Below are 144,179 nucleotides of genomic sequence, written 5' to 3'. Positions count from 1 at the left end.
GCTGTCGGGGGCTAGGGGAAAGCTCTGTATTTCTATTAGAATAAAGAAAGAGAAAATGGGATCCAGACCAACGGGTGGCAGACCCAGCTGGACAAAGCCCTGTGATGTCGAAGCCACCAATGTGCCTCTGTAGGGCGCTGACGCTGGAGTGTCCCGATGGCAATGTACCCAGCCCACCCACTGGACGCCTCAGCATCCCTCCCAGAGCAGAGGAGCTGTGCCCGGGACATAGCATGTCACACACAAAAAAGTCAGCCGTCACTGAGAGGGGCTGTGTCATGGCCCCCTCTCGGCCCCCAGCTCTCTCCTTCTGCTGCCGTCAGTGAGATCGTCGGCATCCAAATTAGCACATAACCCAACCCCAGGCAAGCACTGACTGGAATGACCCACCCTGGGGACCTGCTGCTCTACCCCGCCTCTGCTGTGACTTTTCCGTGGCCCTCCACTTTACCAGGCATACAGAGCCACAGGAAACAGCGGTCTGGTTCTCTCTGAGAAAGAGAAGCTGTGTGCCAGGTGAGGAGAACACGGGACACGGGGCCAGACAAGGCTCTCCCCTGCCCCACGGCCCCACCTTACCCTTGCCCCAAGCTAAGGACCACCAATCCCAGCCACAGTAGTGATCCTGGGAGGGCAGGGAAACGTCAGCCTGGAGACCTCCAGCCAGCCCCGGTGAAGGACACAGAGTTAAATTGAAAAGGAATTTGAATGACAAAGTGACATGATGTCCATCTCCCTAATGATGGGACCAGTCGGTCGTCCATCACCGGCGAGGCAGGACCGCCAGGCTCAGATCTGTGTTTAAAAGCTCTTTCTCTTGGCTTTAAGTCACCAGCCTAGCTCAATATCTAAAACAAAGAGAATGAATTATGGAACAGGACGAGGGGTGCTTGTTAATTTTCCTACAATGCACTGTGAAATGAAAGCTTTATTCTAAGACCGGTGTATCCTCGGGGCTCTCTCTGGAGACGCTGACAAATCCGAGCATCCTTCCTGTTTCTCTTGCCCCCGACTTTCCAGCTTTCTTTCCCCCCTATATGTATTTACAAGGTAAGTTTATCTCATGACACACTGGAATCTATGGGACTCGGGGACTTGGGTCTGTGGTTCTCTTTAGGGCAATAAAGAGCGCTTAGGTGATCTATTGATGAACACACACACACACGTGCATTAGAATGTGTGTACAACCCGTCTGGACACATCACAGAGACCTCCATGCAGGCCACTCGCTAGCGTCCATCCTGGAGAGCTGGAGCCCCTCTCCAGTGAAATAACCCTGATAATTTTGCCTTCCTGTATCACCTTTCATCAGGGAGGATGAAAGGACTTCACAAACTCTGGGCTCCTCTTTGATCTCGGCGCTATCTGGTGCGCCCATCTCCAGTGTGTATTGCTGCCCTCTCCCGCAGATGGGCCGCCCGTTGCCCGTAATTGAACTTCCATATGCAGAGCGGCCAAGGGGCCGGCCTGGCTGCACAGCCTCCGCCAGCTGCCGGGGGGGAGAGGGAAGGCGGCTCCGGAAGCGGCCTTGGTGGCTGTTGCTTATTTCCCACAGGCCAGGTATCATAAACCAGGGATTGAAGGAAGTGATGCCTGAGCTGCCGCTTCAGTTTTGAGGGAGGGGTGCTGAATGCCCGGCCGGAGAGCATTCTGGTAGCGGGATAAAGCACACCTGCAGGAAGGAGGTGTTGTCCCGGGCTGTCCCCTGGGCTGTCTTCTCACCCACATGCCGGGCTTTAGCTGTTAGCTTTAGGGGAAGGATTAATACACAGTCCAGGCTCTGAGTCTCCCTAGAGTCCGGGCCTCTCCAGCTGTCTCCTGGGCATTTCCCTCCGTCCAACTCAGCTTCCTCCCAGTGTAACATGGGACGCGTTCCTCTTTCGCTTGGAGAGCGCTCCTTTCCGTGGCTCCCTATTTTATAGACACTGCAATCATAGCCGTGAGGGAGGTAGTCAAGATCCAGGTGGTCCAGGAGCTTGCATTTTCAAGAGGGGCTGGGAGCAAATGATAAATGAAGATGAGGACCCTCGGGGGTGAGCAGGTGGTGAAGGGCTGGGGAGGGCCCCTGCTTGGAGAGAGTGGCCCACCGTGGTCCTCCAGGTAGGGATCTGAGGGAGGCACTTTCCTGGCTAGGGACTTGCAAGCATCAAGGTCCTGGGGCACAAACAGAAAAAATGGCTGGCCACTAAAGTGGGGTAAGAGGGTGAGTGGGGGGGAGACGGAGTGAGGGAGGCGGACAGTGGCCAGGGAAAGTGGGGCTTTGCGAAGTGCCTGCAGAGTTTGGCTTTCTGGCTCTCGTTCCAAGTGCTGCCCAAAGCCAGGGGAGGTATTCTAGCCAATGCTTATGGGAGCTGACATCCGCTGACAGTGTCTCTCGGCTGAGACTTTTAAGTCATTTGACTCTTCTCTGGATCACACACTTCTTTCCTTTCACGGTGTCTAACAGGGACCAGGGGCAAGGTTTTGGTAATCCTCTAATTCCCTGCTTCTCTCCTCTGGGGGCTCTAACAGAGACCTCTGTGTTCAAAAAGACCAGCAGAAAACAAAGGATCCCTTTTTGGGATCACTAGGAAGGCAGCAGATCCCTCTAAGGTCCCAAGGGTGGCTTAGTCTGGCACCAAAGCTAGGCTTCCTCATCCTCTGAGCATCTTAACCTGGCATCCACATGTCCAGGCATGCTTGCTGGGCACTCTAGTGAGAACTGGTCATCCACTCCCAGCTCCTGAGAGCAATGGCTGCTCAGGGTCACCTCGTCCCCCTCCTCCTGACCTTGGAGGGCAGGCACCTCTCTGCAGGGACAGAGGCAGCTGGTGACCAGTGTAGGCTACAGGAGGCAGATCCCTCACTTCTGCATGGGGTGAAGCTGTGACACAATTTCTGCTCCAGAGTGATAGGTCGGGTCCCTCCCACATGACCCCGCAGTGGGGACAGGAGGTGGAACCCCGGAGGCCAGAAGTGAAGATATCGTGAGAATCCAGGTGTCGCCAGATCCCAGGCATTGTGAGGCTCCAGATGTCTTGAGAGAATCAGCACACTTAGCCCCACCCCCCAAGCCCCTGCTTAAAACATGGGTACTTCCGCCCCACCTTGTGTGACTCAGCCGGCCAACCGGGACTACACGCAACGTTCTGGACATATGGCTCATCGGTCCCTTCCCCCGCAGCCAGCTGACTTTTCCCCAGAGGTGCCAGGTTCTGGTTAAAGCAGCTTTTCTGATACCTCAGCTGGTATTTACCTCCTTCGCAACTCCCCAACTCTATTTTCAACGGCTGATTTGGTGCACAAAACCTGGGAGGATTTTTTTGTATTTTTTTTTTCTTTTTCCTCTCTCTTTTTGAGCCCCGGATTTTGTGACCCGCCAGCTGCTGGACTGAGAGGTCCCACGCAGGTGTTTGGCCTGCAGGCGCAGCCCCACCCGCCACCATTGTGGCATGCAGGCTCTGTGCCCGGCGGCCACTGCCAGAACCTCTGCCCCGCAGCCGCTACCGCCACCAGCACCACCACAACCGCCTGTGCCATCCACTGCTTGGGCCCTGCGGCTGCTGCATGCCCCACAGCCAGCCCTGCCACGCACCGGCCGCCACGGCCGCTCTTGCTTCCCACCACTGCTCAGGCTCCGCACTCAGCTGCCGCCACCATGCTCTGGCGCCACCACTCCGGCCCCTGCAGCCACTCAGGCCTCACCGCGTGCCCCCAAGCATGCCCGCTACTGCTGTTCCAGCTCAGCGCTCCTGCACCCTGCAGAGGTCTTTCAAACAGGGTAAGCTTTCTCCCCTTCTCTTGGTCAGCGGGCTCTAGCTTCTTGCCTCTCCGGACTTGGGTCCTCCCTTTCTGCCGGTCCACTGGGACCCCAAAATCCAAGCGCTTGGTGGTCCACTGTCTCCCAGTCCACTGGGACCTCCCTCCAAATGACCAGGTCATCCTCTGGTTTTGAGAAGGAATTGAGACGTCTTTCCTCATCTCTTAACCCCCGTTTCCAAAAAATTGATCAGGAAAATGGGGACGCCTGTTTCTTGTTCTTCATTCTCACCCACAGACCAGTTATGGGAAGCCAAACCTCCACACGAGCAGAGGACTTGTGCCCTGAGCGCCTGCCTGGCCTTGAGTTGGGTAATGGGTTGCGGTGGCCCAAGAATGGTCGGCAACTTTTGTAAGCGGTCTGGTAAATGGTCAGAAGTCCTTTATGTCCAGGCTCTCTTTTTCCTGCACTCCCATCCCTCCAAACACTCTCTCTCTCCCTGTCAGCCGCCATTTTCCCATCAGCTGCCATTTTGTGATGTGCGTATTCACTACCTTGTGACGCCACGTCACCATCATGTGATGTTGCCATCTTGTTCGCAATCTTGCGACGTTGCAGTCGCTGCATTGCGACGACACAGGTCGCCATCTTGTGACCTTGCTGGGCTACAGGTGCCGTTTTTCTGATTTCACCCCCAATCCCCTAGGATCTCTCCGCACCGCCCCAACTAGCACCCTACGCTAAGACGGCCTCTCATTCTAACCTGCTCCTTCCACTCCCACCCCCACCATCCTCCCTTACGTGTACAATCTCACGTGGCGGGATCCTCATGTTATTTAACTTCTGCCTTAACTCTGGATGAATATGATCGTACTGTAAAGGCTGCCCGGGAATGGGCCAACCAGGCTCGTTTAACCAACCCAGTGCTCCCTTCGGGAGTAGCTGCAGTACCTTCGGAAGATACCCACTGTGATTATCAGCCAGCCCCAAATGGTGGGGATGAGGGATTAAAAATGAGAGACCGTATGATAAAATGCCTTCTCGATGGCATGCGGGATGTTTCCCATAAAGCAGTTAATTATGTCAAACTTAAGGAAATCACCCAAGGTCCAGATGAAAACTCAGCTGTTTTTCTTAATAGGCTGCAGGAGGCTTTTACTCTCTGTACCTGCTTAGATCCATCTACTGAGGCAGGATCTGTGGTGTCAGGAATCCATTTTATTGGGCATTCAGCCCCTGATATTTGGAAAAAATTAAGAAAAGCTGAGGACGGTCCTCAAACCTCTATCCGAGATTTAGTGGACATGGTATTTAAAGTTTTAATTCCATAGAGGAACAGGCAGAAATGGAGCTTACACTCGGACTTCGCCAAAAGGCAAATTTTCAGGCCTGAGCCCTGGTAGCTGCCCTGTGGCCAGCGATGGCAGCTCAGCCCTCTGGAGCGCCACCTAAGGATGGAGGACAGCAAAGACAACTACCTCCAGGAGCGTGCCTCAAGTGTGGCAAGGCCACGCCTACCAATCAGACCATGCCCGGTGTGTGGCCAGGAGGGCCACTGGAACAATGCCCTTGGAAAATCGGTGAGCCCCAGGTGCCTCAACACTGGGGGACCACCCTTCCAGACTGGGCCCTGCCACTGGCCCTACTTAGCCTGGCTGAAGACTGATGGCTCCTGGATTCCTCAACCTCGAACCCCCTTGCCAGCCCAGGGTAACTCTCAAGGTAGCGGGTTAAGCCAATCTCCTCTTTGGTTGCCTGCTCAGTCCTTCCATCTTTTTTGGGTCCTAGTTTTCCTTTTCTGGTCTCAATACAGGGGACTGAAGGCAAGCTCTTCTGCCCACACACTACAGGCCCACTTTTACAGGACAAAATTGCTCTGTTTGAGGCTCAGGCCAAAGCAGTTGTTAACCTATACATAATTCCCTACACATTGGGCCAATGGGACTTAAACATTTCCTAAACCCCTTGTTTTTTTTTTTTTTTTTTTTTTTTGGTGGTACTGGGGTTCCTGGAAGCCCTTCTTCCTCCGGGCTACACTCCCAGACCTATTTTTATATTTTTGAAACAGGGTCTCTTACGCCAGCATGGCTGGCTTCGAACCTGCGCGATCCTCCTGTCTCCGCCTCCCAAGCGCGGGGATTACAAGCGTGCGCCACCACGCCCGGCTTCTAAACCCCTTGTTTAATTCTCCTCTCCTGCAACAGCTGATTAGTAAAGTCAGTGCCTCCTGTTCTACTTGTGCTGATGTTTCTCCTCAAGGAGGCCTTCGCCCCTCCTTTCCTACCCACCAAATGAGAGGACACTTGCCAGGACAGGACTGGCAAATTGACTTCACCCATCTGCCGTCTCACAAAAAGTGAAAATATCTTCTTACCATAGTTGACACCCTAACAGGTTGGGTAGAGGCTTTTCCCTCAAAGGACGAGATGGCCAGCATGGTGGCCAATGTTCTATGCTCAGACATCATCCCTCGGTTTGGACTCCCTAATTCCTTACAGTCTGATAATGTACCAACTTCTATTTCTAAGGTTACTTAACAGGTGGCACAAGCCCTTGGCATTTCTTGGAAGCTCCACATCCCATGTCGATTCTTTAAAAAAATCTAACAAAACTCTCTGGAGCTGCGGGTATCATGGCCTGAACTCCTGCCACTGGCTCTGGCCCGAGTGAGGGCCACCCCTCAAAGCCTCACCTTCATGAACTCCTTTGAATTGCTGTATGGTCACCCTTTTTGCTCAATCACACTCTCTGTTAGGACCCCCCTCCTTTGTCTTCCTAGCTTCCTTACTTGTCTTTTTTCAGGTACCTCCTTAGGGAACATGCTGACCGGTATCTTCCGCAACCTGGGACAGAAGAGGCAGCTCCACACCCTGCAGTCAAGGCCCTTAAGCCAGGGGATCAAGTCCTCCTCAAGTCGCTTCACCCTAAACGTCTCCAACCATGGTGGACTGGGCCTTTTACAGTGATCCTCACCACACCTACTGCAGCCAAACTGCTGGGGGACCCCAACTGACATCACTTTACTCGGCTAAAAAGGGCTTCGTTACAACAGCCTCATGACAAATTCTCTTGTACAGTGTTGGGGCCTACTAAGCTCCGTTTTTCTTGGCATAACTCTCTTTAATGCTTGTATTTCAGCAGGTCCACTTGTTTACATACTACGGTGCTCTCCCTCTCTGGATGCCAGACAGCCACAAGTATTAAACTAGAGAGTTTAATACTTTAAGTCTGTTACTGACGTTCCTGACCCAATAGCGTGTTTTCCATTTGACCAGACTGACACAAACCCACTCACTGCTGAAAAGAGTGGCGTGTGTCTCTCTCAGGGAAAATGCTGCCGTTACATTAATGATTCTGGTCTAATGAATAAAACTGCTAAAAAGGGTGGTGTATGTCTCTTTCTCAGGAAAAATGCTGTTATTATATTAATAAATCTAGTGACAATCTACCTCATATCTGGAAGGGCTCCAAGGGCCAGCAGCTGCTGGGCTCCTTCCCTTCCAGGCAAGGGCCAATAGCTGATGGGCTCCTGCCTTTCCTGGGACCCACTCTAACAATTAGCTTTTTCTTTTAATAGTTCCTCATCTGTTAAAGTCTATTCGAACATGCAATGCCAAGCTGTCCAGGGTAACCTCCGACTCCCACTGCAGCCATACTCCCACCTGCCCACTGCTGAAGGACTCGACCTCTCTCGGCCAAGGGGCCCCCCTACAATGCCCCCTGGCAGCAGGAAGTAGTTATGGACTCGGTCTCCGCCCATTATCACTAAAAGGCCAGGATGATAGGTCGGGTTCCCCCACATGACCCCGCAGCGGGGACAGGAGGCGGAACCCCGAAAGCCAGGCATCGCAAGGCTCCAGATGTCGCTAGAGAATCGCCATTCCCACATTGTTAGCCCCACCCCCTAAAATCCCCACTTAAAACACGGGCACTTCCGCCCCGCCGTGTGACTCAGCTGGCCGACCGGGCCTACGTGTGACTCTCCGGATTCGTGGCTCGTCAGTCTTTCCCCCACGGCCAGCTGACTTCACCCTGAAGGTGCCGGGTTCTGATTAAAGCAGCTTTTCTGAGACCTCGGCTGGGGTTTACCTCTTTCGTGACTCCCTAGCTCAATTTTCAACGTTACACAGAGTGCACTGTGGGATGAAGCCAAAGCATCTCCAGGCGAGACCCAACCTTGTTGGGCCCCAGCTCCTTCCTGTCTCCCCCACCCCGTGCCTGAGAGCATCTCTTTCCAGATGCACAGGAGCACCTTCTCAAGTCTGCATTTAGGGACTGAAACAGAAGACAGGTGGGGATTCATCCTACCTTCTTAAGCCCTGACAAATTCTCTGCAAAATCTTCATTCCCTTTTCTCTTTAAAGTCATTCTTTCGCTGGGTGCGGTGGCACATGCCTGCAATCCCAGTACTCGGGAGGCTGAGACAGGATGGTCTCGGGCTCATGGCCAGCCTTAGCAATTTAGTGAAATCCTCCACAATCGGTGAGATTGTTTCAAAATAAAATAATAAAATAGGGCTGAGGGTCTAGCTCAGAGGTACAATGCCCCTGTGTTCGATCCACAGTACCAAAAAATAAATCCATCCATTCACCCACTCACTCATCCATTCATGCAACAAATGCGTTGAGATGTGTTATGTACACTCAGGCACACAGGAATCAGCTGGGAGCAGCCCATGGCCTCACTGAGCTTCCAAAGCAGGGGTTAGGGGGTGCAAGCAGGTAGGTGCATCATCGGGGTTACTGTGGCCAGCTGGCCTTCTGAGTTGTGGTGGATTACATACCTCCGGGGCTATATCTCTAAGATGATGAAGGCGCAGGGGAAAGCCAGGAGAAGAGCTGGGCGTGGTGGCGCACACTTGTAATCCCAGCATTCTGGAGGCTGAGACAGGAGGATCGTGGTTAGTGGTCTCAGCTACTTAGTGAGGCCCTTTGCAACTCAGTGAGACCCTGTTTCAATAATAAAGAATAAAAAATGGGGCTGGAGTGTAACTCAGAGGTAGAATGCCCCTGGGTTTCATCCCCAGTACTATAGGGAAAGAAAAAGAAAAAAGAAAAAAAAACCTTTCTTCTGTGATGGTCTCCTGCCCCAGGGGCCGCGGCTGCCACTGTAGAGAACCTGGCCAAGATTTAGACCTTGAACTCCCAAACAGCACAGGACCAGCCCAGGCCACCGGGGCCAAGAATCAGTCTGTAGCTGTCCTGTAGTGGTTCCTGTCCCTGGGCTCTTCTGTGGAGGCAACCTGACAAAGAACTCTTCCTGCCCTGGGACCCTCGGCCCCTTGCCATGCCTAGGAGTTTCTCTCTTCATAAGGTCCTGTTCCCGCAGACCCTGGTCATCTCCCACTGCCTGTTTCCTGCCTGGAGGAGGGGGAAGGAAAGCTCTGGCTAAGGCCTTCTCAGCTCTCTCTAAAGGGTAGAGTCTAAGAAAGACTTCTGCAAAGGCGACCGGACTCCAGATACCTCTCTGCATCTGGCCCATGGTGAAGTAATGTGGGGTCAGCCCCCACCTCCTGGCCTGGCCCAAGCCCACCCTCGTACCCGGTGAGCTTGGGGGGGGGGGCAGCAGCATGGGACCAGCTTCTGGGAGACTCCTGTGACACTGGGACCTTGTACCTTCAGATCTCCCACCAGGCAGGCGGCCACAACGAGGACTCCCTGGCCTTGAGTGAGCAGCTCTGTACTCGTGGAGGGTCCTGAGTGTGACCTAGAAATGCCAACACGGGCAGAGGAGCTCAGCTTAAGGCAACATCGGCTAAGAGCTAGAGACAAAGGGTAGTAACATTCCCTACATACTGCTTTTAGCACACGCTCAGCTCTTTGGCACATTTTTTAAAATCCCAACACTAAGTTGGCAGGCTTATGAAGTGGCTGTAATTATCCCCATTCCAGCGATCAGGAAACCAAGGGATAGGGAGATTAAGTGGCCAGCCCAGTGTCTCATGGAGATGGCGAGGCAGGGATCACATCCAGGTCTCTCCGAGTTCTAAGCTCATGTTTATCGACGTTGCACTGTTGGTGAGGGGTCACTCTTTGTGACCCCTGAAGGACAGTTAGGAGAAAACTGCAGAAGCATTAATGTAGCTAAAACCCTAACAGCCATTTTAAAGAAAGAATGAAACACGTTTGCTTCGAAGGCTCCCCGGCGAATGTCCTAGGAAATCCTGTGTGATTCCTCTGGATTCTTCTCTCCCTGGGTCTCCCCAGTGCCCAGCCTTGGAGCACAAAGTAAGCAGTGGCTCTGCTCTTGAACTTTTACAAACTAAAACATCTTAAAAAGAACTCTGGGTGTGTTTCAGAAAAGGGCTTTTCCAAAAATACACATTCCTTTCAACTTTCATTCCGAGGGGCAGTCATGAGGCCCGCTGCCCCTGTGGCCAAACCCACCACATGAAAGCAAATGAAAACATAACTCAGACGATTAATATGAATTAGTCTTTCCATAACCCTTTTATACCGTTAACGTGCTTTCCTCCGCTGCCTTCTTGGTTTGTATAAATTGAGTGACCCTGCCAGCCAAAACACCAGGAAGAAAGATTTTACTAGGCTTTGTTGGAATTAAATCGCCTCTCACTCTTTGGCCAATGCTAAAATTTTCATTTGAAAGTTGAAACAAGAGAAAATGCTTTGTCTCAAAAAAAAAAAAAAAAAAAAAAAAAAAAAAAAAAAAAAAAAAGGTCTGATGACCAGAGAAACTTCTGGAACAATATTCTCACAACAATAAGCCATAAAAATATTCAAGGCATCACGCCTCTCTACTAGGTAGCATCCCCGTAAGGAAATAATTATGGCTTTTGCCCTTCCCCTCTCTACAGAATGGAGGCTCCATCCCTTTATGTTGGGTTGGAAGGCTGGTATTTTAGAGCTGGGTCTTCTCATTCCACATACTAGAAGGGGGTAGCATCTGAGGGCTAGCGTCTCAGATTGCCTTCTCCCAGCAGTAGATCCCCAGGCAAGGATTTGAGTGCAAATCGTTTTGGGGGGAGGGATCGCAGGAAATACTGATCCGGAGTGGAAAAAGGAAACAGAACAGAAGGCAGTTGATCCAAGGTACTTTATCAAACAAGCCACCAAGTTAAGGGGCTGGCGGTGCTTTGGCCTTGGTCTTCTGGGGGGTCAGTGAAGACTGGCCCTAAGGGGTAAGGCGCTGAGGCAGGTCAGCCACCAGCTCCGATTCTTTTTGGCTAAGGCTGTCAGATAGTACTGGTAAATCCAGAGGAGCCCGCTCAAGCAGCTGGGGAGAGCACCCAGGCAGAGAACAGGCACAGAGATGGCGATGTAGGCTGCCCGTTGGGAGAAATGAGGACACAGGAGGACAAAAAGGCGGGGCAGAGCCGGCGCATCCATTAGGCACAGCATCATCTGGGACCGAGGATACTTTTAGGGGCTTATGAAAATGTTTGCTTTAATTTCCATTAAGCAATTCATGGAACTTATTAAATATACATTGAATTAATTTTATATATAAATATTAATTAATAGTAACATTAAGTTCTATTAGAAAACCTTTAGGTATTAAAAACTTTTTTGTTTGGGGTCAGCAATAAGGGACAGGTACCAGTCAGTTATCCCCACTTCTACTCAACATTACTCTGGAGATCCGAACCATGTGCGAAGACAAGAATTCAAAAATAAACAAATAAAGGAAATATGAGAACGATAATATTGAGGACATAATAACAAATCCAATCTGAATTATGTTTGCCTTAATGCAAACAGTCATGATATGTATTTTAATTTTAATTTTTTTTTAATGGGATAAGGGACCAGAGAAGAGCCGCAGAAAACATACTGGGTTTCTGGATGGGAGAGGGGCTTCAGGACGTTCCTTGGGTGTTGGTGTCTTGTCCTGTCTCAAAGGGCCCACGCTGGTTCACACCGCCCTGCCATTTTTGTCCTTTTTCTTTCTTTTTCTCTACTTCTTGCCCCTCTGGCTCTCCTGCTGTGTTTTTCTTTTTCTATCTTTAGTAGAAATCTATTATTTTTCTTCTATTCAGCACCCATTCCCAAATCTTCTCATAAGAAGCTCTGAATGGCTCTGATGGGTCCAGTCTGCTCACTCTGCTCCGCCCTTCCTCTCCACGCCCCTGCCTGCTCCCGGCCACCAGGTGGGTGCTTGAGCAAACGTCAGAGGCACTACCCCTGGGAATCTGACTCTTGAACAGAGTGATAAAAAGGCTACCCGAAGCTGGGCATGATGGCACACACCTGCAATCCCAATTTTTGGTAGGCTAAGACAGGAAGATCTCGGGTTCAAGGCCAGTGTGCCATAGCTTACCAAGACCCTATTTCAAAACTAAAACGGGACAAGAGGTATAGCTCAGTGGTACACTGATGGGTTCAGTATCCAGTCACACACACACACACACACACACACACACACACACACACACACACACACCTGAGTTCCTGTCCTCCTGTCCTCTAAATTACTGGAAGGACCTAGCTCCTATCCATCCTCTTTAAAGCTTGGTTCCTTATCCCCTCCTTCCATTCTGTAACTGACCATATTGTGTTGAAGTTTTGCAGAGGGCGTGTCTGTTGTTTGCAGTTAAAACTTTTAAATGATATATAAATTACTGCCAAAAATTCCAGGTCTACCCCTCTTCTCTGAATCTTAGCTTGTTAAATATACATTGAATAAATTCTCTCTATAAATATAATTAATAGTAATAGTAAGTTCTATTAGAAAACCTTTAGGTATTAAAACATTTTTCTTGGGGATCAGCTATAAGGGCCAGGTACCAGTTATCACCACTTCTATTCAACATTGCTCTGGAGATCCTAAACACGTACTAAGACAAGAATAAAAAATAAAATAAATAGCAACCAGAATACAAGAAACAAAACTTCTGTTATTCAAATGTGCTATGACAAATACATGAAAAATCTAAGAGCATCAACAAATAAATAAATCAGACTTAATAGAAAGATTGTCAATATGCAAAATCAATTTAAACTTGTATCAGTTTTATTTCTATACATTAGCAACAAAATTATAAAATAAGCACCTATCAGAATAGCATAAACACTATATAACTAGAAAATCTCTTTAGTAAAAAAATATACAGTCATGCATCACTTAAAGATGGAGAGGCAGTTCTAGAAATGTATTACTAGGTGACTTAATCATTGTGCAAACCTCATAAATATGAAAGGCATACCATGTTCATAGATCAGAAGACTTGGTAATATAAAAGATGTCAACTCTTATTAAACTGATATCCTAAGAAAAATACAAAGTTTTTGTGAAAATAATAATTTCTTTCTAGAATTTATGTGGAAGTGCAAAGAATAACCAAGATTTAAAAAAAAATAAGAAACATAAAGCAGTGTAATTTTCTCTGCTCTGTGATTAAGGTATGCAAAACTATGACAAAATCCTAGACAAAACCATCAATAATAGAAAATAGAGATCCAAGAATCCAACCTATACATATACAAACACTTGATTTATTTTTAAAAAGCAATACTGTGAAGGAATAGAAAACAGACTTTTCAATAAATGATGCTGGAGCAATGGGGTATCAATGCGAAAAAACTCAGTTCATTGGATCCCACTTCATACTGTCCACAAAATCAATTCCAGGTAAAGTTTAAATGTACATAGAAAGGCAAAACAATAAATTATTTAAATGAAAACATTATATTGAGTTAAACAAAGGATAAAAACAATAACAAGGGAAAAGATGACTAAAATTCAGACTCCAAATTAGAACTTTTTTCATTAAAAAATAACCTCTAAGAAGCCGGTGTGGTGGCTCACACTTGTAATCTCAGCATTTGGGAGGCTAAGACAGGAGAATCGCGGTTTACAGACAGCCTCAGCTACTTACTGAGGCCCTCTGCAACTCAGTGAGACCCTGTTTCAAAATGAAGAATAAAAAATAGGGCTGCGGTGTAGCTTGGAGGTAGAATATCCCTGGGTTCCATTCCCAGTACCGCAAAAAAAATTAAAAAAGAATTTAAAAAATCACCTCTAAGAGCCTGAAAATGCAAGCCATTAAAAGTTGGAGACAATATGTGGAATCTGTAACTGGCAGAGGATATGTATCTGGAATATAAAAAACTAAAAGTTAATCAGAAAATGCATTAAAATGCCTATGAAAAAAGCCAAGGACCCTGAATGGACCCTTTGGAGAACAAGATACACACAGGACCAGAAAGTGCATGAAAAGCTCATCTTACTACAGCAACAGAAATGCAAATTGCAACCACCAGGAGATGCCAATGGGTGTCTCTAAGGAGCGAAGCCACGGAGCTCTAAGGTTAAGAGGAAATTTGCTTCTTATTGTAGACCCTTTGCATTGTATTTCTCCACATTTAAAGAAGGGCACTTAATTACATTTAAATGAAAGAAAAACGGCGAAGCGAAACTGGCAGCGACAGGACCACATCTGTCTCCTCGCTGGTGACCAGTGACAGGTATCACTTGATTGATGCTCCTGGGCTCCAGCACCTACACAAAGACAAATTAATGGGTGAGGAATCAATTGATAGAGTGCCCCAACACATAACTCCGGCTCCAGACTGACTTCTCTTTTAGTAGCAGAGTGGCTTAGAGGGACAATCGGGTTTTCCTTAGGTTGCAAAAGCTAAAGATAAGGCTGGGATGATACCACAGGGGCTTGAAAGAACACCCCTTTGGCATATTTGCAGAGGGGCTCAATTTTTTTTATTCAGACGGCCCATTCATTCACCAACATTAGCTGTGCACCCACCATGTGTCAGGCCTGGTTCTAGATAATAGGAATCTAGCAGTGAATAGAACGGACAAATCCCCCACTCTTTGGAAGTATAGCCTAGAAGTATAATAAACAAAGACATATAGAGAATGAAAAATCGACAAATAGTACCCAGAGCAGTGACAGGAATCATTTGTGCTATGGTGAAAATTTCAGTGATGTTAGAGCCGGGGTGATGCTGTTTCAGAAAGGCTGGCCACGCACGTGAGGACCCTCTGAAGACGTGACTTTTCGGCAGGCACTGGACTGAAGTAAGTGAGAGGGGCCTGGAAAGCTCTTCAGGAACGGCCAGACGCTGCGGGGATGGCGGGGCAGCAAGTGTAAGGGGCTGACGTTAATTCTCATACCAGGGACCTGCCGGGGACCGGTGCTTCTCAGGCCCCCTGGACGCTCTGTGGCTGTCCGGTCTCCTTCAAGGAGGCAGAGTCACAAGTGGGTTTAGTGCCCATCTTTGGTCTGGATATTCCTTCCAGACAAGCCTGCACATGCTAGGTTGGTAGCGGGTATGGTCAGCAACCTGGTTTTCAAGAACAGGTGGCCTCTCTGGTATCACGGCCACCCACTCCTATGCCCGAACGGCTAATGAGGGTTCTGGTATCAACACTACAACCAGGAACACAACGGACTAATTCTGTGATGGGCTCCAGCTCCCTGGGATGTGCCAGCTTCCTGGCTCCACCCCAGACGCCCCTCTGCTTCTCCCGGGATACAGTCTTCCTCCCCATTCTGACTCGTAGCCTCTTCCTTCTTTGACGTGAAAATCTGATTTTCTTCCTCTTCACGATTAACTCTGGCTCATTAAAATCCAGAGCTCAAATATTTAGCAACCGTAAAACTTGCTCCCCTTTCTTGAAAGACAGGAAGAGCTTGCCTGTCTGACACTGCCCTGGTGGGTGGGAAGGACCCTTCATTCCCACAAGTGAGACAAAGAGGGCCACTCGTTGGAAACCCAGGTCTCCAGCGTGCTGAAGGGAGGAAGCCCACGGCCAACATGGCTCCCTCCTTGAGCTGTCATGCGCGAGTGTCCCCGCCTGGCCCCAGGGAAACGGCTCACAGCCTCTGTGCCCAGTCCCTCAGCATGTCTCTCACCTAGCCGTGTGGCCTCCTGTCCACCCCTGGGCCACCACTGCATGCTGCGAGGCTCAAACATCATCACGCAGGTGCCAGGGGAGCCGTGGGGCGGTCTGGCCTCCCGTCCTCCCCAAGCCCCGTCTCTGCAGGAGCTATTGTCATCTTCCTCTTCAAGTTCAACTTTCCCGCTATAGGGAATCCCAGGAGACCCATCATCAGACCCACCTTTCCAGAAAACCCACCTTCCTGTCCCTGGCCAATGACTACACCTGTACTTGGACGGGGCAGACGTAGGACAATTATCTTTCCTCCCTGGGAGAAACAACCAGGTTCTTTCTATCGGAACAACCTCTGCATGTTTTGTTGAAGGGTCTGGCCTTCCATGGGAAGCTTTTGGCTTTGACCGTCGTGTGCCAGTCACCCTGTGCTGAGTTTTGCACCTTCACCAGTTTCTGCTCGTAGCTCCTGCCACAGAAGCAGGGTGACACGTAATGGAGTCAGGTTCCCGTGTCCCCAGCGGCAATGGCGGCTCCCGGGGATTCTTCCTGCCGCTGGGCTCTGCGGCCACCTGTGTTCTCCCTCCTTGCTCCTGCCCAGAGGAGATGCTTGGTACCCAAGGCTCCCGGCCAGCCCCCGGGGCGCTTCCCCAGCAGCACTAAACATGGCATGAAGAGCACCCAGTCCTATGGCCCCTTTGGTTGGGGTAATGTAGGCCAAACAGCATGCCGTTGAGAAGACGGCGGCGGCGATGGAAAGGGGCCTCACGAAGTTGCAGAGGGCCTTGCTGAGCTGCTGAGGCTGCCTCAAGTCCTGGGTTCACAAGCATGCGCTGCCATGTCTGGCTGTTCTGCCTCTTTATAATCATTTTAAACGTGTGTATTATATGCTGAATTTGAGAGTTTTATTTTCTAGAGTTCATGGGTGCCTAACTCTACGGCTGATTCTCCCAACTAGGGCTCATAGCATTTTATTTTAGCATGTGTTTTATAATTCAAAATTATGAGTTCAACCAGGCATGGTGGCACATGCCGGTAATCCCAGGTTTGAGACCAGCCTCTGCAATTTACCAGTATCAAAGATATAGATGACAGGTTGGGTCCCGAGGGGCGGGACCTTAGAAAAGGAGACTGCTGTGTGATATCCCGAGAGGGGCGGAGTTTCCACGCATAACTCCGCCCACAAGACGTAAACTTTAAAAGAAAGAGCATTTCCCTTCCAGCGTCAGAGGAGCTCGGAGGTCTTCAGGAGCGGTCCAGCTCCTATCCCGGGGGGAGACCACATTAAAATTATTTTTCTTCTTGGCGCACCGGTCTCTCTCGCCTTTTTTATTGCGCCTAAAAACCTAACAAGACAGAGCGTTCTGATGGGGTGTGCTGTGTCTGCGGGTGTCCCGTGTAGCTTAGATTGGGGAAAAGTAGTCCCTCCCCAAATAGTTTTGTTTTTTCCCCTCCAGATGTCCCAGAGATGTTGCCTCCTGGGAGTCACTGTGTATTAATTTCCAGGTGTGGGTCTCCTGGGATAAGCTGGAACCTGGATCCAAGGCAAGGTCTGGGGGTTAGGAAAACTCCTAAGGAGACTCTTCCATGCAGAAGAGGAGCTGTGAGACTCAGGCTCAGTCATTTTTCTTTGATGGTGAATAAACACAGAACAACTCTGTGTGTGTGTGTGTGTGTGTGTGTGTGTGTGTGTGTGCGCGCGTGTGTGTGTGTGTGTGCGCGTGTGTGTGTGTGTACAAGGAGAGAGAGACAGATTTTAAGGAATGGGTTTGTAAGTTTGGCCAGTCCCGTATCAGCCAGGTAGCCCAGCAGGCTGGAGACCCAGGGAAGTACTTCAGTTCAAGTCCAAAGCCAGTCGGCCAGTAGAATTCCCTCTTTTGAGGAGGTGGTCAGGTTTTTCCTGTTAGGGCCTTCAACAGAAGAGGCGAGGCCTACTCACGTCATGAAAGCTAAACGGTTTTACTAAAGTCCATAGATGGAAATATGAATCTCCTCCCAAAAGAACTTCAGGAGACATTCAACCACGTACCCGGCACGACGGCCCGCTGGGTTGATGCCTGGCTGCCCGTCCCCTGGTTTCAGACAGTGGGGACATGTGAGGATTCTGGCTTTATGCAAGACTCTCTGTGTGCACGTGGTAACTCCTGCAGGCCCAGACACTTCGTCTCCTGCCCTTCAGAGAACTTGTCTATTTTTAGGCTCAGGTTTCTGAGTTCTATTTAGGATGACCTAATTCTCAGAACTGGAGTTTGCATTTGAAAGCCTATTATGGTGCTCATTAAATTCCCCTTCTCACCTGATGTTCTTGAGAAAACCGGCTCTCTAATGATGTGGAGGGATGTGGTGTGTATTCCCTTGGCCCACAGATCCTAAACTAAGTGGTCTGATCATGGGTATTAGCACTTGTAATCTACGCCGTCTTCGGTTGATACAGGAAAAGGAAATTCAAGTTAAAATTTCATCAGCTCAGAAGAGCAGTTATGATCTGAGCCCAGCTGGTGTAGCCATCGCGGGAGCACGGACTTCGGGAAACTGTGAACATAGATTAATCTGGAAGCCCCTACAGTGTGTGCCACAGCCATTGGAAAGGGCCAGTGCAGCCACGATGCTGGACTCGTTCTGGTGATGATGACTGAGTCACCCTTGTGAAGCGCTCACTGCGCGTGCCAGACTCTCAGCAGTGAGCGTGTCTTGTTTCCACTTGGGAGATGGAGACCAAGTTGAGAGAGGTTGCCTTGTGCAATGTCGTTGTAAAATAAACAGTCCCCCAATTTTATTTTTATTTATTTATTTATCATTTTATTTTATTATTTTTTTTCCATCCTAGAGAAAGAAAACCAAGTTTGGAAAAGTTGCCTTCTGCAATATTGTTGCGTAACACACCCGCCCCCAATTTTATTGTTTATTTATCTATGACTTATTTCCATCTTAGAGATGGGAAACCAAGTTTTGGAGAGATTGCTTATGCAATCGTGTGTAACAAACAACTGCCCCATTTTGTTATTTATTTATTATTTTATTATTTATTTCCGTCTTAGAGATGGAAAACCGAGTCTTGGAGAAGTTGCTTATGCAATATTGTGTAACAAACACCCCCCTATTTTATTGTTTATTAATTTATTTTTTATTGCAGCACTACAACAGGCCCAGGGGCACTAGTGGCTCGGCAGCAAGCCTTAACATGGCTGGTCCAGAGTCTGTGGGTCGGCTGGGTCTCTGGTGGCTCCAGCTCCAGGCTTCAGGTGGCCATTGCGTGCTCTCTGGAGCTCACCTGAAAGCCCAAGAGCTTCCTGGAGAGAGCCCCTCCCGTGATGACGAATGTGGACTGAGCAAGGCTCTGACAGAGGTGCCGGTACTGTGGGGCCATCAGTCAAGTGGAACACGTCCTCCGCCTTCCGTTTTCCTGGAGTCGCCATCACTGTCTTAGGGCCAACCTCACAGTAGGTGCTTAATAAATATGTGTACAATGAATGAATAAGACTGCCAAGTAAAATCCCATGCAGTGCATGTAAAATATTTGATGTTCTTAAAGGGCCCTCACCCCTCTGGTTGCAAAGTGAGTCTACAGCAAGGCAGCTACTAAGTCAGGGTCAAGAAATGAGGGCCTTCCTCGCGTGGCGGGGCCACGGTGGGGGGCAAGGGTTCAACTGACCCATGTACCCCGAGACCGCTAATTGCTTTGCTAACTGGTGTAAAAGAGCTTGAGGCTCAGACTTGGTGATTAATCTGCTCATTTTCACTCACACGCCCACTCAAGAAAGGGTAAAAATAGCGAATGTAACAGCTTGCGGGAGGAGCCGATAGGTGGACAGATGTGAAAGAAGTCTCCACAGAGATTCTAAAAGCAATGAATGAAGAGGGGCACCACGGTTAGTGGGATGTCCCTTTCCCACGCCGAGGTCCATAGCCTACTTAGCCATCACAGTGCAGAGTGGCCTTCCTGAGCTATATGCAGTCTTGTTTAACAATTAGAACCGGGAGGCTGACCTTGACCTTGGCCACTTAGTAAGGCCCTCAGTATCCTAGTGAGAACCAATTCCAAAACAAAAAATCTAAGGGCTAGAGGTATAGTGTAGGAGTAGAATTCCCCTGGGTTCGATCCCCAGTATAAGAAAAAAAAAAAAAATTGGAATCAGCGCACACCTAGCACACCTATAGTCTGAGCTGCCCAGAAAGCTGAGGTAGCAGGATCGCAAGTTCGAGGCTAGTCTGGTATCAAACGAAATAAAAGACGATGTGAACTAGGGAGGCACAGAGCTGGTGAAGAGGCTCTCTTGCAAACCCTCAAATGAAAACTTTGAGAAAAAAGGCTACAGAACTCTTGGTTGCTAGTGTATCAGAGATCGGGCCTGATGCAAGAAGTGACGGGTCCGATGCTCCATCGGCATGAGCTATAGGAAAGAATTCAAGGCTAAACTATGAGGAGAAGAGAAATAACCCGGAGACCCGCCCCAGTCTCTCCCTGCAGGTGGCTTCCCTGGGGCTCAGGGACGAGGCTGCGGAGTTGATGTGTAACCCACCTCGGCGGATGACCTGTCCTCTCTCTACTGTGCTGAGCGTTTGCCTATTTGACCTTTCATCTTTTTCCTGCTTTCTCTGAAAACTGTATTTCCCAGGAACCTTCATCTGCTGACTTCCTGTTAGGTTCCGTTCTGAGAAGAACCCATGGGAGCAGGAGTGACTATATCCAGGCTCCAGTTCTCACTGGGCAGCTGCTCCTGTGTTTCTGACCCCAAGCTTCTGCTTTACCTGGGCGTCCCTGGCTCCTGGGCTCTGGTGACGTAAGCTCTTCCCTTTATCCACATCCCTGCAGGCGGTCACATCCTTTTACCCTTTAATTCATATCCGTCTCGTTTCAGTCCTTCCAGCACCTCTGTTACCAGGTCCCCTTATTTAAGCTTCTTGATTGAACTACTGTCATGGGTTCTGCTTCCCAGACTCCTATGGTTACATTTTCTCTTTAGGACACCGTACAGCTCTCAACCTGTAGTGTAGATTTTACTTCTTATGAATTAAGCCTTTCTGATTCCCTACTGTCTTCATTCAGGGTTTCTAGAAGTAGAGCTTGGGATGGGAGTTCTTATGCAAGCGATGTATTGGGGTAGCATTTTCAGGAGAAGAGCGACGCACGCAGATGGGCGGGGGCAGAACTAAGCAAAGATGTCGTCTCAGCTGGAGTTGGACTCAGTCTGACCCCTCCTTCCTGCTGGAGGCAAAAGGACTGGGCTTTTGTACTCCGATTCGATCGGCCGATGGCTGCCAGCTGCCGGAGAGTGGATGGGTGGGCGTAGGATTTATAATCTCCATTGGCTTCAAGACCAATGGATGGGACAACTGTGGGGTGTTAGTGGCCAAGACCTGTCACAGCTGGGGGGTGAGTGTGCTAGCGTGGAAAAGGTGATCCTCTGCTGGTCATCTCCTCTGCACCAAGTCAAAAGGACTCCTTTTAGGTGAGTGTCCACCCCCTCCCCAGCCAGGATCAACTTTCCAGAGGAGAACCCCACCTCAGTGATGTGCGGTCCTCACACCTCAGCCCTGGTGGCACCAGGAGGTCGAGATGCTCCCGTGGTGCGGAGAAAACCTCAGGGCGTTTATCATCAGCGGCTGCCAGACACTGAAACTTCAGAGAGTGAGGACGGACATTCAGAATGAAACATCTGTCTGGGACACTGTGAGCACAGCTTTGCTTGATGGTGGAGGTGGCTTTACACTGTGTGGGGCTTTGAAGCTTGGAAGCCTGTCAGGATGATTATAGCAGCATCTCTCCATTCCTGGTTCAAAAACCTTAGTTCCTATCTACCCGGTTTCCTTCTTGGATTGCTGTGTCAGTTTCTCCATCATTCTCCCACCTCCAATCTCTCCCTTTTCCGCCTGGCCTCGGTGCAGCTCCCAGACTGATCGGCCATAAACTAGTAGCACCTCCACATCTCGCCTGAAATTCCCCAGCTGATAGTGCGCACCCCTAGCAGGAATTCTGTCTGTGGTTGAGCCCAGTGCCGCCCTTACCACTGAGTTTCCTGCCTCTCTCAGCCCCATCTCCTCCTTCTCGACGCTCTTTGCCCTGGTTCCTGGTCCTACTTCTTGTGTCTTGCACCCTCAGCCCAGGTCTTGGGGCTGCGCGGACAGCTCTTTCAACCATTTTCCACTTCTGCAAACTAGGAAACATTACTTAGTTCATGGACGGGAGGTCTAAGTGACAAGTTGCCCATGGTGTGTGTGTAGCTCCGAGTTCTGCACACAGAGCTCTCCGTTGGTCTTCTCGTAGTTTCCTTCACATTTTCTTCCAAAAAAGTGCTGCGATCTTCTCTTTGGAGTGAGCTTCAAGAATACAGACTAGCTACGCCTTCCCAGGATATCCTGGGCTGGCCCAGCACTGACTGTTTTCTTAGCATTCTCCCAATATGCAAGGTCTTTCAAACAAACTATCCAGCAGTTTGATTTACTGGTTGTCCATCCATCACTGGGTGTGCCTGTACCATCCCTGCAGGTTACAGCAGCTCAGTTTTGCTGCCTGAGATGTTACAACTTCTTCTTAGGCTGATCTAACCCCATCTTGCTGTCTTGAGCTGGTACCATGATTACAAACACCCCCTGGGGTTCTTTCAATGAAAGGAAAGCATGTACACCCTCCTCTGCAATTTGGGCAAATCAGAATTTGAGATCATCTGGCAAGAACACAGATTTCAAAACCATTTTTGTTCATTGCAAGTCTAACCCTCAAGGTACAGTCAAAATGTTGGGCCGACCTGGTTTGCTCTTCATGACGGAAGGGTGTCTTGGAAGATGTTGGCTCAATGGGAAGAAAAGCTCTGGAAAGCTGGAAAGCCCAAGAGCTCAACCCTGCTGGTGTGGCCGCGGCTCCTCCGCCCCCCCCCCCCCCAGTCCTGCGTTATCATCCCCTGCCCTTGAGCGGCTGATAACGTCGGAGTGGGAAGGAGAGGAAGAGAACACCCTCACCTTTTCAAGTGTGCCTGCTTTGGCTGCAGGAACTGAAGACTATGAAGATCAGAGCAAGTCCATATTCCAACTCTTCAATAGACCGTGTCCTTTGAACATGAAAGCCCTAACTTGGGCTCCCCAAGGCAGAAAATCACTTAAGTGATGGTCACCCTGGGCCCAGGTCCAGCTGAGAAGAAAGTCAAAGATTTCAAGGCTCCAATCTCTGTGAGAACAGGACATTGAACTCCACCATCTGTCTCCAAAAATATACCAAAGACTGGAAGTGGGAGGAGAACCCCGTGGCTCTGGCTTTCCCCCAGAGGCCTCCCAGGGCTACTGGAAGGCCCTGTCCGCCTGTCCTTGTGTCCAGTCTAGGACCATCTGTGCAATGTCACCTCAGTGAAATAAATGGGCTGCAGCCGTCGGGTCTTTCGGCCACTATTAATTTTCAAAACAGAGTGCATTTTGGAAGCCAGTGTCCTTGTATCAGCTTGGCTGCCCCGTGCCTCCTTCCCATTCCCTCCGGATGAAATATGGCCTGGGTGCCACACACAGAAGAACTGAAACATCTGCCTCCTCATCTCTTGCAATGACCGGAGCTGATTTCCCCTCTAGACTCTGACACCAATCCTTCTGGGGTCCTAAGGTACTCATTGGGGTTGTAGGATGGCAGTTTTCTTCTACCCATGCAACAACACTTGTGCCGGTCGTATGCCCCATGCCTTGTGCCTGATGCATCCCTATGTTTGGTTTTTCAGAAGCAAACTTCTTACACTCCACTTCCAGCACGTTGGCTCTGGCTGTATTTCTCCACCTGCCAAGGAGCCTACAGGATTTTTCTTGTTCCTGCTCCTCTGACACGCCCCGTCTTCCCCCATTCAGCCGCCTGCTGAGACCTCTTGCTGTTCAGTCTCTGTCACCTGGACATTCAGTCCCTCTCCATCCTCTCTAGACTAAGGGCCCCATTTGTTTGGGTCTTCCTGGGTCCCTCTCAGCTTCGTGGTGTATTTCCAGCATCCCAGATGTCTCTATAGTCTGCCCAGCCAAACCCTCAATCTCCACGGACCAGAGGCACTGAGGGATCCTTGGGGAATTAGGCATGGCTGGGTGCTTAGCCTAATGCTCTGGATAAAAGCCTAAGATCTGGAACTTAGCCCCTTTTTATGAAGCTCTTATCCTGGGTTTGGCAAATATGATGGTGATATAGTGGTTACAGGCTAAGCCTCATGCTCTCAGTCCTCTCTCTCCTCTTCCGGTCACTCTGGCCCAGTCCCTTCCTCCCCCGGTGGGACCTACTTCACCCAGGGGTGAAATGAGAGCTGAAGGAGGAGAGCCCCTGCTCTGGAGGACTGAGCGCATTCTGCTTGCAGGAGGCGCGGGCTCCCTGAGAAACTTCTAGTGCAAGGCAGGAGCTGACCATCGCCCGCTTGGTCTTTGTCTATTAACCTGGCCACCGGCGCCATTGCGCTAGCACCGTCCTTTCCCAGTTACGTCTCGCTTTGTGTGGTTCTGATTAGAGTCCCATCAAGTCAGTTCAACGAACACCTGTCACATATGGACGTAAAGGAAGGACGGCCATGAGAATAAGATGAGAAATCCCTTATGAGGGTGAAATCACCCAGCCTGCGGTCTCGAGACCAGCCCCAAGTGGCCCGAGCTCCCAGGCGCCTTTGCCCGACTTGCCTTCCATGGACCCAGGGCTGGGGAGTCACGAGCCTTCCCAGGGTGCCTGTCCTCTCCTTAAAGATGAAGAATATCGCCAGGTGTGGCGCAGAGGCCTGGAATCCCAGTCCTTAGGAGCCGACAAGAGGATCAAAGGCAGAAGTTTGAGATCTGTCTCAGCAATTTAGCGAGACTTTGAGCAGCGACATAGTGAGACCTTGTTTGCAAAGCAAAATGAATTAATGAAAAGGGCTGGGATACTGCTTGGAGGTAGAATGCCCCTGGGGTTCAGTTCCCTATAACACGCAAGAGAGAGAGAGAGAGAGAGAGAGAGAGAGAGAGAGAGAGAGAGAGAGAGAACGATCAAATTGACTTCTTTTTTTGGTACTGGAGATGGAACCCAAGGGCTTTCTCTCTGGGCTATACTCCCAGATCTATTTTATATTTTATTTGGAAATAGGGTCTCACTAATTTTCTGAGAGCCTCATTAAATAGCTGAGGCTGGCTTCGAACCTGTGCGATCCTCCTGTCTCAGCCTCCCAAGTACTGGGATTACAAGTGTGCGCCACCATGCCCAGCTTCAAATTGACTTCTAAGTAACTACAAACACAGGGCAGTGCTTGCCTTGCTGACAGGGTTTGTCTAGCGTGTGTGTGTCCCTGCACGTGTGGGTGTGTGTGTTACACGCACACCTTCACAAAGGTGGGCAGACTGTCCAGGATGCAGGCTGCCCGCTGAGCTTGCCCTCAGTGGCTAGGAACAGGCCGCCGGAGCTCTGGGGAGCACTAGACTCCTTGCTGATATACACTGGAGGCGTGGTCGTGCATGCAGGGCAAATTTTAGAAGTTGTTTTGACTTCTCAAAGCATCTTTTTTATTTATTTATCTATTTTTTTGCTGATGCTGAGGATTAAACCCAGGGGCATTCTACCTCCAAGCTATATCCCCAGCCTTATTTTTTATTCTTTATTTCGAAACAGAGTCTCACTAAGTTGCAGAGGGCCTCACCAAGTAGCTGGATGCTCCTGTCTCAGCCTCCCAAGTACTGGGATTGCAAGTGTGCGCCAAACCACTTTAAAATTCCTTGGACACTCACTATAGCAACTAGGGGTCTCTGTTCCAGGTGTCCGATATGGAGAGGTGACCCCCGAGGCCGCCGCTGGAGTGTGGGTTTGTTCTTAGGGTCCCTGCACAGGGCTCCTCCCAGCCCGTGTTTATTTCAGGAAGCTGAGCTCAATCTTTTTTTCTGTTTTGTTCTGCTTTTCCATATAAGTTTCTATTTTAACTGGTTCTCAATTGCATGTTTATTTATTTTTTGAAACATGTTACTGCTTTTCCTCTGTTTTCACCCTGAATATCAACTTTCAGTACATTGAAAAGCAAAACTTAAAAACTGGAAACACAGCTGGGTGTGGTGGTCCATGCTTTAATTCTAGTACGTAGGAGGCTGAGACAGGAGGATTATAGGTTCATACCCAGCCTCAGCCACTTAGTGAGGCCCTCTGCAATTCAGTGAGAACCTTCAAATTAAAAAATAAAAAATAGAGCCGGACGTGGTGGTGCACGCTTGTAATCCCCGCGCTTGGGAGGCAGAGAGCACGCTGGCTTAGGAGACCCCGTTTCCAAATAAAAATGTAAAAATAGGTCTGGGAGTGTAGCCCAGAGGTAGAAGGGCTTCCAGGAACCTCAGTACCACCAAAATAAATAAATAAATAAATAAATAAATAAATAAATAAATAAATAGGGCTGGGGGTGTAGCTCAGAGATAGAATGACCCAAGTTCAATTCCTAGTATCTACCACAAAAAAAAAAAAAAAAGGAAACAGCCAGGTGTGGTAGCGCACACCAGTAATTCCAGTACTTGGGAGGCTAAATCAGGAGGATCACAGGTTCAAGGCCAGTCTCAGCAAGTTAGTGAGACTCTCAATAACTTAGTAAGACTATGTTTTAAAATAAAAATTAAAATAGGGCTGGGGGTTAGACCTGAGACTGTGAAGTTATTAGAGGAGGGCATAGGCTCAACACTACAACATATTGGCACAGGTAGTAACTTTCTCAACAAAACCTCCAAAGCTCAGGAAATTAAAGCAAGAATAAACAAGTGGGATAGCATCAAACTAAAAAGTCACTTCTCATCAAAGGAAACTATCAATAACCTAAAGAGGAAGCCTACAGAATGGGAAAAGATCTTTACCAGCCACCATTCTGATAGGGGGCTAATATCCAGAGTATACAAAGAGCTCAAAAGACTCTACACTAGCAAAACAAACAACCTAATCAAGAAATGGGCAAATGAACTAAATAGACACTTCACAAAAGAAGAGATACAAAGGGCCAATAATACATGAAAAGATGTTCTTCATCACTGGCCATCAGGGAGATGCAAATCAAAACTACACTGAGATTCCATCTAACCCCAGTCAGAGTAGCAAGCATAAAGAAATCAAACAACAACAAATGCTGGCGAGGATGTGAGGACAGAGGAACTCTTTTACACTGTTGGCGGGAGTGCAAACTAGTTCAGCCACTATGAAGATCTGTGTGGAGATTCCTAAGAAAGGTGGGAATAGATCCACCATATGATCCAGCTCTACCACTCCTGGGTATCTTTCCAAAGGGGTTGAATTCAGAGAACTACAGCAACATATGCATACCTATGTTCATAGCAGCACAATTTGTAATAGCCAAAATATGGAACCAACCCAGATCTCCATCAACAGATGAATGGATAGCAAAACTGTGGGAAATACACACAATGGAATTCTATTCAGCCATAAAGAAGAACAAAATTATATCATTTGCAAGAAGATGGAAAGCCCTGGAGAACATTATGTTAAGTGAGATCAGCCAAGCACAGAAGGAGAAGGTACATATGTTTCCTCTAATATGCCCAAACTAGGAAACACAGAGGATACCAGTGGGACTCCAGATAATGGAGGGGAAATACCAGCAAAGTTTGAATGGAAAGATAGGGAAGGAGGAAGGCTGATCTTGATTAATGAGGGTCTACATCTGAATATGTGTAAAATTATGAATAAGACATGGTTAACCTGGACAACCATTGGTGGGAGGGGGGGAAGGGAAAACGGGGGCAGGGGAAAGGGCACCAAATATAGTTTAAATGTATACTATTTATGTTCAATAAAAAAATTGTTAAAAGAAAAAAAATAGGGCTGGGGGTGTAGCTCAGAGGTAAAATGCCCCTGGGTTCAATCCCCAGTACCACAAAACAAAACAAAGCAAAGCAAAAAACCGGAAATATCCTTAACTCCAACATTAAAAATCTCAAAAGTCGTACACTTAGCCTCAGCCTGTCCTTTGGTTTGAACTGGATAGCTTTGGAGCTGGACAGGCCTGGAGTCAAATCCCACCTTCAGTATTTATGCGCAGCTCATTTTAGGCCAAGTTCCTTAACCACTACGTAGCTTGGTTTTCTTATCTGTAAGATCAAGATCTACCGTCCTTATCAGGTCCCTCGAGGGTTAAGTTGGCTGTGGGTGTGCAGCCGCTGGGCAACAAACGCGCCCTGCTTCCCAGCTGTCCTGTTGTTCTTTGTCCTGTCAGCAGCTGCTCTCCCCAGACATGGCTCACATGGCCACTGTCTTTATAAAAAGCCTGGCATTTTAGGGTCTTCTTTTAGGGAACTAGGGAGGGAAGAGGTAGTCAGAAGGTATTGACATCTGCTAATGCAAGTGTTCTGACAGAGCTCCTTTGCACAGAGAGCAGCACTATCATACACACGCACGCGGGGTCTTGTCCTCTGCGGAGAGGCATGAGCACATTTTGGCTGAGTGACGGTAACACTTCAAAATAGGCAGCCTAGGATCATGTGTCAGCTCAGCCAGTTACTAAGTATATACATGGTGCACGTCAGGCAGTCCCCAGACCCCAATTTCCTCATCTTTAAAATGTGGGGAGTGAGCGGGCACGCTTGTAATCCCCGCGCTTGGGAGGCGGAGACAGGAGGATCACGCAGGTTCGAAGCCAGCCTCGCTGGCTTAAGAGACCCTGTTTCCAAATAAAAATATAAAAATTAGGTGTCTGGGAGTGTAGCCCGGAGGTAGAAGGGTTTCCAAATAAATAAATAAATAAATAAATAATAAATAAATAAATAAATGTGGGGAGTGGATCATACTTCATGGAGGTGGCTGTTATATTTATTAAAATTAAATCATACTTACTAAGCGCTGTCCGTTCCTACACCACAAACTGTTCCAAAAATTTAGTCACTTAAAGCAGTAATCGATGGCTTCTCACGATGCTTCGTTCTAGGCTGGGTTCAGCTGGGTGGCTCTTCTCCTCTGTGGAGCTAAAACACCTACGATGGCTTAGCCTCTCTTTCGTCCAAGCTCAATCGGGATGGCTGAAAGACCTGGTGTCCTCTCTCTTTCTCTCATCTCTTCTCCAGTTGGTGACTTGTGTTTTCTGCAGCACACAGCTAGACTTTTTACTTGGCAGTTGGCTCCCAAGAGAAAAAGATAGAAACTGCCAGGCTCTCTGCAGGTTAGATCTGGAATTGCCATGATATTGTTTCCACCAAACTGTGTTGGTCAAAATAACTCAAAGCACCAGCCCTGAGTTCAAGGGGAGGAGAAACACCCAGCTCTTCAAATGAGTAAGAACATGTGCCTACAGGAATTGATGGCGGCCATATTTGGAGGCCAGTTACCATTTGTATTAAATATGGTACTTGGAACAGTAGGGGTCATTTTTTTGTTTTTTTTTTAATGCTTGGATGAGATCAGATGGAGATCTCTGTACACATTAGAAAATGAAACCTAAGACTACACACCCACAACTTCAGGAGATCGGGGCTTCTTCAGATTGATGAACAAGATATAATTCCAAGCAAGTATTCCCAACAGATGCACCAAGGCAGCCACGTTGGTCCTCACCCACGGTGTCACCGCGTTGGGCTGATGTTAGAGCGCTCTGAGCAGGACGGAGGTCCCACTTGCCATGGGGACGGAGAAACCTGCGGCCAGGGGTCTCTTGCAATGCAGCGCAGAATGTACAGCCCACTTCAAAGGAGTCTTGTGGCTAGAGACGCATTGTAGTGACAAGAAATTGGGATGCGGAATTTTTACTACAAGAAGGCATGACTGTGCATCTGTCATCCTGTCAGGCACTGGGCAGTGATGGATATGGAAGCGGAATGTCTGCAGCAGGTCAGGGGTGGCAAGGGCATGCACATTTTCACTAATCTCACTTCAGAGCAAACAGGGCCGGCAAGATTTCATAAAATCTAGGTCCAATCTGCTCTCATAAAGAAATCGGTTTGTTTTCCAAACTGCCACTCACAATTTGTAAGAATGTGTAATATTCTTCTCCAATAACAATGGGAAAAGCAAGGAAAGGAGTTGTCCACATATTCGCTTAGATACAAGATGTGCTGATCAAGAAAAATGTTACTCATTTTGAGCCAAGAGTTTGAGAAAACAGACAGATCTGCTGGACTGAATTATCAAGCTTTGTTCGCCCAGCTTTACTGGTGAGTTTAATTGCATCAAGGAAATAAAGGATCAAGATGATATAAAATCCTGCCTTTTGAGGTTAGACGATGTTTTGTTTGTAGAGATAGAAGATGAGATTGTGTCTGTGTTACACGCTCTGCGCCTGGGGCCCGGAGAGACTGAAATGTGTTCAGGGACACGGCTGTGGTCACAGTAAGATTGTGAAGCCAGTGACCTTTTCTCTCCCTTTATTAACAATCGTGCCTCTGAGCTGGCCTTTCCTTCACCCTCTCCCTGAGTGCGGAGGCTGATGTGATGGAAGGCTTCTTCTCCCACATCACAACAGTTTATACTAGAAGAGTTTTAAAAATGTTTAAGATACACTGAAAAGAACTTCTTTCAGAGAGGAAGTTGCCTTTGTTTTGCTTGTTGTTTCTGTCTGCTCCCCTGGCGTGGAAGCTCCAGCAATGTAGGGATTCATTTTCGTCTTGTCTGTCCCCCGCTGTATCCCACGCTCACTGGAAGCTGGCATGTCATAGGCATACTGTTGAGTATATTAGCATCAGTCTTCTGGATCACCTTCTAGACGCACCAGATCCTCTGTCGTCCTTATGGAAGCACCAGCAGGCAAGATTCAAAATGTGCAGTTTGGAGGAAAGGTTAAATAAAATTCATGGGTTCGAATGTGCTAAAAGAAGTATACTTTCAAGGATGCTGCTCATTCCCCAGCATGAGAACAAAGTCTCCATCTTTCCATCTTGGAATGTGAACTCACAGAAGACTCTGAATCTGCGGGCACCTTGTTTTGGACCTCCCAGCCTCCAGGACTGAGTGTATTTCCGCTGTTGATAAATGACTCAATCTAAGGTGTTTTGTTACCGCAGCAGGGATGAGCTAATACGCACTTCGTCCATACACCACACTTTGTTTAACTATTTATCTGTGGGTTGCTACTTCGTGCGGATGCCCTTGCTTGCGTACCACTCCCTATGTCACATATGTTTCCTAATGACTAGAATAAGCTAGTTCTTGTCCTTCCTCTCTCTCTCTCTCTCTCTCTCTCTCTCTCTCTCTCTCTTCATTTACATTCTGCTTGATGTGGAAGGACTTGAATAATTTAGGTTGTGATTAATGGTTCTATTTTTAAGTTATCTCTTCTGGAATCTTCCACCTATCTAGCTTGACCAGCAGGTGTTCTGCAGGTCTCTTCTTCTCCATTTAAGAATAACATCCACGCATAGAAAAACCTTCAGTGTTTTTTTTTCTTTCTCATCACATCTCAGTGGAATTACTTGGACTGTCTCTAAAAAGGAAATGATAAGATTTCTAAAGCCTCGGTGGTAGTCATTTCTCTACGTCACTATTTTACTTGAGCAAAATTCTGTTTCCCTACGATCACTGAGCACCCTCGTGGGCAGCAGTGTGCTGGGAATTCACGTATTGAGGTCTCAGAAATTTCTTCCTCTCCTTAGGGAGTACAGGGTCAGTGTGCTGGGTTCTCTCTCGGCTTCTGTCCGGTCTGATAATAGCATTATTCTTTTTACTCCCAGTAAACAGAATCATTTATTTGGTCTTTTAAGTAAACACATATATCTGATTGCCTGATTGCTAAAACCTTGATGAATATAATCGTAGATATGCCCTGTCCAAATCCATGTCCACTAGCCTTATGTTGCTATTAACACTTGAAATATGTCATGATTAGGCAAACGGAAATGTGTTATAACAAGAAAATACATATCAGATTAAACATATTACTAGCTATATTGGTTTCTTTTCACTTATTTAGTGTGGGTTTTAGATTAAAAATGCAAGCTGGGTATGGTGGCCCATGCCTGACATTGCAGGACTTGGGAGGCTGGGACAGGAGGATGGCAGGTCCGAGGCCAGCCTCAGCAACTTAGTGAGATCCTAGGTAATTTATTCTGTTTCAAAATAAGAAAAGGATGGGAGAATATCTTGAAGATACAATGCCCCTGAGTTCAATCCCTAGTACCAAAAATGAAACAAAGAAGGAAAGGAAGGGAGGGAGGGAGGAGAAGAGGAAGGGAAGAAGGAGAGAAAGATTCATTTGTGGTTTCTGTTGCATTTCTGCTGGGCAGTGATTATTTTCAGTGTGTCTCTATCCTTAAATATGAAAGAGTAGGATCATGGAACTTCTATTTCATAACCCACACTCTTCACTTAAGAACACATCATTAGCACCCTCCCATGTCCTCAGGCATATTCCTTCAAATTGATTAGTAACAGCCTCAGCATCTCATTGTAAAACCGGCCGTGATTTCTTCGGCCAACATCCCATTATTAAGTAATGGAAGCTTCACAGAGAACATTGTAACAAATATCCTTAAGCCCACATCCTTACCGACCGGACTGTTTCATTAGACTCAGTTTCCAAATGTGGAATTGCTAAATCAAAAACGCCCACGTTTTTAGGGGTTCCCACCTGACTGCCTTGTAAATGGCAAGCCATGGAGTCGCTCCGGGAAGCGTGGCGCCGACCTGGACGCCGTGGGAGGGACGTGCCTGGTGGGTTCGCTCTGGATTCTCTTTATTGATATAATTTTAAATGTCTTTGGTTTGTTGCCCCTCCTTTGGCTATTGAGGCAAAATGGAAGTTTTTCATATTTTTCATCAGCCCTTTGTAATTCATCTTTGGTAAACCGGCCGTTCACACCCAAACCCATTTGTCTTTTGGAGAATCTATCTTTTGTTGCTGATTTATAAGGACTTTTATAGGTTAATTGTATCAATCTTGGCCGCACATGTTTCATATGTTATTCCCTGACGTGTTTGCCTTTTAATCTTCCGTGCTACTTTTTGATGATCCGGAGGTTTTTAATTCTTACATCTTTTCTTTTATGATAACTGCCCTTGAGCTTCTGTTCAGTTCCCTTTGTACATTATGTTCTTATTCAAGCATGATGTCTTCTAGTACGTTCGTGTGGAAACTTCTTACATTTGCTTGCTTAGACCAAATGGAATGTTTTTCTGTAGAAATTGGAGGGCTTATTTTTTTTTAATTTTTTAATTGGTGCATTGTAATCATATCTCACATTGGAATACAATATCCTTGAGAGGATATACAAGCACACATCATCCAATCAGCCCTCATCCAGCCCCATCCCATTCCCTCCCCTCCCTCGATCCCATGCTTGTTTGGTGATCAACTTTGATACATGTGTTTATGTATGGAGGGCTTATTTTGTCTACACTATAGCTGGACACCCCAACTCCATCGATTGTTTATCTTGTCCTCGTTGGTTTAAAAGCTAATGTAGACAGATCAAGGACCTACTAAGTCACGTCCATGGAAACTCGCAGAGGTGAGAAGACAGAGGCAGGCGCTTGGGTCTGGGGTACAGGTGGAGAGGGGTCAGGTGGCTCTGGTTAGAGGGTCGCAAGAAGTACACAGACTGCCAGCCTTTCGCACTGTTTCTGGAGGTGGGCGATCTTACTTGGAGTAGAGTTTTTAAACTGTGAGGAATCAAGTGCCCTTAAAAAGATAATCTGAAGCCGGGCATGGTGGCGCACGCTTGTCATCCCAGCATTCGGGAGGCTGAGACAGGAGGATCGCGGTTCGCGGACAGCCTCAGCTACTTAGTGAGGCCCTCTGCAACTCAGTGAGACCCTGTCTCAAAATAAAGAATAAAAAATAGGGCAGGGGGTGGAGCTCAGAGGTCGAATGCCCCTGGGTTCCATCCCCAGACCCACAAAAATAAATAAATAAAATTTAAAAAATAATAATAATCTGAGTAAAATCCAGGTGTCTTTCTCCAGAAAAATGTGCAAACCATCCAAATTTGCACATGATTGTGAAATGGGGGTGTTTCCTCTAGTAGGGTTCTAGTCCAGTGGGTTTTGATGAACGAAGTCCAAGGACTAGTGAAGGGTATAGAAATATGAAGGTTTATTTTAAGTTAGGGAAAGACAGAAGACAAAATAGCATTCCCCAAAGGAGGGGACCCCAGAAGAAGAGTGCCTCGAAGCCCTTGGGAGTGAGCTTTTAAACCTTCCTGAGTTTTCTATCTGTTCTTTTGTGCTTGGTCAGAATTGGGTTTAGGGAAATCAATGACTTGCACAATTTTGATCTTTAATTTTTTTTTTAGCACCAGGGATGGAACCCAGGGGCATTCTACTTCCAAGTGACACCCCCAGCCTTATTTTGTTGTTGTTGTTGTTGTTGTTGTTGTTCTTTATTTTGAAACAAGGTCTCACTGAGTTGCAAAGGGCCTAAGTAGCTGAGGTTGGCCACCAACCGCGATCCTCCTGTCTCAGCCTCCCAGATGCTGGGGTTACAAGTATAACTCTTCTGACTTTCTTAGTCAGATCAGTTGGGTGCGAATCCTCCACCCCAGTGCGTTTCTTTAGCTCTTTCTCCCCCTTTGCATAGTATGACTGCCCCTTGAGAAACTGCACAGAACTCGTAGGTCAGGAGCTGGAGCCTAAGGCCTTTTGTGTCCATATGACACCTAGCTATTAGCTGGTATTCGGTGATTTCTTTTTCTTTTCTTCTCTTCTCTTCTCCTTCCTTCCTTCCTTCTTTCTTTTTGGAGGGGAGAGGTTCTAGAGATGAACCCAGGGGTATTCCACCGCTGAGCTATGCCTCCCATTGTATTTTATTTTTATTTTGAAGCAAGTCTCACTAAGTTGCTGAGGGCCTTGCTGAGTTGCTGAGGCTGGCCTCTAGCCTGCAATCCTCCTGTCTCAGCCTCCCCAGTACTGGGCTTTGCAGGTATGTGCCATCACACCCAGCCTCAGTGACATTTTTTTTTTTTTTTTTTTGCGGGTCTGGGGATGGAACCCAGGGGTATTTGACCTCTGAGCTACACCCCGTGCCCTATTTTTTATTCTTTATTTTGAAACCAGGTCTCACTGAGTTGCAGAGAGCCTCACTAAGTAGCTGAGTCTGTCCAGGAACCGCGATCCTCCTGTCTCAGCCTCCCAAATGCCGGGATTACAAGCATGTGCCACCACGCCCGGCTTCAGTGACATTTTTAAAGTTCACACCAGGATGACCTTGCTCTGATGAAGTCTATCATGAAAGTACAATTTTTATTTATTTTTAAATACTTTATTTTTTTTGCTTTTATTTATAAGTGGAACACATTGAAATTGGTATACATTTCGACTGTGCTTGGCACCCTCTCCCCAACCCGATTCCCCTTCCCCCCTCCCAACAATGAGTGTCCAGGTTAACCATAGTATATTCATACTTTTACACATATTCAGATGTAGCTCCTCCATTAATCAACCTCAGCCTTCTTCCTCTCCTATCCTTCCATTTCAGCTTTGCTGAGGTTTCCCCTCCATTATCTGGAGTCCCTCTGGTATTCTTAATACTCCCTGGTTTGGGCATATTAGAGAAAACACATGTCCCTTCTCTTTCTGTGCTTGGCTGACCTCACTTAACATAATGTTCTCCAGATCTTTCCATCTTCTTGCGAATGCCATGATTTTGTTCTTCTTTATAGCTGAATACAATTCCATTGTGTGTATTTCCCATAATTTTGCAATTTATTCATCACCCAGGAGTGGTAGAGCTGGATCATATGGTGGATCTATTCCCACCTTTCTTAGGAATCTCCACACAGATCTCCATAGTGGCTGAACTAGTTTGCATTCCCACCAACAGTGTAAAAGAGTTCCTCTTTCCCCACATCCTCGCCAGCATTTGTTGTTGTTTGATTTCTTTATGCTTGCCACTCTGATTGGGGTTAGATGGTATCTCAGCATAGTTTTGATTTGCATCTCCCTGATGGCCAGTGATGAAGAACATCTTTTCATGTATTATTGGCCCTTTGTATCTCTTCTTTTGTGAAGTGTCTATTTAGTTCAGTTGCCCATTTCTTGATTGGGTTGTTTGTTTTGCTAGTGTAGAGTCTTTTGAACTCTTTGTATATTCTGGTTATTAGCCCTCTATCAGAGTGGTGGCTGGTAAAGATCTTCTCCCATTCTGTAGGCTTCATCTTTAGGTTCTTGGTGGTTTCCTTTGATAAGAAAAAACTTTTTAGTTTGATGCCGTCCCACTTGTTAATTCTTGCTTCAATTTCCTGAGCTTTGGAGGTCTTATTGAGAAAGTTACTGCATGTGCCAATATGTTGTAGTGTTGAGCCTATGCTCTCCTCTAATAACTTCACAGTCTCTGGTCTAATTTCTAAGTCTTTGATCCATCTCGAGTTGATTCCTGTGCATGTTGAGAGGTAAGGATTTAGATCCATCTTTCTACAATTGGATAGCCAGTTCTTCCAGTACCATTTGTCGAAAATGCTGTCTTTTCTCCAGCGTATGAGTTTGGCCCCTTTGTCAAAGATTAATTGACTATAGGTGTGTGGGTTTGTTTCTGTATCTTCTATTCTGTCCCACTGGTCAGTATACCTGCTATTGTGCCAGTACCATGCTGTTTTTACTACTATTGCTCTATAGTATAATTTGAAGTCTGGGAAAAAGATATATCATGCCAATGGAGACCAAAAATGGGCAGGGGTAGCAATGTTGATATCCAATAAAGTAGACTGTAAGCTAAAACACATCAGAAGGGACAAAGCAGGACACTTACCTTTATTAAAAGGAACAATCCACCAAGAAGATATAATGATAGTAAATGTTTATGCCTCAAATATGGGTGCAGCCACATTTGTAAAACAAACCCTCCTGGACATCAAATCTCAAATAGACCCAAATACAATAATATTGGGAGACTTCAACACACCTCTCACACCACTGGATCGATCTTCAAGGCAAAAGATGAGTAAAGACTCTGTAGAACTAAAGAAAATTATAAACCAAATGGACCTAATCGACATATACAGAATACTTCAACCAGGAACAACAGAATACACATTCTGCTCAGCAGCCCATGGAACCTTCTCAAAAATAGATCACATCCTGGGCCACGAAGCAAGCACCAGCAAATTCAAAAGATGTAATATAATTCTCTGCATCTTTTCAGACCATAACGAAATGAAAGTAGAATCAACGACAGGAAACTCAAAAGAAACTATTTAAATACATGGAGATTGAATGATACACCTTGAATGACGAGTAGGTAAGATCAGAAATTAGGGGAGAAATAAATTTCTGAAATTAAATGAAAATAGAGAAACAACTTACCAAAATCTATGGGACACTTTGAAGCAGTGTTGAGAGGAAAGTTCATAGCATTGAGTGCCCACATAAAAACAGAGAGTCGCCAAGTAAACAACCTAATGACACAACTCAAGGACCTAGAAAGACTGCAACAGTCTAATCCCAAAGCCAGCAGAAGGCAAGAAATTATTAAAATCAGAGCAGAAATAAATGAAATAGAGAACAAAAAACAATTCAAAGGATCAACAAAACAAAAACCTGGTTCTTTGGAAAAGTTAATAGGATTGATAAACTCCTCGCCAACCTAACCAAAAGAAAGAGAGAATCAACTCAAATTATTAAAATCAGAAATGAAAAAGGAGACATCACCACAGACAGTGGGGAAATTCAAAGGATTAGCAGAAACTATTTTGAAAATTTATACTGCAATGGACTGGAAAACATGGAAGAAATCGATAGATTTTTAAGCACAGTTAACCTACCTAAACTGAACCAAGAGGACAGAGCAAGCCTAAACCAACCAATAGCAACCAAAGAAATAGAAACAGCGATAAAAATTCTGCCATCAAAGAAAAGCCCAGGCCCTGATGGGTTTCCAGCTGAATTCTACAAAACCTTCAGTGAAGAACTAATACCAATACTTCACAAATTGTTCCAGGAAATTCAAAGAGATGGGATTCTCCCGAATTCCTTCTATGAGGCCAGTATCACATTAATCCCCAAACCAAATAAAGATACCTCAAGAAAGGAAAACTACAGACCAATATCCTTGATGAACACAGATGCAAAAATTCTAAACAAAATACTAGCCATACGCATTCAAAACCATATCAAGAGAATTGTACACCACGACCAAGTTGGTTTCATCCCAGAAAAACAAGGCTGGTTCAACATACGCAAATCAATACATGTTATTCACCACATAAATAGAAAGTACAATTGAAAGGATGCTGGCATGAGTTTCCCTGATGCCCTGGAAGCCTGCACGTCTCGGCCGGGGTTCTCGACTTTGCCGTGTGTGCTTTCCCAAACAGCTGGATTTTTTTTTCATAACTAAGATGAAACAACCATGATTCACCAACTGTTAAAGTACATAAGCAAAGGAGGCCATATGATAAAAACAAGTGATCCCAAAGGAGCAGAAATGATTTGAAAACTTTAAGGAAACATAATTTCTTCCCAGATAAAAATTGAGTGACTACTACACCCACTGAGCAAGAGTGCACAGCTATACAGAGAAGCAAGAAGATAAAAAGAAGGGCTTCATAAGCACTAGTAAGTGTAGTTAGGGAAATTAGAAACAGAGGCACTGTAAAACACTTTCAATGCGGAGGTTGTGACTTGAAATGTCTTAGAAGGTCAAGAGACAGAAAGAGACAGAGAGAGAAGATGGGGATGGAGACAGAGCCGTGGGCTGTAGGACTGGAAGGGCCGGGAAAGACCAGAGGGAAGTCTAACCCAGCACGGGCCACAGGCATCAAGAAAGAGTCTAGAAAGAGGAAACAGAAAATACAGGGAAAGAGAAACCATAGATGAGCAAATAAGGAGGCCTAACTGAGGGGGAGAGGGAAATTCCCTAGTGTACGTGACGTCCATTCACAGACATATCAAAGTCAATCACTACGTCAATCATGAGAAGGAGGGAGGGGAGGGACTGGGGGGAACTGGGGAAGGGCTAGATGAGTGATGTGTGCATGTATGCCTTTACCATCTTGTACCCCATTAAGATGTATGACTACAATGCACCAATAAAAAAATTTAAAAAAATACAGGGGTAAAAATACTTTTAAAACAAGAGCTATTTTCCAGAGCTAAAGAAAGATGCGAGATTTGAGGTTTGAATGTTCCAGAGAGGGCTGGGTGTAGCTCTTCCCTGTGGGAAGAAGCCCGGGCCAGCCGGGCAGAGGACGGAGCGCTGGTGGGGCTGAGGCCCAGAGAGAGACCCAGTATGGGCAGATGTGCCAGTGAGCCAAGCAAGAGCGCCCCGGCCAGCTGAGCTGCCAGGCCACTGCGGTCACATGAGTGTCCTCAGGGAGATGGATAGAAGAACTGCCCAGCTGCTCTCAGCCCCCATCGCCAGGTCATAGAATTATGAGGGAAAAAGGTTATTGGAAGAGTCATCAAGTGTTGTGGGTGGCCGGGCGTGGTGGCGCACCTTGTAATCCCATTTGGGCTGGGACCGGAGGATTCACAGTTTGCAGACAGCCTCGGCTACTTAGTGAGGCCCTTTGCAACTCAGTGAGATCCTGTTTAAAAAATAAAAAGGACTAAAAAAATAGGGCTGGGGGTGTAGCTTGGAGGTACAATGCCCCTGGGTTCCATCCCCAGTACTGCAAAAGAAAAAAAAAAATGCTGTGGGCGATTAAAGCATCAATAGATAAAAGATACTCCCATGAAGTCTTCAACCAGGGCCAATAGGATTCTTGTGAACAAAGAAGCCCACCTTGAAAAGTAATACAAACAAACAAAGCCACCTGCACTGATGGGAAAGTGAAGGTGGGGCCGGGCGCGGTGGGCACGCTTGTCATCCCCGCGCTTGGGAGGCGGAGACAGGAGGATCGTGCAGGTTCAAAGCCAGCCTCAGCTACTTAGTGAGGCTCTCAGCAACTTAGTGAGACCCTGTTTCCAAATAAAATATAAAATAGGTCTGGGAGTATAGCCTGGAGGTAGAAAGCCTCTGGGTTCCACCCCCAGTACCACCAAAAAAAAAGAAAAGAAAAGAAAAAGAAACTAAAGGTTGGGTGAGTTTCCTCCTGAGAAGCCCTTGGTGGCCGAACCTGCACCTGAAGACAGGGCGTGTGGATGGCATTAGTGCTGGGAGACCGCGCGGGTACCACCCCATCAGTGAGACCCCTTCAGCGCTCCCTAGGAGGGTGTTGTAGAGATACAAGAGCCACGACCAGAGCCTTGTGGTGCCTGGCTCCCAGGTCTGTACAGAGATCCCTGGCCTATCTCTGCCCTCTCCTTGGCCCAAGCTTGGATCCAAACCCCGGAGTGATTCTGCTCAGATGCACATGCCTCCCGACGCAGCGTCCCTGTAACCTCTAGATGTGTCAAACTGGAAAGCCTTTTAGCTTCGGGACCGTCCTAAGCTGAATTTCTTTTATTATGATGATGGGCGCGCTATAGTTATATAGAGTGGTTGGATTCAGGGCGAGACTGCCACGTACGCACATAGCATCTCTTGGTGGGTTTTCCTCTGCACCCCTTTCGCCCTCCCTCCCCGCGTGTGCCAGTGCGATTGGTAGCGATGCGTTTCTGCACAAACAAGACATGCTGTGGTCTCTCCCCGGGTCTCCTTTTGCCTCTCCCCCCCCCCCAGCCCCTTCCTCTAATCTACTGGCCGCTCTCACTTCTGTGAGGTCTCTCTTGTTTTCTATCTTCTCTCTAGCTTGCCCAGATAAAGGAAAACACGTGGCCCTCGGCTTTCCGAGTCTTGGCACGATGTTCTCCAGTCCCGTTCCTTTTCCTACAATTGACATAACTTGGTCTTCTTCAGGAGTGAGTAGCATTCCACTGTGGGCTACAGACCACAGTCTCTGTCCATTCAGCTGTGACGAACACCTGGCCCCCTGTGTTGGTGGAACTGAATTTCAGCCCTGGCTCCGCCCTGGGTGGCCTGCGTGACTGAGCTGGCCATCCAAGTTCTCTGAGACTCGCCTTTCTCCTCTGTTAACTGGGATTAAGAGTCTTTCTCTGCCAGGTAATCCCAGGACTTGGGAGGCTGCGACAGGAGGATCGCAGTTGGCAGACGGCCTCAGCTGCTTAGTGAGGCCCTTTGCAACTCAGTGAGACCCTGTTTCAAAATAAAGAATAAAAAATAGGGCCGGGGGTGCAGTTCAGAAGTAGAATGCCCCTGGGATCCATCCCCAGGACCAAAAATTTAAAAAATTAAAAAATAAAAATAAAAGAATCCTTCTCTATTGAGGTACTAGGTGAGGAAAAGCAATGGTGTGTAATGAACGCTCTGTAAGTCCCATCTGCATAAACGAGGTGAAAGCTGCCGTCTGTAAAGTCCCCGGAGAGTGGAATTTTTGAAAATGAGGCAGATGAACCCACTGGCTCTCCTCCGCCCACCCGGGAGCGGCAGCCTCCCCGATGGCCGGCGCTGACCGCAGCCCGAGCTGACCGCAGCCCCTCCGCTCCCCCGCCCGCCCGGCAGCCCCGCGGAGGGGGGGACCTGGAGGGAGGGGCGGCCAGCGTCGATCCCTGGGGCCCCAGGTCAAATGAGCACTAATCAGGGAAAAATGTTTGGCTCTTAAGTGCTCCACTGAGCCCTTTAAACATCGCCCGATGCGTCATAAATTTGCATTAGCCGTAGAAAAGCAATCTTCGCCATATGCAAATGGGAGATAAAATGCGACTCTCCTCGGAAGAGCTCACCAGCTCGGCTTCCTCTCGCCGCAGGGACCCCCCTGGCCCGGCTTTCCCCTGTGACATGGGGGCCCGCACGGGCCCCGAGCCTGGCCTTCGGAGGGAGCGGGCCTGACCTGGGCTCTCCTGCCTCCGAGGAGGAGCCTGGGCGAGCCAAGCTCACCCTGGGAGCACCTCCCCGAGACTGCGTGTTTTACAAGGTGCACATGTGCGTAAGCCTACGCCTATAAATACGTACCCCAGAAATGGGCTCAGCAGGTTAAACCTTCCATTAAGAAGCAAAGTGCCGTATTTATTTATTTTTGCAGTGCTGGGGATGCAACCAGGGGCATTCTACCTCCGAGCTACATCCCCACCCCACCCCCCTTTTTTTTATTCTTTATTGGGAAACAGGGTCTCACTGAGTTGCAAAGGGCCTCACTAAGTAGCCGAGGCTGTCCTCGAACCACGATCCTCCTGTCTCAGCCTCCTAAATGCTGGGATTGCAAGGGTGCGCCCCCACGCCCAGCTGAAGCGCTGTGTTTATTATCACTCTCGGCGCTGGGCGGAGCCTGCGCTTTGCTTAGTCTGCTGCACTCACTCCAGCCGGTACTGAGCACCACAGCACCCGGGTAAGGAAGGGACCGAGCAAAGGCACTGTCGACTTCCCGGAGGAGATGCTGGGCAGCCGCCGCAGACCTGCTACCTGCGAACTTGGGACCCTCGCCTTGTGCCGGGCAGCGTGCAAAGGGCTGTAGCCTGTAGTCGGCCTGGTGTGGGTGGGGGTGGCGAGGAATAGACAGGGCCGATGATAACAAACTGCATCCTACTCGATCACCAAAAACCTGCAAAGCTACCTCACGGCACCCCTCCATCACTCTCCTGAGGTTGTAGGATGGTGGTCATCCCATTTTACCCTTTGGAAACAGAGCGGTAGAGAGGCTAAATCAACGGGAAAGAAACTGGAAAATGCTCATGTCTTCCAACTAGGAATTCCATGTCTAGGAATTTATGTTGAGAAAATAAGAAGTCCAACGACGGGTGAAAAGATGTTACGTGTAACAAGTGAAGAATTGAAAGCAACCCGTATGACCCATCACAAGAGATCGTGTGGCTAAATTACAGCAATTCAACATGAGGGTCTACTTAATCATCTCTAACAGTCAGCTTCCTTGAAATCATTGAAGGATGTAGGAATAAACTTACTATATAAATATTCTGTTCTTGTTTGTACTAAGGATTGAACCCAGGGGCATTCTTCCTTAGAGCTACAAACCCAACCCTTATTTTTTTTTTTAATTTTTTGTTTGATACTGGGGATTAAACTCCGGGGAACTCCACCTCTAAGGTACCCCCCCCAGACTGATTTTTATATTTTCTTTTAAAACAGGGTCTAGCCGGGCGTGGTGGTGCACGTTTGTAATCCCCGCGCTTGAGAGGCGGAGACAGGAGGATCGCGCAGGTTCGAAGCCAGCCGCGTGCTGGCTTAGGAGACCCTGTTTCCAAATAAAAATGTAAAAATAGGTCTGGGAGTGTAGCCCGGAGGTAGAAGGGCTTCCAGGAACCCCAGTACCACCAAAAATAAATAAATAAATAAATAAATAAATAAATAAATAAATAAAATAAAAAAAAAATAAAACAGGGTCTCGCTAGGCTGCTAAGAGTCTAAGTTGCTGGGGCTGTCCTCAAACTTGCAGTCCTCCTCTCTTAGCCTCTCAAGTATTGGAATTGCAGGCCTGCACCACTGTACTCAGCTATTTTTATTTTTATTTGGAAACAGGATCTCTTAAGTTACTGAGGATCAGCCCGGCGTGATGGCGCACACTTGTAATCCCAGCATTCAGGAGGCTAAGACAGGAGGATCGCGGTTCACGGACAGCCTCAGCTACTTGGGCCCTTTGCAACTCAGTGAGACCCTGTTTCAAAATAAAGAATAAGCTGGGTGTGGTGGTGCACGCTTGTAATCCCTGCACTTAGGAGGTGAAGACAGGAGGATCGCTCAGGTTCGAAGCCAGCCTCGCTGACTTAAGAGACCCTGTTTCAAAATAAAAATATAAAAAATAGGTCTGGGAGTGTAGCCCGGAGGTAGAAGGGTTTCCAGGAACCCCAGTATCACCAGAAAGAAAGAAAGAAAGAAAGAAAGAAAGAAAGAAAGAAAGAAAGAAAGAAAGAAAGAAAGAAAGAAAGAGCAGGGGTATATCTCGGAGGTAGAATGCCCTTGGGTTCCATCCCCAGTATCACTGAGAATCTACCTAAGTGCCTGAAGTTGGCCTCAAACCTTCAATCCTCCTTTCTCAGCCTCCCAGGCAGTGAGATTACAGGTGTGCGCCACCATACCCAGCACTATATAACCTTAAATTTTAAAAACGAAAGAAAATCCTAGATGTATTATATCACAATTTTTCTGTGTCTTTGTATGAACATGAAAAAGAAGTTGAAAGGAATATCCTAAAATGTTAGTAACATTACATCTGTTTCATAACATTAGCACTGACCTCCTCTTCTTTTACTTTTCTCTAATTTCCTATTTCTGCGTAATACACAAATACTGTTATTAAAAAGTGATGAGCGACCAATTAATAAAACAGTCATACAAAAATTACTTTTGATGCTACTTGTTATGAAGAGCTAGTGAAAAGACAGACTTCTGAAACATATGTAATTCTTGGAGAGCTTTTAAAGGTCAAAGTAAACACATGCCAAGCTCGGTTATTTTATCAAAACCATTTTGCTCATTTCTAACTAATTTATCTTTAACAAGATAAACAGGATTTCACCAGGATCTGGTAATGATCCGTCTGAGGATTCGCTAGATGTGGGCTTCGTCTCTGTAATTTTCTATACTTATCTTACTTATCCTTCACAAAGCCTTACCAGTGTTTGGGAAAATGATTCCTGTGGAACTTGGCAAATTGCTAGGTAAAATATTTCCTTGGGTAATGGTGTGCCTGACACTTTAAACATCTGAGAACTCTCAGGGCTATTAGATCTCAGGTAGAGGAGGTCAGATAATGTCTCTGGAGATGGCTCCTATTAGCGGAGCTTTGGGCCAGGTAAAATATGAGGCAGGGGTGGGAGGGAAAATGGCGGGTGGCGACTGCAGAATTCTAAACAGATATTTAGAAGGAATTTCCAAACACGAGGCCTGGTTCCTGCTACTATCAGAGTGAAGGGAAGCAAATTGATTCTGCAAGGGAGAAGCCCAGCCTTCGTGAGGAGACTGACAAGGATGCCCAGATTCCATTTCTAAGAAAAAGGGTTTTTTTTTGCCTAAATTGCATTTAAAGCTATCATTTTAGCATTTTTGATCTGGGCATATTTAAACATTAATGGATGGTTTTTAGACTATTGAACTCATTTGGAACATGGTAATTTTTTTTTTTTTTTTTTTGGTGGTAGTGGGGTTCCTGGGAGCCCTTCCGGGCGACACTCCCAGACCTATTTTATATTTTTATTTGGAAACAGGGTCTCTTAAGCCAGCGCTTCTGGCTTCGAACCTACGTGATCCTCCTGTCTCCGCCTCCCAAGCGCGGGGATTACAAGGTTGCGCCACCACGTCCGGCTAAACATGGTAATATTTTTATATAATTATTTAGTTCATCTGGAATATGCCTCCTCTGTTTTATGTGAAATCTTCACTACCCCTAGAGTAAATATTAATGATCTTTATTAATAATCACCCCCAGGACCGCAGATCACTACTTGCTACATGCGTGGAATTGTGCGGAATCCTGTACGCACATCGGCATATATTACTTACTTAAATCTCACAATATCACCCAGATCTGAGTCTCAGACAGGTTGAGCAGGGTCGTAGACAACAACGTAGCCATCCCAACTCCAAATAACCCATTCTCTCTCTTTCTTTTTTTTTTTATTTTTTGGTGGTACTGGGGTTCCTGGAAGCCCTTCTACCTCCGGGCTACACTCCCAGACCTATTTTTACATTTTTATTTGGAAACAGGGTCTCCTAAGCCAGCGCGCGCGGCTGGCTTCGAACCTGCGTGATCCTCCTGTCTCTGCCTCCCAAGCGCGGGGATTACAAGCGTGCGCCACCATGCCCGGCTATAACCCATTCTCTTAAACACTCTGTTGGTTGTTACCTGCACTGAAGACCAAATTGTCACGTGGGGTACCATCCCTAATTTTTCTGTGTTCCATTGTTCTTCTGCTTGTCCAGTCTTGCCCCCTAATGAGTCCACAGAATCAAAATGAATCTTTATTCGCACCCGTAGTTTCTTCCAGAAGATTTAAAAAATAATGTTTACATTTTAACTCTTCAGGTAATACATCCTTATCATTAGTTAACTTAGGAAACACACATATGTAAGAACAGGAAGAATAGAAATGACTTAGGAACCTATCTACCCAGAGCCTATCACGATGATAACATTTTCCTGTGGATCCTGTCTATTTGGGATTTCGTGCCTGTCTTTAGAGTGCCATCTCCATGGGGTGGGGGTCTATCCCTTTGTGTCACGGCTTTGTCCCTAGGGTCTGTGGAATGGATGACATGGCTCACTGACCAAGGTCCTCATATGCCAACCTGCGTGTAAGCTCTAGCTCAGTGCTTTTGGCCGATGGGAGATGACACCTCAGCAGAGCCAGCCCACATCCAGTGGCCTGTAGGCTTGAGGGTACAAAAGGCCAGCCCCCCGCCCCACTGGAATAATCCCAAAGGGCTGTTCCAACTCCAGAGCTCCCTGAGGAACAGGCTGAGGCCTGTGACGTCTTAGTTCCCTGTCTCCTAACCCAGGCTGAACCGGACACCACTCCCCTCTGAACCGACTGCAGACTAACTTTTGCCATACAGCCTGTGTCCAGGGAATGGGATCTAAGATACTGTAGAACAGGGCCCAACACTTGATGGCTCAATAATATTTGTTGAATGAATATGTGCAATATTCTCTAGGAACTCCCCCTTCATTCTTGACATCTCTAAGAAAATAGACATACCTCCCTCAAAGAGGGAAAAGTAAAAAACCATGTGCTTGGCCCATATGGTCTGCATGACCTGGCCCAAACACACCCCTAGCCTCGCATCCTGCCTCCCTCTTTATTCTGTTCAATCCTTCCACTTGGGCCACCTTTTCAGCTCTTCAAGAGCCCCATGGACTTGGTGGTTTAATACTCTGTGTTTATCAATAGTTTAGCACCATCTCATTTTAAATTGGTTTCCTACTTAATTACTTTCCCCTTCTCTCTTGTTTGATGGAACTAGATGTTTCTACAAGGAGAAACAGACTGGAGAGATTTTCGGAGTTTATTTACTGGCTAAATCGTGTGATTGTTCACGTGGAAGACAATTTGCTGGGTACAAAATTCATGAATTTCTTTTTTTTCAAAGCCTCTAGACATAATGCTCCAGAAGTTTTCGCCACTCAGCTTTGAAGAAATGAGCCTTGTTGGCTTTTGTGTTGCTGTTGTTGTCCTGTGTGATCCTTAATGGGATATTCTTTTATAATTTGGAAATTACATTTTATATCTACTCAAGGCTGGGAATAGCCCTTAGTGGTACAGTGCTTGGCTAGCATGCAGGAGACTTTGTGTTTTACCCTCAGCACCATGAAAACACACACACACACACACACCCTAGATGTTACGTTCATTTGACCAATGTAGTTCTATCTTTATTGATTTTTCCTAACAAGGAATGCATGCTTTTAAGCTCCATGCAAAGGTCTTTCTTCAACTCACTAATGTTTTCTTCTATTATATCCTTCATTATTATTTTGCTTTCCTGTATATTATTTGACAAAATCTGCAGGAACCCATCTATTTGCACATTCATCTCTCCAATCCCTGTCTGATTGGACAGAAACTTCCATGAAGAGCATGAACATACTTAACATGCTGAGCACAGCCTACGCAGTGCTTCCACGGCACACGGCACATGGCAGGCTGCTTCATGCGTGCACAATGAAAAAAAGTTTTTGTTTCATTAACGTGTATCTTCTTCAGTCAATTACTTAATATTTGCTATTCTAATTTTGTCAGTTTTTCTTTCCTTCAGCATCACCTTCTTCCAGTCCATTTCTCTGCAATCTGGAGAAGAATCTCAAGTTTATCTTCCATGTTACTATTTGTATTTCCCTTGATATCACTTCTTTATACTGAACATGACTTTCTGATTTCAGCGGCGATCCTGTTTCTTGTTACTGAGGTTTTGGCTTCCGTGTGATATTTCCTTCTCATCCACCTGCCTCTGGCTTCACTCTCCTCTCTTCCTGTGCCCTTTCACTTTAATCTGGTCTCTCTTTATTGCCACTGGTTCCTAGACACTCTGAATGCAGCCATCCATTGAGAATGCTAAGGCATTTCTTGTATCTTTATCCTTCTGGGTCTTTTAACAGATTGCTTTCAGAGGGACACTCTTCCTCTGAACCTTCTAGATGCTATTCTGTTTCCTTATTCTTCAGAAATTTTTTCAAAAGCCCACATGTTGGTATTTTCTCTATCTTCAAGCAGGATAAATCTACCCAGATGGGGTGAATGGACCCCTTGGTTTCTTTTAAGTGTTTCTCAAATCTGTGTCTAGAGAGAAGGTTGATCTCAACACCAGCAGGTGCATATTCCAGTACTTGGAAAACTTTCACACATCCCTCTGCCTGTCTGGTTACCTATATTCCAAATACAGTATATCACATGAAGAACGACCTTTATTGTGTAGACTTCTATTAGGTTTGTTTTCTGTTCTTCATACAGCCGTTGGTGTTTCTCTGGTGGATATTAGACCTCTCTACCTCTCTGAATTGATTACTTCATTTTTGTCACTAACGTCATCATCAGCGCCATCAACTCAGCCACAGACTCTCCATGAACAGTTAGGGTCTGGGATTTGCAGTCTCTGCCTAGTGGAAAGGTGGGGTCACAGAAGTAAGGTGGAGACAGAGGGGAGGGATCAAAGAATGAAATACAAAAAGATGAGAATTCTTATAGCACTTGAGGAGGCCCGAGGGCAATGGCCCCAGGACTTATAGTCACTATTAAGTGTTTTATCTACTCTTCCTCAAAAGAAGTAGAAAGTTATCAAATGACTCTGAAGTGAGGGAGAATTTCTTGAACAACACTCCCCCAACCCAGGCCAAAAAAAAAAAAAAAAGATTTAATTATCATGCAGAAGATAAAACTTCTATATCATTATAACCATCCAAATTAAAACAAAAATATAAGCTACAGACTAAGAAAGAACATTTATAATTCACATGCCTGATACACATGAAGAACTTTAGAGAGATCTCTTCCGAAAGAGCTCATCAATCCCACTCTGAAAAGGTACCAAAAATATGAACAGGCAATTCAGAGGAGAAAAAAATCAAAGGGCCAAAAATCCCATCAGCTATCAGAGAAACGAAGGCAAACAAAACAAAACTGAACTGAAATACCGTTTCAAACCTTTCATTTTGACATGTTAAGTCTTAAAATACCAAGTGTGTTCAAGACTACAGATGACCAAAAATCCTATAACACTGCTGATAAACGTATAAATTGACACAGCCCTTAGGCAATCATGCCAGCAATACTCTATAGAAACCGAGTTTCACTTAACTATACAATCCAACCATTCCACTTCGATGTATACACTCTAGGGGCAACACTTCACAAAACAGGAGTGTGCGTCAGAACCCCCTGGCCCACTTCGTGTGTGTGCGGTACTGGGGATGGAACCCAGGGGCATTCTACCTCCAAACTGCACCCCCAGACCTATTTTTTTTATTCTTTATTTTGAAACAGGGCCTCACTAAGTAGTAGCAGAGGCTGTCCATAAGCCGTGATCCTCCTGTCTCAACCTCCCAAATGCTAGGATTACAAGTGTACGCCACCATGCCCGGCTCCCTGGCCTGCTTTTTAAAACACAATGTTGGGACCCAACCCCAGAGTTTCTGATTCTGCAGGACTGGGTGGAGCCTAAGAATTTGCATGACTGATCAACTCCCAAGTGGTACTGATGCTACTGGTCCAGAGATCACACTTTGGGGACCACTCCCTTTGCAAAATTCTTGCAGAGAGTACAAGATATGTGTGCAACAACGTGTATTGGAAGGTCATTCGATGCAGAAAAAAATAATAGGCAGAAAACATCCACACATCAATCAAGAGGACAGGACACCACACTGTGATCTACTCATACGCTGGAGAAGAACTCTGTGGTTCCAATAAATGGACTAAATCTCCACGCGGATTTACAGGCACACACTTCCTCGGGAGTTTTAGAAATCATCTTTTCAAATTCCATCTTGCTTTAGCCGTTTATTCACTCATGATTTTATGGCTTTGTGTTTTCCCTCTTTTGTCTTTGTTAAACTGGCCAGACTGGGGCCGGGCGTGGTGGCGCATGCTTGTAATCCCCGTGCTTGGGAGGCAGAGACAGGAGGATGGCGCAGGTTCGAAGTCAGCCGCACGCGCTGGTTTAGGAGACCCTGTTTCCAAATAAAAATGTAAAAATAGGTCTGGGAGTGTAGCCCGGAGGTAGAAGGGCTTCCAGGAACCCCAGTACCACAAAAAAAAAAAAGAAAAAAAAGAAAAAAAAAACTGGCCAGACTGTATTATATTTTACTGCTTTTCTTTTCTTTTTTCACAGAACCAGGTTCTAAAGGTGTTTATCACTTCTACTGCTTTTCTGCTTTCTAATTAATGAATTTCTGCATTTTATCATCGTTAGTTTTTTCCCTCCAGTTGATGTTCGGTATTGAACTTATTGATGGGATCAGGAGCTCACTTATTTTCATGCTGTCTGTTTACTAATGACATAATTTAGGCTAACGATTTCCCATTTGGTAACCAAAAAAAAAAAAAAAAAAAAGCTTGGGGTTATTTTTTCAAAGTGGTATGTTATATGATTATTTGATTATTCTAACTGTAGTTTGTATTTTCTGTTTCACCTAAGAGTTATTTCAGATAGCATTTAAAAAGTTCCCTTGTGTTCAGAGGGTTTATTATTGTTACTAGTGCGAGTATGTTACTATTATTATTATCAGGTTATACAACATTGTACACAATGTAGGATATTTTATGTGTATGTATAGTTTATATGCAATGTGAATGGGATATACATTCTCTAAAGAACACAAAGATCTATGGATACTTATTAAATAATCTCTACATATTTTATTATTCAAATCCTTCTTAAGGATGTAAGTAATGGCTTGCTTAATCTTTCAAAGACTGGGAGACATTAAAATTTTCTATTGTGGAAAAAACGTTGCACTTGTGCGTGTACACACATACACACACACACACACACACACACACACACACTCTTGGAAAGTGAATAGCCATATGTTTTCTCCTATAGTGGAAGCTACAGAGAAACTGGGAAGCAAAATGAACTTCAGCTAAAAGAGGAGAGAGACCAGTAAAACAGAGGACAGGGACTTGGAAGGGAGTTAGGGAGAGGGAAGAGGGACTGAGGGTACCAATGCCCAGCTCAGTGATACGTACGGGGGTGGGAGGACCGAGTGCTGTGTGTGTGAAGTTCTATCCATCATTATGATGGATAATTACAGTGAACCAATAAAGGCATATCCAAAATAAGAATGCCATCAAGGAAGTAAAGCAATCCATAAAATGGGAAAAAAATATTTGGAAACCATATGTCTGCTAAGATATTTGCACGCAAAATATGTAAGAAAAAGTCTCACAACTCAATAATAAAAGACAATCCAACTTAAAAATAGACAAAGGATCTGGATAGACATTTCTCCAACAAAAATACACACGCAGATTAAGGCCAATAAGCACACGGACAGACGCTCAGCGCTGTCAGTCATCAAGTAAACACGAATCAAACCTGATAATGCTTCATATTTGTTAGAAGTGCTACAATCAGAAAGTCTAAAAATAAGCTGGGGTGGGGGGTGGCGCACAATTGTAATCCCAGCATTTGGGAGGCTGAGACGGGAGGATCACGGGTTTGCAGCCAGCCTCAGGTACTGAGTGAGGCCCTCTGCAACTTAGTGAGACCCTGTTTCAAAATAAAGAATAAAAAAATAGGTGTAGCTTGGTGGTAGAATTATGCTCCTGGTTCTAATTCCCAACACTGCAAAAAAAAAAAAAAAAAGTCTGCAAACATGGAGAACATGGAGAAATCAGGATGCTAATCGGTTGCTATCAGGAACACAAAGTACTACAACTGCTACGCCATACATTCTGACATTCTCTTAAAATGTTAAAGCCTATACAACCATGCAGTTCCACCCTCAGCATATGCCCAAAAGAAATGAAAACATGTCCACACACACACACATACAAAATTATACCCAAATAGCAGATTCACAGCAGCATTTATTCTGAATAGCTGAAAAGTAGAAATAACCCAAATGTCCATCAACTGATAAATGGGTAAATAAAATGTGGTATATCCATATAATGGAATAGTATTAAACATAAAAAGAAATAAAATACTGCTAAATGCTACAATGAATGAATCTTAAAATCATGATGATAAATTTAAGAAAAGGCCTCATAGCATATGATTCTGTTTATGTGAAAATGCCCAGAACGGATGAAAACTCCATAGAGATTGAAAATAGGCAAGTAGGTGCCTAGGGTGTGCCTGGAGTGGATGAGAGTGACTTTTAGTGACGATGAGTTTTCTTTTGGGGTGATTCCAAAATTAGATTGTGGAGGTGGTCACACGACTCAACAAATACCCAAAAAAGTACTAAACTCTACACCTTAAATGGGCGAGTTGTGTGGCATGTGAATTATGTCTCTACAAAACGGACTCAGTGCAACTAGACTCTACGTAAGGCCCCAGGGTTAATCCGCGTGTAAATTAAGGACAGACCATCCGTGCCCCCGATACACACTTCACACATCAGCCCCACCCTTTGGAGTGGCATGAAGATACATCCCCCACCATCGTAAGCAGCAAATCGTGGCCGCCAACACCATGCAGGGGGAAATGCTGGCAGCACATGCAGAAAGTATCAATTTGACTCTAAATATAGTGTTGCTTCAGGCCCCTATTTTGGGGCCTGCCACACAGATTTTGTATTCTTTCCTTCTGACCTTTACTGCCATTGTCAAAGTGAAGACTGGTCCTGTCCTAGGAGATGGCTCTGTTGAATTCACCCGGGAAAGCAAGATATTTGGTTCCTCTTCTGTGGACCAATGAGGTGGGTGAAGGTTTGCTTTCTCTCGTGTGCGGTTCTGGGTCAGGGTGTCCAGCTGAACTGCATTGACCCAGGGATCTAAGGTCTCCCATCATCTTTGTTAACTCTTATGAACGCGACCTTTTCTTCTGCATGAGCTATTTATTCTAGTTGCTAACTTTCCACACCAGTCTTCATCGATGAGTTTGGTTGTCTTGTGTTCTGTCTGATCGAAACGTCACTGTAGTTTGGGCTCCCTGAGGAAGCTCTTCTTCTGCTGTACCTTGAAGGATAGTTTAAGTGTTGTAATTCTCTGTTTCTTGAATGTTTGAGGTCATTTAGTAGAGAAACCATTTGGGCCTGGTGGTTGGGGATGTAATCGTCTCCATGTCTGTCTGTCTGTCTGTCTGTCTGTCTGTCTGTCTGTCTGTCTCTCTCTCTCTCTCTCTCTCTCTCTCTCTCTCTCTCTTTTTAAAAGCATTGCATTTATACATCAGAGTGAGAATCAGTGTCTTTTCTGGCTATCTGTAGGGTGGATTTTGGTAATCTCTGTGTTTTCTAAGACAACCATTTCATTCGTTTTCAATTTTCACCTAAGTTTACCAAGAAGTCTCTGAAACTTCTTGTAATGTCTTGTGTATCGCTCATTAATTCTCCTTTCTCTTTTTAAAAATTTTTATTTTTAATGTAAATGGTTTTGCCAGATTTTTAAATATACTGTTTCCTCTTTATCTGCCTAATAATGCATTAATTTCTGCTTTTATCTTTCGTATTTGTGTGCTTTCCATGTTACCCTTGTTGTTTTCCCTCACCTTTACAATACATCTAGTTTTGTTTTAGTTTGTCATTTTTTAATTTCTAATATATACCTTTATGGCTTTCTTTTCCTGTGAACCAGCTTTGGCCATCTCCCATTCATTTTGAAATGCCACGCACTTTGTAATTCCAGCTTCCATTTTCTCATCAATCAAAAAAATTATCTAAGAAAAATTCGAGGGTTTCTTCCTCCCTACTATTACCTTGTCAGGTAATTTAATTTTTCTAATAAATACGATGCTACTTATTGGACTACAATGAATATTAGTCATCATGCTCAAAAAGATTAGCCAAGATCCTGGCTGGAAAATGGAATGCCAACAAAGATTTAGTGAAACGGAATTGGATGCAGAAATGAAGGATAGTGGGGGAAGCTCCTGCAACTGTGTCTCGGTGATGCAGTCCCGGGGGCCTGCCTGGAGGAGCCCACGTGGAGGAACACAGCCACAGAACCGCGGGGACTACGGATGCCACCCCTGTCTCTCATCTCCCAGGCTCTTGCCTGTGGCCAGTAGCTGCACACAGCTTGGAGGCAGAGGACCTGGGAATCCCAGAGACGTGGCCTGCCGAGGTCAACCACAAGGGACACCAAACAAGGCTGGAAAGGACAAAAGTCTGGGAGCAAGAGCTAGAAATAACCAGCCCCTCCAGCAAGTATCGCTGTGCTCCTGAACACCAGGGGTAGACGGGGATCCGTTAACGCTCCCTGGCCTGTCGCTGCCACGTGTCCTATTTATAGATTTCCTGCTTCCAGCATCTGTGCCTGCCTGGAATCCTTGACCCTACTTGCTCATGACGCATATTCTTTTCAGGCTAGCACTGAGTTGCAGCCTCTTTGTTTAGAATTTTTCATGGACAGTCATCAATGAGATGGGCTCCTTATTATTATTTTTGAGTGGCAATTGTCATCGTCTAGTGTCAGGGTTAGCCTTGCTTTGTGAAATGAATCAGAGAAGATTTTTCACTTGGCTATGGTCTGAAATAATGGATGTTTGATGCAGCAAAAAAAAAACACCCTGATTTATTAAAAGTTTAAAAAAAATAACGAAGCATGATGTTTTTACTAGGAACTGGTGACTTTTCTTTCGAGTAATTCTTAGGTGATTTTCTAGAGTCTTCTATAATGATTAGTTTGAACAGATGGTTTCCTTTCTGGGCCACTTTTGGATATTTCTAATGTCCTGAGAAATGGTCCCTTCTTTGGAGATTCATTTTCCCTTGACTTTTTCACCTTGTACTCCCTTGAGCTTGGGTGGGAGTAAATGGCCTTGGAAGAGGGCGTTTGCATGTTCCAGGGGAACCCGTAGGGTCTTGGTGACTGCTGCGGGGGCAATCCTGCAAGGCTGGGTTTAAACAGAACTCTGAAAAGAGGTTTCATCCTGCAGAGAGGGCATGTGGTCCCCTCCGCAGCTGTGGACAATCACAGCACCCTGGGGCGCTGACCGCAATAGAACACGCTGGTGCTGACCTTCCAAAGAGGCTCACTGTGTGGACCGGCAACCCCAGCACCTGCTCCCCTGGAAGCTGACCTTTGCAGACAGCACTGGGATGTAGTCTCTGCTCAGCACAAGGGGCAGGAAGTATGTTAGAGGAGGGGAGAGGGAAGGAGGCAGCCCTGCGCAGAGGAGAAAGCTGCTGGAAGAAGCGTACCCTGGCTGCTGCATGCGTCCTTGTGAGTAAGCTTGCTGGCCATCCGTCACCTGACTGGACAAGGAGAGGTCCTGTGGCCCCCCCTAGACTTATGTTTCTATCAACAGATGTCCCCAGAAGTAAGCTTAGCCCAACAGGTCCGTACCTCACCTGGGGTGCTCTCGATCTCCTCTCTGTCTCTCATAAGAAACAGATACAGCTGCTTCAGTAACAGTGTCTGAGATCTGATTCAGGAGAGACCAAGAGGTCCTTCCTCTCCTCAGCCATCTGCCCGCCAGCCTGCCTTGGACTCGGACTTTTCGCAGTCTGGGCTTAAGGCATCAACAGTCTGAGTTGGAATCTCGTCCTGAAGAGACAACCTTCTGGTTTCTAGCAGCATCACGGCCCTCACGTGTCCACCAGGCAAAGTTCCAGTGATGGGCTGTTGTGATGCGGAGGGCAAAGTCAAACACATGGACCGCTGGGAAGACCCAGGCTGAAATGACAACCACAGTAGCACAGGCTGAGTGGAGAGGGCTTTGATGAGCAGACAGTGTGATGTGTCTGGGGGCCTGACCCAGGTGGAGGTGGGAGGCAGAATGTATTAGTCAATGTGTGCTGCTATAACAAGTTATAATAGAAGATGTGGCTCAAACAGCAGGCATTTATTTGTCCTATTTTATAGAGCCTGGGAAGGCCAAGAAGGACAGATTCAGTTCTGGACAAGGGGTTCTCTCCCTGGCCATAGACAGCGGCCTGCTCATGTGTCCTCCCCTCTATCTGTGAGTAGGGATGGAGTGCAACTCTCTTCCTCTTCTTCCAAAAGCACTAATCTCATCAGAGGGCCCCTCCTTCCCAGAAAACTTGAAGGTTAACAAGTGTGGGGGCTTAGTGGAGGTGTCCCATCACTTTGAAAATGTCCAGGAAGGACGTGCAGGCTCTTGGGTGGGAGTGGGGGAACACCTGCATTAGAGAAGGTTTTGTTTTCGTTTTTGTTTTAGTTAAGCCGTACAATCTGATAGCTTGTCTGGTCTAACACTATCTCTTTACACCTAGGGACTCAGTAGGTTAAAAGCTCTCCAGGCTAAATACGCACTCGCCCTCGGAGCATAAGACGCAACAAGCCAGCCACTGTCACTGGATCAGAAAGAGGCGAAGCAGCTCATCCCAGGCCACACAGCTAGCAGGTGGTACAGCAAGAACTCAGCCTCAGGTTTCCACTCCAGGGATGTCCCGATGCCTCTCTCTACAGAAGAGCTGGAGCTTGAACACCCCAGCTGGAAACTCAACATCCTGTGCTTCCCTGTTCTCCCCCAGAGCCATATTCCAGCAGGAGAGGAATCTTCCAGAAGGCAGAGGATTCCGGGTGAGCTTTCCAGACTCAGAATGGAACAGAGCAGGTGCAAGCGCCTGGGAGGATCTGCAGGATTGTGTTTCTGGAAGAGTGCCTGGGTTGCCACTACCGAAGGGCAGAATTAAATTAATTCATCAAAAGGTCCTGCACCATCACCATGCAGAGCCTCAGGTAAGGGGAGAAACCAGGGACAGCGATACTCTCATCCCTTCTAGAAGCCAGGAAGGCAAACATGGTCTCATGTTTATCATCGCAGAAACTGTGGAGATAGAAAGAGAATCTCGACTCAAAATCTGCTCCCCTCCCCAGAGCACTCCAGCTCCGTGAACATCCGCACCATCCACCCTCCTCCATCCAGACACACGGAGGTCCCAGTGCGCTCATCCTTCTCCCTTATCTCTTTGTCAATTCTACTTTTTTAATATTTTTGAAACTATCTCCTGTGTTAATTCACATTCTCCAAGCAGCAGATGCCAAGGTCTAATGAGACACGCAAGGATTTTTATTAAGAGAAAGACCCGTGAGAGAAAGCGTTACAGGAAGCCAGAGAAGCCTGGAAGAGCTGCCAGAGCCAGTGCAGGCTGAGCCGCAGCCAAGGAAGGAGGGCTGGTGGGGCAGAGGCTGCTGTCTACTTATCCAAGTGTGCCCGTGTAGTGCGTGTGCGTGCATACACACCGAGCACAGTTAAATACAAACGGAAGGATCTATGAACAAAATTCTAAGAGTGGCTCTCCCCAAACACGTTCGGTTAGCATTCACAACTCCAGAGTGTTCCTTGGCTCGACTTCCCTCTGAATTCCTGAATCAGGCACCTGTTCCAAAGGTTCGGGTACCTTCCCAACATCCTGATGCCCAGACACCCCGTACCTGAGCACACAGGTCAGAAAAGGTTGCTTAGCCAACACCAGCCCAAGTGGCATCCATGTAGTGTGGACCCAGACCGACTCTGGCAGGTGGGCTTCTCAGCTGCCCACCCAAGCCCCACTCCCTTGTCTATATTCCCTGTGTTCATGAGAGGGCACCTCATCCCTGTGAGTGGGTTGTCATAGGGCACAGTCTGCTCTAAGAAAGAAAGATTATCCAAGACCGATCTCACGAGACCTTTAAAGCCAGGTGTGTTGGCACCCATCTATACTCCCAGTCCTTGGGAAGCTGAGACAGGAGGGTCACAGGTGCAAGGCCAGCTCAGCAGCTTAGTGAGACCCCGTTTGGAAATAAACAGTAAAATAGGGCTGTGGGTGTAGTTCCGAGGTAGAATGCTTCTGGGTTCAAATACCACAATAAAATAAAATAAATCTGGTCTCAAGACCAGGGAGGGAGAGTAAAAGAGTCATTACATATGAGAGGGGCCAGAGCAAGGAAGAGCCTCCGCTGCTGGCTTGAACACGGGCGGAGCCCTGGGCGCGCAGGGGCAACGGGTCTCTGGGAGCCGAGGACGGATCCTGGCCAATGGCTAGCAGGAAGATGGAGACCTCAGTCCTGTAACAAGAGGAACTGAATTCTGCCAGCTTATGACTGAGTGCTCACTGAACCCCCGGAGAATCACACCTCAGACATAGTCCTTGAACAGAAACAGTAGGACTTCTGACCCACAGGATTCTCTGCGAACACTGGGTGTTGTGTAGAGCCCCTCGGCCCCTTGGCTGGGCATGATTCAGTGTGCAGCGTGGGAAGCTAACACAACACCCCGCTGAGCGCTGCTAGACCCAGTGGTCTCCAGTGACCACCAAGGGGCAGTCGTAGCGACGGCAAGGAGAGGATGGTCATGAGAGTGCTGGGAGAGGATGGGGCAGGAAGGAAGGGGGAAGAGAGGAGAGCCACCTGCATGGCCACCCGCTTTTCACCTGGCTGAGCAGATTGATGGCTCCGGACCCAAAGCAGTCGAGGAAACTCTTGGCTGCAGCATGGTGGGTGAGTTAGCAAAGGGGCTTCCCTCCGAAGAAAACCAACCATGACTGCCATCATCGTTTGAGGGATATCAGTTAGCAAAGGTGTTAGCAAGGGTCTGGGAACCCTTAGAGCCCCAGAAAAGATTGTAGTATTGAGAGACATCTTTTTTTTTTTTGGGGGGGGGTACTAGTGATGGAACCCAGGGACATTCTACTTCTGAGCTACACCCTCAGTCCTATTTTTTAGTCTTTTTTTTTTCTGGTGGTACTGGGGTTCCTGGAAGCCCTTCTACCTCTAGGTTACACTCCCAGACCTATTTTTTTTTTTTTTTTTTTTGGAAACAGGGTCTCTTAAGCCAGCGCAGCTGGCTTCGAACCTGCGTGATCCTCCTGTCTCCGCCTCCCAAGCGCGGGGATGACAAGCGTGCGCCACCACGCCCGGCGCTAGTCTTTTTATTTTTTTTAAACAGTGTCTCACAGAGTTGCAAAGGGCCTCGCTAAGTAGCTGGAGGCTGTCCATGAACATCCTCCTGTCTCTGCCTCCCTAATGCTGGGATTACAAGCGTGCACCACCATGCCCAGCTTCAGCCATATTTAAAAGTTGGGATACCATCCAGTGATACAACTCCTGGGTATCTTTTCAAATGAATCAAAAGTCAGAATCCTACAGTAACACAAGCATATCCATGTTTATAGCAGTATGAGTCCCAAAAACCAAATTATGGAACCAGCACAGGTGTCCATCAACAGAAGACTGGATAAAGAAAACGTGGTGTATACACACAGTGGAATTTTGCTTGGTTATAAGGAAAAATAAAATTATGTCATCTGCATAAAAATGGGTAGAACTAAAGAATATTATGCTAAGTGAGATTAGCCAGTCTCTGAAAGTGAAGGGCCGTATGCTTTCTCTCACATGAGGAAGCTAGAGGGAAACTGGGCAACTAAAGGTATGCCCAGTAAAGGAGGAGGAGCCCCGGTGGAGCGACGGAGAGTGTAGGGTGTGTGGAGGAGACCAAAGAAAACGTTTCAGATAATGCTATGCACATATATGAAATCATCAACCCAATCTCAATAACACGTATGCGAAAGGGGAGGGAGTAGAGTGGGGCCCGGGGGACTCGCCAAGCGCTGTGTGTGCGGATGCCCCATCACTCTGAACCTCGTTACGATGGGTACTTACAGTGCGCCAGTGAAAGGAAGGTATCATACCTGGGCATCGCTAAATCATGAAGGGAATCAGGAAAAATATTTATGCACGTTTCCGCTTGCTGTCCTTTACCTGGGCAGCAGAAAGTACCAGTGCCCAAGCCCTCAGACTGGCCCTTTGGTCGGGTATTTTAAATATCCTGCTTCTCCCAAATGACAATTAGTCAGCTTCTCAGATTTCAAAAAAAAAAAAAAAAAATAGGGCATGCCTGTGAATTGAGTGAGGAATGGTGGAATGTGTCTAAGGAACTCAACGGTTTAATGCATTTTGCCATGGAGATTATAGCTCCTGCCGAAGAGGGGCAGGGGCTGGCTGGAAGGAGAGGCCCGCTCATCGAGCATTCCGTTCAGGCAACTGCCCATTATCCAGGGGGTGGATGATCCAGTTTGGGGATTTTCCATGCCTCTGGCTTCTCCTCCCTTCTACTATCTGCCCTTTGGCCACATTACAGATCAAATTAGCATGTCTTTGAGAGGATAGAAGGGGACGGGACAGGTAGAATTCAAATTGGTCAATTTTTTAGGCCGTTCGCTGCTTTAATACAGGAGATCAAAACCACAGGCTAACGTGGGCTTTTGGATTATCAGTGGATTATATTTAATCTATACCAGACCTCCCCTCTATTACCGGAGAAATTGCAGTCTGATGGGGCTCACTGGGTTTCCCGTGGACGTCAGGGTGCAGCATGGAGGGAGAGGATTGTCTGGAATCCAAGCGCACACATGTTGGAAGTTTAGAGCTGGAAGGCGCCATAGATGGCCTGGCGTTGGGAAACTGAAGCTCGGTGACCTGAGGGAACGTGGCCAAGGTCATGCCAGGTGATGGCTGCCAGGCCCAGAGGACCTAAAACCAGTCAGCTTGAAAAGTACGTAACCGCATCAGGTCGCTACGTGAAACGTGACCTAACGGTCCCCTTCGTGGCCTCCCATGGCTTCTTGATGGGACTCTCCACCTACTGGAGACTACAATCAAAGTCATCCACTTCTGCGGATACCCAAAGGATGGAGAGCAGAGATCCCGGCCCTGGAGTTGCTGAGGAACACAGCTCCGAGTTTGGGACTGGACACGCTCGATTCCAACAGGTGCGGGGACAAAGGGGGACGAAGCCAGGTGTTCCTGCTACAGCGGCCAGAGGAGAGCAGACTTCAGATCAAGAACGAGAAGCCCGAACACGCCAGGTGTGGGCACAGGTACCTTTACATCACTTCCAGTCTCACTATGATGTGTCATTACACTGCACCAGTAATAATAATGAAAGCAACGGGGAAGGCAGCAGAACACGTCATTTTGCAGTCACCACGCTCACCACTAAACAGAGCACATCCCGCCATTACCTGGTCATGAAGGAAGAACCCTGAGGATCAAGTATCGCTGCTCCACAGAGCGCTGCTTCTCCAAGCCAAGGGAGGCGTGGGGCATGCCGACCACTAAATTCGTTTTATTTTTTAATTTTTTTGTGGTGCTGAGGATGGAATCCAGGGGTATTCTAACTCAGCCTTATTTTATTATTTTATTTTGAAACAGGATCTGATTAAGTTTCGGAGGGCCGCACTGAGTTGCTGAAGCTAGCCTCAAAACTGCGATCCTCCTGTCTCAGCCTCCTAGGTACTGGGTTACAAGCATGTACCCCCATGTCCCACTTAATTAAGTGTATGTAGCCATCAAATAAAAGCTTTCAGAAGCCAACTGTTTTTTCTTTGTAGAGAGAATTATGGTTTCCCAGACAAGAAAAACTTTTTTTCAAAATATTTTTTAAATATAAGGAAAAGCTATTTTTGCACTCTTTTTTGTGGAAAACTAGACTTCATTGGTTGCCTTTGGGAACTTAAATATATCCAGTACATTTTGTTAAAATGTATACCTCTGTACACATTCGGCTACCTAGTAGTTAAGTGCCTGGCTGCCCCCTGAACATGCTTGGCAACTACATGAAGTTGGAAAATTTATTTTATCAGACTTCAAACTTCTTTTCAGTAAAAATTACATTAAATAAACAAAACTGTAAATTTAAAATAGAAAAAAAAAACAAAGAATGAGAAGCCATCTGTTTCCTTAGACACACATGTCATCACCGCTATCATGGAGGAGGAGGGAGAGGAGGAGGAAGTTAACGAGGAGGAGGAAGAGGGGAAGAGGAGGAGGGGGGAGGAGGAAGAGGAGGAAGGGAAGGAGGAACGCCTAGGAGAGGGCTCCTCGTGAGGCTTCGGGGGAGCTGAGGAGGACGAGAAAGCGCTTTTGCTCTTCTTTTTGACGGGGCATCTCCCCGGTACCGAGGACGGGGAGAGAGGCGGACCCCCATCCTCAAGTGTGTCACATCCACGGAGGGAAAAGCAGCTTGCTGCCTTGAAAGTTGCCAGCTGAGCCAAGTGACAGAGGAGACACACCAAATAAAGTGCCCTGTACGTGGGGAGAATGGAAGCCTGGCCGATGGGATTCTGGGGGAGCCCTTCAGAAACCAGACCGCCCGCTCTATGCCCCAGTGTGAATTCCCTGGGCAGCTCGCCCAGCAGGACCGCCTGGGCCCCCTTCACATGGATGGAGAAGCCAGCCACCAGGCTCACGTGGACACCAGGGTTGCAGAGCAAGGTGGCCGTTCCCCACCTGTACAGCAGCGCTCAGCAGACCCCCTGGCCGCTGCCTCTAAGAGCCTGGAGATCAGATCAGAGCCAGGAGGAGAAGCAAGGGACCCCCAGTGCCATTCTGAGCTAGACTGTGGCCAGAAATGCCCATGGCAAGATGCCAGGTGACCGGGATGGCTTGTGGGCCTTATGCGAATTGGGCGAAGTTTCCTGCTGCCTGGATAACCGGGCTGATTCCACGGTGGGAGAGAACAGGGGTCTCACTGCCCACTCTGCGTCCGCAGAGCTGTTTTGCCTGTGAAATTCCGGATCCAAAAACACCCTGCACCTTGGGGCTGCTAGCTCCTGAACACCATGGTGGAGAACTTGGCCTCCAACGGTAGCGGAAGAGACTGAGCCCCCGACGAGGCCCAGGGACAAGCTGGAGGGAGGAAGCGAGTGCACATTGAGCGCTACCGACCTGTCTGGTGGGAAGCACCTCTGCCATTCCTGCGCCCATCCTTCTTTTGGGGAAATGCTGGGATTTACATCCAGGTCTCAGTGATGCCAAAGCCTGTGCTGTTCTGAAAGCTGCTCCAGGGGGGGTTCTCAGAAACTCTCCTGGACCCCAGCTTCAGCCCACAGATGCTTTAGAAGTAGGACAGTCAGTGAGCAGCTGCACACACCAGACAGCCCCATCTGGAAGTGGGGTCGCAGCCAGTGACGAGCGTGGAACGGGAAGTACCTTGTCCAACTGGAAGCCCTTTGGACTACCTGAGCCCCCGCCCAGGGCTGCGTTGAGTTGCTCCTTGGCGGGGCACCCCATTCTGCCCCACGGGAAGGAGGCCTGCGGAGCTTGGTGCTGTCGGCACAGCCGTCCCTGGACGCATCCCGGGGAAGCGTGCTGCAGCGTGGGATATGTGAACCGTCTGTGATGCGAACATGGAGATGTTTTTCCAATGTGTCAGAGAAACAACGTTGGAAGCCGGGCACGATGGCGCACACTTGTAATCCCAGCATTTGGGGAGGCTGCGACAGGAAGAACGCAGTTTGCAGACAGCCTCAGCTACTTAGCGAGGCCTTTTGCAACTCAGTGAGACCCTGTTTCAAAATAAAGAATAAAAATCAGGCTAGGGGTATAGCGCAGAGGTAGAAGGCCCCTGGGTTCCAACCTCAGTAACACACACACACACACACACACAAAAAAAAAAAAAAAAAAAAAAAAAACTTGGAGAAGTCTGTTTGGCTGACTCCCTTTCACAGTGGAAAATGCTACTGGCCCTTGCTCCTGCCTCTTTAAAACTGGAAAAGAAAAAAATAAAAGGTCTGTCTTTCCAGTGTCAGATTCCCTGAAACCTGAAGCAATGTAGACCACAGGAGCCTTTCAGGAGCAGACCCAGGGAACTCATGCCTTTGTGCAAGGAAGGCAGGGGAGAGGTCTACCTCTGCCCTGGGCGCTGGGACCATTTTCCAAGCCCGTGAGATGCTAGCTCTGCCCTCTCACCTGCCAGCATCCAGGCCCTTGCCTACCCCTCTTTCACCCAAACATTCAAGTTCCTGTCCCCAAAATAACTGCCCACAGGAAACCGCCTGGAGGTGGGGCCTTGGCAGTGGTGAATTCCCAGCACTCCTGCTGGGATGCTGGAATGCCAGGAGGGCCATCAACCCAGTCCTCCCCCTTCCTGCCCACCTGTAACATCCCCTTTTCTGGTAAGAGCCAGGCCGGCAGCAGCTCCTGTGTAACTCCTTTCTTTTATTTTTCCATCATTCCAGAAAGGTGCTTGGCTAATTCTAAGCTGTAGAGGAGCTGGCTTTTGTACCTTTCTTCTCAAAAGGTACCCTGAAGCTGGGCGTCGTGGCACATGCTTGGAGTCCCAGTACTTGGGAGGCTGAGACAAGAGGATCGCGGTTCGCGGACAGGCTCCGCTACTTAGTGAGCCCTCCGCAACTCAGTGACACGCTGTTTCCAAATAAAGAATAAAAAATAGGGGTGGGGGGGTAGCTCAGAGGTAGGAAGGAAGGAAGTCTAGTGCCCCAGCTGCTCTTCAACCCAAACTGTGTGATGCAGACCTATCTCTCACCCTCTCTGGGCCCCCAGCTGGAAGACTGTCAAGGCCACACCCATCTTGAACATCTCCTGAGTTTCTGTCCAGAAAAGCCCTGAAGCTTTTAAACCCAGGGAGTTACCACACTCAGTCACCGCCTGTGCAAACCATCAGCCCCAGCCATGTTCTGAGAAAGCCCATGTTCACATCCGTCGCACATGCCCAGTTCTTCCCACGGGATGCTACCTGCCTCTGGAATGCTAGGCAGGGCGCCCTGGGGAAGGCCTCCCAGGTGGGGCCTGCTGCCCCAGGCACCAGGCTCGCTGTCCTCCATCGCAGCCTTGGCAGGTGTATCAAGCATTAATGAGGCACTTAGTCTCAATCAAAGAGGACTGTAAGACTATGCACTTTCTTTTAATGGGTTATGCAGTTAAAATAATAAGCTCCTTAATCTTTTCATTTGGGATAGACTGAATGATGTATTAGGGCAGATTCCTTGTTCTCCGATCCCCCTGCCTTTCGCTGAAGAGCTGGCGATGGCCACTGCCTGCTGGTTGGGCTTCCGGCTACCTGGGCCTGAAAGGCAAGCCCGGGCTCCCCTGGGGCACTGGAAAGGGTGAACTGGATGGCTTTCCAGTGTCAGGGCAGGCAAGGCCCCTGTAGTTGAATTCAGATAAATTGATGCAGTAGGCATCCATGTGTTTATCTCCCAGGCAACCAGCTGTCCTTTGTCGGGAACTCCACAGTCTTCCTTGGGAATCCCAGCGCCCCCATTCCTAGTCAGTGGTTTGGAATAACAGGCATCACTTCTTCCCTGGAGAGCCCAGTCAGCATACTTCTTAATACTGGGACAGTGGTCAGCTCAGGGAAGAGCAGGTGGCCTAGTCCTTCCGTCAGAGCGTATCCTGGGATTTTGCTGGGTCAACCAGTGGTTCAGTTTGTGTGTCCCCAAAATGCATGTGTGAGAAACTTAATACCCAGATTCGCCTGTTGATGGATCTTGGAGGTGGGGCCTTGGAAGGCCACTAGGATTAGATGTAGTCATGAGAGTGGGGGCTGTGATGGCATTTGTGGCCTCATAAGAAGAGGGCGCGACCCGAGCTAAGGCTATGTTTTGATGGAGCAAGCAGGCCCATACCAGAGGCTGGTGCCATGCTCTGAGACGGCTCAGCCTCTGGAACCATGAGCTGAATAAGGCCACCCTTCATCAATGATCTGATTTCCAGTCTTTTGTTAGAGTATCAGAAAACACACCGAGACAGACAGGAACGAGACTGAGCTTGGAGCTGTGAAGATGAACATCTGAAGCCTCCAGGGGCTGCCATGAAGGCGAGCCTGCCTGACCGTGCAAGTGACCTGAAAGGGAAACAGAGTCAAGCTCTGGATGGAGCCAGAGGCTTCCTGGGGGCCTTATTCAGGTGCCTTGACCTAGTTATACCTGAAACGCAATACCTAGTCCTAAGCATTGCAGCAGTATAAGGCAACAAGTTCCTTTCCAGTCTGTGTCCTGCTTCTGCAAGAACTGAGTCTAGCATTCCTATGATTGTACATACCCTGCTTCTGCTTAAAGCTACAAAGCTTCCAGTGAGATTCTGACACACAGCCCTCCACCAAAACTTCCACTCCGGCTCTGCCTCTCAGGGACCCCTTCCGGTGGAGACACTCCACACTTTGAATCCCAGCGCCGTGTATATCATTCTGTAGAAAATGAGCAGGAGATCGTAGGGCCACAGTACTTGTCCTGGTTTAGTTACACGATAGCCTCTGAAATCGTTCATGTATTCATGTTCAGAGTTGATATAATAAAGGTTATAATCTCATCAGTGGATAAATCCACTGTAAAGGATTTATTGGGTGGTAACCTAGACGGGTGGGTGGGTCACTGGATGTATGGCAGGCACTGGGAACTGTGCATGTGTCCTTAGATCCCCTTTTTGCTCTCTCTTGCCTCTGGCCTCTAAGATATGAGAACAGAGCCCGTGTGTTGCTCTCTTTCTTTGTCTCTGGCTGCCATGCCCTGAGCCTTGCCAATATAACCTGGCCTATTGTGGATTGGGCCCCTGAAATCTCCAGCACTAGGAGCAAATAAGTCTTTCTTCCTCTAAGTTGTAGTCATCAGTTGTTTTGAATCACAGCAGAGGGGATGCTGAGTAAAGTAGTTCTGGATGCAGCAATTCACTTGGTGCACCTTGGGGAGGGCTGCACCATCACTGTGCTTGGCTTATGAAAACTCAGCGATGCTTTGGGAAACCTCAAAGTAACCTCTTCCCTTGGCAGGATTTTCCTTATGTCTCTGGAACTGAAATCTCACACTGCCATAAATCCCTGTTGTTGTTTGACGCATCTTCAGATCATGATGTAGAAGAGCAGGGCAATAGCAGGGCTTGAGAAAATATTTCAGTGAATCAGTGGGAGGCTCAGACCTCCTCTGACCATCACTGCGGGAGGAGAGGGGCTCCAGGCCCCTGTCATGCCCTCCCCTGCACGGACCATCTCTCCTGCCTCCCACGAGCAGCAATAGCTTCTCACCTTCAAGGTTCACGGCCAGGTGCTCTCCTCCATGAAACTCCCCCAAGTCCTCCCTGGCAGTCAGATGATTTTTATTGTTGGAACTCCTCTTCCTCTTCTTCTCCCTCTTCTTCTTCCTCATCCTCAGGAATCCAGAGAGTGAGTAGAGAGGCCCATCCTTTCAAGGTCACCTGGTGACGCAGCTCACCATCGTTGTTTCTTTTTTTTTTTTTATCTCAAGAAAGACATGCACTGCTCCAAAGGAGGCTGCGTGTGTATGCGTGCAAGCACATACATGTGCAGGTGGTTCACCTTTCCAAGAGATCTGAGCATGATGCCTGAACACCTTCCCACATTGTCAGAGGGCTAGGAAAAAGGTCTAAGTTGGGACCATGCCTCTCATAAAAGTACCACATTGTGGACATACTGTTTGTTGCCATGGAGATGAGAAGTTACTTCCTTCCTCCTGCCCCATTGAAGTGGCTGAAATAGCCTAGTCTGACCTGCTGCCAAGCTTTCTCGGGCCTCTCAAGTTTTATGATAACAGACCTCAAAGCCAAGCAGCTCTTATTGCTCCATATCTTTTGCAACAGGTGTGGTGGAATGCACCTGGATCACACCTCTTTCTTTAAGAGATGCATGGTCCTAATCATAACCCTGGCAGATGCCAGGTTCCATCACATTTCTATGGTCAAGTTCTGATTGCTTTCAAATCCTAATCAAGGAGTCACTGAGAAATGGGGACTCAGGGGCCTTCAAAATCACTTCTTCCCTTGCTTATACCTTGACCTTCAGTCTCCTTCAAAACCTTTTTCTCCAAATTCTGATGAGTTCCTAAATGGCTCTTCCTTTGGGGGCAGGACAGGTGGAAGGAGAGCCATTTCCTACGTTTACAGTCCTCACCATTAACCACATCTCCCAACACAGAAGCCAAGGAGCCCTGCAGGTGGGCAAAGACGGGAGGTCGAGGCTCAGTCGCTCATGCCCATACCCTCCAGATTTTCAGGTAGAAGTTAACGTTCCCAAAGAAGGAGGGGCAGAGGTTAATTTTTCTGAGGATGGTAGGGTTGACGCAGGCACAGCAGGCAGCTGGCAGTAGCAGTAGGGTCGCCACTCGGTGTCTTGTGTCACCAGGTTGGCTCTGGTTCCATCGATGCAGCTCCATCTGCCCACGCCCACTGCAGCCAGATTCTGGACCCCGAGAGGACCCTGTGAGCTACCCAGTACGCTCCAGTGATTTTATTTTCCAAATCATCTCATCCAGAGTCAATTTATGTTACACGCAGCAAAGAATCCCAATAGGAAGGCTGCCGCCTGCTCCCTCTTCCAGCCTCCCTCAACAGAAAGCTCCTCTGTCCCTTGCTGGAAGAGCTGAATGATCTGACCCCTCTCTCCTAGGGCAGCTCACGAACGCCTGGCTCCCTTCTGGGGTCTTAAAACACCCCAGTAGAGTTCATATCACACTGAATTAGAACACTCATCTGTCTTTTTATTTTCCCCATATCACGTGAGATGATGTGCCTGACCCCCCGGCTGACTCATGACCTCAGTCTGCCCTGTGATACCTCACAGGCGGAACTGTTTCCAAATTAAAAATAAAACAGGGCTGGGATATAGCTCAGAGGTAAAATATCCCTAGGTTCAATCCCCAGCTTACAGGGGAAAAAAAGAAAAAGAAAAAGAAAATCAAAAACAAATAAATGCTTCAAATGTGTCAGCATCTACCCTCTCGGTGAGAAACACCACCCTGCCATGCTGGCTGCATAAAAAGAGTCAAAATCCCACAAGCACGTGAGCCCAAGAAGTGTCTCAGGCCTCCTTGGGATCGCTTCACATCTGCCTCATTGGACTCCCTCACCTGTTCTACTTTGCAATTGATCTTCCCAACTGCTTTAGAATCTTCACAAAAAGCCAGATGGCCAAATGACCGATTCTCTTAAGCCCACGTACGAAGGTCTCCCCCCAACTCACCATTCTATACGGGGAGGAATAGGTCGTGGGGTGGGACCTGAGGGGAAGCACACCCAGACCTGTGTGCATGTTGGTCTGCAGGACTCTGAGCCTCACTCTAATTGCAGTGCACCCATAAAAGTATATGAAAAAAATACCGTTTTCATTTCGCCGACTGCCAAAAAGGACTCTCGATAAACTTAGGAAAAAAAGCAAGCATGGCTGTTTGGGAAGAGTGCAATAAAGATAAGAGAGAGAGATGGGCACTGTGTAGAGAAAGAAGACCATTGTTTCCTTTGCTAAGGTGGACAGCGACTTCGCCTGTGTAGTAGTTGAGCTTTAAGCTCCAGGTATCAGGAATAAAAGGAAAGCTTGATGGGTTCTTGACAACTTTACTGACCAAAAGATATTTTATCAAGCGAGATAAGCTTTAAGAGGTCAAGAAATAAAGATACAACCGATTCTTTTAGTGAGTGGCATGTTTCATTGTATACAGACTCCAAATATATGCGACCAGTCACCTGTCGGTGGCTTTCAGGTTATTTCAGTTTAACTTCCTTTTTTCTTGTTGGACCACTGTGAGATCTACAATGCACTACGGAGAGATAAGAAGTAGAAGCAAGCTGGTCATGGACGCACATTTGTCATCCCAGGGCTTGGGAGGCTGAGACGGGAGGATGGCAGGTTTGCAGCCAGCCTCAGCTACTTAGTGAGGCCCTCTGCAGCTCAGTGAGACCCTGTTTCAAAATAAAGATAAAAAATAGGGCTGGGGGTGTAGCTGGGAGGTAGGATGCCCCTGGATTCCATCCCCAGTACCAAAACAAAACAAAAGGTAGAGACAGCGACATTTATTGACTGTTTTTAAGTGGACACAAAAAATATTCATGTGTTTGTACATGTTTTCGTGACCTGAAGAAGTATATGTGGAAGGAATCCCCAGGATTGCCAGTGTATATTATCAGATAGAACTAGGTTTGGGTTTTAAGTAACAGAAACTAAAAAAAGAAGGTGGGAATAATTTCCACACATGAGAAAGGGCCTGGAGGTAGGCAGTGCACGATGCCAGCTGTACAAAGTCACCAGGGACGGAGGCACATTCCGGGTCACACGGCTCCACCACCTCGTGGCACGACTCCTGACCTCACGGTCTAGAACTGTGCCCCCAGGTGGCTCACGGTCGCCACAGTCCGAGATGATCACTAAAGCTCCTGCCTTCATGTCAACAACTCAAGAAACCAAGAAGGAGGAGGGGAAGAGGGAGTGAAAGTTTTGTGTATTAAGGAATTTCTGAGAAATAGCATGGGATAATTACATTTCACTGGCTAGTTCAGAGGTAGTTACAGAGGCAGCTGGGCTAGGTAGTCTTAGGGGTGGGCTTTGTTAGGCTGAGGTGAAGAGACAGAACACACAGAATCCTTTTGCAGTTTCTGCAAATACTTCCCTGGAGACAGCCATGAAGGAGAGAGACTGTTCACACGGGGTGGACTTCTAGGCTGGCCGTCCCCTTCCCTTCTCACCTTCCCACTTACGCAGTCGGAGCTCCGAGTGAGAGCAAGGAGTCTCTGGGGGCCTGTCTGTGGAGGGTTTCCCTGGAAGTCAAGCCTGGGGTAGGGAGGGGAATCGGGCGCAGAGAAGAAAGGAAGCAAGAGCCAGACAGGTCTAATCTCTAGAAATCCCAGCCTGGCCAGAGCTTAAGGGGCACTGCCACATCCCCCCTCCCTGAAGAGGTGCCTCTTTCTCGCCAGACCTTGGAACGGGGTGTGTACCTCCTGGTCGTGGTGGGACCCAAGGGCAATCCTGCCGTGGCTCAGAGCAGCCCCTCACAGTAGCTGGAGGAGAGGCAAGCCACGGCCACCCTCCCAGAGACATGCAAACATTCATTTGTGAATGGTTGCCTCTACACAGGGAGACTGAGAACAGAAGAGAGACCTGGCTTTCCGCAAAGCCCTCCCCATTCATTCAACTTACATTACCAGGCACCTGCTCCATGCCAGGCCCTGTTCCAGGTGCTGGAGTAGGATGCTTGGCTTCCCCCAAATCACAACAAACAGACTGATTATGGTCTCCTCCAACACGGCCAGACCCTGGCTGAGGAAGAGCTGATAACTCCACGCGTGTCCGCGCCTACCAGCTGGGGAGAGGAGCGGCGGGTGCTCGGGCTCCCACGTGTTGGCGTCTGAGATGCCTGCAGCATGTTCAAGCAGAGCTGCCAGAGCACGCTGAGACCGTTTGGAAGCAAGTCTGGCCCACTCTCTCGAAGTTTCAGGCCAGGAAGCCTGCCGTGCAGGCAACTGGAGCCCCCATATGTTTAGGCAAATTCCACCTGGCAGATGGAGAGGATTCGCTGGGCTGGGCAGTCCTTTGCCCTCAAAACCTTCTGTGCTTTCCTTCTCACTGTTTAGCCTGCATCTCTGTGGCCCCCACCTCCATGGGAACCTTTGCAAAGGGCCTAGGAGCGCACACTCCATCAGGACCGGCTTTCCCAACCCCTGACATGGCGTGGGGGTTGGGGGTGAGCTTCAGAAGAGAGGCCGGGTCCAGGCCTTGCCCAGAGCCCCAAGTCCAGCAGCCAGGGAGAAGCTGCAATGAAAGAGGGACTGCAGCCCCAAAGAGCCCAAAGCCCTGAAGAGGTTGACACGTAGGTTCCTTTTTCAAAGCTCAAAATCAATCCTGCATGCGGAATGAGAGAAGGGATGCTTTGAACATCAAGAAAGTGGCCGAAAGCCCACGTGGTCTAAAAGCACTGTCGGGCTAGCGAGAAGTGGGCAGCCTCAGGGCTAATGGAGGGGAGTCCTTCACAGACCACGCCTAACAGGAAATTAGGATGCCCTCGCCGGTGAGTTCATGCACAGCGACAATGTCAACTGCAAACTGATGGTGTTGATTAGATTCAGAGCGGAGTGTCAGCCTCAGCCAAATACCACAGCCTCTCACCTTCACCGTTTGGATGGCCCCGACTTCTCTGTCCTGCACTCGTGGTATGACACTGGTGCAAAGAACTCACTACAGTGGCAGGGCTCGCACCTGTTGAGGGCAACTTGGTCCAACCTGCCAGAAAAGAGCTTCAGCCCACTCCACTTCCTGGGATGGGTTGGTGCTGGACTCCTTCCGACTGAGGGAACCCTCCTCACGACCGTTGTCGTTGAAGAGAACAATCCATCCAGCTCCACAACCTTCCTTCCTAGAATCTGGTCCTTGGCTGTAGACTCTGGCTGGATCTACCCCGAACCGGGTGTGTTACTTTGGCTCCCGACAAAAGTCACCACCCTAAGACAAAGACCTGGATGAAGGCCGTTTATTTGAGAGATAACCCGAGGAAACATAGTGAAGAAGTGGGGAAGGAAGTCTAGAAAGGGTGGCCCAGTGAGCAGGTTGCCGCGTAGGTACCTGGACTCAACCAGCCAGGACCTCGCAGAGACCGCGGAGAACACATCTGGCAAAGCTGAGGGGAGACGCACCGGTCAGCTCCAACCCGCAGGGGTTGAAGGTTGACCCTGGGGAAACCAACTTCCAACACTTCCCCCCTCTCTGCCAGTACTTTCTGCAGCCCCCAAAAGACCCCCAGACAGGGAGAGGTGAGGGCTCCGGGCAGGAGGCACTGGGCGTCAGGAGCACAGTAGAAGCTGCGGGTGACCCCCACCTGGGGGTGGTCGTGTAGCCCAACTCCACAGCATCTGCTGTCTTGAGCAGTCAAGTTTTGCCCTGGGCAGGGAAGGGCCTTTTCAACCCTGAGACTTTATGCTAACTTTTCCCCTTCTACCCCCCTCCTTTGGCCCCCTCCCCAGGACTTGATTCTCTCTGAGACAAAAAGTAGGAAATTGTGAAAGTAAGGAAGCCAGACATGGTAAGGGGGTCTGCAGACGTCCTTCCCACTGCCACCGGCAGCACCCCACTTTGCTGTTCGTGGTGGGTGGGGATGGAGCCAGGGGCCTTGTGCATGCTAGGCAATTGCTTTGCCTCCAGGCCTGTAGCTGTGGGGTTGTTTGTTTGTTTCACAGCTTTATTTAAGTGCAATTTGTACACTACAAAATTCACCCACAGTGCATATACAATTCAATGATCCTGAATACATTTATGAAGTTGTCTACTGTGGGGGGGGTGCTTGGGATTGAACCCTTTTTATTTTTATTTATTTTTTGTTTGTTTGCAAGCAGGGTCTCGATGGGTTACTGAGAGTCTCACCAAGTTGCTGAGTCTGTCCTCGAACCTGCAATCCTCCTGTTTCAGCTTCACAAGTACAGGGATTATAGGTGTGCGCCACCACACCCAGCAACCCAATCAATCCACTTTTATAAGTGAGGCCCATCATGGCCTGGGTGTCCCAGAAGAGATCCCAAGATGAAAAGCTGTGTTTCCTAGTGATCGATTAAGAGAGATTCCCGACGGGGTTTATAAGGAAGTAGAGGAGGGCCGATTTGGACGGGGAGAAAGCCAGGGGGTGACCTCAGTCTGCAGAGGATGGCCTCAGCCTGACCTGGGACCCCAGCTCTAAACAATGACTCATGCCTCAGAGTCCTGCTGAGCCAAGGCAGGCGAGGGAGCCGGGCTCTTAGCCCCTTACTGATGAGTCACTGGCTCAGAGCCCCCCCAGAGGGATATAAATCCCCAGGCACTCCCAGCCTTCCAGTAGCACGGGCAAAGCCAGCCCCCCCCCCAGCTGCAGATGTTGGCCACTGGGAATAAAAAGCCCCTTATCCAGGTGCAGGGGAGTTGAAGGGGTCTGGATGGGGCCTGGACATTCTCTGCTGCAGCCTGCTGGATAGGCTTGCATTTGAACAACCGATTGCATGGTTGGATGCTCCTGCATGACCTCTGCCCATGTTTTGGCGTCTCTCTCTCTCTCTCTCTCTCTCTCTCTCTCTCTCTCTCTCTCTCTCTCTCTCTCTTTCTCTCTTCCCCCCACCCTCTGGTTTTTGTTCAACTCTCCGTTCTAAAAGTCTATAATTGTTTGTGATGACTGGGTGCTAGATCATCCCATTAGGGCTGGAAATATTTCTTCAACCATACCCTGAGAATGCCTAAAGCAAAGTCCCAAACACAGCCGTGTAGCAGCTCAGAAAAACTGAGACACCAAGAAATAGCCAAGAATGACTGGGTCTACCCATCAGAGATGACAGCGCAGAAGCAGGTGCAGCCGCGGGTCCCACCTCCGCCTGGCCCTCCTTCCTGCTCTGCAGGTGCTGGGTAATAATAGAAAGGGAGTAGGTGCTGAGGCCCATGCCACAGATTTTCTTTATTGATGGTATATAATTTTATTTCATTTCCATACAATAACTCTTCCAAATAAACCTTAAGAGACGGGAGAATGAGAAAAGGTGCTAAAATTGTGACTTGTGCAAAAGCATCCTGGTAGAGGGGTGCTGGTGGGAAGGAGAAGCTACCCCAACGTTCCCTAGCACTGCGGGCAGACGTGGTTGGCAATTAACTGAGTGTTCCAACTCAGCGGGTAGGGACGATTTTGAATATTTCCAATATAAAAAAATTATAAATGCTGGAGGTGGCAGATACACCAGTTGCCCTGGTCTGATTATTATATGATGTATGCAGGTATTGAAATGTTACATTGTACCCCATAAATATGTACAATTTTTATGTGGCACTAAATATATATATATATATATATATATATATATATATATATATATGTTTAAATGAATATATAAGTCAATTTAAATATATGTATATGTGTTAAAAATATCTTGGAAAAGGCATCTCTAATCCTTGCCCACTCTGGGTACAACTTTGAGGTGGGAGTCAATTCTCTTAATCCTTCCAAACATAAAAAGAAATGTATGGAGGAGTCCGTACTATCAAAATATTGGCCATGCATTCCTAGCTATTTAGTAAATTCACCATCCCCTGCATTGATACACCTAAGGTACTGTCACAGCCCACGGAGAGGTCATGTTTCCTCAGAAAAAGAGGGGCTTTGGAGCCTATGGTTGGAAATATGCTTTTAGTTCTCTGGATACCTTTCCTCACTGGCAAGTAAAATAATGTTACAAGAGTCTATTCATACTGACCGTGCATAAAAAAAAAAATATAAACCCGTTCTGCCTTCATTTCTGACAGCGGAAAACACATGAAACAGCTAAAGAAATGTCCCCCAAAATTCAACACTGGTTCCCGCTTGCGGGGCCGTCGTATACGCAGCAGAGGAAATTTGAGAAAAATTGGCATCTTGGTGCCACTAAGTCCACCACCCCTCTCGGCAGGTGGTCGCTGAGGCTCCTCCACCAGCCAGCGTCGTCCTGGGTGAGGGCACGGCAGCGGACGCATCTCAAGGCGCCTGCGGAGGGTGACATAGTAGCCTCGCTGTTTCCTAAATTTGGTATATGTATCGGAAAGATGCTCCCATTTTGAAATCTCTGTCTGCTGCTCTGATAAATAATGTTCTCCCAGGTTCCCTAAAGGAGAATTAATTTGGTGAGACAATCAGTTGTCGTTTTGCTCACTGTTGTGGTAATAGAAAAAAAAGGGGTTTTCAATTAAGGCTGAGGAGGGGTGGGAGGGTGCCAGGCTAATGAGCGCCCACACGGTTAGATGCGGAAGGGACAAGACACAGAAGTGTCCCTATTTGCTCTGGAGTCTAAAATCCCCTTGACATGAAGCCCCAGCTTTGAGCATTCCTCCTTGGTAATGTGCTAGCCAGCACCAACTTGGCTTGGTTATCAGCCACCTCGAGGGAGGGACCCTGTAGGTATCACCGTTTTGCATATTGGTAAGCAGAAGCCTAGAGCAGAGAGGGTAGCGCATTTATTGCCCATCTTTATTTATTTTTGAGACACGATGATATCCTAAACTACCCAAAGAGTGCATGTTGGTTAAAAGAAAAACAAAGGGAAGAAGGAAGAGGAGCCAGACGGCAGGAGAGAAGAAAGGAAGGTGCAAAAGAAACAGGGAGAGACCGGCTGCACGTCTGTTACCCATCAGCCATGCACCTCCAACAGGGGTTAATACAGCCTCGAAGGGGACGAAAATTGGTCCCTATGGGGAGAAAAACTACTCTTTATGTATGTATATAAAGCATAAGGCACATTATAAGATAAAATGTATCGATGGTAAAATCTCGCTGGAGAGTAAAATTAGGAAAATGTGTAAAAAAAAAAAATTCCTTGGAGAGGATTCTAATTTGAAAGGGAGGAGGGTGAGAAATACTACCCTAGATACAGAGTTTAACACGCCGGTAGCTCTCTGGACAAATTTCTCCATGCATGCTATGCTTCCTTTGACCTAAGTGGGGGCCCATCTTTCTGTAACAACGACCGTCCTTCAGAATAACATCTTATGGCATTATAGAGCACTTCTGCATATAGCATCTCATTTGATTTTACCATAGTCATGTCAAGACAGGTCTTTTTATTACTATATCCATTTTATAGTTGAAGAAAACAGGAGTCAGAAAGATAAATTAACTGGACCCAAAGAATCTTAGTCAAATAGCAGGGCTGAATTTGAATCCTTTGTCATAGTGTGTGTGTGTGTGTGTGTGTGTGTTACTGGGGATGGAACCCAGGGGCATTCTACCTCTGAGCTATACCCCCTGCCCTATTTTTTATTCTTTATTTTCGAAACAGGGTCTCGTGGAGTTGCAAAGGGCCTCACTAAGCAGGAGCTGAGGCTGTCTGTAAACTGCGATCCTCCTGTCTCGGCCTCCCAAGTGCTGGGATTACAAGCTGTGCCACCACGCCCGGCCATCACTCATGTTTAAGTCTTTTGTTTTTCTTTAGTTTTCCAGTAAATGCTAAACCTTTTTCTCAGCTGTCCCTTGGCCTTCATTCCGGGGTTTGTATATTTTCTCCATCAAAAAAGATGCAAGAAGCGTCCCCTTGCCCTTGCAGATCCATTGCCAGGTTCACAGAAGAAACTGTTAGCTAGGCGTGGTGGTGCACACCTGTAACCCCAGCGCCTGGAGGGCTGAGACGGGAAGGTCACAGGTTCTTGGCCAGCTTCAGCAACTTAGCGAGGACCTCTGCAACTGAATGGAACCCTGTTTCCAAATAAAAAATAAAATGGAGCTGGAGGTGTAGCTCAGAGGTAGAAGGCCCCTGGGAAGAAGAAAAGAAGGAGAAGAAGATTGTTGATGAAATGACTTGAAGAAGCCTCTAGAACTTTCCTTATCCCACAATCCCACAGTTTCTTGGGTGGTGTTGACTATTCCTAAAGAACCTAAATGGATTTCTGGCCCTTGGTCTGGGAACGAGGAGGCCTGGGTGTGTGCGACCTCCCACGTGAATTCACCACCTTGTTCTAGACCCCACGCTCGGTGTCCAGCTCACACGACCAGTGTGGTAGGAATTGTGGGCCTGGCGTTACTTTAAACCAGCAACGGACAACCGGCCGCCAGTAGCCCTGGGGATAAAACAGCAGTAAGGAACGCGCGTCTGTTTTGACCACGAATCTTGTGTGGTTCGGTTCCCTTGTTTCTGATTCACTTTGCTCAAGAAGTAGACAATGGAGGTTTCCATCTAGCTCCAGCCGGCCAGCCCTTGAGCAGAGGAGAGCACCCATGTGCAGGCAGGCTCTGGGTGCTAGAGGCTCTGCGCAGAGCCATCGACCTCCCTCCACGCTGAGTCCTGTGGTGTCCAGAGAGGGGGCGCCATGTGTAAATTGGTAAGCAGCCCAAACACCTGGGGGCAGTCTTCATCTCCTGTGACCATGGCCCACTTTCGGGGGCCTTTCCCACTAACCTCCCTGCAGACCATTCTCTGGTCCATCTCAGCCCGATTCGGTGAGAGCCAGGGAGAAAAACATCCTGGTGGAACTTGTTCAGCTGAGAACTTGGCTGCCAGCGTTGCTATGGCAACCCAAGCAGATGCTCAACCGGGAACGCTGCCTGCTGTGGGGGTGTGGGGTGTACGAGTGCGTGCAGCACCAAGGACAGGAATGACAGTGCTACCCAGAAGGGGCCGGCCAGTCCACACACGGCCCTGAGGATTGTCCCATAAGCCACGTCCCTCTTGCCCACTCAAGGACAGCCCAGGCTCAATTGTGATTGCAGTTTCAAGACAGCACGTGAAGCCAATCCTTCTCAGATTGCCTGGATTAACTTTGAGCTTGCGGAAATCTTCCTCTCTGAGTGAGTTTCCACCGAGTTTTATTGGGGGATGCTTTCCTTGTCATATCTCAAGTCCATGGACCGTCAGTATCCAAGGAGAGACACCACTGAAGTGTTCCTGTCAGCTGACAGGGTACGCACTTTGAATGTTAATTTACTTCTTGAGGTTAAGTTCAGAATTTCCACAAGGTGTGTTACCAAACACAATTTACACATTCGGAGTTTCGTGCTGTGCATTAGTGGTGTTTATAAGAATTATTTTTATCCCTGTACTTTTGTTTTTGCAACCTTATAAAGAGTTGTAAATACTTTAAGTAGCTTCACTTAATAATATGTGTGTGCATGTGGTGTGTGCATGTGGTGTGAGCAATCAAACCCAGGGCCTTGCGCGTGTTAGGTCAAGGCTCTACCACTGAGCTACATCCCCAGCCATGATAAAATTGTTTAAATTCTTAAGTTCAGAAAGTCTAAGTCATGCTTACCTAGAAAGAAAAATATGGAAGAAATGCTAAATATATTTCAAAATTAAGAGACAAAATGAAACTACACAGACCCCTCTTTACTCAGTACTGATGGTTGCAAGAGACTTAGGAGATGTTTATTATGTACCAGGTACATTTCACATTTACAAACTCATTCAAACTTCACGAGCACATCAAGACGTAGATATTATTACTGTGATGGTCTGCATCTTACAGAATGGGAAACGCAGGCACAGAGAGAAATGGTCCAAGTCAGGAGTTGATAAATGTTGAAAGTAGAGTCGATCCTGGTGCTTTGGTTCTGCCACGTCTGATAACCTCACCCAGGGGTCTCCCCAGACCAAGGTCTGCCCCAACTTGGGGAAGGGGATGGAAATTCATACTCGGAACCCATGCCAACACTGTTCCCCACTGCCCCCATACATACATATTCTTCTCTCTCCTCCTCCATCCCCTCCTCCTCCTCCTCCTCCTCCTCCTCTTCCTCCTCTTCCTCCTCCTTCTCCTCCTCCTCCTCCTCCTGAGTTTATTTGCTTTGGGGCGAGAAAACACATTTTTTTTATCATTGGGTACTCCTTCAGAAATTATTGCTTAAGGTACACATTTGGGGCTTCTGGTATTCAAGCGGTCTGGAACTTAAAAAGTCTTATCTGTCGAAGGTCGTGCCTCAGCCATGAGCTTCAAAAGTCTGTTTCAAAACTCAAAGCCGAGCCCTGGCTCATTTCAGCCTCCACATTTCAGTCCGCTCCTGGGGAGCTGAGCTGAGCCTTATGGTCTAATTTTAGCAGAGGAAGGACTGGAGATTAAAATGAATTAGCAAGAATAAAGATACTTCAATTATTTCAAATTTCATTCCTCTCCCTGGTCTGCCTGAGAGTCATGAAATTATTAACTGCATTTGTGAGAAAATATTAATTGCATCTTTAAGGAATTGAACGTTCTAATAATGTTCTAACTATCCAGATGTGCTGCCGTGCCCTGTGTTATTCAAAGTAAGACGACAGGTTTAAAAGCCCTCTGTCAGAGAGCTGTCGCTCAACATCCACTTTTCTACTCCTTCTTTTAGAATAAAGTCACCCCAAATTTTAGCCACAATACTGGAAATTATATTTCCCAGCCTCCCGTAAGCTAAGTGTGGCAATTTGACCAAATACTAGCTGACAGCTGATTTGCGTAACTAAGTTCCTGGTTACTTCTTTTAAAAGGGAAGCTGCTTACCTAACCCTATCTCTTCTTTCCCAGTGCCCAAGGATGAGATGCCACAAGCCCAGTCTATCCGAGCATGCTGACAAGGCCAATAGCTTGATAGGACCATAATAGACGGTGCTTTTCTTATTGTGACCAACTCACCCTGGAAAAAATTGACTAGCCAAAAACGTATACATGCATGATAGAGGATTAAAACTTCCACCTTGCTTAAGCCTGTGTTGTTCCAGCATCATAGTTAATTCACCATCCGACTTGCGCACTCCCTTCAAAGGCTGCTTGGACTTTGGAGTAAGAACCAGTTAGATGCGAGTCCAAGGGGTCAATATAGACGTTGCACTGAATAAATAAAGCAGGGAATGGGACCGCTCGTGTTCTTCAAGTGAGGCCAGAGTCTCTGATTTTACAATAAGAACACATTTTTTCTTCTTTTCAAGCAGAGCTTATGTTTCCCGAAAGATGAAAAGTTCCAGGGTCTGGGAGATCAAGGGCCCTACCGTTTACTGCCTCAGGAGCTTGGCCAGGACATAGGTCCTCCACCACGGACTAGAGTTCCTGGAAGACCCATGGAAACAAACCAACTGAAGACAGGAGTCTGCAAGACCTGGGCTCCCAACGGGGGCTTGAGCCCCATCATCTCCTGGCTACGGAGTGTCCCCACACTGCCCCCCTCCTCCCGGGCTTCAGCTCCCTCTTCTGCAATGCGAGGACAGCAACGATATGTCTTTAGTGGACACGAGGGACAACACCGCAAATCCCATCCCACCCCTCCTCTGCTTGAATGCGGCTTGAATAGCTGACCCAGACTCTGGAGGTAGACCTCAGTTAGCCTCAGCCAATCATAAAAACCCCCGTCCTTTGTCAGTGAGGGATACAGCACCCAGGCCAGAGCCAGTGCTTGGCTTCCCCTTGTCTACAGTTATAGATAAGGCAAGGGTGCACACGCTGGACTGGACGGTCAAGATTAAGGGAAGAGTTTATTGACAAGGAAGAACCTCTCTCTCTCTCTCTCTCTCTCTCTCTCTCTCTCTCTCTCTCTCCCCTCAATCAGGATTAAGGGTAAGAGTTTATTGACAAGAAAGAAAGAAAGAAGTTTCTCTCTCCCTCTCCCTCTCCCTCTCCCTCTCCCTCTCCCTCTCTTAAACTTGCCCAGTTGTGATTACTAAGCCTTTTAATCTAAGCCTGAACCAGCCTTCTCCAGGAGGACCAGAGCTGGTGTGGACCAGAGATGAACCACCCCAGTGATCACAGATGGGGGAGAAAGCCCAGCTGAAGGCAACAGAGCCTGGGCAAAATGAACACAACTGCCCGCCAACGCACAGATGAGGGACCTGAGATACATACTTACTGTTGCGTGCCTACGTGTACTACTGTTTCTTTGTTTTGGTGCCAGAGGTGAGACCAGAGCCTCACACACCCTGGGCAACACTCTACCACTAAGCTGCACCCCAGCACTCTGCTTGTTTTCTTCACGCTATGTAATTGCCACAAGAGCTAACGGATGCATTATTTATTTATTGTTATTGTTATTATTGAGAGGCAGCGGACCACAGGGGGGAAAAAAAAAACAGCTCCGTGTGCAGGGTGGTTGGAGGCTGCTAAGACAGAGTCTCAGTTGGCCAGGGACTGGGATGGTGGAGGGAGTGGGGCCCGGAGGGGCAGCACCACCTGTCTTTGACATTGTAGCCTTCCCGGAGTTCAGTGGCCGGTTAATTCTTGCTTGTATACACATCCCAAAAAAGAATTTTGAAAAAGCAGTGAACTCTCACTGCAATTTGTAAACTCACGGATAAAAGTTTTCATCACAAGTTTAAGCAATTACAGGAATATAATTTTCATTTTACTACAAATATTGACATTTAAACATAAAACCATCAGTCTTTAATAAAATATTAAAGAGAATTTAGAGCTCATAATAATTTCATGCCCATCACCTTCCAATTTAAAATATGTGATTAAGTTCTTTTTTAACACTGAGAAATATTATCTTTCCTTTTTCTCTTTCATATTTCTTTTCTGCCTCCTCCACAAACATTTAACATAATTTAATATACTTCCAAAATTTTAAAATATTTTATTGATCACCCTATCAGACATTAAATACATTAAATATGACTTTCATATATTTTTAAACTGTACTTTATTCTTGTAACCTAAGGCTCTTCATGGTTTAAAAAATTACTTTTGGATTAAATATCACACAACCGATTAAATATGCATAATAATATTACCAACTTAGATCATTTTTTAAACTTAAATATAATTGGAAATAGTTCTCCTAATGAGATGAATATGTTCTAACTTTTCATATACATTTAATGAGAGAAAGGTATATTCTGCTAAAGATTAATCAGCCCAGAAGCCAGAATATTATTCATATGAATTAGGAGTAGAATGTATTCAATATTTTATGTAGTAAAATAAAATAAGCATTTGCTATCATTGAGTTATATCATGACATGACTTCATAAGATGGATTTGAAAGTAGCTTATTGAGTAATTTAACTGCATCCAAAACAAATTGCCTAAAATTTTTATCTGTGAGTTTTATTTGATGTGTCTTGGGAACTGTGAAAATCTTGGCAAACTTTGGAGTTACATTTAAATAAATCAGTGTCACTAAAAGATTGAGTAGAAAACCACAGCATGCTAAATGTAATGGTAAATAAGGGTATGAATTTGTGATTTCTCTTTCTAAAAGTCACCTGTACCCTTCTTCTGTGCATTGGAAAGGCCTGGAAGTGGTGATGGCATGGTCACAGTTAGTACCCTGGGTGCCCCTCATGCCCGTATGATAAGGAGGAGGGACGGCCCAAGAACGCAATCCAGCTGCAGCCGCTAGAGACAGGACCACGGAAATTACCGGTCATGACCCTGCCGAACGTCCAAAGCGAGTCCGAGAGGGGTGTTAGAGATGAACAACCAATCTAACACAGTGTGTGGGGCTTGTTTGAATCCCTCTGTAAGCAAAAATAACTCTAAAAGGGCACTTTTTGACACGAGCTGAGAAGCTTAAACACAGACTGGGTATAAAGTGATATTAAGAGTAAATATTGTGTTGCGTGTTGCAGTGGTGTTGGGGTTATGAAAAATAATCCTCAACTATTCAAGACTTAAGTGTGTATGTGTGTGTGTGGGGGGGGGTGCGCTCAGGACATATCACACAAACACACCAGGATCGGGAAGGAAGAGAGGTTTATTGTGGGGGTGGGGGACAGAGCTCCCCCCCAACAGGCTGCCTCTGGCTAGCGAGAAAGCAGCAGCCCAGTCCTTTGGAAACACTCCCTTTGGGGTGGGGTTGACACTGCGGACCTATTTTCTGCTTAGTCATGGTCCCCTGATTTCTGAGAAGCTGACATGGCTGAAAAGTCTTAATACTCTGTGCTTCCCCTCTGTGCGTCCCAAATCCAGGCCTGACCTTTACGGAGAGGGACAATAGAATCCAACCTGCATTCTTCAATCTCTCTCAGGGGACCCTGGGAGAATGAACTGAAGGAAGACTGTGAACACGGAGGCCCCAGGGGTAGGCTTCCACAGCAAGCCAGGCAGCGGTTATTATTGGCTGCTCTAAGTCTACCTTGAGGAGAATTTTGCAATAAGCAAATTAAGTGCTGGCAATGCAATTATAAATAAGTCTCACCTTCCCCAGTCTCAAGGGTAACTTTTTAATACATCTTTTGAGAAGGCGGTGTTATGGTTGTAATGGCGCTGTGGGCTCATTTTCCTCTATTCAACTAGGATTTGTTGAATAGGGAAATTAAAACTAATAGACAGCTTGGTGCCGCTTTAACAAGCCTTTATTACAAAATCAGTAGGAAATAGAAAGAGAAGTAAAAGCAGTGTCCAGGCATGCTGGAGAGCCTGAAAATGGAACTCTGGCCCCTCTTCAACCCTGGCCTTTAAACAGATTTTGTATTGGCATGTTCTTGTCAACGTTACCAAGGCAATGGGCTAGTAACTTGTTTCTTAGCCAGGTGACACCTCTTTGCCTTCAGACAGTGCGCTTACCAAGTGCAGGCGTGAACAATCTACCTTGCTTTACCTCTGTTGTACTGGGCTGTATTGGTTGCTCATCAACTCTGAAGCAGTGCACGCAGTTTACCTTTTCTATATCCAGGCAGGTCACAGAGGAGAGGAGGTAAACAGAGGCACTGATTGCCTCTACATATTTTTAGGGCTAAAAGCTTCAATCATCTCTAGGGCTTTTAAGGCTAAAGGCCTAAATTTCCTTTACATTCTTATTATAGGTTAGTCATTAGAACAAAAGGTAGACAGAGAGGGGAGCTCTGCAGTGTAACAGCGGCCACCTCTCCCTGCCTACCTACCTACACAGCACCCAGGCTCTGACTGCTTTTTACATTTGAGAAATTAATACCAGAGCAATTTTCCACTGGACACAGAGGAGTGGCCAATGTCCCTCTCGTGCGGTCCCCTGGCCGCAGGCTCCTCTGCTTCCTGGTTTCCCCTGGCACCAGCCTCCTAGGTTGGGTGCTGCTGTCCTTGGGCAAGCAGAATGACCACGCTCCTCATTACTGTTGAGAGCTCCTCCGTTCATAACTCCGGCTCTCTGCTCTAGCGTCACAGCCTCTGGTTTCTGGTGGAATCCACTCCACCAGGAGATGCATTTCAGAGCAGCGCCTGGATGGCTGGGTAGGCGTCTGGCCACACACTAGCACACAGGCTCTGCCTCCTGGCCGGGAGGCAGGAGGGGGCGCTCTCCTGGGAGTACGTACTTGTCTCCATCCTCTAAGAAGCTGGTGGTTTTCTTTTCAGCCGCCTTGGCCCTGCTCGCTTGATGGTTTTCAAGCATAAAGTCCATGAAAGACACCTGAGATGTTCCATAAAACGTATATTCCCAGATATTAGATGGCAATGGTCTAACAGTGTCACCATGGCGCATCTAGGAAAGAACTACTTGCAGAAAATGTGATAAAGGTCAAGGGAAACAGACAGAAGTTGGCAGCAGAGTGAGAACCGTGGCCATGCCCTAGGTCTCAGAGCCGAGGAAGGAGACCAGGGGAGAAGAGCTGGTGGAGAGACAGACCCACCTGCAAGGAGCTGAGGCCTGGAGTCTCGAGAGGAGTAAACACCTCACTCTCCTGTGCTCTGGGCCTCATACGACGTCCTCCATCGGCCAAACCCGACCAAAGCCAGAGAGCGAAGGGGGCCCTGGGTGCTGACCCTTCAGGCCGCACCGCTGGCCTCACAGGCCCAGACCAATGAGAAGATCAGAATGTGGATCTGAAGGGATCGACCAGAAAATATCCAACCCATAAAGCACGCGGGACAAGAGTGAGGATCACCAGACCACCGAGGTCGTGGGATGGCCTGGAAAGTTCTAGACTTCACAGTGTAACGGCACTCTCGACAAACAGCTGGAGACAAGCAGACGAGGCTGTGATGGTGCCAACAGTGAGCCCTCGTGAGAAGGACTTTAGGAGAGGAGTAAGAACTGGTTTGGCAGTAACAAGTGTTAGATATTTTTACTTTGTTTTTGTGGCATTGGGGATCGAACCCAGGGCCTCATACTTGCTAGGCAAGTCTTGTTCTGCCTCTGAGCTGCATCCCAGCCTTGGAGACCACAAGTTTGGGAGAACTGACCAGTGGCTATGTGATTTAACTGGGCGGGTCAGGTCTGACCTGTTTGGACAGGTTGGACTGGTTGAAACTGCTCTACAAAGGCATGTCAAATCTCTATTTTGGGGGGTGGGGCATTAATTGCCTAAGAGGACACAAACCTTTCTGGGGACAGAGAGGGGTTACTGGGGATTGAACCCAGGAGTGTTCTACCTCCGAGCAACACCCCTGGCCCTATTTTATTTTTAAACAGGGTCTTGCTAGATTGTTAGATCCCACTACTTGCTGAGGCTGTCCTTGAACCTACAATCCTCCTGTCTCAGCCTCCCAAGTGCTAGGATTACATGCCAGGCTCAGACACAAGCTTTAATAACAGTTAGCTCAGTGTACCCCTCTCCGGGCTTCCGTCCACCCTCATTGGACTATCCAGGAGCTCAGGGGCTGCCCCGTTACGGAGGAGCCTGCTTTCCTGATACTGCAAGGAGGTAAGGGCCTGGGGTTCCCAGACTGCACTGGTTCCCACTGCTGAACCATGGCTGTTGGAGCTTAGGCACCCCACCCATATCCACAGGAATGTTCCATGTGGAAACGCAGGGTGTTACCCGCTCGGGTGCCAAGGTAAAATCTCTTTAGTCCAAGCTTACACCCTTGAGTCTTTTCCCAGGGTGGAAAAGGTTCTAAAATGGCCCCAGGACACCTGGGCAGGTGCCACCTTCAGACTCAGACTCAGGAGCACTGGTGCTGGGTAGTAATCCCTTATCTTACAGGGCTGTAGCCTTTCCTAGAAACAAATTGCTATGGGGCAGCATAATCTTTTCCTTGATGGTAGCTTCTTTCACATGGAAAGATTTCAAATGGAAAGCACACAGGAGCATTAGTGGTTTAGTTAGGAAGTGGAGACGCTGTAAAAGAAGGCCGTGACAAAGCGGGGCATGGTGGGGAGGTCAGTCCTGCAATCCCAGGACTTGGGAGGCTGAGACAGGAGAACCATAGATTCAAAGACAACCACATCAACTTACTGAAACTACGAGCAGTCTAGTGAGACCCTGTTTCAAACAAAAAATAAGAGAAGGACTGGAGGTAGAACACCTGGGGTACAATCACCAGTAACCCCCATACGCCCTCCCACACACTCACACACACACACACAAGAAGAGGGACATGATAAAGGAGGGTACGCTCCAGAAAAGGATATCTAGAACAAGCCACTTTCTGGAGTGGCCTTGTTTCGCCCCTGACACCTCCTTCCTCGTGCATTTTGGAGTGGGTATTGTCCTTCCAGTCACTCCTTAATAAGTCTGCATTATTTTCACCAAGTTGGAGACTTTCCCCTGGGGTCCGAGGGAAGGAAGTCCTGCAGGAGTTTGGCCATGGGTGTACCTGCAGTTCTCCGACTGGCGTCTCTAGCCGCAGGGAGGCGGGGAGTCCCGTATTTCCACTCGCGAGGCCCTGCTTAACTTCCCCTCGGGTGCACCAGATCTGTCCCTATCTCACCCACCTGTTCACTTTCATCCAGCTACCCAGCAGCACCATCTTAGCATCTTTTCTTTCCTGCCACCTGTCCATCTCCCCAGGTGTGATGGACCAGGTGCCAGGGTTGCTGCTTGCTGAAGTTGCTTGCGTGAACGTACTCTGAGTCCAAAGTTATTTTTTAACATTGGGGTCAGGCAAGGAGGAGCCAGGTAATTCTCCTGACCTCCTGCAGCCAGCGTCTTTTTTTTTTTTTAAATTGAGGGTTTAAACAAAACACAGGGCAAGGAAGTTACAAGTTGAGTTTAGGAATACAAGTTTTAGGGAAAGACAATCACAAGCTAATGTCTAGGGAGTGGCAGGCAGGCATGACCCGGGAGGGTCAAGGTAGACATTTCAGGCAGAAGAGAAGGTCATCAAAGTCCAGCTCACAGGTCCAGCGCTGCAGCACACAGGCACAGGTAAACACTTTCTCAACAAGACCCCAAAGGCACAAGAAACTAAAAGGTGGGTCAATACGTGGGATTGCATTAAACTGAAGACCTTCTGTACAGCAAAGGAAACTATCAAGAACCTCAACTGAGAGCCAACAGAATGGGAGAAGATTTTTGCCACCTACTCCTCTGAGAGAGGAATAATATCTAAAATATACAACGAACTCAAACAACTCAGCACTAAGAAAACAAATAACCTATTTAAAAAATGGGCACGTGGAGTAAATAGACACTTCACAAAGGAAGAAATTCAAATGGCCAATAAATGCATAAAAAAAATGCTCAATATCATTAGCAATCAGAGAGATGCAAATCAAAGCTACCCTGAGATTTCACCTAACTCCAACTAGAATGGCAATCATTCAAAACACAACAACAAGCCGGGCGTGGTGGCGCACGCTTGTAATCCCCGCGCTTGGGAGGCAGAGACAGGAGGATCGCGCTGGTTCGGAGCCAGTCTCACTGGCTTAAGAGACCCTGTTTCCAAATTTAAAAATATAAAAAAATAGGTCTAGGAGTGTAGCCCAGAGGTAGAAGGGCTTCCAGGAACCACAACAAATGCTGGCGAGGATGTGGAGAAGTGGGAACTCTAAGACATTGTTGGTGGGATTGCAAATTAGTGCAACCACTTTGGCAAACAGTATGGAGAATCCTCAGAAGAATGGGAACAAATCTACCATTTGATCCAGCAATACCACTTCTGGGTACCTACCCAAAAGATAGGAAACCAAACTACCAAATGCATGTGTATCTATGTTCATAGCTGCACAATTCACCATTGCCAAACTATGAAATCAGCCAAGATGTCCATCAACAGATGAATGGATTACAGAACTGTGGGATATGTACACAATGGAATTTTACTCAGCCATAAAGAAAAACAAAATTACATCACTTACAGAGAAATGGATGGAACTGGAGGACATTGGTGCTAAGTGAGATTAGTCAGTCACAAAAAATAAGAAATTGGATGCTTTCCCTAATATGTGAAAGCTAGGGAGAAATGGGTAACAGGAGGAACTCTAGACAAAGAAGGAGATCCGACAGAGGAACAAATAAGGTGAGCTAACTGAGGGGATGGGAGAGGGGGGAAAGGGAAATTCTCTAATGTACAGGATGTACTTTAACAAACATATCAAAGTCTATCACTAAGGCAGACATGAGAAGGAGGGAGGGGGAGGGAACTGGGTGAGGGCTAATTGGGTGACGTGTGCATGTATGTCTCTTCCATCTTGCATCCCATTAAGATGTAAGTATACAATACGCCAATAAAAAAAAAATTAAAAATAGCCGGACGTGGTGGAGCACGCTTGTAATCCCCGCTTTTGGGAGGCGGAGACAGGAGGATCACACAGGTTTGAAGCACTGGCTTAAGAGATTCTGTTTCCAAATTTTTTTTAAAAAGTATAAAAATAGGCCTGGGAGTGTAGCCCGCAGGTAGAAGAGTTTCCAGGAACCCCAGTACCATAAAAAAATTTTTAAAAATAATAATAATAAATAAAATAATTAAAAAATAAAAAAGAAGCCGGGCATGGTGGAACACACTTGTAATCCCTGCACTTGGGAGGCTGAGACAGGAGGATCGCACATGTTCGAAGCCAGCTTCAGCTACTTAGTGAGGCTCTCAGCAACTTAGTGAGACCGTGTTTCCAAATAAGATATAAAATAGATCTGGGAATATAGCCTGGAGGTAGAAAGCCTCTGGTTTCTACCCCCAGTACCACCAAAAAAGAAAAGAAAAGGTAATTTTGCAAAGGAATATAAGTCCTTACCAGATTACAAAATGGTGGTTTAAGTTTAAACTACTCCTTTGACAGAAGAGATAAAATTATATTCTTACACTGAGACTTCACAGTAAATGAAGATGTGTGAAAAGTGTACTAAGTATTTTTAAATAATATAAAAATCAGCATTAAAAGTATAAAACTTATTTCAGAATGAGAGACTTTCTGTGGCTAAATACAATAAATGGATACAGACAGCTCTGTCCACCTACAATGGTAAAGATCTATTCACCAGGCCCAACAATACCAAAAAGGGAAACTAGAAGTTGTGAAATAACTGAAAGTAAAGTGAAAAGCCAAGGTCGTGATTTAAGCCATGTAAAACCCCATAAATTAATCTCACAAACATTACCATACGCATAGGGGGAGAATGCGCACAGAAATACAAAGTTAAATCACAGAGTGTGAGTACAAACGACCATTATCAGCATATGAAAAAAGATAATTCAACTCCCTCACACCAAAGACAGAGAAAGCAAACAATGCCAAAATATCATTTTTTCAATTATTAAGCTGACAGGTTTTTAAAATGAGACAGGAAAGCAAGGAGCATACAGAGCTCTCTTCTTCAAGGGTGAAGGGGGCTTGGTTCTTCTGTGGCCGACTGCTCACCCCTAGAGGGATCAGAGAGGCTGAGAAGAAGGCTCTGAAGGTCCCCCCTGCTTCTGTGGCTGCCTCGGGAGCCTCTGGGATGGATTCCCACGCAGCTGACAGGACAGCAGAGACAACCCGAAAAACAGGTTCTCCCCGACCTTGCTTCATGCCCCTCCTCTGTTGATGAATCTGGGGCTCTGCTGTGGGAACACCTCCATGAACGTGTATATATAACCAGTATATTCATGGCTGCACTGAAGATCTGAATAAGAACAGGGCTCAGTTGTCCAATTATGATTTATCATTACATCATAACATTTTTTATGATCTAATGTGCAAAAAATAAATAAATAAAAGCATACCTATGTTCTCTCTGTCCGGCCCATTTGTGAGAGATAAGTTAATACCTGTACTTAGCAAGAGGGTGCTCAGAAATAGGTCCTGCCTGGGGCTCCAAGGCTCCGGACATAAAGAGATGACCAGAGGCCAGGCACGGTGGCACATGTACGTAATCCCAGCCCTTGGACGCTGAGACAGGAGGATCATCGTTTCGAGGCCAGCCTCAGCAACTTAGCAAGTTTCTATTTCAAAATAAAAAATAAAACAGGACTGGGAGTATAGCTCAGTGGTAAAATGCCCCTGAGTTCACAGAGAGAGAAAACAAAAGGAAGGAAGGAAGGAAGGAAGGAAGAAAGGAAGGAAGGAAGGAAGGAAGGCAGGCAGGCAGGCAGGTAGGCAGATTTGGTCAATGCATACTGTATGCATACCCCCAATTATGTATATGATTAGCATACATTGATAAAAACAGAATATACATCTTTAGAGGAGTGTGTGAAGATATTTTTGGGGTGATGGCTATATTCATATCTAAATTGTGGTGGTTTGGGGAGTATAGCCATTTGCCAAAATTAATAAAATTGCAACTTAAAAGAAAGAGAAAGGCAATGGCTTAGTGGACCTGGCAGGTGTGAGGCAGCTCCTGTGTTCTTCCAGGGAAGTGACCTCAGTATGGCTGCAAACCAGAAATCCGAAACCAGTAGGTTTCTCCTACAAAGCCTTGGTTCTTAATTAATCTTTTCTTAAACACCCAAGAGTCTCTTTGTCTCTGTCTTTCCCCTCTCCTCTCCCCCCACCGACCTCCTCCCCTCTCCCTTCCTTCTCAACGCCACCCCTTGTGTCCACATCCCCTGACCTCCATCTGAAACCCAAAGAGGTAAGTCAGGTGGTCCCGCTTGGGTGCAGCACTCTGGCCGATCCCTCTAGGGGGGCAGGAGAGCCGGCATGATTTACTACTGAGCTCATCCCTGTACTGTTTGCCTTTCCTCCTCTACCTCAAGGTCACATTTGCTCTTTGACTGCATCTAAATATATTACCATTTGAAATGCCCTAGAAATTAGCTGCTGTCTTTGCTAGGATGCAGGGACCAGCCCCTGCAGTCAGGCCAGGCTTTTCTCAGAGCCCAGAGCACATCTGGCGGGTGGGCAGGCGGAGGCTGCACTGTCCCCTACTGTGAGCAGGGTCTGTGCAAGGGCCTAGGCTGAGGGTCTTGGCCAGACCCCCCCCCCCATAGACTGTAGGTTTCCTTGTGCTAAAGTTGCATCAGCCCACAGACCCCAGGAACCCGCCAGGACAGCCAGTCCTGCTGCAAATCAAGACCTGGTTAAGTTCCTTAGAAGCCCTCTCATAGGATGTCACCCAGTATAGATACCAAATAAAAATATTCAACAGTAAAATATATGTTACAAGTTTTAATAAAGCTATGGGGTTTTTTAACTTGATTTTTTAAAACAACAACAAAGATTTCCTATTATTGAATTGCTCTACCAACTCATTTTTATTATTAAATTGTGTATATAAGCCAGGCATGGTGGCGCATGCCTGTAATCCCAGTACCTGGGAGGCTGAGACAGGAGGATCACAAGTTCGTGGCCAGCTTCAGCAACTTAGAGACGCTCAGAAACTTAGTGAGACACCATTTCACGATTAAACTGGAACCCTGTGGCACCTAACGGGGGTACTGCAATTGTCTCTACCATGAATGATACTCTTGTTTTTGTTCTAGCTTCTGCTTAAATACTTCTGTCTGGATCCTGGATTGGGTTCACATTGGAAACATTTTAAAGGTGTAAGGATCAAACCTGGCATAGAGAATGGCGCGAGAAGCTTTAAGCAAAGGATTGATGAAGGTAGACACTGCCCATCACTCCGAAGGCTGAAGCAGGACTATTACTGAGCCCAGCAGTTTAAGGCCAGTAGTATAGGTAGACCTGTTGGCACCCTGGGAACTTGAAGGGCGCGTGTGGCAAGAGCCATGGCTTTGCTCTTTGAAAGGCAGCCTGCCAGGTGGATGCTCATGGGATGACAGAAGACACGGCATCAATTTTAATAAATTTCTGAAAACATCTAGAAAAAATAAAGATTAAACTGTGTCCAGGCATGGGGGTGCACGCTTGTCATCCCAGCATTCAGGAGGCTGAGACAGGAGGATCACAGTTCACAGACGGCCTCAGCTACTGAGTGAGGTCCTTTGCAACTCAGTGAGACCCTGTCTCAAAATAAAGAATAAAAAATAGAGCTGGGGGTGTAGCTCGGAGGTAGAATGTCCCTGGGTTCCATCCCCAGTACTGCAAAATAAACAAACTGTGGGTATAGCTCAGAGTTAGAATGCTCCTGGGTTTGATCTCCAGTCTCACACACACACACACACACACACACACACACACACACACACACACACTGTAAGTTCTTAGATTAGACTCTGGTTAAGTTATATTTTTCTATTAATATGCTTTTGGGTTTATTTCAGTTTTTGTATCAGTAAAAATAAAATTGGGGGGTGACTTTTTTGCTCAATCTTGTGAGAATTGATATCAATATTATGCTGGCTTCTTCAAGAGAATTTATATGTTTTTCTCCTTCCGTGCCTTGAAACACTTTAAATGACATTAAAATAATTTCTTCTTAAAGGTTTGGAATAATTCCTCTTGAAACCGTCTGGCCTTGCTGCTTCTTGGAGGGCAGATCTTTGGCAAGTTTCTCCATTTCTTTTATTGTCCTTGGTTTATTAAAATTTCTTTTCTCAAGTTAATTTTGTTGAAACATATTTTCCTAGCACATTATCCATTTCATCTCAACGTTCAGATCTATTGACACGGAGTTGAATAAAGTAATCCCTGGTGGTTTTTTTTAAATTCCCTTTATATCTGTTTTATTTTCCATTTTCCATTTTTTATCTTCTTTATTTTTGCTTTCTCCCATCTTTCCCTAGATTAAGATGCTAATGACGCTTTATCTCTCTCATTGAGTTTGTCCAGTGAGAGATATCTAATTTGTTCATTATTTCTTAGGTTTACGGTGTTGTGTTTTTCCCCTAACCCTCTGAAGTAGAGGCTTAATTCATTTATTTTAATTCTTTCTTTTAATCCGCATACATACATAAAGAGAGGAGTTCCATTGTACCACATTAGCCACAATCCATTCCTGACATACATAACATTAAATACTGAAGAAAATGTGTGATGTGTTCTTTTCTGTCACCCTTTAGAACTGCTCAGTCGTAACACAGGTCCCATCGTGATGTGGGATGTGGATGAGGGGATGGGGATGTGGAGGGGGTGAGACAGTCCTCTGTATTTGCTATTCAGTCTCGCTGCGAACCTAAAACTGCCCCCCCAAAATCAAGCTTATTAATTTAAAAAAATCTACTGAGTAAAAGGTCTGGGGGCTGACTGAGGGGGACGGAAAGTGACTTGTGAACCATTTGGAAACTAGACTGTTACGGGGTCCAAGGGAGGCCACAGATGACTGGAAAATGCCCTACTGATGCTTGGGGCAAGAATCAGGGAAGACGATTGCAATGTGCTCCCCGTTGTTCACGGTTTGCCGACTGCTTTACATTGCGCACCTACTGGGGAGTCCCGTACGTCTTAGAAGCCAGCCCCTGGACTCTCTCCATGCTTGGGAACCTGGATGCCCGTGTCCTGTGCTCATGTTTGCAGCCTAAGAGTTTGAGCTAGGAAATGCTTAGTCCTGGCCTTTTTCTCTGCCCACCTTCTCTTCTTTGAGTGCCCATTTTTAAGACAGGACCCCATGGTCAAGGTCACCAAGCAGTACAGGGGTGCAAGGTCCAACGTCACCCCCCTAAAAGAACCAAACGAGGTCAAATTCTAAAGCAAAAACTTGGCCATCTCTGCGTGACCACTGTTGGAATTATTCAGTAGCTTCGGAGGTTTGTTTGTTTTGAATAGCAATGAACTTCATATAAAATCAGAAGACAAAATCCCATTCATGAATGTTTGACATAAAGTTTAAAAAAAAAAAAAAGACCTAGGGACCCTGGGAAGACAGGGAAGATCTGAAGGAGAAAAACCTAGAACAGTCATCATTTATTGCCTGTGAATCTGGGCCGGCATTTGGGCCCCAGCTCGGGAGAAAGACCACAGCAGCCTTCCAAATCTGGCCTTTCAACATGGTGCAAATGTGGCCATTCAAATATTCTGTGTCTATTTATCTTTGCCCCCAAAAGGGGAAAAATTAATATTTTAAACTATTATTATTGTTATTATTATTTGCAGTACTTGGGTGGAACCTAGGGGCATTCTACTTCCGAGCTTTACCCCTAGCCTGGTTTTTTATTCTTTATTTTGAAAGAGGGTCTCACTGAGTTGCCGAGGGCCTCACTAAGTAGCCGGGGCTATCCACGAATCGTGATCCTCCTGTCTCAGCCTCCCGAATGCTGGGATTACAAGTGTGCGCCACCATGCCCAGCTTCTTTTAAATTATTTAATGCATGGGCTGACACTAGGGCCCTGGCTCAGTCATCACGCCAGAGTCCACTGTTTGATATGTGCACGGGGCAGCCAGGGCCATCGTCTGCACTGACCAGCAAAGTGCTGTCGCACGTTAAATAAATATTTATAAGGTAGGAAAGGACTTTTAGCAATTCCTGCACAGAGGCAGTTATTGAAGAGAATGCTAAGCATGGAAATATAAGGGGACAAGAAAATGGCCCAGCTAATTTCCTCCCCTCCTGCCCTGTCTCGTGTGACGGCTACACACTTGAGTGGCTGCTAATTAAGCACTCGCCGTGTTGCCCGCGTGACCGAGGAACTGAAAGTTTAATTTTAGCTAATTTAATTTTGTATCGAAAAGCCAATGCTCAATTCTATTATTGGAAACCTCTTACGTATATCTGGAACCTTTTGAATATGTGTGACTCTGTTCTGGCAATTACAAGGTTTGTGAAACTGGAATACAGATCAGGAATTTCCCATGGCTTTCTCATACTGGGAGTGAAATACACTTTCTGGAATTCAAACATGTGGTATCAAGAGAGGATATAAAGTATCCCAATAATTTTTACATTGGTTACATGTCAAAGTGGTTAATATGTTTAAAGTATGTGGGGGGGGTGAAATATATATATATTTCAGCCCAGCTTGGTGGAACATGCTTGTAATCCCAGTAGTTGGGAAGCTGAAACAAGAGGATCATAGGTTTACAGCCAGCCTTGGCTACTTTGTGAGGCTCGCCTCAGCTTAGTGAGAGCCTGTTTCAAAATGAAGAATAAAACAAAATAGGGCTGGGGTATAGCTCAGAGGTAGAATGCCTCTGGGCTCAATCACCAGTACCTCAAAAATATATATATTGTTAAAAAAAAAATATATATATATATATATTGTGTGTATATATATATATTAACAATATATATATTAAAATATATATATTGTTAATTTTACCTTTTAAAAACTTTTTTTCAGTGCAATTATAAGGAAATCTGAAATGACCTATGTGGCCCTCGCTACTTTTCTACTGGAGGATAATTAGAAGAGGCCATCTTTCTTAATCCAGATGACTGGTCCTTGTTAACCTTCAAGAGTCTTGAAACCATGTGACCTTGTTGCCTTCCATCAAAGCTTCTCGCTTCACAGCAAGCCCATCAGACAACACCTGATAAGCACAACTAAGAGGAAGAAAGGTTTGATTTGGCCTCACCGTTTCGGGGGTCAGTCCATGATCAGCCGGTTCCCCATAGGAACGATGGCTCGGCAACAAGGCTTCAGAGCAGAGAAGGAACCAGGAAGTGGGCAGAGAGAAAGGAAGCTGCCAGGGACAGATGTAGTCCCTGGCCACATCCCCAGGGGCATTACCCACACATGAGGTTTGGGGGCCACATTTTAAATCCAAGCCATAATAAGACCCAACATGGGTACCGAAACTGCTGCGGTATCTCATCTGTCCCAGATGCAGAAATGCCCGTACCACCATTGCCGTTGGCAAAGGCCTTCAAGCTTGAAAATGAGATGTAATTACTGTCACTCCACGCTTCCCTTCCTCCCCCGTGGGATTATGGAGAAGCTAGAGTGAGAATCAGTCAATGTGTGCACACAGATGGTTAAGTTATCAGCCACGTGAGCGCCTGCCCACGCACCATCTCCTCTAACTTTACAACACTTGTGTGAGAGGCAATATCCCCATTCCACAGGGAGGAAACTGAGGCACAGCAAGGCTCCACCCCCTCCAGGTCACACGGTCAGTGTGGAGAAGGGCTGGTGCTGAGACTTCGCCCTGACGTCCTCTGTCACTAACACTAGTGGGGCGGACGAGCCGCCTCACTCTCCAACAACAGTTTTCAAATGAGAAACCGAGGCTGGCGGCCTCCCTGCCTCTCTCGGCCCTTGGAGATCAGCCTCTGTCTGGAGAGCCACAGACCCCGTGTCATCTGGGGAGAGTCAAAGGGGAACAGAGAAGAGACGTTCTGAGCATGCTCAGCACCTGCCCAGATCCTTCTGGCAGGAGGGGTCTCCCTGGGAAACAAGACGTCATCTGCAGCTGGCTCTGCATGCCCAGATGGGCGCCCAGCGGCCGGGGCATGGCTACAACCACTCTCTTGCCTAAAGCGACAGCAGACTGCCTGGGCGGCTTGAACCTGTGGTAGCCCGTCCACTCTGCTACCCACCGCCCTCCAGCGCTGGATGCTGCTTTCTCCTCTTCCCGGTTATGCGCAGCAGTGGGCCTGGCAAACATGGCATAGGAGGAAAACACTCACAGGCCATCCCCCACCGAGGATCGCTGGCCAGGCCTCCCTTCCAAAAGGTGGGAGCTTGGCTTGGAATGAGATGCTCCTGCACCTGCCAAGTTCAACACGCAGTGGGGACAAACACTGCTCTAGTCTGGAGAGGCAGGCATTCACACACACACACACACACGCGCGCACACACACGCACACGCACACGACGCACGCATGCACACACGCACACACACGACGCACGCACGTACACGCACACACACACGCACGCACGCACACACTTCATGTGGCTGGCCAGGTCCGGGGAGGGCGGGGGACCAGGCACGGCTGAGACTCTGGCAGAGAGGATGTGGGTCAGGTTGGATTTCTAGCACCACCCACTCCTTTTTCCATCCAGATACTCTCCCTTTGGCCTTAAAATAACCCCAGCAGGTTGGAGTGATGTCTTTTGTTGTTGTGTTAACTGGTCCTCCTTGGGGAGCATTTGCAGAGAAAAGTGCCCTCCTTCCCCCCACACTCACCCCGCCTTGGGGTGGAGCCAGCTCTCCCATGCCTACACCCTTCTCCACAGAATACCAGGCAGCGAGCCAGGGGCTCCGGCCTCCCCACTCTCACACCATTTCGCCGAGGGCGGAAAGATTCGGCCCTACTGAGGTATCCCTGGCAGGTAGAAGAAAGACCTCCTCTGTCCTCGGCCCTGAGTCCTGTGACCTGGGCGGGGATGCTCTGAGCTCTGTGCTGCGTGCCACTGCGCTGGGTCCCACCCTTCGTGCCACTGCGCTGGGTCCCACCCTTCTCATGCCCCTGGGGCTAGCCTCTTGGAAGGGCAGCTCTTGTACCTTCACTGATTGAGCTTCCGCTGCTGCTCGCTAAGTGGGAGTGGGGAAATGACCCCAAGTATTCTCTCATCTGAACGAATACCAGGAAGGAGCCACAGGTCCACATCTGGTTCCGGCCGAGGCCCAGCTGGGACGCTGGGCGGCTGGCCGGCCCCCACTGATCTTCATTCATGATTAGGACGCTACTAGTTACACTAGACCTGACACTTCTGTTAGCAGTGTGACGGCTGTTTATTAAATTCCCTCCCGTCATGGCTGCTTAGCATATCAAAAGGCTAGGCAAATACCCATAGGTGACCTTGAGGACCAGGTACAAGTACCGTGGGCAGCTTTGCCAGCCTTCACAAGGAGCTCAGGAAGAGGCAGACCCAAGTGAAGGACAGCCATTCAAGTAAATAAACCCCCGTGGACTGAAAAGCTGCCAAGTGTCCAGAGTACAGAGGAGATCACTGCTCAGTTCAGCAACTCCCTCCCTCTTAGGGTTTGGCTGTTTTTTGCTTTTTTGGTGGTACTGGGGACTGAACCTCTGAATGCCCAAATAAGTAATTACCTTTTGTATTTAAAAATAATAAACACAGCCGGGCGTGGTGGCGCATGCTTGTAATCCCCGCGCTTGGGAGGCTGAGACAGGAGGATCGCACAGGTTCAAAGCCAGCCTCAGCTACTTAGTGAGCCTCTCAGCAACTTAGTGAGACTCTGTTTCCAAATAAAATATAAAAAAATAGGTCTGGGAGTATAGCCCGGAGGTAGAATGCCTCTGGGTTCCACCCCCAGTACCACCAAAAATAATAATAATAATAATAATAATAATAATAACCACATCTGTATGAAACAAAGGCAGGAAAGACACACCTTAAAATATGAATCTTGTAGAGTCAGGTGTAGTGCCACCCACCTATAATCCTACTACTTGGAAGGCTGAGATAGGAGGATTGGAGGTTCAAAGTCAGCCTCAGCCTCTTAGTGAGGTCCTTGGCAACTTAGTGAGGCCCTGTTTCCAAATAAAGAATTAAGTAGGGTGGGGGGTATAGCTCAGAGGGAGAACACCCCTGGGTTCAATCTCCAGCATCCCCCCAAAAATGTGGATCATAATTACATAAAAGGTTAATGATGGTTATATTAAGTTCACATGGCTATAGGTGGTTGGGTGGTTTTCTTTTGAACATCCTCCTATTTTTTCCCAGTTGCACCAGTCTTTTTTTTTTTTTTTTTTTTTTTTTTTTTTTGTGGTACTGGGGTTCCTGGAAGCCCTTCTACCTCCGGGCTACACTCCCAGACCTATTTTATATTTTTGAAACAGGGTCTCTTACGCCAGCGCGGCTGGCTTCGAACCTGCGCGATCCTCCTGTCTCCGCCTCCCAAGCGCGGGGATTACAAGCGTGCGCCACCACGCCCGGCTGCACCAGTCTTTAATTCATCTTCTGCTTTAGAGGGAAGTTGAGCAGACAGCTCTTGGTCTTCAGGACATCTGAGGTTAGGTTGTTGGACGATGGCCTCGTAGAGGGCAGGGCTTCTCAAACTCTAGGGGTCTCCTATACCACCTGGAAATCTGCTTAAATGGCAGAGTCCAGTTGAGCAGGTCTGGGCCAGACCCGAGAAGCCGCATTTCTTATGGTCTCCCGGTGATGCTGACAATGTTGTTGGTCCATGAACCACACCGTGAAACACCAGGGTACAGACAAATGCAAATGAAGACCTGGCGCTGTGTGCACATGCGCCGCTATCACTCTGAACCACATTAAGATGGGAGACGATGATGCACCAATAAAAGTATATTAAAAATAAAGAAACCACGACCGACAAACGTTCAAGGAAGCAAAAGCCGGAGGAGCAGGAGCACCAGTGGGCATCCTCCCACAGGACCTTGGGACATTATCTCGGAGACTGTGCACTTCTCTGGGATTCTGTTTGGCTCACGGGGTCTACGTGGAGCTAAGTTGTTCAAGAGAAAAGATTAGAGTCTCCAAAAGCCCTGGGGATACTGATATTTTCTCAACAAAGGAAGGACTGTAGCAGGCCTGGCTCTTTTTTTTTTTTTTAACTCTACTTTGTGTTAAACACCACCTCTATGGCTGTCACTCGAGCTCCCTTGAGATTAATGTCACCTATATTAATTTTGTGTTCAAATTTATCTCTATGCTTTTATTTAACTCCAATGGTTTATATATCTGCCTTTAGAACAGTACTACACTGTTTCAATTATTGTAGCTTTATATGGTTTGAAATCAGAAAATATATATCTTCTAGCTTTGTTCCTTTTTGAGATCGTTTTGGGTATCTAGAGTCCATATTCCATATTAGGATAGATTTTTTTTTCTGAAAAATAAATATACAAATATATGATAGTTTCACCTAAAAAATAGAAAAAAATATTCTCTGGTAAGAAAGAAAGCAGAAAGAAATATTGAAATGTTATCTTTAAGTTATCAAAAGCTTGGTATCAGACAAATGAAACTGTTATGTGAGATTATCATTTTTAATTTTGGATAAATTGCTATAATACTAGATGTCAACCACTAAGCCAAGCATGGGAGGGAGGGATGGGGAGGGAATGGGGTGGGGATCGGGTGGGGGCTGACTGGGCGATGTGTGCATGTATGTCTACAAAAGTTTTTTGTATCCCACTATGATGTATGAATACAGTGCACCAATAAAAAATTTAAAAAAATTTTGTGTTCAATAAACCTCCATAAATCTATGTGTTCTGCACACCAAACCGGACTCTTCGATCTAACTGAGGGTGGACCCGCAGCCACACACGCTCCTCCACATCCTCGCGCCATCGAGCGGGCTCCTTCACCCGTCACTGTCACTAGTGGAGGCCACTGGTCCCTGGCAAACTCCTCCAGGCAATCAAATGTTGCTCCAATTGAAATATAATCCTCCCCTGAGCGTCGAGGGTCGCACATCGTCTAAATTGGCTGGAGAGGATTACAGAGCACTGGAGAAGAACGTAAGTAGCAGTGGAAGCCGTCCTTAAGACCCTGTCAACAGCAAGTATTCTCTGCGCCCCTTGTCTTCTTACCGAATGCTTTAACAGACACCTCACCCGCCCGCCTCGTTTCACTCCATGCCTCTACTCTAGTGCTGAATGTTGCAAAATTTAGCGCTGGCCCCCGATCCTCACTTTACTGATTAAGACTCCGAGGTCCAGAAAGGGTGGGCAACTTCTAGGAATCTACCTTGAAGGTATACTTGCAAAATTAAGGGAAGATACAGCATTGTTTAAAGCAGCCAAAAAATAGAAACGATCTCAATGTCTTTCAATAGACAACAGATGATACAGTCACAGAATGGAGTGCTATGTACCTGTCAAAGAGGAATTGTTGCAGGTGGTATAAGGAAGAGATCGCCAGGATCATTGTTAAAACAATAATTTCATTGTGGCGAGATTATATAGTTTCTAAAAATGATAGATATAAAGATATGCATACATGTGCAAATGCATAGGTGTAAAAATGCACATTTTCAGATAAAAAAGATAAATCATGCAATGTTTAAAGAGTTACCTATAGACAGATGAGGATTCGAAGGGAATAATGTAGGTTTCTTTGAATATAACATATTTTGAAGAATTGCCTTGAAATTGCAGGAAAATTTATACAATGACAAAATAAAATCAAGTGTAAAAAGCAGTCACTAAAATCAAAAGCAAAATTAAACAGATGAACACAAATGGATTCCCACTAATAACATGACCTCCAGAGAGAAAATATTTGAAGTGATTCTACATTACCTAAACGTCCCTAATGAGGATATTCCTTGAAAAATAATTGTTTCCTGTGATCATGCTGTTGGTGGGAGTGTTGATATTATTACTCTGAGCCTGTTGGATGTGTATGGTAAGAAAAAAAAGAAAACAAAAGCAAATAAAAAATGAGTACTTATGATGGTGTAATTAAGAATCCATATGTATGTCCAGAGTGGGAGGAAGTCTACGGAGATATCAGATCAGTGAGACTTATTCTTTGATCCTAAATTTAAATCAACTTACAAAGAATTTTACTTTTTGTTAATTTTAATTTTTTATTTAAAAATAATTATATATCCACAGGAAGTTGCAAAAAAAATAGAAAGAGGTCCTACGAACCTTTCACCCAGTTTCCTTGCTACGTATCTATTGCACAAGATGGATGCCAGGACACTGACACTGGGACAGTGGGTGTTCACAGTGCTATGTCATTTTGTCACATGTATAAGCTTCTGCCCCCACCACTGCCACAACCTTGTACAGAATTGTCCCATCGCCACAGAGAGCTCTCTTGCTGACCGTTCCCAGCCGTCTCTCCCTCCGCCCACTCGTCATCCCTCACCTCCAGCAACCACTACTCTGCTTCCCCTCACGGTAATGGTGTCATCTCAAGAATGTCACATAAATGGAATCATACAATACGTGACCTCTGAGAGTGTCTTGTTTTCTTTTTTCCTTTTTACTCAGTGTAATGCCCTTGAAGCTCCCTCCAGGTTATAAGTATCAGTCATCTGTTCCTTCCCATCGATGGGTAGTATTCCTCCATACCCAAGTTCCCCAGGGTCCCAGCCATGCATGAAAGGATCTTTTGGTCTTTTCCTGGTTTCAGCTCTCACCAGTACAGCTGCAGTGCAGTCATGCTCTGGTTTTTTTCTATGGACACGGTCTCATTGCTCTGGAGTATATGCCCTGGAGTAGCATGGCTAGGTCATTCTATAAGTGTCGATTTTAAGAAACTGCCAGGCTGTTTTTTAGAGTGGCTGAGCCATTTTATATTCCAGACTCTCCCTGGATGGGTCGCTAGGCTCCGGAGTCTGCTGTCTCCACCTGCACCCAGGTGACAGTAGCCCTGTCCCCTAACTCTGCCAGTGAGTCTAATAGAATGACCACCTCTCTTACCCACAGCACATCATGGGCCCCGAGACACCTTGCTTCTCTCCTGTGACCTCCTTCTGCTCAACTCCACTGACCTTGGTACCCATCTGGGAGCGCCGTGAGACCCCACCCCTGGCAAAGTGAAATGGGGTGAAGCCGTTCTCTTCATGGCTCCTCCGTGCTGGGTTCTCCCTGGTCTTGCCTGCTGATGGGGGGCAGCCTGGACTCGGAGCATGAACGTGCCCAAGGACCTGCTAAGGACCCTCTCAGTGTCACCACTTAGTGGCGGTATGACCTGTCCTGATGTCCCTCTGACCTGCAGAGGGCGGGTCACATCAGTGATCCCATCCAGCGATCCCGGAACAGGACCCTGGAGAAATGCTGCCCCAGGACGTGGATGACATCAGAGCGCAGAGCTGCCTGGGTGGCGTTTGCTGGTGCCCTTGGGGAGAAGCTGGAAACGTTTCCCAGAGTGCCCTCATGTGATCCTGGCCCCCCACAGCCCTTTACCAGAATGCTCTTCCTCACGTGCCCTCTGAGGCTGCATCCCTGTGTGGAGCCCCCTTCTCTGGTGGCTAAGGGGAGGAGTGATAGAGGAGGCTCTGCTCTGTTTTCTTTCTTCTGTAGGCCAGAGACTAGATGTCACCTTCAAGACTTTGCCGTGCATCCCTTCCAAAAGTCCCCTCCAAATACGGACTTTTCTTCATCTTGAAGCGATGAAAAGAGATTTCTTTTATGCTTTGAATTAGTTCTTTCGAGATGGGCCCAGCCTCAAATAATGTCCTTCTTGATCAATTCAAAGTCAACTGATAAGGAGCCTTAATTAGACCAGCAAAATCCCTTCTTCTAATCATGGGAGTGATTGCCCAGTATATGCATGTCCTACTTACATTAAAAGAGAGGTAGTCACACAGCACATGTCTGCAGGGAGTTTGGAACCTCGGACCCATCTTAGAATTCTGCCAGCTACACTGGGTGATACTAACGATTCTTGTTTGTGGAACACCTTTGAGAACCTCTACTTGAAACAAGCAAAGTAAATACACGTTTATATGATGAGGAACAAAAAAAAAGCAATGATTATCTATTTCTAGATAAAGATTTCTGATCAAATTCAGAGAGAGTTTAAGTGCAAGCCCACCACTGCACTGATATACTACCATTGGTACTGTATAGGGTTTTTTTTTAATAGGAAGATTGTTTTTTAGTTTAAAAAATATGTATAGAACTGGAAATTGGGATGGCGATGGAGCAAAACGGGGCTTACGAGCCCCGCTAACAACCAATCTCTATTATGACAAAATCAGCGCCTTTCATAGCCAGAAAACACCATCAGCAGAGAAACAAAAAATGTAATTTTAAGGGTCAGAGAAAAAGAGGGCTGGAAAAACAAGACACCAGAAACCAGACCGCAGTGCTGCAGCTGGAGCCACGGCGTGAAGCAGCTGGCGCCATTTTGCCTTGCAGCACCAGGCTCCAGAGAGGAAGGGAACTCATAACGGAGCTCAGAAACCAGAGAGGAGATACACCGGCCTCACGCCCGAGAACGCGGCAGCAGTGCCTTACTGCTGGCGGCAGCGGCAAGTTCACCAGACGGCACCAGACCAACACACTCAACAGCCTACCAAGCTCCAGAGAGGAGCGGCAGACAGCGAGCCGAGGTGAGCCGCTGTGGAACAGCTGGGCGGGATTCGGCAGATTTCTCGGTGCAGAGAGCACCTAAAGCTCCCATGGGCTGGGCTCAGCGCACCCTGTGGGGACCCAGAGTGGAGTTCAAAAACAGAAAAGAAATACGCCAGCCTCACGGCCGAGGGCGCAGCAGCAGCGCCATATTGCTACCGGCGGCAGCAGCAGTGAATTCACCGAGTCCACGACAGCTCCATCTGCACACTCAACAGTGAGTCAAATTGGGGCCCCTAGAGGAGAAATCCCAGTACTGCACTCCCAGGGACTTGACCCAGTGGGGGAGTGGTGGTGGCAGAGATATTACACCATAGGAGAACGCCCAACCTGGCACCCCCCATGGTCTAAAGCAGCCTCGATTGACTCCCTGGGTCTGAGACTCTGCAATACAACCCAGTAGAGGAGTAGTGGGAACTGAGATACCATAGTCTCGAGATCCACAGCACCTTAAGTGAAATTGTAGTGACCCAGGGAAGAACCCAGAGAAGGCACAAATTTCCGAAATCATGGGAAAGAGGAATAACAATGGAGCAATGACTGCCCACAACCCCACAACATCAGAACCCGATAAAACAGAAATTCAGAGATTTCTAGAAGATCAAATCAGGAAAATAACTGTAGAAATAATGGAGGTGTTTCGAAAAGAATTCAGAGAGAGCCATAGAGAGATAAAGGATGCAATTAATGAAGTAAAGTCCTCAATTCAAAGTACAAACAACCGATTAGAACACATGGAGAATAGAATCTCGCTCCTAGAAGATGATCATTCAAAAAATGAACACATAGTTTCTAATTTAGAAAAAAAAATCCGACAGCAGGAATCTGACATTGAAGAAATATGGGCCCATTTTAAGAGGGCTAACCTAAGAATAATTGGAATAGAGGAGAGAAAAGAAGGTGAAACCAAAGGGATTAACAATCTTTTCAAGGAAATAATAGCAGAAAATTTTCCAAACATAGAGCAAGAGGCTGATACACAGGTCCAGGAAACTTATAGAACTCCCTTTAGACAGGATCAGAGAAGAGGATCCCCACACCACATAATTGTCAAAATGACCAATGTGGAAGCCAAGCAGAGAATCTTAAAGGCAACAAAAACAAAGGGCCAAGTGACATTCAGAGGCAAACCAATTAGAATCACTCCAGACTTCCCAAACCAAGTCATGAGAGCCAGAAGGGCTTGGAGTAACATATTCCAAACTCTGAAAGAAAACAACTTCCAGCCAAAAATTTCCTACCCAGCAAAACTTTCTATCAAATTAGATGGGGAAATAAGAAGCTTCCATGACAAACAGAAACTGAAGAAATTTATGTCTTCAAAACCAGTGCTAGAGAAAATATTCAAAGAGATTAACTACAAAGAAGAAATAGGTAACACACACCAGAACCAGAGAAACAAGATTTTCCATCCAACAGACAACTAAGATTGGTTATCTGTGGAGATTCATTATTTATGTTAGTCTTTTACCTATCTCTAAAGTGTATTGTTTGCTTTTATTGTTGCTAATTTTTAGGATTTCTAGTTGGAATATTAATATACCTTCAGATATAGCATTTGGGGAAAAAATAGAACTGGAAATTGGATGTAAATATATAGCAGTGTACAGCAGCTAAAGCCTTTGGCTACTGGACTCTGGGGTCACAGATGGGGTTGAGTTCAGCTCTTCGGGGAACCACCCTGCCTGAACTCCCAGTGGCCTTAGAGACTGCTGGCCGTGCCCTCTCTCTGTTCCATTACACATCTCTGTATGCTTGGGTGACACTGGAGTCTCTGCTCATGCCTTTTCAGTCTCCTTTCCATACTCTTTCCCCCCTACCCTCAGAATGCTATTCAGGACTCTCTCCTGGCACTTCTTTTTCTCATGCAACATGTTCTCCTGGGACACCCCAACAGAAGCCATGGCTTCAAGGACCTACCTTATAGTGGGACTCCTCCTCTTTATTCCCCACTCAGGTGTCTCTTCCTGAAGAGCAGACCCGCACACAGCCACCTCTGAGACAGCTTACCCATGAGCCTGAACATTAAAATTTGAAATCACCTTCCTCCCACCAATCCTCTTTTTCTCCCTTTGCTCTATTTCTCATGCCAGTCAATGGCACTGTCATGTAACTAGATGTTTCAAGCAAACCTGGATTTTCCCCTTGGCCTATCTCTCCTTCCTACCCTCCCTTCTAATCCACCCCATCACCTAGCAGTTTTCCCTTCTAAACATCTCTCCATCCATCCACCCACTTTTCTCCAATTCCATGGCCATCCCCATGGTTCAGGCCAGGATCTGCTCTATCCTGCATCGTGGAGATGATTTCCTAATGTCTCTGCTTCTCTTACTAAATCCTTCCATCCTGTGTTCCATTTCTCAGTCAGAAGGATCCTCCTAAAACGCAAAGCTCATAATATCACTCCTCTGCTCAAAGCTCCATACTGGTCATGGTAAAGCTCAACTCTCCTACCATGGCACCAAAGTCTTCATTATCTGGCCCTACCCTAGCACTCCAGTCCTGCTCTAGCCAGTCCCCGCCCCATCCACTATGATGTAGCCATACTGAACTTCTCTTCCTCCCTTTCTCCCCACCCATCACCTTCCCTTTCCCCACTTGACTCCTACTCAATCATCAGATCTTGAGTGACACACCCTGTCCTCCAGGAGACCTTTCCTGACCTCTAGGCAAGGCTGGGGAACCCACCAGATATATCACAACATCTGCGCTTTCCTATCTTCATATTTATCGTATATTTCTGTGGATGCTGATAGCTCCTTGGACAAAGACCCAATGAGTACCATCAGCTCCTAGCTAGATCTACTATGAAAGGTGTTGGGACCACTGGATTCCCTTGGAACAGGGACACAGTTACTGGTCAAGCATGCAAGCAGAGATTTTTTTCTCTGAATGAAATATTATTTTAATTTGCACAATATGCACATTTATAATAATAATAGCTACACAAGGCATGCAATAATAAATCCCTAATGCTAACCTGAGGCAAAATATCTAATACAAATTAAATTGGCTCTTTTCCTAGGAATTTTAGTATATTGCATTGTGGATTTTAAGCCAAAATTGTACAGAATGTAGCTGATTAATATTCTAAATAAAATGAGAATAGGACCATAGGAAATTGTTGGTTTCTCCCCCGAGTATCAAATAAAAAATGCCTTCTCAATAAGAGTACTCTTTCAACAGACATGAGCGTGGACAGGGTCTGTCTCCTGTGGGAATCACATGAAAGGCATACCCAGAAGGTCAGAGGCCTTGAAACGACAATACCTACAAATTCTACCCTAGAGTACCCCCTTACCCCAGGGGTATCTTTGGCCTTTGGAGGAATCCTAGATACATGTATCATTTTCTTCTCTTCTATGCTCCAACATGGAGAAACCGTCCTGCTCATTCTCAATAGACAAGAATTTCTGCCATTAGTCACAGATGAATGGAACAAATATAGATACTTGTTCCACACTGGGCCAGTCTGATGAATGCATGATCTTGTGGCACATGTGGAGTCTACGGGGACTCTGTGAGGGCCACCATGACGGCTCACTGTGAGCCCCAGATACCTGAGACTGCAGGGGGAGGCGAAGCAGCACCTAAGAGTCACGAGTCTCCAAACGGCAGAGAGAAATCAGAGTGCACAAAGTTTCTGAGATAGCTTAAGATAAGTACTCCTTTCCTGTGGCTAACCAAGGATAAAAGGAAGTTGTGGCACACAGGTCCCGTGACGTCCAGCCTAGGTTCTTAGCTTCCTTCCCACTTGGGTAAGAAGTGTGGCAGCGCCCGGGTGAGGACAGAGAAGAATCTGAAGCACGGCACCTGGGTGGGGACAGAGACCACGTCTGAAGTGATCTGTGGGGAATGAGAAGCTGAGGACAGCGTCAATAAGAAGGTGACAGAGTCAGCAGCCAAAAGGACCTCCGTAGCCGGAAACTTGAGTAAATCCAACGAGAAAAAGGCCAAGAAAAGAACAAGCAGGCCATTCAGGGCCAACAGTGGAGGTGGAGAGCTGACATGACCCTAGCGCGTGCTGATGTAGGGGATTTTGTTGAGAAACACGCCTGACGTGGGGCTCCCTGCTCACGAATTCAACGCCGACACACAACTATGTACAAGGACTTATGAGGTGCTTATTTATATTAAAATAGAAGGCCTAATTTCCAGAAAAGTGATTGAGAAGAAAAGAAAGGAGTCCCAAACCCACCAGATTCAGCCCTTGCCCTCATTAACATTGTCTAATAAGTTATGTGATGTTGTCTAATAAGTCTCTCTCATAGTTATAAGGATGTCATCTCTTCCAGGGCTTCCTTTTTATCTTTTCAACAAATATCTAACTTTGAGTTACCCTATGAGCAGATCCTAACACAAGGACTTGCATGCGAGTAGCTCATGTCAGCGGTGATGGGAAATGCCAGTGTTAGGGCTCGGCTCTCAAATGTCCCCAGGAAAGCTCATGTGTTGGCCATGTCGGCAGCAATGCTCAGAGGTGGAATCATTGAACAGGGCTCTAGATCGATAATTTGAATGGATTTACTGGGTGGTAACTGTGGGTAAGTAGGACAGAGCTGGAGAAAGTAGGTCCCTGGGGGTGTGGCCTCAGGGAGTGTGTCTGTCCCTGATCCCTCCTCTCACCTCCTCTCTCCTTTGTCCTCTCTTCTCTTTTCTCTTCTTCTCCTCCTCCTGTCTTTTTTCTTTCTTCCTCTCTCTTTCTCCCCCATCTCTCTTTCTCTACTTCTCTACCAGCCACCAGCTTTTCTCTGCCATGCCTCTGCTGCACGATTCTTTGCCTCTGATTCTGAAGATGGTGTGGCCCTCGCACCCCTCAGGATCACGTGCCTCACAGCGAGAAGTGCTGGAAGCTGCTTCTCCATGTCCCTCTGAGCTGCACGGAGACCATGTAAATGTCACTCAGTTTGGCCGAAGTCAAAGACAGCTTAAGTGGAGGTGGGGCGTTTCTTTCACAGATCTAACATTCCTTTGCGTTCTGAGTATATTTCACGTTCAAGCTGACAACTCTCCAACCAAAACCCTCCCCTTGAGACCCAGCATACCCATCCTAGATCGGTCTATCATAGAGAAGAGCTAATGAGCGGAGTACACGTGACAGGCATTAAGAGCTTGCTGGTGGCCTGTAAGCATCGCTCAGCCAGCCTACAGCTTGAAGATGTGACGAGGCATCATGCCAACCAGAGGGCACAGTGTGCTCGCTATTTTCAGACTGTGCCACTTGGATTCTTTCTGAGCACTCCGTGCCATCCACGATACTAAGTTACTAAGTGTTTTACTTGTTGTATTCTATTATATTATCTTCTATAATCCTAACAATAATTCTGTTATCATTTTTCCTATTTTATAGCCGAAGAAACTGAGATCCTCTCAGAAGATTAAATGCCTGCCCAGGGTCACAGAGGTAAAGAAAGATAGTACCAGGAATCTAGCCCATATATATATATGTGTGTGTGTGTGTGTGTGTGTGTGTGTGTGTGTGTATATATATATATATATATATATATATATATATATATATATGTATGTCTGAGGATACAGCTCAGAGATAGAATGCCCCTGAGTTCAATCCCTAGTACCACCAAAATTAATTAAAATAATATTCCATGTCCAAGCCCTGCATCTGAACACCATTCCAAGCACATGAGCAAAAAATAACCTTTTGCCGGGCGTGGTGGCGCACGCCTGTAATCCCCGCGCTTGGGAGGCGGAGACAGGAGGATCGCGCAGGTTCGAAGCCAGCCGCGCTGGCGTAAGAGACCCTGTTTCAAAAATATAAAATAGGTCTGGGAGTGTAGCCTGGAGGAAGGAGGGCTTCCAGGAACCCCAGTACCACCAAAAAAAAAAAAAAAACTTTTACCTTGTCAGACCATTCCCTTTTGGGGTCTGTTTATTGTAACAGCTTGGTCCACAGTGAATAATACAGATGACATATTAGTCCAGTGGGGCTGCTGTAACAAAATACCATAGACAAAGTGGCTTACTGCTTTTGTAGTTCCTAATGACATCAAGGACACTTTGATGTGTTTGGGCACCAAAGAAGTTCATCTCCAAGAAAAACTAAGGCCACGTGCAGAGAGCCTCAGGGGAGAGCTGGAGATCCACTCACCTCAGCCCAGGAGAAGAATTGGAATCATGGCCTTTTCCCGTTGCTAGTCTCTGACTCATCAATACCTCCTTGTTCTCATTATTTTCTCCATATAGCTTACCTTCTATTTAAGGGCAAGACAGCTCTTCAGGGACCAACAGTGTGTTTTCTTCTTGACCCACTAGACAATAATTCTAATACCCATCCCCCAGGAATGGCTTCTTTATTTCCAGGAGATACTGACAGAGCATCTCCTACACCTGTCCACCCAGCGCCTGTGTGAATATCCGTGCACACACCGTGTTTGTGGCATCGCTACCATGGTGTTCAGGCGCACGAGAGTACAAGCAGGATGTACCAGAAACAAACATGCTCACTGCCACGTAGAAAGGAAAAAAGAAACGCCAACAAGTATCTGGGGAGTCACGGCTGGAGATAGACTTTGAGCTGAATTCCTTTGCCAAGAACCTGAAGTGATGCAGCTGTGACTGGATCGTGGAGTTAGCAGGTGAAGGCAGCAGGTGCAGGTGTTGGAGATGGCTGGGAAAGCAGAGAATGCGGGAGCAAAATTCAGCCAGACCCTAGAAGTCCAGGAGCCACTCACTTCTTCCCCACCCGGGGCCTGTTTAACTATTTATAAACATCACACAGGCTCCGGTTTGAGGGAAAAAAAATTCCCTTCCAGAGAAACTACATTTATTGGAAAGCAATGTCTTCATTTCCCCCAGGTCTTGTTAAGCAAAAACATAGGCAACTACCAAGAAGGGGTTTCTGATCATTTGTGCACTCAGCATGCCAGGCACTAGGGTACCGCGGTTAATGTCGCAGATGAGGTCGCTGCCTGCCCATTCTTAACACAGAGGTAGATGTCGATCAAGTGACAATGGGCATCGATGCGCAAGCTTGCAAGGAACATTAAGGGGCCATGAGAGAGCAAGCAGGAGATGTGATCTGCATGAGACGGAGCTTCAGGGAAGGCGCCTTTGCCGAGGAGATGCCTGAGCTGGGGCCACATCCTCAGGAAGTGTGACGGCCCCAAGTCCAGTGACTCCCAAAGCCGACCATGCTGACACATCTGCTCTGTGCCGGGCAGAGGGCGGCACCGCTGCCTGGCACCATCCCAGCTCCTCCCCCAGCCCTCGCTTCCAGGTAGGCAACCTGCTGCCCCGTTTTCACAGATTAGAAACTGAGGCTCCAAAATTTCCAGGAGCGCAATTTCATCTCACGGTTAAGAAAGAGGAAACGGGTCAGGAGTCAAACCTGAACCCAAGTCCTAAGGAGCTGGTAAGAGACAACAGGAACGCTTGAGCGCCAGGACTGGATGAAGAGCCACCAGGAGGTCCTGGGCCTGCTGTGCAGGAAGGTGGGTGCCCTCAGGAGATGCCAGGTGCTCAGCCCTCGAAGAAGGAACGTGAAGAACCACAGGAGCACCTCATCACCTGGACCCCAGGTGAGCTCGAGGCTGCGCCAACAGGCCACCCCGAGGGCGGCCCAGCCGGTGAGAGGGAGCTTTCCCACTGTAGATTCCCATCGCGAAAGCTGAGACTTGACAGGACTCGGCCTCTCCTCTCCTCTAGGGCTGAGCCCCTCGAAGCCTCCATCACCGCTCCTGGCAGGAGTCTCCACCTCCCAGAAACAGGAAAGTGTGACCTATTTTAAAATTCCTCCAGGGAAAGAGTCAGCACGTTGCCCTGGCAACCGGTTCCGCTCTTTAGGTGTCCGGCTCGGTTCTTCCTTCCGTCTCACCTACTTCCGCTCTGATATAATTCAAAGCTTCTGTGCTGAACTCCTAGGGGTGAAGAGGCAGACAGACGGAAAGACTCCCCCAGCCTCCCCTCCCTCTGGCCCACTGCTCCCCAAGAGCCTTCTGGGAGTAGAAGAGGAAGGATGAAAAGTGGGGGGGAGCCGGGCGTGGCGGCGCACGCTTGTCATCCCCGCGCTCGGGAGGCGGAGACAGGAGGATCGCGCTGGTGAAGCCAGCCTCGCTGGCTTAAGAGACCCTGTTTCCAAATAAAATATAAAATAGGTCTGGGAGTGTAGCCCGGAGGTAGAAGAGTTCCATCCCAAGTACACACACACACACACACACACACACACACACACACACACACACACAGTGGGGGAGAAAGCAGAGAATTAAGAGTACCTTCTCACCCAGAAGTGGGGGCATGGGCTTGGGGCCCTAGGCTTGCAAATCTGCACTGGTTCTCAAGGTGGCATTTCTGTGGGCCTTGCCCTTCCTCCTTGCCCTCTACTGACCTCTCTAACTCCCTGACCCCACAGCTCTGGAACCCTGCCTCTCCGCCAACGTCTCTACCCTCTCTGAACTCCGCCAGCCCTGGCCCACGAGGTCCCCTCCCAGGGCTGGTCCTGTGGGCTGGCGTTTGAGCATCTCGTTGTCTTTCTTAACATCAGAGTTCCTGCAGTGAGGGCCCCGGCAAGCTTCTCATGGACCCCGGCACCCACGCAGAGCCTGGCACATTCCTCCTTCCCATCTCCCCCAGGAGGAGACCTGGTGCCCGCGGGGCTGAGAATTGCGGTGAGAAGATCTCAGGTAGAGTCCCATTGCCTCCGGGGCCGTTTGGCTGGGAGAGACAATGGCAGAAGCCAAATTGGCCCCCGTGACATGAAGGGGAGCGAGGTAGCATTCCTTGGAAAGGCTCCATGGCTCCAACATGGCAGCCCCGTCTTTATGCCCCACCAAGAGGTCCTGGACCTGCTGCGAAGGAGGTGAGCGCTCCCAGGTGATGCACAGGTGCTCAGCCCTCTGAATGTCTTGGCTTCATCCTCAGCCCTTTCTACATGGTGACAAAGGTGTCCACCAGCAGAAGCAGGTGTTCACTCTACCCCAGTTTCTCTCTCAGACAGGGAGAGACCATCACCTTCCCCAGACGGAGTCTAACCAAGTCCCAGGACTGGCTCCTACGATCAGCATGGGTCAGAAGTCCATCTGTGACCACCCCGGCTAAGCCTACTCCTGTGTCTGCTCCCTGGAGCCAAGTGGGCGGAGTCACCTGCAAACCCCTCAACCTGCAGCAAGGGGGAGGTGGTCCCGTGTGCAAAGCCACAGGGTGCTGTTTGCAGGCTGCGGCAGGGAGGCGGGGCTGAGGCACACAGGTGCCCACTACCACGTTCTACTTTTTTCTCAGAAGAGTAAGACAGAATGTCCCTGTCCTTGAGAAAGATTTTTAGTTCTAAAAGCCTAGATAGGGCCAGAATAAAACACATTGAAACAAAAACTTTTTAAAGTGAGCCCCTAAATCGGCGCCGACCTCACGTGTAGGAAGAGAGGAGAGTGGGGTCTCACTCATTCAAGTCCTGACTCTCCCACCTCACAACTTTTGCCCCTGGCTGCTAATTGCCAGCTGGACTTGGCAAGCCATCAGGACGTTTTTCTTATTTGTGTGTGTGTGTGTGTGTGTATGTATGTGTGTGTACATTTTTTTTTTAAAGATGTAGTGCTTACTGCTCTGGCTGCACGCACAGGGAGCTGGACGAGCTGCTAAGGCAAAGCAATTTCTAAGTAACCGGCGGAAACCACCGCTGAACGCAACCACACACAACTTGGAGGGGAAATAAAATGAAGCTGGTGGAAACGCCACGCGAAGCCCATCTTGATTGGTTCGTAAAGGCTGCCCGGGGTCCCTTGGGAGGGTCACTCTATCTCAGGCTGAGATTAAGGGGCTTGCTTCCAAAGAGCCAAGGCCTCTGTGGTGTGAGGTGCTTGATAAGTGGGCTTCTGGAGGATTCCGACAAGCACTTTGTCCCAGGGAGACCTGGCGCTGAGCGTATGTGATAACCCGGGTGCTGGTAGAGCAGAGCCATAGAGGCTCCGAGGAGCTGGTAGGCAGCTCCAGAGAGATGGAGGGGAAGGGAAGGGCCAGATCTCCTCATGCAGCCAACTGCCGGCAGCCCAGCCTGGCACCACTGCCCAGAGAAGGTGAGCATTCTGAGCTGAGAACCTTAGAGTTTCGCATTCACAGGGCTGCTCTTACAGAGTGGGAAGAGGGGACGATCGCAAGCACACGGTGTAACGAAAAGGCGCGTGGGCTTTCCATCATCAAGACCAACGCTGGTACCCGGCTGTGATACCCACCCTTCCCATGACCCTGAGAAGGGTCTGCCCTCTCTGCCTTAGCACCGTTGTTTTGTAAGTGGGAATAAGAACAGGATTGCTGTGCAGACTGAATGAGGTAATGACTACAAACCTTCCTGTTCCTAGAAGGTGTTTAGCAAACAACTCTGGTCTGGGATCTCTGAGCTGTATGCCCAGCTAAGTGCAATCAACACTAAGACTAATCTCAACAAGGACCTCATTTATTTCTATGACTCAGTGTAATTAGAAGAGACCAGTCATCTGATATCTGTGGTAGAACCTTCTACTTTTCATAGAAGAATGAGTAAATGACAAGACAGTCCGCCAAAAGAAAACCAGCCCATCAAACATATGAAAAGAGTCCCGATGCACTATAATAAAGAAGTTATCAGCTCACCAAAGATCAAAACACTGATTATCACACTGTTGGGGGCTGCAGAAAACAGGCACTTTCACAGGCTGCTAATAAAGTGTAAATTGCGAGGCCTATCTGAAGAAAATTTGGAAATCTTCAACAATACAAACACAAAATGCCATTTGATTCCATTCCTGTACATTTGTACTTCACGTCAACTCGTGAGCGATGACATACGTGTGAGGATGGGGTCGATGCAGTACTTTTCATCTCAAAAGAGATTGGAAACAAGCCAAATGGTAATCAACAAGGAGATAGTTAATTGAATGATAATATGCCTATCCGATGCAAGAGTATGCAGCTAGAAAAAATGAAGAAGCTATTTACGTACTATAAAGAAAGTTCTCCAATATTTGGTGTTAAATTTTTAAGGTACACACAATATAAACATGCTATCATTTGTATGCTATGTCTATATACATAGAGAATATATACATACATACATATATTTACTTGTTTGCATGTGCACAAAATATTTCTGAAGAATATACAGAAAATATCTAATGGTGCCTTCAAAGAAAAGATCTTCGTGGCCAGTGGACAAGTATAATAGAGATACTTCTTTGTGCTAAGCTCTTCTTTTTCTTTTGACTTTGGAAGCGTGTGAATGCATTGTCTAATTTTTAAATGTACTTCAAATAAAAAATAAGTTAATTGGGTCTCTTAAAAATAAATTCCCTCAGAGCCCTAGGGCATTAATTGTGCCTTATCTCTAACAAGGAACTAGGTCTTAGTCAGTATAAGAGATGCTAGGTGCTATAACAAACAATACTAAATCTCAGTAGTTTAATATGACATAAGAAGTCCACATCAGAGGTGGATATAAGTAGAGTATTCTCTTCTAAGCCACCCAATTGCATCTGCAGCTAGCCATTATGTCTTTGAGGATGCCGAGGTTTTATTCAGCTGGTGGATGAAGAGAGAATTTGAAGAAGGCCTACTAAATATGTAACCACTCCCAGAAATGACACATAAGTGTCATTCATTTCTGTTCACATTAGATTTTTCCAGAATTAGAGATATAGCCTTAGCTAGATACAAGAAAGTTGGGATGTGTGGGACTCCTATATGCCCAGGAAGAGATGAAATGTCTTGTGGAACCCATCTTTTATGGTTAGATAAAGAATGTCCCCTTAATAGCTCATGTATTAATGTTTGGAGTTGATATAATTAAATCATAGGGTTTGTAATCCCATCAGTAGGTAAATCCATTCTAATGGATGTACTAGGTGGTAACCTAGGCAGGTGGGGTATGGCTGCAGAAGGTAGGTCCCTGGTGGTGTGGTCCTATGGGCTGTGCTTGTGTGATTGAATGCCCTTGCCCGCTCTCTTGCTTTGGCATTCTTGATGTGAGAGATGAGTCTTGCTCTCTCCCTCTTTCTGCTTCCCACTGCCATGCCCTGAGTCCCACAGACCTGGCCTAGCATGAACTGAACTCTGAAATCTCCAAAACTGTGAGCAAATAATTTTCCCCTCATCTAAGTTTGACCAGTGGTTTCATACTGTAGCAGTAAAGATGCTGATGAGACAGCATTTCATCATTTCTGCCACTAAGGGTCACACAGGCCATTCATGATAACAACCATAGATTCTGAATGTTCTCTTGGTCCTTTCCCTTGCCTGGCTCCTTAATAGCTGCTAACTTTTACCACGTAATGAACAACCCAAAACTTGGTGGCTCAAAATGACAGTGGCTTATTTAGCTCATAACATTGTTGGTAGACAATGTGGGGTGTGCTCAAATGGATGAGTGCTTGTGGTTTCAGCTCACTCTCTTGGAAACCAACTGGACATAGCATAGCCATGGCTAAGCCAGCTTATCTCTGTACAACACGACACTGGTCCTTTAATGTGGTACCCTGGGCGTGTCTCACGATGTCTGCTCAGTTTCCAAAAGGGGGAGGAAAGAGGCTGTGAGGTCTTTTGAGATCCATGCTCAGGACAGGTGCAGTGCCCCTCTCTCCATAGTCTACTAGTCAGCTTACATGTCAGGGCAAAGACATGGACTCTATTTTTAATTTTCTTTCTTTCTTTAATATTTTGTTTCTGTTGCCCAGGCTGGTTTTCAACTACTTGACTCAAAGATCCTCAACCTTTTAAGTACCTAGAACTACAGCTGTATGCCACCACACTGAGATAGTCTCCACAGCCTGATGAGAGGCCCTCAAGAGTTATATTGTAAGCCAGGCATGGTGGCACACACTTATGATCCCAGCATTTGGGAGGCTGAGACAGGAGGATTGTGGTTCATGGCCAGCCTCAGCTACTTAGTGAGGCCCTTTGCAACTCAGTGAGACTCTGCTTCAAAATAAAGAATAAAACATAGGGCTGAGGGTGTCGCTTGGAGGTAGAATGTCCCTGTGTTTCATCCCCAGTATAGCAAAAAAAAAATTAAAAAGTCATGTTGTAAGGGAATTTATATAGAAGGAAGGCAATAATTGCACCTCTGTTTGACATTCACTATAGTTCTATTCAAAAGCCTGTGAAAAAGGAAAAAAAAATCAACTCACACCCATGCCTTGATCTTCTTGGGGATAGGAGATTCATGAGTTTATCAAGGGGAAAAGCAGATACCAGTGCAGAGCCACTCTGAGCTCCTCGGGCTACACTGGCCAGAGCATCACAGGGTCTTATAACACCACCTTGTTACACTTTAATCCTGCTATCCCTTACAGGAATGTTCCAGAATGGCCTGGTTATCTGGACTCAACTTTGACCACCCAGCACTTATTAGCAAGCCAGTATGTGTTGAGTATCTACTGAACACCAAGCACTGTGTCAGGTCCTTTGATATGCAGTTCCTCTCTCCAGTGAGGCTCAGGGTCTTTGGATTCCTTCTCTCTGACACCTGCTTCTCAGGTCACCCTCTGAGGGAAGCCATCATTTTAGCCTGAGTCTGGACCTCCCCTCGGTGGCCCATTCATGGCCCTTTCCTGCTGCAGCGGTCATCAGCATGCTTTCTGATGCTGAGCCCAGTCCAGCTTTATGCTACATCAGCAGCTCAAGCTCACCCAGGCCTCTACAGCCCTCCTCAGAGGGAAGCAGAAGCTTCCCCGATTCCCCAGTGTTCCCACTCCTACCTACAACCATAGCCGTCTTTTGCTAACACCTGTCCCAGCCCGGGCTGACACCAACAACATACACTCCAGCCAGAAACCAGGGCTATTTCTCTTCAAACCTGGTTCTCTCTGACTCATATTATCTCATCTCTATAAGGACCATCACTAAATGAGAAATGATAAGAAACTGAAGAGGAAATAACCAAAATCTTTAGTTTGAAACAAAAAAAATCCCACAATGCAATGTTAGGTCAGTTGCTATGAGACAAATGTACAACATCTGATCATCTAAAATTCTGTTCTCAGCTCTGCCGTCGACTCAGCCAGAAGCGTTTATGTACTCGCTTGGTCTCTGGGTCTTTCCTTCCTTCTCTCCCTTCTCTGCTGCCCATGGGAGTGGCGTCTCTAGATTCCTAACTCCTATCCAGCTAGTCAGATGTGCTGGGAACCAGGCAGTCTAAGGGTTAAGAATGTCTTCACTCAAGAGATTACAAGGACTGCCTAGCACTATGTAACTGAGGGACGCTTCTTATCAGCTGGGGCTCCCTGAAAGTCGTGAGTACCTAGCCCTGATCAGCAGGCAGTGGGCACGGTGTCTAGCTGGCCAGTTCAGTATGGTTACTTGTGTGTTACTAATATATACCTCCTATTTTTCTCTTCATTGAGTGATAAAATATATCTTGTGAAAGTAGTTTGGAAATTGTGCAAGTGTTATTCAAATATAAGGAATTGGGTTATTACAATGCCCCATCTCATTTTCCCCCTAATTCCAAATGCAAGAATATTCCCTATTTGGGTCTAAACTGGAAGAGCTTAGACCTTCTAAATCATCCTCTGATGACCATCCTCTAAATTGTCCTCTGGCCAAAAACCACACTCTAAATTGTCCTCTGGTGACCAGTGGCCAAAGACCAGAGCAGGCAGCAGCACAGACGGGCGCAGGCAGGCAGGAGCCCTTAACCACAGACAGAGAGGAGCTGAGGGGATAAAGCTGAAAAAGGATCACCTTCTAGAGCTGTCTCAGCTTGTCTGTGACAGTCAAGGGCAAAGCTGTGCTCTCCAGCCATGAAATTTAAAATATTTCATATGCTCTGGCCGAGATGTGTCTCTATGTTAGGGATGCAGAGACAGGAGCATAAAAGGAAAGATTTTATAGCAACCCCGAGGACTACCACAGGGCCCAGTACATGGCTTCAGCAGCCTGGGAATAGAGGTATTGGGTGGGTGGGTGGATGGATGGGTGGATGGATGACAAGATGGATGGATAGGCAGATGGATGAACGACAGGCAAGAAGGAAGGATGGATGGATGGATGGATGGATGGATGGATGGATGGATGGATGGATGGATAGATGGATGGATGGATGGATAGATGGATGGAAGAATGGATGAAGAATGAAAGAACAAGCATAAAAAGTCTCCCCAAATTGGCCTCTACTTTAGGGAAGAGCTGTCTCCCCACTGAAGTGATAAGAAACTGCCATTTCCACAAGTACCAAGTCAGGCTTTGCAAATGATCAGCTATTTGTGACCTTGTATTAATCACGGTGCCACCGAAAGATTAAACAACGCCTTTCTACAGACATTTTCTAGCAGCTCCTCTCTTAGAGGATGACTCGGGAAAGGTGTCTCCCCTGAGGTGTCTCCCCTGAGCTGACACCGTCGGGACCTACAGCTCGGCCTCAGTGGTGTTCACTTAGCTAAGTAACAACCAAATGCAGTGGTTTGGATTAGCCGTCTGATGGAGCAGAAGTTAACAGCATGGTGGACGCGGGGCTCTGCGGCTTAGTCTCCCTCCTCCAGGCCCCTCTGAGGCTGGGGAATTGGGCATGCTGGCCACCAGCCTTAGGTGTGTACACAGAGATGTTCTGGAAAAGGGTGAGGCTGAGCCTAGAAAGTCAAGTGAAAAGGTCTTGGAATCTTCACCCAGATCAAGATAAACAACACTGCTATTGCCCCAGCGACTTCTCTGCTGCTCCTTGTCCACCCATGCCCTCCTCCACCTCAGCTTCCACTAACCTGGCCTCTACCAGCAGATAGTGCTGTTATCTGGGGTTTTATTTCATAAATATGAAAGTATGTGCTCTTTTGTGACTGCTTTCTTTAAACTCAGCCTCCTGTGTCTGAAGTTAATTCATGTGATTGTGAGTAGCTATAATTCATCTGTTTCAGCACCGGGGAAGAGATTCCAATGGCCAGATCACACATGATGAGACACTCAAAGTCATTCCTTATCAAAAAATTCAAAATAGCCGGGCATTGGTAGTGTGCACCTGTCATCCCAGTACGTGGGAGGCTGAGACAAGAGGGTCACAGGTTCAAGGCCAGCCTCAGCAATGGAACAAGACTCTCGGCAACCTAGAGAGACCCTGTTTCAAAACAGAAAATAAAAAGGGCTGGGGTGTTGCTCAGAGGTAGAATGCCCTTGAGTTCAATTCCTAGTATGGATGGATGGATGGATGGAAGGAAGGAAGGAAGGAAGGAAATGTAAATTAAAACCACAATGACATGTACCTATGCACCCACAAGAATATCTAAAAACAAAGACAGCCAATGCCAAGAATCAATGGAGAAACCAGACATTCCCATCAGAGACTGTCACCACCCCTTGGGGGAGTGTGAACCGGAAAACCCACTATGGAAGGCTGTCTGGCAGCTTCTAGTAAACTTAAACATTTTCTTGCTGTGTGACCACCTCTAGGTATTTACCTAGCAGAAATGAAAACCAAGCACGCAGAAAGACCTATACGAGAATGTGCATAATAACTTCATTTATGAAAAGTCCCAGGGTGGAAATGGTTCAGGTGTCCATCGAGGACAGGATGGTAAATAAATGATATACCCACACAATGGACAAGTCACTCTTAACCTCTCTGGGGCTCTGGTTTATGGAAAGAATAATGTTTATACCGTACAGGCCATTTTTGTGGAAACGGCATAGAAAGTGACTTACAAATGTAGGATTTATTTGTGTTATTATTGTGAGAGTAAATAAGAAAAGTACAAAGAAAAGGCACGTGGAGGCAGTCAAAGCCAACACGCACTGGGCTGCCAGCTCTCAAGCCTGAACTTCTCATCGCCCCGCATCCAGCCGCCATCTCTCTGACCTCCTGCAAGCAAGAAATCATGGCAGCAAATAACCCCCAAGAAAACAAGGCCACCAAGAGAATTTGCTTTCTAGTCTTAACTTTTAAGAACCAGCCAAATTTCCTGCACACATTAACCTTCTCCACTCTGAAATCTCCAAGTACTTGCTTCTACATCAGTCCTATAATCTTTATTTTGTTTTATTATTAGTGATTGGTCTCTTATTCTGTCTTAATAAGCAAGTCATCTCAAAGCTCACTGGAAACAAGCAGAAAAAGAATCACGTGTGCTAAAAAATGGGGCACGGTGCCCCACGCCTGAAATCCCAGTACTTGGGAGGCTGAGGCAGGAAGACTACAGCTACAACGTGAGCCTCGGCAACTTAGCAAGAATCTGTTTCAAAATTAAAAAATAAAAGGGCCCCAGGGGTGTAGCTTGGAGGTAGAAGACCCCTGGGTTTAGTCCCTAGTACCAAAAAAAAAAAAAAATCACATGCAGTCATGCACACACACACATACACACACACACACACACGCACGCACACATGTTGCCTTCTCTACTAATAAATATATAATAAGCGTAACAGAAAGTGATGAGTCACTTAATAGCAAACACACCAAAACAAATTTGTTCAAGTTTGTTTCCTAAAGTGGGGAGCGTCTATCCTTATTCCATTGATACAGTTCTTGCTCAAAACAATTTCCCATCTTTGGAAGCCATGATATATAAAGAATTATGAGAAGGCAGAAGCTATTGGGCTTGGAGGAGAAAAGCCTGCTCTCAAATACTTGCAGTCATTGCATGAAGGAAAGAAGACATTTGCTCTCATGTCTTGCAGATAAGTAAACTGAGATTCCAGCACTTGTCCAAGGTCATGCAGACCCGAAAGAATGATGGGTAGATTTGAGCTCGACCCACAGTCCGTTTCACCTTTGGTCCTCCTAGACTAGAAAAGGACAAAGCAGGAGAAATGTGATGTGTTCTAGGGCTCAGGAGAAGATTCTTCTCTGTCTGGGGACAGAGTAAGTAAGTAAGGGTGCAGCCCAGGTGAGGGTCAGGGAGTGACAGGTATTGGGAAGAGTGCCATTCACAAGGAAGGGACTTTCAAAGCTAATCAGCTCTTGGCAGATTGATGAGCTTTTATTTTCTCATTTCCTTTTTTCCAAGGTTGAGTCAGACAAAACGCCAGGTAGGGTTTCTGACATCCCATTCCGCAGTCACTAGCAACGCCCCCTCCGGTCCTCAAGGCTGTTACTTCTCGTGTGTGGCTGTGGCTCCTGGACCTCTGCAGGGCTAGCGGGGGTCTGCCTGGGTCTTCTCGGCTTCCCAGACTCCTGCCGGTCGCCGTCAGATCAGCAGTCGCTGGTGGCTCCGGGGTTGGGGGCGGGAGGAGTCTGTCTTTGCACGTGTGGTGGAAGGTCAACAGGGAGGAAGACTGAGGCCCAAAGCCCATCTCCCCCAGCGATGGAGCATCTATCCCGCACCCGCAACCAAGCTGTCTGGCCCTTTGATCGGGACCCCATGCTGTGCCTTGTTCAGGGAGTTTTTAAATTCTCTTTCATTTTATTGAGCGGCTCCTTTCCCTACCTCCCATCCCTAAGTCAGGTCTTCGGATTATTGGGTCCTTCTTCTCATTGATTTGTTTTCCTGACCTTTGTAGTAGATGTGGAAATGTATGGACGAAACAAGAAAGGAAAGAAGAAAGGCTAGGAGCCGAGCCACACCCTCCGGAGGGAGGGCCCTGGGGAGCCTTAGTTCGGCCGAGGTTTACAGAAAGGGTGTATGGGACTGTAGCTTCTTGGTGCTCAAGGACGGAAGCTTGGCCAAGAAGGAAGGGGCATGTCTGCAGGCACTGGACGTGGAGGAAAATGGGCCCCGAGGGTGGCACTAAGGATCTCTGTGCCATCCTGCATTTGCTTCCTGTGGACAAGACCCTGTGCCAGCTCCGTTTCTCATTCTTACAGAGAATTTCTCTAGCACCCTCCCTAACACCTCCTGGCTCTGCTCTAGGAGCCAGGAATGTGTGGGCTCCTTCCTTCCCTTCCCCCCGAATCCACGTTCTAGTAAACCCCAAGTCTGTCAGCAAATCATCCCGGCGCATCCTCTCCCACTGATACTGGGAAGAGGGGAGAGGTGCGTGTTTGTGGGGTGCCGGCTGTGCAGCACTGTGAAAGGGTTTTATTTGTGCTGGATGAGCTGTACATATTTTCTCTATATAGGTACAATATGCATAATATAAAATAAGACACTTAAAAGCAAACATGGCAGAACAGCAGAGCAACAGGTAGAGATCGCCGGCTACCTGCCACACAGACCGTGCTTTACTGGCCACGTACACCCCATCATCCTCTACTATGAGAAAGCAGGAAGGCGGGAGGTGAGGGTCACTGGGGCCCCTGGAAGTCTAGCCCCCACAGATCTGTTTCCCAGCGTGCCTCAGTGACGGCAAGCCCCTGGCAAGCATACCGGGGTCACTTTCCTCTGCGGGTCTCTTTTGGCATCATCTCCGGAATAAATCCCTTGAACACAAGCCCTTGCTTCAGAGTCTACTTCTGAGACAACTCAAACTCAGACAGGCAGAAAGTGAAACTTTAAACTAGGCTTCTATAAAAGTGTGCGCATGTGTACATGTGTCTGTGCACATAAGTGTGTGTGTTTCTGCGTCCATGTGTGTTAGACACTGATGAGCCCAATTCATTCCTAACTCTGAAACTCAGCAAAAAACACTGAAAGCCACTGGAAGCAACACAGGATCTTGGAGCAAGAATGGAATCAGTTAGACCTGAGGAAATCAGGAAGATTAGGCCTTGGAGCCCCCCCCCCCCCGCCAAGGAAGGAAAGAAGGCAAGGAAACGGGCAGTGTGTGGAAGCACCTTGCATACCCCAATGATGACGGTCGAAACTGAGACCCCTCTTGAGGGAATTCCCTGCTTGCCTTTTGGAAATATATATATTTTCTACCTGCTTGTCGCTTTTCTCAGACCAGTAAGGGCCTTGTGTCAAGATGCCCATATTCTACCTGAGCTCCAACCAAGCCCCATAGCCAGAAAATATATCCTACCTTCATGAGGGAGAATTGCTTTGTGATCATATTGTAGAGATGAAATACAAAATAAAATAAAATAAAACTTTCACGGCATTGGGAGGGCAGAGGTTCCCAAGAGTACGCCAACTCACTTGAAATACATTTTTCAAAACTCACTTTGAGCCTGACTTTCGATAGACAGGTACCAAATGACTCTTGACCTCTAAGCATCCCCAAAAATGCCCAGGAGAAATCAAGGCCTTCCCATGCACCCAATCATGGGTCTACCAAGGGCTGGCTAGAGGAGCTTAAATCCAAATTAATTACTCAGACATCTCGAGTTCAGAAGTTGGGCCAAAGACACACTCATCAGCGTGCAACAGCAGCGCTGTCCCCACAGCGGGAAGAAGAGGAGCCGGGTAATGAGGGCGGCAGATAAAAGGGACACCAGAGAGGAGGATCCTAATTGTATCTTAATTGAGTCACACGCTTCCTGCTCGTGCAGATCCTGGGCCCAAACTCAGAGACTGGCCTCCCTACTGGGGTCCTTCCTGTGCCCAAGCTCACTGGACAATATGGCCTGTCAAAAAAAAAAAAAGAGCATGTCTTGTGGGTGGGGGTGTAAATTAGTACAACCACCATGAAGAACAGCGTGGGGGTTCCTCAAAAGACGAGGAGTGGAACCAATATAAGGCCCAGCCATGGCACTCCTCGCTGTCACTCCAGAAGCATCAAAATTGGGATGCTGTAGGGGTATACACACACACACACACACACACACACGCACACACACACGCACGCACGCACACACACACGTGTGTTTATAGCAGCGCAATTCACACTAGCCATATTACGGAACCGACCTAGGTGTGTGTCAGATGAATGGATACAGAAAGTGTGGTCTATACACACAGTGGAGTTTTACTCGGCCAGAAGAAGGAACGAAGTTATGTTGCGTGCAGGAAAGGGCATGGGACTGGAGAGCACTATGCCAGGTGAGATCAGCCAGTCCCGGGACGTCAGGGGTCATATGGTTTCTCTCGTATCTGGAACCTAGTCAGAAAATTGGAAATAAAGAGGATTTCCTCCAAACAGTGGAAGGGGATGGGGGAGGGAGAGGAGGAGGGGGGAGAACTGGGGAAGGGAACAGTTCAAACACTGCTCCATCCATTCATAAAGGCACCACCACCCATCTCACTAACACAGAGAGGAGGGGCAGAGCAAGCAGGGTGGATAAGGACACGAACGCGCCAAGAGCTGTGTGCACGTGGGAGTATATCACTGGGATCTCACTGTGGTGTGTAATGCCCACACACCAGAAAAAAGTATTCAAACAACTAGCGTATCAGGAATGGATCCCCGGATCTCAGCCACACACTCTCGGTTCCCCTGGGCGCCCGCGGGGTGGACTGTGAGCTCAGGCCCGGCTGGCTGCTCTGTCTCAGGTGCACTGGTATCTTGTCTTGCACTCGCTGAGGTCTGCCTCCTCTCTGCGCTGCCTCCTGAGGGGTGCAGCTAGCTATCCAGGGGGTGCTCCTCTGAGGCCCAAGAGAGGACACAGAGACACATGAGGGCCTGCAAGACCGAGACTTGGAACTGGTACACTTTATATACTCGGTCAAGGGATATATCCCTAAGTCAAGGGGCGGGAACTACACCCAACAGGAGGCCCTGGAGAGCGGGGTGAAGGTCTTGTGGCTCAGAATGCCATCGACTAAAGCCAGGGTTTTGACATGCCTCTTCCCATGAATGCAAGGAGTTTTATCTTAGTTTGGGTTCCCATAAAAGCAATCCCTGAAACAAGGACTTGGATACAGGTAGCTTACTTGAGAAGAGACCACCAGAAAGTAGGAATGAGGAGAAAAGGGTGGGGGGGAGAGGAAAAGATAATGGCGTGTCCTCTACTGCGCAGGTTCCTGGGGCCTGATGCTGCTGGGAGCCTCTGAGATATCAAGGAAGACGTGCCCAGCATCCCAGCATCTTCCCGCAGGAGCATGGGAAGCCAGCTTTCCCACAGGACCTTGGCCTACAACTCCCATCCCAGGTGCTCGTGGGCACACGCGGGGCAGCTCTCTCCAAGCCGGGGCGGTACCCTGGAGAAGCAGGTACATTTGACACTGTGTGCCAGGCTCCCCATGAGGTGGAATTCAGCTTTAGAGAAATCATACCTCCATAGCCATCGACAAGCTGCAATAACAAAATAACCCCTTCTGTTTGTGTAGCCTTGCCGAGTTCTCGAATTCTTTCACACATAGCATTCTCCATATTTGTGTTTTTTTTATTTTTCAGTACTGGGGATGGAACCCAGGGCATTCTACCTCCTAGCTACACCCCCAGCCCTCTTTTTTATTCTTTATTTTGAAACAGGGTCTCACCGAGTTGCAGAGGGCCTCACTAAGTAGCTGAGGCTGTCAGCAAACTGCAATCCTCCTGTCTCAGCCTCCCAAATGCTGGACCTGGGGGAGGCTATTCTGGCTAAGAGGAAAGTCCAAACGGTAGAAGCCTTACCATAGTAGATTGAAATGACTGGGCACCGTATGTGGGCCGGCCAGCCCTGCTGACCAAGTTAGCCCTGCTGCCAAAGCCACCTCATCTCTCCGGACACCCCCGTGGCAGTGCTGGCAGGAGGGAGGTGACCTCGCAGGACAGTCCCTTGGGACTTCCAGGCAGGAACCAAAATCTCAGCCAGCCTCTGTGCCTGGGAGCAAAGGATGCTGGGAGAAGGAGCAGTTGGCTAGACAGCCAATGAGCTCACGAGCACGCCCGGGCCAGGGGAGGAGCCCAAAGGGGCGGAGGGAAAGGGACACAGCACCTTATCCTCAAGACACAGTACCACAGCCAGGGTGTGGGGTCTCCACCAGTCTCACCCTCTCCACCGCCCTGACGGTGCTTTTCCTTTCTCCCAAAGTGCTTGGGCCTATGTTTCCTGGGCCCATCTAAAGAGGCCCCCGCATAAAATGATAATGGGCACCATCTTTTTCTTTATTCACTGTAAAGGAACAGACCAGAACAACTGTTTTTCAAGCCGTGCCCACAGAGAGCAGTGCCTCCACCAGAGGCGACCCACTATACAGTAAATATGTGCAGCCTGCCTGAGCGAGGATCTGGTCTCACCAAACCTCACCTGAGCATCCTCCACTCGGCTTGCAGGTAGAGAGCACCTCGGCTCAATCTCCAGTATCAAAAAGAGGGAGGGCGTTATGAGGCCGGTGAGGTAAACAAACTTTTAAAATCTTTCTGACTCTAAAACCTAGGCAGTTAAAAAAAAGAAAGAAAAAAAAAAGAACGATGGCTCTGCTACCTCAGGATTTGAGGATATAGAACCACCTCCGGGGTCATTTGGTGCCTCTCTGTGGGAATCTGACGCTATCCAGATTGGTTTCAATCTGGCTTTGAATGTTTTTAGAGAAAAACTTTCATGGCCTCAGAGAACTGGGGCTCTGACCTTAGCAAATGCGGTGACCTCAGGCAGGTGTTGAAGGATGAACTTGCCCTCTTCCTGTTAGGTGGGGGAAGGGAGTCATCTCTAACAATAATCAACACTTGGAAACCTGCTGCCCTTGTTCCAAAACTGCAAATCCTCACTCAGTCCTGAACACACATGGAGAGAAGGAAGAGGGAGACAAAGAACTAAATGGGTGAATAACTCACCCCACCCTAGGTCACCACCAACAGGAGAGGAACGGGGGCAGAAGATGGTTTTCAGGCTCCACATATACGTCTATTGCTCTTCTTGAACACACAGACAAATGTGGAAGCCTCACCCTCCAGCTGTGCAGCAGCTGGTTCCACAGACCCAAACATCCTTTGTCCTGACCCTCTCAGGGCACAGATGCCCACCTTCCAGCAGCTGGCTCCTTCATCTCTTTGGCTGAGGGTTTTCTTTGCCACTGAAACCCCCTGGCCCATGAAGCACAGAGGAATCTCATACCCTTGTCTCCCACAAACAGCCCGCTCCATTCAGGGGCAATAGTTGGAAGGCATGTCTACACTGTTTCCCAGAGCTGCCCAAAGGGATGGTCCCCAGTTGTCCATAGCAGCAACCTGCTAGACAATGCCCTCTCCTTCAGCCATCTTCCTTCCTAGCTCACGTTCCCACAGAAGTATGGTTTGGTCAATTGTGTCCCCCAAAGCCCATGTGTTGGAAGCATGGTCCCCAGTCCAGCAGGGTTCAGAGGTGGGACTTGTAGACAAGATCAAGCTCTAAACTCAAGAGTTGGGATTAATCTATTTAGCAGATTAGTCTATTGATTGCTGAGTGGACTGGACATAGGCAGGGCTGGCTTTATCTGGATGCCACCAGGGCTGTCCCTGGCAGCATCTTCAGTCACCATGATGAAACCATGACTAAATGGCAAAGGGCCAAGCCATTTCCTCATCCTAACCACCTCTCATGGATGGGAAAGGATGCACATCTTAACTTGAGGACACAGGAGACCTTAAGTCCAACAGACCTTTGTTGGGAACTATGAAAACCCTAATGGGACACAGACAAGGAAAGAAAGACAAACAGGCTCCACATTGACTCAGAATTAAGTACATGTTAGATCATAAAGTAAAAGGCTCACCAGGCACTCGAACTTCAGGTAGTGGGTGGGCTTTTTAATGAATTCACAAAATTGTGGTGACTCCTGGAAAGTAAGGCACCCCCATTAAATCATGTTCATGGAGCACAAAGTACCATGCGATGCTGAGGTTGGTTTCCTGGGACTGGGCAGGCATAAGACACAGAGATAGGTTGCAGACCAATCTGCACTTCCAGTTCTCACAGGTCCTGGCTGCCTGGGACAACGTGGATCTCAACTCCAGCAAAGTATTTCACAAGTGATAACAGACACAGGGCTATGGAATGGGACAGACACTACTCTAAAGTACCAGGCGCTCTGCACAGCCCAGTCCTCGAGAGCAGAGAAGACAGGTTCCAAGTCAAAGATGGATGCTGGGAATCCCTGCTGGCTCTAGGAGTTAGAGCAGGGACCCTGCTGTGGACCCCAAGCCCACAGCAAAAAGCAGAGGAATAGCCAACTTCCCTCAACCTGATAATGAGCCAGCCTCATTATAAGATTAGCTGCGGGGTTGAACAATACTCTTAATAATGCACAAATTGCTATGACAACCGCCCACTTTGGTACCTAAAGATAACTTCATTGAGAGGCCTTGTGTCTTATTTGAAGAAAAATGCTGTTTACTGTGAGTTCCACCATTCTGTTCCTCTCTGCTGCCTACAGTGCAAGAGGTGTGCCTAACAGCCATGTGCAAGCAGGCCGGTGTGTGTGTGTGTGTGTGTGTGTGTGCACGTGTGTGTGTGTGTGCGTGCGTGCGTGCGTGTGTGTGCGTGCGTGTGTGTGTGTGTGCGTGCGTGTGTGTGCGTGTGTGTGCACATGTGTGTGTGCGTGTGTGCGTGTGTGTGTGTGTGTGTGTGTGTGTGTGTGTGTCAAAGCAGGCCAGGAGCCCACCTCCTATGACAACCCTGGCTGCAGGAATCCTACCAGTCCTCAAGGTTGGTACGATTGCTGCTGGATCCAGGCACCCAGGCGTGTTGACATAATTATTCAGGAAGACAGGCTTGGCCAGGATTAATACTGTGATTAATTATGGTAGGACGTCGGCGAGCCGGTGCACGCTCCGGAGAGCCGGGGAGCCAGGAGGGACGTGACCGCCCCTGGCTCTCGCCGGCTGCAGGCAGGCCGGCTGGCCGAGGAGGGTGTTGAGGGGGAGCCGCACGGGCCTGACTGTAATGAGAAATGAGAAAAGCTCTGAAAAATTGATGGCGCCAGCAGATTGCACAGGCTGGCGCTCAGCGGGGGGCCCCAGCAGCCTGCGCCTGGCTCCGTATGCTAATGTGGGCGCCTGGGCCTCGGGAAAGGGAGGAAGAAAAGCCCCGCACAAAGGAGAAATGCAAATGACAGGCGGAGATCAGTGCTGAGAATCCTGGATTAGCTGTGTGGGGAGTTGGTGCTTCCTGGGTTTAACCCTTGCTGAGCTGCGTCTGGGTTGCAGGGGGGTTGCAGCTGCGAGTCCTGGTCTGGACTGGGCCAGGAGGAGGAAGTGGGGAAGCCAGGATTGGGGAGAACCCAAAGGTTTTCTAAAAGGAAAAGGTTCGGGCATGGGGAACTGGGTGAGGGAATAACCCTGGGGGCAGAAAATCTAGAGGCCAGGCTGGTAATCGGGGGCCCAACCGCTGCCAAGAAGAGCTTCCAATGCCAGGCATGTCTCTAATTTCAGTCTTTGGGAGGCTGAGACAGAAGGATTGCAGGTTGAGGCTGAGACAGGAGACTGGTGGCCAGCATCGGCAACTTAGAAGGCTGTCTGCTACTTAGTGAGACCCGGTTTCAGAATAAAAAAAGGCCTGGGGGTTTGTTCAGAGGAAGAATGCCCCTGGGTTCCATTCTCAGTAACTAACACACACACACACACACACACACACACACACACACACACACACACACACATCTTTGAAGATGGCCCATAGGAAGGGCCCAGGGGGAAAAGCTGTAGGTGCTGGGATCCTTGGTCCTTGGTCTAGTTGAAGGATACATGATGTCGTTGATGGGAAACAGACGACAGGTGCACTTTACTGTATCTAAGTGATCAAGAGTGAAGGAAAGAAGGAAAGCAGAGGCCCCAGCCAGGAAGAGAGAGCCAGCTAGGGCTTCTCAGACTCACAACACTGAGCGGGCACTTCTTCAAATCAGGAATCCCGAAAGACAAGCCAGGGTCCAGCGAGTAATCCCACCCAGAATGCCTCCGTGGAAACATTTGCTAAAACAGATGCGCCCACCCCCAGCCTTCCTTCCAGGAGAGGTGTGTGGCATCTGGCGAGGGGTCAGCAGTAGAGACAGGAGACAGGAGGCCGAACTAGCTCACGAGGACTGTGCCACAACAAGAGAAATCTGCGCACACATGGCTGCACGTACAGCTGTTGATGACACAGCGCAACACAGACGGGGAAAGACACAGAGTTTATTTACGTAATTAAATTTGTTTTCTATACATCTATTCCTCCTCCTCCTCCTCCTCCTCCTCCTCCTCCTCCTCCTCCTCCTCCTCCTCCTCCTCTTCCTCCTCCTCCCTCTTTTTTGGTGGTATTGGGGACTGAACCTAGGGGCATTCTACCTCTGAGCTACACCCCCAGCTCTGTTTTATTTTTTTTTATTTTGAAACACAGTCTTACTAATTTGCTGAAAGCCTCATCAAGTCACTGAAAGTCAAACCCACAATCCTCCAGATCTAACCTCCCAAATACTGAGATTACAGGAGATTACCACCACGCCCGGTTTATTTATTTTATTTTTATTTTTTGGTGGTACTGGGGATGGAACCCTTCTCTGGGCTACACTCCCAGGCCTATTTTATATTTTTATTTGGAAACAGGGTCTCTTAAGCCAGCGCGGCTGGCTTTGAACCTGCGTGATCTTCCTGTCTCCACCTCCTAAGCGCGGGATTACAAGCGAGTGCCACCATGCCCAGCAGGTTTTACAATATTAAATGCATTAAGACAGTGCCATTTTGATGAGGTGGGGGGATGGCCAAGACAATGAGAGTTAGGAAAAGTCTGGACCCCCAAAGCAGAGGTCATCCTCATCTGGACTCCCCACAACACAATCTCCTCCAGAGAAGGTGCAGCCGTTATGGTCACCAATTCAAGCACAGTCTTAGCAAGTACTGAGATTCTCATCAACCTAAAAAGACTCTGTTTCAAAATAAAAATAAAAAAATAGGGCTAGGGGTGTAGCTCAGAGGTAGAATACCCCTGAGTTCAATCCCCAGTGCCACGAACTCCTGCCTAGCCCTGCCTTTCTGGGGTCTCCTTCCCCGCGATAGGAGGAGGGAAAGGTTCTGGGCAAACAGTTTTCTCCAGATATCTTCTTCCTTGCGACTCTTACCAAAATCCCTGCTGTGAGAGCAGGAAGTTTCTCTTTCCCCACAAAGTATCCTGATTGTTCCCGCATCCAAATTCCGTCTTGCAGGTGGAGCACTGGACCATAAGTCCACAGGGAAGTTGAGACCCTGCCTTTGTGGGGCAGAGCGGGTCGAGTGGGGAGACTTGAGGCTGCCTCTCCTGTGCCCACACCCACCTCCCCACTTCCTGGCAAGGACCCTGCGCATTGCCACCAGCCTGCAGGGACTCTTGAGGGTCGCGTGGAATGGCGCTCTACCCTGGGATGCACTCAGGCTGTCCTCCCTCCCACGAGGTCCAGAACAGAAGGAGAGCTAGTGATGAGGTGTGAGTGTGTGTGTGTGTGTGTGTGTGTGTGTGTGTGTGTGTTTTAATTGGCTGTATTTTCCCCCATGGGACACACACGCAGTTTTTTTTTTTTTTTTAAATGCTAGCGTTCCTTTGACCCAGAAACTACAATCTTCGCTCCAAGAGACAAGGGGATTACAAAACGTTTTAAATGTCCTCTTTTTCTTCTTTTACTGAAAAGCTCCAATGAACCCCAAACCCAGGAGTATTCACTGAAAAGCAACAGATTAACCAAATAGCACTGGGGAGTCCTTGGGGATCTTTTTCCTTTGCTGGCCTCCTGTGAGCACGAGGCCGGGGCGTGCGGGGAGGGGACTGTCTTTGCCCGGCAGCTTCGCGAGGCACAGCAATTACTACAAAAACAGCTGGAGCATGAAACTTTAAAACACTGGGTGACTGCGGGGAGAACCTGCACCTCGGGTATTTCTCGCACATCGCTGGGAAGCCTTCCTGGTGGGCAAGGTCCGTCCTCCTGCCTTACCTGTGCCCAAGCAAAGGCCAGGAGGACTTGAAGCCACTCAGAGCAAGATGTCCTGCCCTCCCGAACAGGACGGAATCCAGAGGCCACGGAGGAGTGCTCCTGCCTTGGCCCCACAGAGGGGCAGCCCAGCTTTTGCTGTTTCATGGGTATGTTTGTCTGAACATACACCTACATGTGTGTGTATCTAGTTAATATATATCTAACATGTAAATGTTAGATATTAATATATGACATATCTGCCGGGCGTGGTGGCACACGCTTGTAATCCCAGCATTCGGGAGGCTGAGACAGGAGGATCGCGGTTCATGGATAGCCTCAGCTACTCAGTGAGGCCCTTTGCAACTCAGTGAGACCCTGTTTCAAAATAAAGAATAAAAAATAGGGCTGGGGGTGTTGCTTGGAGGTAGAATGCACCTGGGTTCCATCCCCAGTATGGCAAATATATATATATATATATATATATATGACATATCTAATATGTTATAACACATATCTATGGTATATTGTGTTATATGTTTAGTAATATTACATGTCAATATTTTACAGATAGCATGTATTCAGTTAATGAATATGTTCCGAATACGGCCTGTGACAGGTTCACCAGGCTTTACTCTGAGGTTGGTTAAGAGAAAATGCTAAAGCAATGCCCTGCTTTTTACACGTATTCGTTCACAGCACACAGATGGCTAGAAGAACGCCTGCTAAATAAACGTGGGAGGAATTGAGGAATCAGGAAATCACACGTTTGCCGCTCCAGAGAGACTCAATGGTTCAGGCAAGGCTAGGCATGAAGGTAAGAAGTATTCGTCATCAGAGGAGCAGAGGCCATTTTTAGCTATAGAGAGAAGAGAACAATGACCCCATCTGGCCTTCCTTAGGAAGCCAGTCGGGTACCAGCCCCAACAACATAAGCAAGCAGTGTGGTCTCCAGGTGATGCAGAGCTGCCCGCCCAAGAGTGGAGGGGGCTGAGGATGGAGGAGGACGGAGGGAGGGTCAGGGCTGGGAAGCAGCACAGACCGTATAGTCTCTGCGATGCTTTGGGCATAAGGAGACAATGAAGACCAGTAATAGAAAAAGAAAAGAAAACTTAGTGTTTTGATTGAAGGAAAAGCAAAGGACCCCCACTCCAAAAAAAGCAAAAGAGCCTGTGCCAGGAAGATTGCTACCACAGTGCATTCCTTGGTTCTACAACCACCACAACAGAATCTCTGCTGGTTTTCAACTTTTAAAATTGACCGGGACACACACGAGAGGATTTGAAAGCACACAGCGTAAACATCTTTCACCTTGACCACACAGACATCCCAGCGCGGATGGGACCTTAGAACCGGGAAGCCGTAGGAGGAAGCAAAGTGTTAATTCCTTCATCTAACAAAGAAGGGAGTCAGGAGACGCCGATATCGGCCTAACGAGAAATAAGGTGTAAGCACATCACTGGTGGAAATCAGAGGGTCAAAATGAATAGACTGTGCTGTCAGGAAGGAACAGCACGAGGTCAGTAACTAACCTCCAGAAGGGGGCAGTCTATGAACTGCAGCAAAGCCCATGTTGCCACTTGGAGGTAACATTCAGAAGAAATAGCTAGAAGCAGATGGTCATGCTGGCGCATGCCTGGAACCCCAGTACTTGGAGGCTGAGACCCAAGGATTGCCAGTTGTAGGCCAGCCTCAGCAAGTTAGTGAGATCCTTAACAACTTAGGGAGACCCTGTTTCAAAATAAAAATAAAGCCGGGCATGGTGGTGCATGCTTGTAATCCCAGCATTTGGGAGGCTGAGACTGGAGAATGGCGGTTCGCGGACAACCTCAGCTACTTAGTGAGGCCCTCTGCAACTCAGTGAGACCCGGTTTCAAAATAAAGAATAAAAAACAGGGCAGGGGGTGTAGCTTAGAGGTCGAATGCCCCTGGGTTCCATCCCCAGACCCGCAAAATAAATAAATAAATAAATAAAATAGCGCTGGGGGTGTAGTTCAGAGGTAGAGTACCCCTGTGTTCAATCCCCAGTAGCACAAACAAAGAAACAAAAATAGTAAAGAAATAACTAGAAACATTAGTAAAAGCCATCCCTAAGGAGTGGAGCTGAGGATGGAGAAGACAAAAAAAAAAAACAAAAGAAAAGAATTGTTTCTCTCTGAGAGTCTTTTTTGTATGGTTTGGTTTAAAACCAAGCACATGTGTTACTTTGCTTTTTAAAACCCGCAATAGAAATATAGTTGAAAGAAATGCATCCTCAACTAATTTAGAGATTATTGTCATCCCTGGATCTGTGCTATGTCAATTTTACAAAACATATTGACAGCGTAAATGGGAAGGCAAACTCAACAATTAAAATGGGAGTTATCGATGCCCACAAGTACCGGGTCTTCTCGCTCCGAAATCGGCACATCTCTTACATTATTCATGTCTTCTCCTATGTTTCTCAGTAATGGTTTTGTTGTCTGTGTATATATTGTTTCTGTGCCTGTCTTGCTGCGTTTATCCCTGAGATTTTATATTTAGATGCCTATTTTCAGGGGAGTTTTCAAAAGAAAGATTTATAACCAATTATTGCTGACATGAAAAAAATCATTGATTTTGTTATTTTTAAACATGATCCTCATACTGTAATCTCCTAGTGATACAAAGAGCTTTTCAGTAGTCTCATATTTTGTTTTGTTGTTCTAGTTGATAATATCACCTGTCAGTAATAATTAGCCCAATGCTAATTCCACTTATTTTTTTATTTTTTTATTTTTTTTTTAGGTACTGGGGATTGAATCCAGAGGCATTCTACCCCCAAGCTACACCCCAGACCTTTTTATTATTATAATTATTATTATTATTACTTGTTGTTGTTGTTGTTGAAACAGGGTTGTGCTAGGTTGCTGAGGCTATTTGTAAACCTGCAATCCTCCTGTCTCAGCCTCCCAAGTGCTGGGATTAGAGATGTGCGCCACAATGCCAGGCTGTTTCTTCTTTGAATCCACGAGTAACATCCTAACTTCCTCCCTGATACAAACTGTTGAGGCTGATATAAAATGCTCCCTAAGAGCTCAGGTACTAATATTCGGAGTTGACACGATTGGGCATGAGGGCCGTGGTCCCAGAGACGGATAAAGGCATGGTGACAGATTTGCCTGCTGTACCTGGTAGACCTGTAGCGTGTGGCTGGAGGCGGCGGCCTTCGAGACTCTAAATGGTTCCTGCTCCCCTTGCTCGCTCTCAATCCCAGCCTCCATGATGTAAGGACCGCAGCCATGGGCTCTCTCTTTCCCCACCTCCTGCCGCCATACCCGGAGAGCCTCGGTCCCCAGCCTCACATGGACTGAACCCCAAACTATAAGAACACAAATCTTCTTTCCTCTAAGTTATGTGGTCAGCCCTTAGATTATAGCTGCAGGAATGCTGCTGGATACGTAGCTGGAAACACAACGTATGATGGTCAAGAGACGGGGCTTTGAGACCAGGGCGCCTGCTCCTCGTCAGGCACTGAGCACCGTTCCTTACTTAGCAGCGTGTCTCTGGCCACTTGACCCCTTTATGCCGCAGTGCCCTTGTGTGTAAAACAGGACCACCGGGCTACCTCCTGGGGTCGTTATGCTCTCTAAATGAGTTCATGCAATAACTAAGGGAGAGCCGATGTGGCGACCAATGAGATTATATGCACCTACGGCCATGCTCAAACCCACGTACTCTCAGGGAGCTGACCAATGTATAACACTTGTTTCATGTTGTCTTGTTAGACCTGGCCTTTAATCAGCCCCTACACCATCTGGGACCCCAATTCTAATTCATGTCGGTGGTTTCCGTGGGCTCCACAGAGCCAGCGGTTCCCCTGGGCTTGGGGTAGAAACTTGAGATGCTGCATTCACACCCATGCAAGAAATCATGGCTGTCGCTCTGGTTCCCTATGAGTCTCTTCTTTATATCCCATTGAGAAAGGAGTGTGGACTTTATACCTGGACGGCTCCGGGTGGAATCACGCGCCCCGGCTCGCGGTGTGGCCCAGGGCCAGGCCTGGCTTCGCTCGGCTTCCGGCTCCCTCTCATTCTCTAAACGCAACGAGACTGTCTCCCTCACAGGGTCCTTTCTGAAATTAAAGGGGTGCCCTAACCAGGCACCAGTACAGCATACCCTCTTCCTTTCTCCTCGCTTCTCCACGAAGGGTTTCCTGTCTAAAATGAAGGTGGGAGAAATCCAGGCCCTCTGTGGTCACCCAACAGGTTCTCTGGTGGAGGGATTTGATCCTCCCAGGCTCAGCGTAGAGGAGACTCAGATGTGCAGGGCCCATCCCTGGAGCAGCACCGAGCCATTAGGAGGTGTTGCTACCTTGGAGGAGCAGAAGGGCCCCTCCCTCCCCATCAGCGCTGGGGATCCTCAGCTGAGGCCCTCAGAGCGCAGCTCAGCAAGGGCTTCCTCCCCTGCGGAGATCAATTCTTTCTCTGCCAGAGCCTGTTCAAAGCCCTTAGACCTTCCAGAGAGGCGCCCACAGCTCTATGCAAAATATTTTTTATTAATATTTGGACAAGACAAAGGAATGTATTACCACATGGCCACATCTGCAAGCAACAAAGAGACATTCAAAACACTGTGAGTCACACTGAGCAAAGGCCACACACACACACACACACACACACACACACACACACACAAACACAACACAACCCAGAGCCCTCCTGCAGCCTCTCTCGGCCGTCAGAATACCAATTATGGGCATCCGTGGGGCTGTCCACGGCGTGCACCTGTCTGCGCCTGCTTTGCCCTGCATGGCAAGCCACTTTCAGCAAGAACATGGAGAGAAATGCAAACTCTGAGCAACGGTTTGCCAGGTGCAGTAGTGCACACCTGTAATGCCAGTATTAGGGAGGCTGAGACAGGAGGATCCCAGGTTTGAAGCCAGCCTCTCTCAGCAACCTGGCAAGACCCTGTTTCCAAATAAGAAAAATTGGTCTGGGTAGCTTGAAGGTAGAGTGACTCTGCGTTGTTTTTGTTTTGTTTTGTTTTGTTTTGTTTTGTTTTGTTTTTGTGATACTGGGGATAGGGCCCAAGGGCATTCTACCTCTGAGCTACACCCCCAGCCCTACTTTTTTATTTTTTGAAATACGGTCTCGCTAGGTTGATAAAGTCTCACTACTTGCTGAGGCCGTTCTTGAACCTCCTATCTCAGCCTCCCAGGTACTGCAAATAAAGGCCTGTGCCACCACGCCCAACTTAAATATATAGACATACGGCCAGTGAGGATGCCGGCGGTCTCGGCAGCAGCTCTGGATGTTCACGATGGCTGCCTGGGAAGCATTCAGGAGTGGCATCTGGAGCTCTGCGATCCCTGACTTAGCTCTTACTTGGCTCTTCCTTCAATGGCCTCAACCATTCACCCAGCCAGAGAACTGACAGGATCCTCTTTCCCTCTGTCCAAATCCCATTGGTTTGACTTCTTACCTTTGCCAGATGTCTGCTTCTTTTCTCCTTCTTTACCCAGGCCTCCTGAATTCCCATACAACCGCCTGCCTGGTCTGGAGGCTCTGGTCTCCCCCACGAAGCAGTTGCAGGGATGGGGGCTCCCCCCCACCTCAAAGGGCCCGCCATCCCACGGATCCCGAATGCTTAGCCTGGCGCGAAAGGCCCTGCATGGTCTGTACTGCCCGCCGCTCCCATCCCCACTGCGGCCCCCCCGCCAGGCTGCCGTGGCCCGGCCGCTCCCCTGTCCCCACTGCGGCCCCCCAGCCAGGCTGACGTGGCCTAGGTCCAGCACCGTCACCTTCAATTCATCCCCAGACTCAGGGCAGGTGGAAGAGCCTGGGAATCCTTTCTCGGCCCCACCAGGCCAGGCTTTCTGCCCTACTCTAGTCTGAGACTGCCCTGGGATGACATCTGCAATCGTGTCTGCCCATCTGTCAGCTCTCTATCTATCTATCAGCCACCATCTATCTATCATCTCCGGTTCTCCTCCATCCAGTAGTCCTGGGTGACTTCTTCTCTAACAGTGTCTGTCTATCTATCATCTATCTATCTAACTATCCATCTATCTATCATCTTTGGTCCTCCTCTATCCAGGAGTCCTGGGATGGCTTCTACAATAGTGTCTATCTGTCTGTCTTTCCATCTATCATCTATCTATCTATCTATCTATCTATCTATCTATATCTATCTGTCTGTCTATCCATCTATCTATTATCTTTGGTCCTTCTCTATCCAAGAGTTCTGGGATGACTTCTACAATAGTGTCTGTCTGTCTATCTATCCATCTATCTATCTCTATTCATTTATCTATCTATCTATCTATCTATCTACCTATTGTTTTTGCTCCTTCTCTATCAGGAGTCCTGAGATGACTTTTACAGTACTTTTTCCATCCACCCACCCACCCACCTGTCTACCTTCAGTCCTCCTCTCTCTCTGACCAAGCACGCAGCTTCAGGGGGGATGAGGAGGAAAGGGGACACCTGCCTAGACCATCACACAGCTGAATCAACCCTGGCAATCAATGGTATGACAGATGTCACAGCCAGATGGCTCCACATCCATGTAATAGCATTTATTTGTTTTATTTTATTTCTTAGCTATGCTTTTATTGGAATATAATAGCCTTTCTTATATTTCCTCAGCCACATCACAGCATGCCCAGGTAGACTCTGAGCCCCCCAAAGCCTTCACTGGGGCTATAGAGTCACCCAACGAAGTAGGGCAAGATGGCCCTGCTACCGTTTCTAGAAGAGAACAACCACGCTCCTGATATGGACACTGAAGCTCCTGTCTATGGGAGGAAGAGGAAGAGGAGGAAGGGGAGGAAGAGGAAGAGGAAAGAAAACGTAAGGGGAAACTGAGCCTTCACCCCACAGTGGAACTTAAATTCGTCTTCCTAACACCTATATCCCATCTCTGCTCTGGAGCTTCTAGGCAGGTTGTTTGCCCCGGCCTGGGCGCTGAGGCTGGCGACAGTGCTCTTGTCTCTAACACAACAAGCCTAACCTCAAACCTCTAGCAGAAGCACAGGCCCCATGTTTCCATGCCTGAGCCAGCCAGCTCATGGCGTTTCTCTGATCTGAGGAACTGGGTCGGGAACATGCACGTGACCACATTCAGGTAATCTGAAGGTTCAGGTTTCTGAAGACTTCAGGCCAGGAAATTTCCTCACTATAAAGAGGGCACTCCTAGTGGTCGGCCTCTTCGCTCCCGGAATACAGAGGCAAAGTCTGGGGCAGCTGAAACCACATTGGTACCAATAAAAAGCCCGTGTGAGCACAAAGCCTCACGCAGAGGAATATTTGGCCAGAGTGATGGCAGACTCGTAGCTCCTGAGTCTCTGTGATGAGACTCTGAGGGTCTCTGGGGCCCGCCTTCCTCGGGACCACCATCCAGCAACGTGCGGAGACACCTTCCTGATTGTCTAAGCCAGACAGACACAGGTGCTCATATACTGGTTGCAGAAGACATTCCAACAGACATGGTCCTTTTATTAATTAAAAGGTTGGGAAGACCTTTGCAGGAATGTCCTCCAGTCCCGAAGGCAGGAGAACCGTAAGGAAGCCAGGGCGTCTTGGGAAGCAATGGTTAAGGACAGACACACTTGCCAGCTGTGACACTGTGCGTGTCATTTAACCTTCTGAAATTTCAACTGCTTTACCTAGGAAACTGGGACAAATACTCACCTCAAACAGTAGCTGTGGGGATTAAACAAAATCATGAACAATAAGAGCTTTGCGCAGCCCCCATTGCCTGGTACTGGAAGCTACTATTATGTATTAACAGTAATAATAGCAATGGTAACAGTGGTGGTGATTAATGATAATTATTCTATGGACATGAAGCGCCCCATAAACCCTTCAAAGTCCCCCCCCGTGCCTCGCTCTGCCTGGAGAGGCGGAAGGAATTCAAGAGTTGGAGCTCACTTGTACTCAAAACCTTAGCTTTTTGAAAATAGATATAACTCTCCCATGAAATATCAGAGCACTTTAATTACAGTGGTGAGGCTGAGTCATGACTCCCTCTGGGCAAGGAGAGAGGCACCCAGAGGTGGGGACTTTTCAGAGCACGTGCAAACGAAGCCATGCATAGGCCGATGGACCAGCCACCCAGCTCTCCCCATTTGGCTCACTCTCACAGATGGGCCCTCTCAGAGTCTGCGTGGCTCCTGCAAGGCCACAAGGTTGCGTGCCTGTCCAAAGGAAAGACTGGCCAGCTATGGTGGCACGTGTCTGTAATCCCAGTGCTTGGGAGGCTGAAGCAGGGGGATCACAGGTTTGAGGACAGCCTCAGCAAGTAGTGAGATTCTCATCAACCTAGCAAGACTCTTTCAAAACTTAAAAAATGCCGGGTGTGGTGGCGCACGCTTGTAATCCCCGCGCTTGGGAGGCTGAGACAGGAGGATCGCATGGGTTCGAAGCCAGCCTCAGCTACTTAGTGAGGCTTTCAACAACTTAGTGAGACCCTGTTTCCAAATAAAATGTAAAAAAAAAAAAGGTCTGGGAGTATAGCCCAGAGGTAGAAAGCCTCTGGGTTCCAACCCCAGTACCACCAAAACTTAAAAATAAAATAAAAGAGGGCTGAGGGTATATCTTGAAGGTAGAATGCCCCTGGGCTCAATCTCCAGGATCACAAACAAAATCATCATCCTTATCATCATCATCAGTAGAAACTAAATAATTTACTCTGGAGTACTGTTATAGTTAGATAAAAAGTGTCCCCTAAAGAGCTCATTTATTAATATTCTGGGTTGATGGAACTGAGTTAGGAGAGTTCTATATTTATTTATATATTTATTTATTTATTTTATTTATTTTGCGGTACTGGGGACTGAACTCAGAGGCATCCTGCCTCCAAGCTATACCCCAGCCCTATTTTTTTTATTTGAAAAAGGGTCTCATTGAGTTGCAGAAAGTTTCACATGAAGTTGAGGCTTGCCCCGAACCTGCAATCCTCCTGTCTCAGCCTCCCAAATGCTGGGATTACGAGCATGCGCTGCCACGCCTGGCGTGATCCCATTACAATGGATTTACCTGTGTGGTACTCTGTAGGCCCATAGGGTGTGGCTGGAGGAGGGTCCTGGGGTGTGGCCTTGGGGATTATATAAAGGGCCCTCCACCCTCGCCCTCTCTCTTTCTCTTCTGGCTTCTGTGATGTACAGACACAGCCCGTGTGCTCTCCCTCTGCCTCCTGCCGCCTTCCCCTGAAATCCACGGTCCTTGACCTCACACGAACTGAGCCCAAAACTGTAAGAAAATAAATCTTTCTTCTAAGCTATTTGGTGAGATATTTAGATGGTGTCTGCAGAAATGCTGACAGAGCCGGGCACAGTGGTACGCACTTGTAATGCCGGTACTTGGGAGGCTGAGACAGGAGTGGTGCAGATTCAAAGCCAGTTTAGCAACTCAGTGAGGCTCTCAGCAACTTAGAAAGTCTGTTTCTGACTGCAGCGGTGGAGCCGCGCCACCGCTATCTTCCCTTGCAACACTAGGCTCCAGAGAAAAAAGGGACTCAGAACAGAGCTCAAAACCAGAAAAGAAATACGCCAGCCTCACGGCCGAGGGCGCAGCAGCAGCATCATATAGCCAGCAGAGGCGGCAAGTGCACCGCGCCTGTGACAGCTCCAGATCAGCTCACTCAACAACCCACCAGGCTCCAGAGAAGATAGGTAAACAAGGAACTGAAGTGAGCAGCTGTGGACCATCCAGGTGTAATTCAGCAGTTTTTTCAGCACAAAGAACGTCTAAAACTACCAGTGGCCAAGCTCAGATACCCTCTAGGGACATAGAACAGAGCTCAAAACCAGAAAAGAAATATGCTAGCCTCACGGCTGAGAGCGTGGTAGTGATGCCATATTGCCACCACTGGCGGTGAGTTCACCGCATCCATGACAGCTCCAGATCAGTGCACTCAACAACCGTGAGTAAAATTGCGGCCCCTAAAGGAGAAATCCCAGTACTGCACCCCCAGGGACTTGCACAGCTTTGATAGTTTCCCTGGGTCTGAGATTTTGCAGTCCAACCCAGTGAAGGAGTAGCAGTGGCAGAGATACCACGCCCTAGTCACAGCTCCATGTGGGAAAACACCCAGCCTGGCACCCACATGGTCTCACGTAGCCTTGATTAACTCCCTGGGTCTGAGACTTTGTGATACAACCCAGTAAAGGAGTCGTGGTGACTGAGATTACCACAAACTCCAGATCCAGAGCAACCTAAGTGAAGTCGTAGTGACCCAAGGAAGAACCCAGAGAAGGCACAAACTTCTGAAATCATGGGAAAGAGGAATAAAAATGGAGCAATGAACACCCACAACCCCACAACATCAGAACCTAATACCACAGAAATTCAGAGATCTCAAGAAGATCAAATCAGGAATATAACTGTAGAAATAATAAAGAACTTTCTAAAAGAATTTAGAGAGAGTCTAGAAGAGGATGCAATCATTGAGGTAAAGGCCTCAATTCAAAGTATAAACAATCGATTAGACCACATGGAGAATAGAATCTCGCTCCTAGAAGATGATCACTCCAAAAACAAACACATAGTTTATAATTTAGAAAAAAAAAATTCGACAGCAGGAATCTTACATTGAAGAAATACGGGCCCATTTTAAGAGAGCTAACCTAATAATAATTGGAATAGAAGAGGGAAAAGAAAGTGAAACCAAAGGAATCAATAATTTCTTCAAGGAAGTAATAGATGAAAATTTTCCAAACATAGAGCAAGAGGTTGATACACAGGTCCAGGAAACTTACAGAACTCCCTTCAGACAGGATAAGAGAAGAGGTTCCCCACGCCACATAATTGTCAAAATGACCAATGTGGAAGCCAAGGAGAGAATCTTAAAGGCAACAAAAACAAAAGGCCAAGTGACATTCAGAGGCAAACCAATTAGAATCACTCCAGACTTCCCAAACCAAGTCATGAGAGCCAGAAGGGCTTGGAGTAACATATTCCAAACTCTGAAAGAAAACAACTTCCAGCCAAAAATTTCCTACCCAACAAAACTATCTATTAAATTAGATGGGGAAATAAGAAGCTTCCATGACAAACAGAAACTGAGGAAATTTATGTCTTCCAAACCAGCGCTAGAGAAAATACTCAAGGAGATTAAGTACAAAGAAGAAATAGGTAATATATGCCAGAACCAAAGAAACAAGATTTCCCATCCAGCAGACAACTAAGCAAAGAAGAATAAACAGTATCTCAAAAAGAAATAAAATCTCAACATGTTAGGAATTAAAAATTATCTCTCTATAATCACACTGAATGTAAATGGCCTCAACTCCCCAATAAAAAGACATAAAGTGGCAAAATGGATTAAAAACCAGAATCCATCATTCTGCTGCTTACAAGAAACACACCTTACAAGCAAAGATAGGAACAAACTCAAGGTAAAGGGCTGGAGCAAGGTAATCCATGCTAATGGAACTTGAAGACAAGCAGGAGTAGCAACTATGATATCAGACAAGTTAGACTTCAAACCCAAACTTATTAGAAGAGACAAAGAAGGTCATATTTTTCTGGTAAAAGGAATAATCCAGCAAGAGGAAATAACAATAATCAACACCTATGCCCCAAACATAGGTGCAGCTACTTTCATAAATCAAACTCTTTGTGACATGAAGTCACACATAAATCCCAATACAATAATACTGGGAGACTTCAACACGCCTCTCACAACATTAGACTGATCTTCCAGACAAAAGGTCAGTAAAGATGCCTCCGAACTAAAGAACACCATTAATCAAATGGACCTGTTGGACACATATAGAATATTTTACCCAACAACAGCAGAGTTTACATTTTTCTCAGCTGCTCATGGAACCTTCTCCAAAATATATTACATCCTGGGACACAAAATGAGCACTAGAAAATTCAAAAAATGTTACATACTTCCCTGTGTCATTTCAGACCATAATGGAATGAAACTAGAAATCAACTATAAGAAGACCCTGAACACCACACTCCTGAATGAAGAATGGGTCATAGAAAATATAAGAGGTGAAATCAAGAAATTTCTAGAAACCTCCGGGACACTTTGAAAGCAATATTAAGAGGAAAATTTATTCGCCGGGCGTGGTGGCACACGCTTGTAATCCCCGCACTTGGGAGGCAGAGACAGGAGGATCGCGCAGGTTCGAAGCCAGCCGCGCGTGCTGGCTTAGGAGACCCTGTTTCCAAATAAAAATAAAATAGGTCTGGGAGTGTAGCCCAGAGGTAGAAGGGCTTCCAGGAACCCCAGTACCACCAAAAAAAAAAAAGAGGAAAATTTATAGCACTGAGTGAGCACATAAGAAAAACAGAAAATCTTCAAATAAATAACCTAACAACACACCTCAAAGCCCTTGAAAAGCAGGAACAATTGAACCCCAAAGCCAATAGAAGACAGGAAATTATTAAAATTAGAGCAGAAATTAACAAAATAGAGAATAAAAAAACAATACAGAAAACCAACAAAACCAAAAGCTGGTTTCTTGAAAAAATTAACAAGATAGATAAACCACTAGCCAACCTCACTAAAAAAAGGAGAGAATCAACCCAAATTATGAAGATAAGAGATGAAAAAGGAGACATCACT

Source organism: Muscardinus avellanarius, assembly GCF_963383645.1.
Source record: "Muscardinus avellanarius genome assembly, chromosome: 18".
In the NCBI taxonomy this organism is placed as follows: Eukaryota; Metazoa; Chordata; class Mammalia; order Rodentia; family Gliridae; genus Muscardinus; species Muscardinus avellanarius.
Note: the sequence above shows the minus strand (reverse complement) of the source record.